The sequence below is a fragment of the Mytilus galloprovincialis genome, chromosome 1 (assembly GCF_965363235.1).
Source record: "Mytilus galloprovincialis chromosome 1, xbMytGall1.hap1.1, whole genome shotgun sequence".
NCBI lineage: Eukaryota > Metazoa > Mollusca > Bivalvia > Mytilida > Mytilidae > Mytilus > Mytilus galloprovincialis.
Window position 1 is genome coordinate 83,663,077 of NC_134838.1, and position 144,179 is coordinate 83,807,255.

Here is a 144,179-nt window from a genome sequence, read left to right on the forward strand (position 1 = left end):
ATGAAAGACCCGGGGAAAACCTGGAAGGAAATCGAGAAGAAGGCAAAAGACAGGCAAATGTGGCGAGTACTGGTTGAGGCCTTATGTGCTGACAGGCACGAAGAGGATGAGTGAGTGAGTGATTCGGCATCACATAATTTATTCTTGATTTTGAATTTCGTGATTTAATTTAACACGGCTACAGTTTGTAGCACATAGCATTCTGATCTATTGACTTTCCTGTATAATTAAAGTACTACAAATCGATGTCGACTTAAGTGATTCTATCGTGTAAATCATTAATAACTTAAATCATAGAAATAACTTCAAATTCTCTTGAGAGAGAGATTTTACATTTTTAATGAAAAATATCATTATGCATAAAAGAAATGTGAGTAAAAAGGTAGGTGAAAGTAAATACTACTAACCCTAAGGACGAGCCATTAAGTAAACTTGAGATAAGCATACGACAAGTAGTTGCTAAATCCGACACGGGTGGAAGAGCGTAGTAGTTCATATGTTTCTCTATATTGTATGCCTTACTTCTGAGCACAATTTCCCGTTTGAATGGTTTTACAGTAGTCATTTATTGGCCCCGTTATAGCTTGCTGTTCGGTGTGAGGCAAATATCCGTGTTTAAGGCCGTACTTTGGCCTATAACGAGTTTCTTTAACAAATTGTGACTTGGATGGAGAGTTATCTCATTTCCACTCATACCATATCTTTTATCTATATACAATGTTAAGATAAATAAGTATAATGTGTGTTTTTAATTTAGTTCTATAAATATCATGTGAATGCTGATGATCTGTCTGTCTTGGATCGAATTACGGTCTTAAATTGACAAATAAAAAGCAAAGAAAACGCGAAATTGTCTGCATCCGGCTTCCTCTGTAATGATATCAATAGGGTTTTTTTGTATCACCATCACTTTGAGTGATCTAACAAGATTAAAATGATGTAATATGACTATATACGATTATATCTCTTCCTCTTGTTGTAATAGTCTGATGGTTTTACCCGTGTTGTATTTGAATAGCTTCCGTAATCTTAATCTCTTACTTTTTAAATCATTAACTTTTTCTTTAAAAATTGAAAATCTTTACTTAAATAAATGTCTTAACTAGATTGATAGACCAAAGTCAGTAGAAAGGTCAAATGTATAACACAAATGAAGGTAGAATACATGCATACATGCCGTAATCATAAAAGGCAAATGTAAAATGCAGTAAACCGATCAACATGAATTGAACGAGACAATGTTCTTCCTCAAGATCAACGTTTTGTGTGCGCAAAATATGATTGATTTCAATTTAATCTGATGTTTGTCCTCGTACATACGTACTTTTATTTCATTTCAATAGCTATTTCTGTTCGGATGATATTCTGTCCTACATCCGTTTCTTTTCATTAGTTAACTCAGTCATGTTTCAAGATCTGCTTACACTTCCGGAGCACCTGAGATCACCCCAAGTTTTTGGTGGGGTTCGTTTTGCTTAGTCTGTAGTTTTCTATGTTGAGTCTTGTGTACTGTTGTTCGTCTGTTTGTCTTTTTCTTTTTTAACTATGGCGTTGTCAGTTTGATTTCGATCTATGAGTTTGAATGTCCCTCTGGTATCATTCGACTACTTTTTTAATATATTGATTTGTGCAATAATTTTCTTTTAAGACAAAATAAGGACTAAAAGAAAACTATAAAAATAACAGAAATAGCAACCAAACTTGGAATATTTCTCCTTTTCATTTAACCCTTAAGTTTTTTGTGTGTTTTTTTTTTTTTTTTGTAACAGACTTACTTTGATAATGTTTACTATTTGTTAAAAGACTTTGCATCTATCGAAATCTTTAACCTGAAATTAATTAGATTTTTTTTTTAATTTCATGCCTGTCTTGACACAACCTCGTTATTTGATGTTTCTTGGATAACCTTGGTCATCCTTTATGCTTGGCACCAACACATGTGCATCAGACAAATGAAGAAAGGCCATAACCAAAAGAACCATGATCGTTCAAGTAACCCAACAAATAACGCGAATCGTAATTAAATTCCGATGATGAAAATAACATATAGGCAATTTATATTTACGCTTCTTTTAAATTACCATTGTACCAATATTTGGATTAGTTCTCGTCGCGTAATTGCTTTTTTTGTGCTGTTGTGGCATAACGCAAACACAAATCAATCGATCAATCTTTCACAGCATTGTGGAATATATTCATCCTACCCGTTCTCAGTTTAAGCATTTGCAACTATAACCATGTTTTGTCTGTCCTCTTATATACTAATGTTTCAATCAATTAAGATCCCATTTAACTGTATCCCGCGTTATTTGGTTCTAAAATAAAAATCAATTCTAATTGTGCAGAATCCGTGTTAAACGTCATAATGTTTATTATCATCAAGATAAAGGTCCAAAAAACTTTAAATCAAAGACCGTATTTCAAAAATAAATGGCTAAAATTGTCAACATTCATCATTAACATTTGTCTAATGCATTACAATGACGAGAATCAATGAACTTTACATTTCGATCTATACAATGAATTTAATGGTTAGTAATAGAATTCTTCTTTATTCGAAATTAATTCTTCACAAAGCAAACTTTTCAGTGAAATTCTTTTACCGGGCCTCTTTTTAGGGATAATATCGATGGGGTGCTAGGTAGCTTCCAGTCGATACTGGTTCACGCAATTAGCGGTCGATAGTTCCGCCTTTACCTGAAGCTAGTGATTACAACGCATTCAATAGTGCCAAGAGAGAGAGGAATATATTTCATTTAATTTTACGAAACAAATATGAACAATCAAACAATTTATTTTTATTGGATTTCTTTAATATTTTCCATTTTGTGTTTTCTTTCTAAAGGTGAGTTTTTGATTAAATTCATTAAGGATATTATTTCAATATTTAAGAATAAAGTGTTATAATTATAATTGTTATTAAATGTGTAATATACCTCGGCATCGACAAGATTTGTTATTTCTCTTTGTTATCACTGTTGATAAATTCAGTTATAATTTGAAACTATTAAGGTCCCAACTCCCTCAAGCAATTTCCAAAGCTGACCTTATGTTGATTGTCCATTCTCCTAAGGTCACCGTTGGTCATTTAAGTTCTTTCACCTTTTTAACGTTTTACCGGAAAGATCTTTGGACTCATAAAATTTATAAGTGTTATTTTAATTTTCAAGAACATCATGATCGCCATACAAATACGTTATCAGCAATACTGCACATTAGCTAACGGTCACTTCAACGTAGGGGGAATGTAACGTTTATCATTATTTTGAACATATGACTGCATGATAAATAAGATTACAGGTTGTCTGCCTCGTCGGATTTAGTACTAATAACCAAAAGGCTTTATTTAATACGGTATCATATAGTATTGTTATAAATGTACTAGTAGCTTGTTTTTTAAATTTCTGTAATACTGATATTTGTTGTTTAACATCCAGTGACAACCATTTCATGAATATTGAGGGCAAGAAAGTATAAACAACTTTTTGAATATGTAATTTCCTGCAAGATTCGGCTGTAGGAATGAAGGACGGGAAATTTTGACCTCCACTAGGAAGCAATTGTATTTTGGGTAAGAACAGAAATTTTGCCTTGATTCGGTTCACCTACGGTTCCCTCAAAGATTAGTTACATTCGTTTTTTAAGTGCAAGAGAGTGTGGTTCTCTCTTCCACCAAGCCATCGGCTCAACAGCAAAATTATACATCTCGATCAGCTAAACAGATATTGGCAAATGGTTTTACAGTCAGTCGAAAGAATACCATGGTTTTCATATTAATGTATCACACTTGGGTTTACTAATATTTCCAAGCAATTTGCTATTTTCTGAACAATTCATCAATTCAATTCAAACAATAAGTGTTTTACCGCTTAATTAGTTTGAAGTTATGTTACTGAAAAAATAGCTTAGTAATAATAACAATAATTGCCTTTATTTCAACGGGATAGCATAGTAAGTCCAAAGACTAGTTTACAATAAGGCCCTGCATTATATGTAAATCATGTTTTTACAATGTTTCAAGATTGGGGAATTTCAAAGCTAAACATATGCCACATGACCTTAAAATAAAGCAGTATATTGACCGCTAAATATTTTTTGTGTGTTTATTGAGTTTTAGATTGCCGTTACATTGACACCCTATATTGATATTGTATTTCAGCATTACAAAAATTCTGTATTTTTCCTTTTGTCCAATTGACCGCGAGAAATAAATTCTTCAATTGTCTGAAAATTGTACTAATTAAATATCAGTCGTTGGCCGTTTCTACATTTGTATACCTGAGGTAATCAGAAGCACTAACATTAAGGTGGTACCTAACACAACAGGGAGATAACTCTGTAAAGTCATCTAAACGTTTTAATTACGTTGTGTTGTAAAAGGAATATTAAGCTTCTCAATGATCAAAATTGGTGTTTGGCAAACTGCTATATAACCAGTGTATTTTTTCTGACAAAACGGTTGGTTCAAAATTTTCGAAATTTTTATATTTTTTTTAAAGGGTCAAAGTACATACTTTGACAAAATTTTATGAAAATTAAACGAGCCAAATTAATTTTAGTGAAAGTGTTGGGTACCACCTTAAGTAAGGTATTGATCAAGAAAATGTCAAAGTTTATGTTAATGGTAATTTTAATTTAAACTGAGATAAACATTTCCGTTTAACTTAAGTTCAGAAAACTTTTTATAACTGTGTTTTTGTACAACATACATATTATACTGACAACAAAGAATAATATACTTTATAAGAAAGTATGTTTTATAGGCCTGATATCGTAAGAATATAATTTATAATAAAGTATGTTTTATAGGCCTGACATCGTAAGAATATAATTTATAACAAAGTATAGTGTTAAACAATTGCTTGCGATTGCTTCATACAGTCAAAAGAATCATAAAAAAATGAAATAAGCTCATTGTTGAAGGCCGTACGGTGACCTATTGTTTTTAATTTCTGTGTCATTTTGATCTCTTGTTGGGAAACTGTTGTCTCATTGGCAATCATACCACATCTTCTTTTTTATATTTAGAAAATCGAACCTATGGTAAATCGAGTGAAAATTAGCGTTTAAAAACAAAACGGAAAAACATCTGTGTTCCGCAGGAACACCAGATAAAAACAATGAGACCTTGGTCTTACTAGCTCATTTTTCATAGCAGATTGAAAAAGCAATGAAACTAAAGATTATTTAAATTAATTTAATTGTGCTTTCCATTTTAATTCATTCTACTCAGCACAATATCTTTTTTGTCAATCAATTAATGCATTTCCATAAAACAAAGTATCTGCATTACGCAAATAGATTGAACTTTAAATGCTGTATTTCTTTTGTATAGTGGTCTAGTCATTGCATTCCGACAGAATATGCATTTTAAAGCAAAACCTACATGTGGCCGAATCGCAAGTCGAATAAAATTTTATTCGTCGAGAATTACAAATGCTATAAACTTTTCACCTCTGGTTTGAAACATACTTCACTCGCTGGGAATGACAAAAGCTGTTCTTTTTTTATTTTCTACATATAGTTGTTGCTTCACGTTTTCAAAAACAATGTTATACATTCAGTTAAAAAGAATAGCTCTTCTTGTTTTACGAGAGGTCCATTTTATATATGCTATATATTTTTGCTATATCAAATTCTCGTTAAAAACATGTTTAAAAAAATTAGATGTTGCAATGCATTTTTTTCACCAAAAAATCACGGCAAGTAAAAGAAATAATACGTGACATCAAATTATATCAATTGTAAAATCCATTTGCACTTTCAATCCAAAAAAATATTGAACTTTAAATCAAACCTGCAAAATTGACAAATTACAGTAAATGAGAATTAAAATCAAATTCCAGTAGTTGAGGATAAAATTATAATCAAAATTATATTTTTTATTTGCAATCATTTATTATAAACTTTAATTGATATTTATTAAAGGGTCATCCAATTAGATTACTACATTTATGGTAATGTTTACTGCCATATCACGTATGATTTTCGAATATCATATATAAGATGACCAAAACTCAATAAAAAAATAAATTAAAAAAGTGGACAGTCCGTGTCCACTTTTTTTGGCAACTAGCATAATCCTAGCAATGTTGGATATGATGAGACGAACTTTTTTGTTTTTTGTTTGTTTGTTTTGTTTTTTATTTGTAAGATTTTATTTCCTTTTTGAAATTTTGAACGATTCTTTTTTATTTTCAATCCGATACAGTTTTACAGAATGTGCAAGTTTTTACCAGATAAAGACAAAAACATCAGGATAAAATCAATTGAATACTAGATCCTCGTTAACTACTTTTGTGATTATCCAATTTGGTACAGATAAAGACGCAAACTTTAACCAGACCAGTAAAACAAACAACAAGTAGAAAGGAAGCATCAAATAAGAATTGTCATAGTTAGTGAGAGAAAAAAAGATATTATCTTCCGAAATAGATAATTATCCTTTTTAATACTCAGATATCAGTCGATATCGGTTAATATTGACATTGATTGATTGTGACATCGAATGAGCCTTGTCACCTCATTTATAAATACCATGAACAACAGAAGCGCAAGACGCTTGCCTGTAAAACACAAGAACATTGCACTAATAAAATTATGAACATTTACGCTTCTAAGGGGTATCAGCTAAAAGATATATTTAAAAATATAAAATATGATTTTATTTTGATCATTCATTAATGAAAGAAGAATAGTGAAATAATTTTTCACTTTAAGTAGCCAGTTTGGTTCAATTTTGTCAAAATAAGCTTAGAAACATCGTTGCTGAATTATTCTCTTGCAAGTGAATAATTCGACCACATTGAATTAGCATTCATGTGATTTTTAATTTAATCCCTTAGCTATATGTCTGTTACGCATAAACTAGGTGTGTTCTGGTATTAAAAGGAAAAGAATATCAACATTGGAAGTGAAACAAGAGTAAACCATTTGGTTGGCTGATTAGATCCAAAAACAAACTCATAAATAACAGGCGAAATTGGGTTTTTCACAAATTACTTAAGACCTTTACTTTATTCTTCCATAGATATAAAAATTTGCTTTAGAAGTTTGGTTGTACCTGTAGAAAATTTATTTCAAACGGGATAACACATCCTCATTTTTACGGAAATGTTGTTTTCCCTGACCGTAAATTTAGAAACGATCCTGGTTAACTTATCGATCCTTTAAATAAACTTATCCTAAAAGGTTACCAATTCAACACTGTAATTAGATCACTGAATATTGTTTTTATTGGTATTAATATTGATTTTGTTATCAGTAGATTAAAAGAAAACTACAAATTATTGTGATATACATATACACATTCATGGATCTACAACCTGTCGATACCTGTATCTTGGCATTGCACAAGGTCATGTTTTTTTTCTGACTGTTTATGACGTCTTTACACTAAATACATTTGAAGTTGGATGTGTACTGATTGATAATTCAGTCTTAGATGCATAACTTTTTTTTATTAGTTATTAGTGGCTTCGAACTAGCTGTCAGTAACTGCGAGTACTCTCAGATCTGTACTTAGTGTCTTTTTGTTGTTGGGATGTACAAGTACCCGGCTTTGTCCACTAGTATTTGTATTTTTATGCATCTGATGAGTTAAGCCTTTTTCAACTGATTTTTACAGTTCGTTCTTATGTTTTTCAACATGTTACACCACTGTCCCAGGTTAGGGGAGGGGTGGAATCACGCTAACATGTTTAACCCCGACAAATTGTATGTGCCTGTCCCAAGTCAGGAGCCTGTAATTCAGTGGCTGTCGTTTGTTTATGTGTTACATATTTGTTTTTCGTTCATTTTTTGTACATAAATTAGACCGTTAGTTTTCTCGTTGGAATTGTTTTACATTGTCATTTCGGGGCCTTTTATAGCTGACTATGCGGTATGAGCTTTGTTTATTGTTGAAGGCCGTACGGTGACCCATATTTGTTAATTTCTGTGTCATTTTGGTCTCTTGTGGAGAGTTGTCTCATTGACAATCATGTCACATCTTCTTTTTTATATTCAATCTATAAAAAGAAACCAAGCAGACCTTGAAAAATCAAATTGCACGAGTTTTCTATCTTTTTTTATTTTTATTTATGTTTTTTATAAAGGGTAATACGACCGTTTATAGTTTTCGGAGGTCACCTTGCTTGTTAATTAGATGCCGTTTAGACAAAAATCCACACAAAATCCTGATACATCTTATCGATCTTCGTTTTAGTATGTTATGATTCGAAAATGCGATTTAGAGGAAGAAGAAAAAAAACTCGACTAACAATTCCAGTAAAAAATATTCAGATAAACGACCATATATAGAAAGCGGAATTTGTATTGATGGAATATTCCGTTTTTTGCGCTTAATTCTTCAAGCAGCTTCATGCAATTTTCTTTGTCTTTTCCATTGCATTGAAGTCCAAGAAAATTTACCATCACAGTGTATCTTAACCTTTTTCAACCATCTGCTGGTGGTTAATCATTTTAAACGTTCAACCATCACGGTAACTAAATTCTAAGTTTCACTTGATAAAGTCCAAGAATTGTATGTTTATGATGATTCTTCTATGAAAACACAAAAAAAAAAAAAAAACCCCAATGATCATTTATAAAAATCCAACCATTGCATAACAACATTGATAATAAATATGAAGATGTTAAAAAACAACTCAGCTTAAATATATATATTTGGACCGTATAGATAAAAAGTATTTGATGCAGACTATTTCGCGCCGACTTAACCAATTTTGCCATTTTTTTTTTTGTTATTTCAAGAGGAGAACTGCCTGTTTTTCTTTGGACAAGTTTGTGATTTTTGATGGTCTCTTCTTAATTTTCTGTCTCATTTATATATATATACGTATATTCATTCTCGATTTCAAATAAAGTTTATCGCAGCTGAAAACAAAGATATGTTACACTTCATAAATATTACTAGTTTTATTGTAGATATAATAATAAAACTAATTATTTCTACTCAATATTTGCATAATAAAACTCCATTGATTGGTGTCACAGGTAACCATATGGACATTTGTATAATTATTATATATTTCAGTAGGCCAAATAATTTTATTCTGAAAATTAAAAAAAAATGTAAAGCTTGATATTCCCTCAGTTGTAATACTTATTATAAATAGTCAATTGTCTTGTCTGTTGACATGCATACTTTTTAACTGGTTGTCTCATTGAAGCTTCCGTCACAGTTTCTTTAATTGTGTGTACAGTTGTACCAGTTGAAATTATTGTAACATAATGATAAAATTGAGAATCGAAACGGGGAATGTGTTAAAGGGACAACCGAATAGTAGAAAAAGGCAAAAAAAAAAAACTAACAATGAATAGTCTCGCACCTGAGGCACCTACACAAAAATAAAATACAAAGTAAAAATATGATTTTATTAAGTCTTGAGCTAGAACCAAAACTCATTCATAGCTCGTTCGTGTAACTCAGTCTTTGGTTTTCCCGTTTGAATGGGTTTACACTAGTAATTTTGGGGCCATTTATATCTTGTTGTTCGGTCTGAGCCAAGGCTCGGTGTTGAAGGCCGTACATTGACCTATAATAACTTTAGAAATTGTTATTTGGATGGAGAGTTGTCTCATTGGCACTCGCACCACATCTTCCTATATCTACTTATAGTTTTTTAAATGCTTTTTGGATTTGTTAGTCTCTAAGACTTCTTTACATTGATCATAGTTATAAATGAAGATTTATATACAAACTCTAATCTTAAATACAAAATACAGGTTCAAACTATTGAATTAGTACTGAATAGAAGCCACATATATCACGACGTGCATTTCGTGTATTCAAATAACAGAGTACGTTGAATCTCAATAGCTTGCGTTCATTGCAGTTATTTTTTAAGGGAAATACGATAATTGTCAAATAACTTCTTGATAAGATAGAAAAACAAAGAATATAGAGAATCAATCCTTGCATAAAGATCAGTTAATACACCAAAAAAACCCACACAAAACCCACAAAAACGCTCAAAAACCCCACACAGCTAAGAAACAGCGCTCTTATTGCTGTTCTTCTTCTTAAAGTCACAGTGATCATACTTAATCATGACTAATATCATCAACACTACAATTTTTAAGGAACGACTGTAATATTTTTTCTGTCTATGAAGAAATAACATAAAAAATTTGGTGCACACTGAATAACGCGCGTAGCGAGTTATTTAACAGTGTGCACCACAATTTTTATGTTATTTCGAATAGACAGAAAAATATTACAGTCATTTCTTATCATTTAATTCTAAATTCCATTTCAAACCGTAGAAAACCACGAAAAAACGTTGATGACGTCACGGTCACATGACTAAATTATGTCTATGGGCTGGTAACAAAATAACGTCAGCCAATCAAAAGACGCGTTACATCCAAAATTGAATTATAGACATATATCCATATTTCAAGTCCTTTTCTGAATCTTTAACTTCTTATGGGCTACGATAACTTCAAACGACAACGGTTATTATAGTCATGAGTTTAGCTTGCTCTGCCGGAGTAATTGATATCACTTCCTGTTTGGACAAGACTTTGAATAGTTCAAACGATTAGCTGAAGGAGATTACTATCTGAAAATGTCTGATGAATTCAAGGACTAGTTCATTATCTGTGTTTCGATTTTGTTTTCCCCTCTTTTGTGACAACTTTGGTTTATCTGGTTATTGGGGGTGTATTCCTCTAATAAACGAATAACACACATAATTGGTAACAATCAGTTTGAAACATGTCGTTATGCCGTAAGCTAAATCAAACCAGTTTTATGGATACCCTTAACGTATTCTAATGTAATAATCTATTAGGTGAAAAAGGCAGCATCAAAATGGATCTTCACCGTCTTATGAACATGCATGTTATATAATATAATAATAATCTCAAGCGTTTTTCATTTTTTCAAAAACAAAATTATTTGTTCATCTTAAAAGTAGAGTATTTCAAGTGAAATTTCAAGGTAGTGCAAATAAACGACTGTAATACAAGTTTACTCTCAACAAGCATCAATTAGAATTGCTTAATTGTCAATATTCCATTTCTGTCATTTGCCGTATCAGTATGTGTAGTAACGTTGTAAATCATATTTGATTGCAATCAAAATGGATGAATTGAATTAATTATGACACTATGTAATTTCATCAATTGATTGAAAGACCTTATACATGTATGACATTTGAAAACTATATCACGATTCTACAATTACAAATTGAATTTAATTTGGAATGAGTGACAATCCCCAAGTGTATGTCGCAATTTGAAATAAAGCTTTGCTTTTATCAACAAAACGTACTGAAGGCCTTTTAAGCATAAATAATGTATTCTGAAACAAAATGCACTTAAGGCTTTAATTTGTTTTCATTGTAGCAGTTGTAAAGAGCAAACACCGGCTCGGATTTTGCATGCCTTTGTGTTTAATGTATTCTGATTGCTGTGTGTTTGCTTAATCTAAATTGGCTAGAAGTATAAGGGCGTTGGGATCTCACAAAATATGTTTAACTCCACCGTATTCTTGCGCCTGTCTAAAGTCCGGAGCCTCTGGCTTTTGTTAGTCTTGTATGTTTTTTAACATGATCATTTACATGTTTAGTTTAGTATGACGCCCATTTTCACTGAACTAGTACACATTTTTGTTAACGGGCCAGCAGAAGCCCGTTTCCGTGTATTGTAGATCTATTGGTGGCCTTCGGCTGATGTTTGCTCCTTGGTCGGATTGCTGGCTCTTTGACTAATTCCTCATTTCTATTCTCAATTTTGTTTTGATTGTATTGGTCTAGTGTAAGGAGATTCTATTAAAATTTCCTATGTTCTTTACTTGGTGACCGAACCTGACACGGCCATCTATTGACAACTAATGACTTCAGTCTAAGATGTCGTTTTTATTTTTATCCTTCCACCGTATACCATTGTAAAGTGTGAATTCCATGAAATAATACGTGTCCAGTGGGTATTAATGATGAAAAAATCCCAAAAATATTATAATGGTGACAAATACAATGCAAGACGGGAAAGACGGTACATTTATTTCATTGTTACTTATTTCTAGTTATAACAGCTACGGTAAATCGTAATGATATTATCATAATAATAAACATTACAACACACCAGCAACAAGTTTTCTTTTACACCCCCTTTTTACCTATATAAAAAGTAAGACGAAAAGATCAAACACAGGCAATGCATATTTGGAAGTTAAAAGACTATTATAAATTGTTAGAATATAATTGAAAGAACCAAAAAAGAAGAAGAATATAATAACATGTTTAATAATTTTCTCTAAATTTTGGATACATTTAACATTGACACCTTTTCCCTCTCAAAACTATGAAAAAATAACAAGGATTTTATAAGATTTTCAAAATTGGCTTTTTAAACTTTATGAAAGTCAAGAAATTGTAAAAAGAAATATATAAGGGATAGCGTGTAAAATATTTATTGGCACTACATGGATAATAGAACTAGTCAAAAATGAGAGTATAAATTATGGCTTTAACCAAATGGCAAAAAAAAAAGAGATAAAATTCAATCAAAAGATTAATTTTCATTTGCACGAAATGCCATTTAAAAATATTCTCAGTGCCTGTTCTATCATTACTGTTGTCAAAATGTAACTAAATCAAATATGTTAGTTCAAAAGATGACTTTCGGACAGCGCATGCATGTTTGTAAATGTGTAACTGTATTTACCTTATGATACATTCCGAGACAAAAATCTGGAATGATTTTGAAATGAATAAAGACATAAAACTTGAAATAACATTCTGACATATTTGTGAGATTTAAGGTAATCGGATTGTGTTTTGCTATTTGTTTTATTTAAACATTGAGTCTCGATTGTCCTTGGTGATTGTTATTCTGGAATTACGAATTGTGCGAACAAACATCATTTCATGTAAATATAAGTTAAATATTGTATTTTCCCCGCTCATACAAATGTTTTCCCTCATTTTGAAAATAATGTTATCATTTTTTTACTATTTACAGGAGAATTGCTTAAAAGACCTGTTGGAGTAAGGTAAGAAAGACTCATTCAATATCTTATAATCTATAGAAATATTTTGTGATGCATAATATGTAAGTTTGCCATGCAGACATAACATAGAATATGCTACGGGTAAAAAAGGCTACAGTATTATACCGCTGTTCAAAAGTCATAAATCGATTGAGAGAAAACAAATCCGGGTAACACACTGAAAATTAGAGAAACACATTAACCATAAGATTGATTGATTGTTGGTTGTTTAACGTCCAGTGGCAAATATTTCATGCATATCCAGGACTAGAACAAGTTCACAATAGATACAATAGGTAGGTCTTGTCACAATAGAGGCCATCTTAACCATAAGAAGAAAACAACGAAATAGTAGAACAGTGAAGTGTAACAAAAAACAAAAACAAAAGAAAACCCCCGACAATGCAACACACATTGAAACGAATTATTAGATAGCAACTGCGATATCCCTGATTTGATACAGGACATTTTAAGGAAAAAATGGTGGATTGAACCTGGTTTTATGGCGAGCCAAACCTCGCGCTTAATGTGATAAAAAGATCCAAAATGTTATGGAAACTAATAGTAGACAGAAACTATCTACAGAGGAGTATCAATCAAAACCTCAGTACACATAAGACAAAACTGCAAAAAAAAATTCGGGCAATAATCTCCAATAGCAACCTTAAAGTTATTTGTTTTCTTTATGGTTAAACACATCTAGAAAGAAAACAAATTCACCAATGAAAAGTATGCAGCAAATGAGTAAATGCAAGGAGAGAGGCGAAATTAAATTATCCTTTTTTAATTTAAATTGAATGTGAAAAAGTTCATCTGTAGAATAAAAGGGAATAGGATGTTGAAATGTAAACTATAAATTTGAAAATTTGAAAATTAGAGAATCACTTCTTGCACCACTGTTAAGCTTTCGTCCGTTATAGTCAGTAATCTGTAATTCATTTCGTTAAAAAGCGTGATTTTTTTTTTTTTGTATCACATTTTGTCAAAACGGGTTCATTTATAGCTAGCCCTACTATACGATATGAGCTTTGCACATTGCTGAAGACCTTATGGTGACAGGTTGTTGTTTATATCCTCGTACTTAAATCACTTTTGAAGTTCTCTAATTGGCAATCATTCCATATCTCCTTTTACTAATATTCCTGCTGAGGCCCAAAGAACAATCATCCTGGCTGATATAACGACTCCCAATAAAAGATAAGTATTTAGGAAAAACTTAACTACAGAACAATCTTATGATTTTATTGGGTTCTTTCATATCAGAGAAAAAAGAGTTTGTTTGGTCTCACCTTATTTCCTTTTTTTTTTTTTTTTAGATTATGCAACATGCACACAACAAAAATCTCGTTAAATTTCAAATGCTATAAACGTCTACGCTCTTTCCGTCAAAAACATTTAAGTGTCTTAAAATTGATCCTTTTACAATTTATTCTCTTTTGAAAGTCAAGACAAAGTCAAAGATCAGAAAAAGAATAAACATAATGTAACATAACGTTTTATGTATTTAACTTAACAGGATAAATTCTTTTCTCAAATATTTGAACAAACGTTTGTAAATATTAAATGAAAATGTTCTTGTTTAATACAGGACATTTAGAACACTTTTATCTATGGTTCTTTATATAACTATAACATATTGTTACATGAGCCCAATTGGTTGCTTACATTTTACCAGCAAATTTTTACTCAGATCTTTGGCTTCTGATTGGATGATACTGGGTTGGAACTACTTCCAATCGAAAACTTATCCATTTAGTTTTAAAAATCAAGAAAATAAAATTCATATTTTACAAAGCCTAAATATATATTCTTTTTATGCTCGTAGGAGCCATAACAAAATACCATTACCAATTATCATAGAAATAAAAAAAAAAATCATCTGCATTTTTAGTCAACTTTTGCCGCATGGTCATATGTATTTGTCGACCTAAAATATACAAACCAGACCTATGTTTGCACCTGTTCTAAGTCAGGAATCTGATGTACAGTAGTTGTCGTTTGTTTATGTAATTTATACGTGTTTCTAGTTTCTCGTTTTTTTTTGTTTTTTTTTATTATTTTTATATATATATATATATATATATATATATATATATATATATATATATATATATATATATATATATATATATATGTAAGTGTCTAAGAATGTAACTTGAACACACTAATGAGTGTTATAAAATTAGTTGTTATATTTTATATATTATTCACGCAATATTTCGCTAAACAAATTAGCTTCATCGGGCGTGTGCATCTATCTAGGTGAAATCGGATGCATGACAAAAAAATATCTTTGTAGCTTGAGCTACACAAAGTTCGTGTAAAAGTTTAACATATTGATTGATGGTGTATATAAACATATTTTTGTCGTTTATTGTACATAACAATTTTTAAATCTTAACAAATATTGGGTCCTACTAAAATGCCGCCGGGAGCGCCCGGGTGAAGAAAAAGCGCCCGGAGAAGAAAATATAGCGCCCGGGGAAAATATATTTATATTTTATTGGCATGAGACACCTTTGTTAAGTTATGAAAATTGATTTTTTTTTATTTTAGACAAGTAATTTGCCAATTCAGATAATATATACGTTTGTAATAAAGCACAAAAACAAGTATGAATATTTCAATTTTAACAATAATATATGAATTCTATTTCGAAAGACTGATAATAATGGATCACAGTTTATGCGGAAGATTTATAACATGTAAGACATCAAAAGACATGTTTTTCAAAAACGATATGTACCGTAGTTAAAACAAGGGGGTAAAAAGCAGAAGTTTGGTTCAAATTTAAGTCTAAGCATTAAAACCCTGATAACCATAGCCATTGAAACAGTTTTAGTTTTATAAAAAGATATAATAAATCTTTCTCAGCATCTGTATAAAAAAGTGTTCACCATGCCGTTGCGAAAATATTAGACCTCAGGCACCGATTATTTTTAGTAACAAAATATACATTTTGATCGAGGACATGTCTTTCATGATTCTTCTATATACTCTTATTTATATTTATTTACTTACTTTAATATACAATTTTGAAATCTAAAATGTAAAAGTACAACAACACTTTAGATGTAGCATCGTACATATCCCCATTTATATTAAGGACAAAACAAGCAATGATTAGTTATTTTTTAAGGAAAAAAAATATTGTTATAAAATATTATTATTTTCTTCTCCCGGGCGCTAATTTTCTTCTCCGGGCGCTAATTTTCCTTCTCCGGGCGCTTTTTCTTTTCCCCGGGCGCTTTTTTTTCCCCGGGCGCTCCCGGGCGCTTTTTAGTAGGACCGCAAATAGTTGTTTTAGTTAAATAGAATGAAATTCATGATTTATTCCTTTGGTTTTGGGTAGAACTGTTTTTCATCCCTCTCATTAAGTCCATCAGGTTCAAGAGTACGTAGCTGATGCATCCAGAACCTTTCTCTCTGTTTTCTTTTTTCGGTGTCCCAATTTTGGTTTACCTCAATTATTTGAAAGGTGATATTATCAAAAGTATGTCCTGTTCTTAAGAGGTGTCTCGTAATTGGACAGTTTCTTCCATTAGTATAGAACGATCGGTGATTGTTAAGTCTGATGTTGAATTTAGTTTCTGTTTCACCAACATACTGCAGCTTGCAAGTTCCGCAAGTAAGAATATAAATACTATTTTCCGTTTTGCAATTAGATGTAACATAGATGTTGTATCGCTGCTTTGTTACTGTGCTGCTGAAAGAGTGGCCAGTGTTAGCGGCTTTACAGCACTTACAATTGCTTCTACCGCATTGTTTGTAACACCCAAATTTAGAAGTTTCTTGTTTCTTTACTTTTGATGTCACAAGTATGTCTTTGAGACTTTTGGGTCTGCGATAGGCAATAATAGGAGGTGATGGAAAAATATCTTTTAAGGAAGAGTCATTTTCGATAAGACGCCAGTGCTTTCGGATAGTAGATGAAATATTTCTCCAAAAAGTTGTCACCCGAAACAATGCTCCAGGAGTATACCTTACAGTCAAGCCATCAGACTAAAGCGAATTTGCTCCTCGGATTCCAAACTTAACTATCGTTTGGGACAACTAAAAACACAGCTGAAATCAAGAGGATACAAAACCAAAAACATCACAGACGCTTTTGATAAAGCCCAAGAAAAAGATCGAGCTAGCCTCATGGAATACAAAGATAAGACGACCCGTGAAGATAGAATTCCGTTTGTTGTAACCTTCCATCCCGATTTGACAAATATTTCATCTACTATCCGAAAGCACTGGCGTCTTATCGAAATTGACTCTTCCTTAAAAGATATTTTTCCATCACCTCCTATTATTGCCTATCGCAGACCCAAAAATCTCAAAGACATACTTGTGACATCAAAAGTAAAGAAACAAGAAACTTCTAAATTTGGGTGTTACAAACAATGCGGTAGAAGCAATTGTAAGTGCTGTAAAGCCGCTAACACTGGCCATTCTTTCAGCAGCACAGTAACAAAGCAGCGATACAACATGTATGTTACATCTAATTGCAAAACGGAAAATAGTATTTATATTCTTACTTGCGGAACTTTCAAGGTGCAGTATGTTGGTGAAACAGAAACTAAATTCAACATCAGACTTAACAATCACCGGTCGTTCTATACTAATGGAAGAAACTGTCCAATTACGAGACACCTCTTAAGAACAGGACATACTTTTGATAATATCACCTTTCAAATAATTGAGGTAAACCAAAATTGGGACACCGAAAAAAGAAAACAGAGAGAAAGGTTCTGGATGCATCAGCTACGTACTCTTGAAAAAATATAAAACAACACGTTTAATAATTTATTGCGTCCGAAGCGCTTTTCTGGATTTACCTTCATCAGGAACGTTTAAAGCCAAACATTTGAAATCCGAAGATGTATAAGTACCGAAAATCGTTGAAGAGCTATATGTTAAAAATACCTAAAATAAATAGTCAAATTCATCTAAAGCCAACTTTGCCTGAGGGAGTTGAAACCCTAGTTTCATAATAATTTCAAAATTTATAAACGGACAATTTTAGTAAAGTTTGTTTAATCATGTCGGTACCGAAGCACTGACTACTGAGCTGATGATACCCTCGGGGACTGATAGTCCACCAGCAGAGGTATCGACCCAGTGATGTAAAAATATAAAACAACACGTTTAATAATTTATTGCGTCCGAAGCGCTTTTCTGGATTTACCTTCATCAGGAACACTCAAAGCCAAACATTTCCTGATGGACTTAATGAGAGGAATGAAAAACAGTTCTACCCAAAACCAAAGGAATAAATCATGAATTTCATTCTATTTATCTAAAACAACTATTTGTTAAGATTTAAAAATTGTTATGTACAATAAACGACAAAAATATGTTTATATACACCATCAATCAATATGTTAAACTTTTACACGAACTTTGTGTAGCTCAAGCTACAAAGATATTTTTTTTGTCATGCATCCGATTTCACCTAGATAGATGCACACGCCCGATGAATCTAATTTGTTTAGCGAAATACTGCGTGAATAATATATAAAGAATATAATGAATATGAAATATATATTATTCACTCCTTGTTGTTTCTGTGTTTTAGTTTATTACTTGAGATAGATTGCAATAAATGAAATTTAACAAATGCACAATGGATAGATATATTCAGGAGAGATAATTTTTTTTACAAATATCCATTCATGTACATTATAGATCTGTTTAAGTATGCCAAATATCAATAACTAAAGTTAATTAAAAAAAAATCTTTTGAAATTTCATTATTTTACTCTATCGCTTTCAAGAGATTAAAAAAGATGACCGCATTTAATAAAGCGCAATAATGAACAAGCGACTCAGTGATGGTTTAAGGGAAATGTTTGTAGTGTATCCTCCATAGGCGACACTTGTTCATAGTCTGCTATTTTTTTGTGATATAAACCAGAAATTATGACATTTTTATTCCTTTGCAATTGATGGCATGACCACTTTTACATTAGACCAAAGACCGACAATAAGATAGCTAGGAGTTACTATTGAAGAGTTGTCTTATTGGCAATCATTCAACATATCCTTTTATTTATATCGCTGCTGAGGCCAATAGAACAATCATCCTGGCTTATATAACGGATCCTGAATTCCAATAAAAGATAAGTATTTAGGAATAAACTCATCATAGATACCAGGACTAAATTTTGTATATACGCCAGACGCGCGTTTCGTCTACAAAAGACTCATCAGTGACGCTCGAATCCAAAAAAGTTAAATAGGCCAAATAAAGTACGAAGTTGAAGAGCATTGAGAACCAAAATTTCTAAAAGTTTTGCCAAATCCAGCTAAAGTAATCTATGCCTGAGGTAGAAAAGCCTAAGTATTTCAAATTCTATAAATTTTGTAAACAGTTAATTATAAATATAACCATATCATGATAATTCATGTTAGCACAAAAAGTGCTGACTACTAGGAATTCATTGATTCTATTTGCAAAACGCTTTGGTCACCATTTTGAATGACGGCTTGACTTTGTCGTGATTGTTATTGACTATCTGTAACTATTTTCTTACGCATAAAATATGACAGAGTGGGCCTTTAGAAACAGATACGGAAAGGTTTAGAATTGCACTTATCCCAGATATAAAATCAAAATGGTTTTCCATAAAAGATTTAAGTAATGTTAAATATTTACACTAAAACAGTTAAATCAAAATGAGATCAAAACGAACACATATATCAACTAAGAGTACATTTCAAAGTTATGTAGTAGTAAGCTCTAAGAATTCGGTTTATTTTTTATTTGCTTGCACCGTATAAAAAGAAAGTCCAAAGTTCTATTAAAAGATGAAGTTATGAAATGTTTTTTGGCCAGATATTTTTCTGTGTATTGAGAAAAGGGAAATTACGTATCTAAATTAGGGGTTGCAGCTTAACTACAGAAAAATCTTATGATTTCATTGGATTCTTTGATATCAGAGAAAAAAGAGTTTGTTTGGTCTCACCTTATTTCCCTTTTTTTTAGATTATGCAACATGCACAAAAAAAAATCTCGTTAAATTTCAAATGCTATAATTCGTCTACGCTTTTTCCGTCAAAAACATTTAAAGTGTCTTATAAATTGATTCTTTTACACTTTAATCTCTTTTGAAATTCAAGACAAAGTCAAAGATCAGAAAAGGAATAATCAAAATATAACATATTTTACTTACCTGAATAAATTCTTAACTCAAATATTTGATCAAACGTTTGTAAATATTAAATGAAAATGTTCTTGTTTAATATAGGATATTAAGAACACGTTTATCTATGGTTCTTATAACTATAACATATGGTTACACGAGCCAAATAACTTGTTTACATTTTACCAGCAAATTTTTACTCAGAGTAAAATCTTTGTGTCTTCTGATTGGATGATACTGGGTTGGAACTATTTCCAAACGAAAGTATTTAGTTTAAAAAGTCCAGAAAATAAAATTCAAATATTACAAAGCGTAGAATATATTCGTTTTATGCACGTAGCAGTCATTACAAAATTACCTTTACCAATTAGCATAGAAATAAATGTTTTTTCAACTGCATTCCTAGTCTTGATGCATGACCATATTTATTTTTCGGACTATTATATACACAGCGGCAGACCTATCTGGTAACAGGAAAAGCTACCCATTTTCTATTTTTTGTATTTTTCGAGAAATAAGATATGGAGCACCACTTGTACCCTATGGAAGATGAATTACGAATCAATGCGCTCCTGTAACTATATGTGTATAAATAACAAGATATTAAAAGCTGAATAAATATGAAATATTTATTATTTACTTCCTTGTCGTTTCTGTGTTTTAGTTGAATACTTGAGATCGATTGCAATCCATGAAATTTAACAAATGCACAATGGACAGATATATTCAGGAGAGATTATTTTTTGCAAATATCCGTTCTCGTGAACATTATAGATATATTTAAGTACACCATATGCCAATAGCTATAGTTAATTAAAAAAAATCTTTTGAAATTTCATTATATTAGTCTTTCGGTTTCAAGAGATTAAAAAAAAACGGCCCCATTCAATAAAGCGCAAAAATGAACAAGCGATTCAGTAAAAAGTTAAAGGAAAAGGTAACGTTTATTAGTTATCTTGGTGTAATCAGGGGTGTACAGAATTTTACACCGTTGTTGAAAATTCATACACCCTGAGGCGCAGCCGAATGGGTGTATGAATTTTCAACAACGGTGTAAAATTCCGTACACCCCTGATTACACCAAGATAACGAATTTATTTCTTATGAACATTTCCTTAACTCATTTTGAAACCAGGATGTAAAATTGAAAAAATGGTAATGAAAAATTTACAGTGTAACGTTTTTTTCAATGTCTATGTTGCTGCGCATTGTAAAATACTTTTTACTTAATTTTTGGAAAAAATCAGAAAATTTTTGTGTTCTTTGAGTTTTCCGGAAAAAAAAATTTTTTAAATATTTTTTATTTAAAATTTTTTGAATTTTTTTTTTTTTTTTTTTTAAATTTTTAATTTATCATTTTATTTTGATTATTTTTTTTTTTTTTTTTTTTTATTTTTTTAAATTTTTTTTTCTTGGCAAAAAAAAATAAAAAATTCTGAAATTTTTGGCAAAATTTTATTTATCCCGGGGTGAACCAGGGTGGGGTGTTATTTACACCGGGGTAATTAACCAATCAGATTGCAGTATTTTTGCTGCATAAGAAATAATGTTGTTTATCTTCCATTGGTAACACTTATTCTTAGTCTGCTATTTGTGTGATATGAACAACAAAGTGTCATATTTTTTTTCTGTTTCATAAGGTGGCATGATCATCTCCCTATTGTAGTACGGAAGCCTTTTAGGGCCATGCTAATTTACTTTTTACAATTTGTTATAACAAATGAATTATTAACAAAAAAATATTAGTTTTAAACTTTAAATAGTTTCTCTGCAAGAGACCATATTCATCAGATTATATATGAAACTTTAAGTGAATTCTATTAACTATAATACTAAGTATCCACTTAATCTTTTATTTTGGGAACTGTGGATCGGAAGTCAAACATATCCCTTAAAATCGAAACAGTTATGTAAAATGGTAAGGTTTTCACGATTGGTCCCCAATGTGACAGGAAAATCATTATTATTGATTTAATTCTAATTGATATCTTACAAAGAAAAATACAAACAAAAACAGATCACAGGCACTGTTTACATAATTCTTTGAAATATTAAAAGGAATTTATTTTTGCATTTTACATTTATAAATTTGGTTATTTAAATAATATTTACGTTTAAGTATATTTGCATAGTTCTGAATTCAGTCTTGTTTGGTAGATAAAGGCTTGTTTGATTACGTAAAAAAAATCCATAATTGTTCTAAATACTGAAGTTCATATTGCATCATAATCATCAAAAACATGTAAAACTATCTTTCCACTCTTCAGGTAAACTCATTTTTTTTTAAATCATTTTACAAAGACTATTCAGGAAAATATTCGGGACATTTTAATGGTGCTTATCTAAAATTGTCAATGCAATGTGTCACAGTGCAGGCATTGAAAATTGCAGATATCTAGATGATATGTTCTCTGTAAAAAAAAATATTGTTTTTGATCTTTATGAGCGACATCAATTTCTTCTCATAATATATTAGTCAATATAGTCGATGTACTTTTATGAGACTTTCAAATAAGAATGATCATGGTATTTTCCTTAGATGTATTTTTGTTGTATTCCTCTGATGAGTTGAGCCTTTTCAGCTAATTTTTACAGTTCGTTCTTATGTTGTACTGTTATACCACTGTCCCATGTTGATAGGAAGGTTGGGATCCCGCTTACATGTTTAACATCGCCACATTTTTATGTATGTGCTTGCCATAAGTCAGGAGCCTGTAATGCAGTGGCTGTTGTTTGTTGCTGTGTTACAATTTCGTTTTTCGTTCATCTTTTCATAGATAAATTAGGCTGTTAGTTATTCTCGTTTGAACATTTTACATTTGCCATTTCATGCCCTTTTGTAGCGGACTATGCGATATTGGCTTTGCTTATTATTGAAGGCCGTACGATTACCTATAGTTGTTAATTCCTGTGACCTTTTGTCTGTTGTGAAGAGTTGTCTCATTGCCAATCACTCCATATCTTCTTTTATATATTCATACCAACATTTTTAGACAAATGGTAAAATGGTTCTTCCCTTGCTATTAATTTTCTTTTCTTTAATAGGTATATTCAATTTCCTTTGATATCAAGATTATAGGTTAACATGTTGTATTGACACCGTATCTGTCTATTGATAAACACTGCATGTTACGATTGGACCTGTTTGGTTATTTTTGTCTTTTGGTCGATGCCTCATCGCCAAATACGTCATATCACCTTTAATTCACAATAATGATAACTGAAAGTGTAATTTCAAACTATTTCATTATTTGACAAAACACAATTTTTGGTATTCATTTGTACTGAATGCGGTAAATTTAGCGAAAATCAACAGTTCAATTCGCATTTAACAAGATTTTCGAAAGACTGATGGTCGACAGGAACGCAATAAACTTGTTTAACACTCGCTACATAGGACTCTCTACACGTCACGAACGTATTAATGCAATATATTTGTCTCGCATCATTACTTTTAAAAAATAAAGTGTTTAAATCACTAGTTAACGTGAATGTTACAAAGAATATAAAATAATCCATCAATTTTCAATTTTCACAATTTCCGGCACTGATTTTTCCGATTGTTTTTTTTTTTATGAATGTCAGTTGAAAGAATTGTTTGATGTTATCAATATAATTGTGTATTGAATCGTTTTGCTTTGACATGCAGTGTGTTTCAAATGATTCATGATAATGTTATACAATATTATTTATTTCCATTTAAAGCATTAGTAAAACAGGAATTCAAGGTGAAGCAAAAGTCATTAAATGATAAAGTTATCTCGTTTGCAAAAATATATTATGGGTTATCAACAATTGTCAAATGAATACGGACAGTTGATGACGCATGAATTAAAAAGGCAATACTGTATTCCTATTTTCAAAGGTACCGTAAGGGTTGTCTCATATTTGACGTACATCTAGACATTTCCAATTAAAAAACATGTAACGTGACAAATCTCTGTCCTTCCAATTGTTTTTTTAGCATCACATAAATGAAGGCAACAGTAGAATACCGCTGTTCAAAAGTCATAAATCGATTGACAGAAAAAATAAACCGGGATACAAACTAAAACAGAGGGAAACACTTCAATTATTAGAGGAAAACAACGAGAAAACAGGACACTGAAGTGAAAAAAACACCACCCAAACGACAATGCAACATAAAACATACCCTTCCTAAATACCTCAATGAAATCCTCATATGAACAGGATTGATATTGAACACTCTTTAACTTTCTTTGTAGTCTATTTCGTTGATTTCCCTTTTTTATGTCGTTTTACTATTGAACATAACATTATTATTCGTTTTTTTACCATTAGAAATCACCTGTTATTATTATGGGCATTGTTTTGTCTTTCATAATTCTACTATTGGCTATTGTGTTGTCATTGGTTATTTTATTATTTGTCATTGTCTTGTTTTTTGTCGTATTGTTATTGGCCATTGTGTTGTCTTTTATCATTTTATTATTGGCCATTGTGTGGTCTTTTGTCATTTTATTATTGGCCATTGTGTGGTCTTTCGTTGTTTATTATTGGCCATTGTGTTGTCTTTTGTCATTTTATTATTGGCCATTGTGTGGTCTTTTGTCATTTTATTATTGGCCATTGTGTTGTCTTTTGTTATTTATTATTGGCCATTGTGTTGTCTTTTGTTATTTTATTATTGGCTATTGTGTGGCCTTTCGTTGTTTATTATTTGTCATTGTGTTGTCTTTGTCATTTTATTATTGGCCATTGTGTTGTCTTTCGGTGTCTATTATTTGCCATTGTGTTGTCTATCGTTGTTTATTATTGGCCATTGTGTGGTCTTTTGTCATTTTATTATTGGCCATTGTGTGGTCTTTCGTTGTTTATTATTGGCCATTGTGTTATCTTTTGTCATTTTATTATTGGCCAATGTGTTGTCTTTTGTCATTTTATTATTGGCTATTGTGTGGCCTTTCGTTGTTTATTATTTGTCATTGTGTTGTCTTTGTCATTTTATTATTGGCCATTGTGTTGTCTTTTGTCATTTTATTATTGGCCATTGTGTGGTCTTTCGATGTTTATTATTGGCCATTGTGTTGTCTATCGTTGTTTATTATTAGCCATTGTGTAGTCTTTTGTCATTTTATTATTGGCCATTGTGGGGTCTTTCGTTGTTTCTTATTGGCCATTGTGTTGTCTTTCGTCATTTTACTATTGGCCATTGTGTTGTCTATCGTTGTTTATTAATGGGCATTGTGTAGTCTTTTGTCATTTTATTATTGGCCATTGTGGGGTCTTTCGTTGTTTATTATTGGCCATTGTGTGGTCTTTTGTCATTTTACTATTGGCCATTGTGTTGTCTATCGTTGTTTATTATTGGCCATTGTGTTGTCTTTTGTCATTTTACTATTGGCCATTGTGCTGCCTTTCGTCATTCTACTATTAGCAAAGTGTTTTGCCTTACGTCATTTTTATTATTGGCCCTTGTGTTGTCTTTCGTCATTTTGTTATTGGCCATTGTGTTGTCTTGTAACTATTGGCCATGATATTGTATTTCATCATTTGATTATTGGCTATTGATTTGTCTATTGTCTTTTAACTATTAACCATGATGTTGACTTTAGTTATTTTGCTATATTGACCATGATATTGTCTTTCGTTGCTTTGTCTTTTGTCTTTTAACTTTTGACCATGATGTTGACTTTCGTTGTTTTACTGTTGGCCTTTATGTTGACTTCCGTCTTTTTAATATTGACCATGATGCTTTTGTTATTTAACTATTGACAATATCTTTGTCTTTTAATATGTAACTATTAGTCATGGTGTTGTCGTTCGTCATTTTATTATTGGTCATTGTAACTATTGGCTGTATTGATCATGATGTTGCATTTCGTCATTTTACTATTTGCCATTGTTTTGTCTGTCGTCTTTAAATCAATGACCATGGTAGTGTCTTTCGTCGCTTTACTAGTAACCATGGCATTAGTGCTTTCGTCATTGTACTATTGGCATTACTGTTGCGGGTCCTCAGTTTAATTTTTCGCATCCAAAACAAAATGGAAATTTTCATACACGTTCCATGTTTAAAAAAAAAAATTCTCACAAACTTTATATTTACTATCAAAATATGATCAATTTAAATATTTACTATGTCAACATCTGAAAAAAAGCCTGCAAAATATTTATTGCAAATTTTCAATAAGAGAACAGACGTTTTATATGAAATTTTTCAATAAAATTGATTTATTTTGTTCGTCGTTTCATTGACACAACTGTTTAAAGTGACTTATGGACCCAAAGGGTCGGGTGTTCTAATTATTGTTTTTATATTTCATTGTAGTAAATGCTATGTTGAGAAAAACAAATGTCACTATGATAAATATTGTATTAGTTCGTAATGAAACAGTTTATAAGTAATTCTTAGAGATCCTATCATACCAAAATATTTATGTTATATTTGTTCTTCATTGATTTTTTTTTACTAGAAATATTCACATAATTATTTTCCATATAAAAAAATGTTTACAATTTTTAGAACATATATTAGCGTAAGCAATGCAAAACGATTTTTCAACACTCCGATGTTAACCTTTTAACAGATAGACTGAATAAAAATGCTTAAATCAGTCTTGTTATAAGCTCAATAGCAGTTTCACTTAAAACATATTGTAAGACTCTATATCGATAAGACAGAAAACCTAATATTCAATACAATGTCAGCAAAAATATATATTGTAGGTTTTATTTCTTGCAAGAACATTTCTGTGCCCTGTGTAATTTCTAGTCTCTTTTGTTAATTTTTAATGTAAAATACAAGGTCGTCATAGAAATCGTTCTGTGTGGAAATTGTTGAACTCAAGCAGTTGATTTGAACAAGAAAGTTCAATTATAAAACGTTTTATGCCTGGTAATTACAAATATCGAATGCTGATTTAATGATGGATAGATTTATAATCTTACCAGTGGTATATATTGAAAATGAAATATTATTAATCCCTTTAAATTTTCGTAATTAAATTTGACATAATTTGCTTTCAGTTGATTTTTTTAATTGAAACGTGTACTAATGTACGGGAGTTCGGTATTACATCTATAGAAAATATTTGAAAAAGTGATTTATTTGATGTACAGTAAGTTTTTTGTTTTTGAAAAATAAGAATGAGTTTAATGAACTAGCTACCCGTGCCGACTTCTCTCAAACTAGTGGAAGAACGATTAGAAGGCTTACACTACAAAGTTAATGAAAATATACTGGTTCCATCCAAAGTATATAAGCACTTAATTTTCTGATATTTCGGAGACATAATTCGTTGAAGTCCTAGACATGGGCCCAATGTGGAGCAGGATTCGCTTACCCTCCGAGAGCACCTATATTTTTGTCTATCTAAATAACTCCAGCGATACATTAAAGACAAAAAAACGATACATTTTTTTTCTCCATAACACTTTTCATTCTAAAAAAAATCTACTGTTATATTGAAAATATGTTTAATTAACCCATTTATTTTACCTAACACAATGAACGTGATTATAATCAGTTTCCAATTCAATACTGACGTTACGGTCACGAACTTTCGTTTTTTCATTCTCCGATATTACTTTTGGTGTCCATGGATAAAACTATATTTTTTAAAAGCATTTTAACAGAATCTCCTTTCATGAAAGCAAAAAAGCAATAATATTTTTTCATGTATCCAACATTTGAATTCAAGAAAACAAATCTGGGACAATGACATATCGAACTCTCTACATAGTAAACTATTTAATTTCCGTTCATGTAACGGTTGATAATTTAACGGTTTATCGATATTATTCCTTTTGTTTGAGGCATCAAATGTTCTATAGTATTTCACGCCAGTCTCAGTTGTGTTAAATTGCAATCGATATTTCCCATTACGGGTAGATTTAAGTATATAAGCAAGTGCTTGTTCTGGTTTGTTTAAACAGGTCCTTCTATCAATCAGTATCTCACATTGATTTATACTAAGACACTGATTAAACATACAATAGCCAAAGTTCTTTTATTGTTCGTCTTTAATAGATCCCTTTTCAATGAAGAATGCTTAGCTATGTATGTATTGTGTTGAATTTTTAGTTATTGCACAATCATGTGTTCAAACAAAGTAGCATCATAGCAAATGTTTGTAGTCATGAGAGATATGTTTTGTCTCATTAGTGATGTGTACAAATCTGTTCTAGCTTCCATCTACCCGAGTTTTAATATATATTTGTTCAGTTTCTAATGATTTGGATTCTGAACATTAAAAAAACATAAAAATTGAACATATTCTCAAATGTTTCACAAATCAAAATCAGTTTACTCATATTTACAGGGATATACACATCAATTAAAAATGCAATGACCATAATGTATCATTTAAATCTTATAATTGCTAGCTTCTGGTATCCTCGATGAACTACACTCCGTCAACAATGGTAACTGCCTAAGTCATATATTTTAGCAAGTATGCCACGTGTTTTGGGTTTAACCCTTTTTAAGTACGCTACAAATTAAAAGTTTGGGAACCAAAACACCTTTTGGAGTAACAGAACAAAAAAAAAACATAACAGTTCATTCGTGTAAGTTTCACGTCACTGTGTGGTTGCAACTTGATAACAACAACTACAATGTTCAAAAACTAAAAGTGCATAGTTAAAGTGTATCTTCAAATAATTGAAGTTCAGAAGCACTGGATACTAAGATGTGATTCCATCGCGGAGGGACATTTTTTTTTATTAAATTCATATATATTTATGACTGATTTCTGTTTGCGTATGATCATTGTTTGGTGCGCTCTTGACCTGAAAAGAGGGACGAAAGATACCAAGGGGACAGTCAAACTAATAAATCTAAAGCAAACTGACAACGCCGTGGCTAAAAATGAAAGACAAACACACAACAGCACACATGACACAACATAGAAAACTAAAGAATAAACAACACGAACCCCACCAAAAACTAGGGGTGATCTCAGGTGCTCCGGAAGGGTAAGCAGTTCCTGCTCCACATGTGGCACCCGTCATGTTGCTTATGTGATAACAAATCCGGTAAATAATCTAATTCTGTAGGTCACATTCATGAAAGGGAAGGGGATTGTAGTTACGACGTAAGGAACATATCTGATATCATTTGTGAAACGGTTATTCTATAACGGTCAACCAACTCGTGATGGCGTCCATAAAAATTACGAAGGGATGATTTCAACTTCACCATTTGCAACTCTTGGTTTAATAGCTTCCTTGTGAGCAGCAACCCTCTATCAAGAAAATCATGATAGGAAATGCAAGCACGGGAATATCGTATCACTTGGGAAATATATATCCCGTATGCAGGTGCTGCTGCATTTGTATATTTCTTGTTCAAACAAATTCCTCGCACTTGATAAATTAAAAACAATAATGAAAGTTAATTTCACTCCCGACATTATTGAATTATTTTTGTTTCAGAAGTAGGATTTTAGTTTTTTAATATGTTAAAATACTTTCGATATTTTCAATAACATAAATGCATAAACGCCAAAGGGCTATGGTAGCGTCTGGGACGGACAATTTTAATGTCGCGGCATAATCCCAATGATAGTAATTTAAACGTGTAAAATTTCATTTCATTTTAGTGTACACATTTTGTATGGATAACCTTTAGCTGATATGTCATTAAATAAACTATACTCTCCAGCTTGTTATATATCTACAAACCACCGATACTCGTTTAAACATTGCAATCCACAAAATCTATAGAATAAAATAAAAAAAAAAACGTTTGCAGTTGTTAGATGTATTTATTTTATTGTGTATTAATTTAGATAATATGCATAAAGTAAATATTGCTTTCGTATTTGCAGACTTCCATGTAGCAATGGTATACTAGACCAGTTTGGTACCTGTTCATGTCTCCCATGTTGGACAGGAGACAATTGTGACGTTCAAGGTAAATTTCTCAGTAATCTTTTGCTGCTAAAAAAAAAGATTCATGCTTGAACCAATCGGTTGTTTTGAATGAGATACCTGTATTCAAAAGCCAAGATCACACTGAAATTATTTAACACAAGGTTGAGATCTTTACAAAATGTAAAATGCTATTTATATGATTATATTGTGGTATAGAATGTTGCATTAGATACTAAAACAACTTCAGATGTTAAACATTGTTGTATCATTGTCGACGTACGTTTGACCCTAGATAATACTTGAATTAATTCAAAAATACAAATGTACAGTACACATATAAATAAACATAAGTTTTAAATCATGGAACACACAATATCACAAATATTCGGTTAGAATACTAGTATCACTCCAACTAAATCAGATTAACCACAGGTCTGGAATGAAGACAACAAAAAATATTAAAAACAACCATCTCACGAAAAAGAAGTGAACGAAACTATATATCATACTTCAATTCATCGAATTTTAAAAATCTGAGTGAAATGATGATAATCTTTGCCTTTAATGAAACAGCCAACCCTCCGACCCACAATCTTGACAAAAAATGATAAAATAAAAAGGACAGAAAATATAATGGACAATAAAACAAAAACACTTTCAAAAGTAAATAATACCAAATTTTACGAGCAGCTTTTTTCAATTAACAAGGGAACTTACTATGCTGATATAGAAATAATGCCATCCTATACTGAACGAAATTATAAAATACAGAATGTCTTAAGCTCGTCAATAGCCGAAGTATTGATGCTGTTGAGCCTTTTATCAAAGTGTTGATTTTTCAAATGTTTGATAAACCCCTTGTTTAATATCTGAAGGCAATGCTTTTAATTTGTAACACTTATTTCTAATGAACTTCATCAGTATACTCATGGTTTTGAATAACTGTTTAACTTTCATGGAGTATGATTTTCTTTTTCAGTTAATAACTATACACCAGAGTTTACTCAATATACTTATGAAGTTAGTATTAATTCACTCGAAAATGACGACATAACATTATTTCGACCGGAAGTGATAGATAAAGATCGAATCGACACTTGCGGTGGCAGTAATGAACAAAGCTGTCCTTGCGGAGATCTTTTCTTTTCAATAAAAAACGAAAACGATGGACTCTTTACTATCAATCCGGAAGATGGAAGTATATCATTAAGTAAGGGTTCAACATTACAAAATGGGCAAGACTATAGACTTGACCTCTCTGTGCGAAATGTGTTGGATAAAGGTAATACTAAAACAGGAAAGGCTATTGTTATATTAAGGACAGACAAGGATTGGTGGGCAGACCCAATAAATAGTCTCGGAGAACCAAGAAACAATGGATATTCGCATCACATTGTTAAGAGAGGTGTGGTAAGTAAAAAATGATTTATTTTTTGTTCCTTGTTTAAAAATTTGTTACTTTAAGAATTGAATGCATAGGAGTATATTCCTTATAAAAATATATTTTGACCATAGTTTTATCTGACACACTTTTGTATGGTATAGTATACAACTTTACAAGTATCAAACATCTTAAATGATTATTCGTTTAAAAGCTAGAATATATTTTTTGTTAATTGTTAGTGGACTGAATGTTGATGACGTGGCACGTTTCGCATAAATAGGCGATTAATGGCTAAAATCGTTATACAGCCTTTGATCCTTTAAATTTGCCAAAAACCAATGTCTGTTCAGTTCTTATAATTACATTAAATATTCATCAAATTAACAGCTTAATAGTATATAATTATGATAAATACTGAATAGTATTGATTTGACTTCTATAAATTGTCTATATATTGAGTATGTGCTCAAATAAAGGAAAACAGTTTTCTATTCCCATAAAAAAACATTTTTAAAAACACCATTATACCTATTTTTAGGCAATGGAAACACGTTTATATTTTTTAATATGAAAGTTTTTGACATATTATATTTCTTTACCTGAATGACATTTGTTGTGTGTTTCAGTGCAACAAGCTAAGTGAAGGGCGATTTAATATTTTAGGTAAATGGGGAGATAAGGAGTTATAAAGAAGTCAGAGTGATTAAGTCCAAAAAAAAAAACCTATAAAACATTGCAAAACATTTATTAAAAAGCGTCTTATAATCATCACATGAGGTCAACTCTGTGTGTCACGTCAGCTCAACGGATTATACAAATTGAAGGTTTAGCTAGCTATATAACCAGGTTAAACTCATCTTTTCAGTAAGATAATGCCTATAAATAATATCAGATATATGACAGTTGTTTTACATTCCGTAATTGACAACATTTGATTTTGTCAATTTTGATGAACTTCCAACTCTATGAACTGACCTTGGAGTTAAGTATATTTGTTCAGCCTTTTTGTTTATAACTGTAAACAAATGATATCCCTTTCTAGACCAATAATGTAAGGCTAGGCTGGACGTACTGTTCATTATTGTTTGTATAATTTTGCATGAACTAATTTACTGACCTTTTGGGGTTCTTCCAGCATGCTATGTGGTTATAACAGATTAAAGGATAATATAAATGTAACAGATTAAAGGATAATATAAATGTAACCAATCCACTATTTTCTACATAAGAAAATGCATGTACCAAGTCAGGAATATGACAGTTGTTATCCATTCGTGTTGTGTTTTATCATTATGTCACCCTGACGGAGGTCGGGTGACATATTGTTATTGTTCGATTCTTTTTCTTTTCCTTATTATTATTATTCCACACTTTTTTGTCCAGACTATTTCTCGGAATTGAATGAACCAATGATGATGGAACTTTACCATAATGTTAACCCCCATGTGCAGATGTGCAATCGGGGGTTGGCATTTCCAAAATGGCTGCCATTGCCATGGAAACAGCAAAAATATGAAAACTTTCATGGAACATTCCAGAACATTAGTGTTAAATTAATTCTATGGCCATTAAATGTTATATGATGGTATAATATTATGGGGAGCACAATATGAAGCAGCAGTATGACTTTGGAATTTTCAAATGTTGCTATGGAAACTGTTCAAAAATAGCAAAATTTTGAAAATTCTTCAAAAATGTATGAAACGTTACAAAAATGTTAACTTGTAAATCTAGATGCGGCATTCAACTTTGAAATTTCCAAAATGGCTGCCGTTACCATGGCTGCTGTTTAGTGGCAATTGGTGGACCAGGGTGACATCCGCTATTGCTTGCAATGGCAATTCTAGTTTGATTTTGCCATTTGATTGGGGACTTTCCGTTTTAAATGTTCCTCCAAGTTCAATATTTTTGTGATTTTACATTTTGTAGTTTCTGTGAAATGATCTTTTTTGCTGATTTTATTTCTACGATGCAATTAAAGCAGAACAAGCTCACCATTATGACGAACTCGTCCCTCTCCATTTAAAAGAGGGGAAAAGATACCAGAGGGACAGTCAAACTCATAAATCGAAAATGAACTGACAACGCCATGGCTAAAAATGAAAAAGACAAACAGACAACAAATAGTGCACATGACACAACATAGAAAACTAAAGAATATGCAACACGAACCCCATTTAAAGTTCGTGCAATGCCCTAAGATTTTGTTTATTCTGATGTGTATGATTTGAATGGATTTATCCACCTCATTTAAACTTTGGTGAATAGTTTTCTCATTGACAGTTATACCACATTTCCTTTATTTTACATTATGAGAGTGTTGCCCCTAACTTAACCATGTTAACTGCTTAATACAGTTAAATACCATTTCTTAGATTTTATCTGTAGATTTTAATGGTTAATCTATATGTTTACTTGTTGTTTCTCGGTTTAAGCACCGGAATAGAATTAAAAGAGATTTTAAGCCCACTTTGAGCTCATCTCTATTATTATAAACAAAAGTAGGCTAATAAATCAAGGTATAATGCATGTCATTCGAATGAATTATTAGATTAAATTTTATCAGGTTACTTAAACTCTGTAGCAAGTAATAACTTTAAAGAAATTAAAAGCAAACAATGAAAAGCAGACATTCACGCGGAAAATAAGAAAACTACATTGAATAACAAAGACGAAACTGCTGTAAGCATAATAAATGTAATCTATAATAATCCTTACAAAATCTTCCTACACTTACTTATAACATTTGTAAATCGCTTATTCCATTGATAAATGAGGAAGATCTTAGTAAATCACTGAATATTAGATGTAATCAATAAGTTGTAGCTCTGGAACTATTTATTTAGGCAATATTACTTGACGTCTAGACAATTTGTATCATTACCGTTGAATTTTATTAATTATTGTCTATGACAAAATGAGAAGGTACGATACGTCCACTTTTTGGACTCAATGAACTCAAACATCAAACGTGTTATGCATTTATTCATTTCTGTTGTTGACAAATCTATAAGATGCAATTTTATGTTAGATTTACAGCAGAATGCATTCGGTGTGTAGGTAAAGTTATAATTTTTGGTTTACTTGCTTGTTAGCTGAGCCATGAAGTTATTATTAGGTTATGTATATATACTACCCTCGTTTCGGACAGACAGATATATTGATTATCTGTCAGACTAGTATACTCTAAATGGAAGGACGTTTACCTTACCTATTAATGACTTCACTGTTCAGCTAGCAAGGAAGCTAACTAAAGATAATACCTTTACCTACTCACTGAATGCATTTTTTCATAAGATTGTATCTTTTTGTTGACGAACTAACTCCCGACGATTCCTAGTTTATATAATATCTATAAAATTTCATTCAAGTCAAAACGTTATAGTATTTAAAGCCGTTATTTACCCTAGTTCAATAGCCAAGATTGAAGACAGAGTAACTCGAAAGATATATAATTAAGCGTCGTGCTTAAATCAAAATACGTAACTTCGTGCTCTCAAACATTAACCACTACATTATTATTATTGAAGCTTTGTAACGATTTTTTTTTGTAATATCACGTTATATTTTTTTTTTATCAAACAGACTGCAGCACCACAGAATGTTACCTTTGTATTGGCTAAGGTGTCACCCTATGATACGACGACAGACTTATATATCGGAAGTCGGGTCAAATTTCGACTTGACATTTCTTTTCCGGTAGCGCCAACAGACATGTTGGTTGAGCTGTTTACCCCTGATAATGACACCACAGTGATGATTTTATGTGACATAGTGGTAACTAAGGGCAGCGGACTCGCTATTACTGGTTCAACGGATGTTACCATGGAATCAAAAACCCCGGGCTCTGTACTGGTAAGTGAGATATATTCAACCTTTTTTAAAATTGTATATCCATGTTTTAGCGGTTAACATCATATAGCATCTGCTTTGTTTATTTTGTTTGTAAGCATATAATTTTCTTAAAAGATACATGAAAATGGGGGTTTCTCTTAATATGCTGAGAAACCAATGTTTGTCAAAAAGTATAATAAATTCATATTATTAACGATTAACGTTTTGGTGTATCTGAGGCATTGCTATATATATTGGGATAGGATATGTCTCTAAGGACCCTAAAGTTGAAGGTTGAGCTAGCTATGAAACCAGTTAAACTTTCCTTTTACATTAGGAAAATGCCTGTACCAAGTCAGATATCTGACAGTTGTTTTTCACTGGTTCCGTTGATAACTATAGTATGCATTGTTATTGCAGTCTCCTTGAAAGGTATGATTTCTGAAAGCACTACCATGCATCATCAAATATCTATAAAAATAATTCGTAGAATTGAAACACACCCCATGATCTCTGATAAACTAAGAGGAACACCTCACAGTAATTTCGGGACATATGCCGTGTATGTATATGGATGGAAAATGAGAAAACACCACCGTCACCGACACTATTAAAGCATTTTTTAACTGGAAAAGTCATTTTGACGTGAACAATACATCATCTTATATGTTTAGACTGACCCAATGCAGTAAATTAAGTGAAAATCGATTCAGTCAATGTTCAGTCCAAGCAAGACTAAATGAAAAAAGAGAAAATCAACGGCCAGACATTCATACCTATTGGCAGTTCCTATAGATTGACATGATCGTACATATTAACACCTTGTTCAATACGTTATGTTTGCTTTCTTTGTGATAGGTTTTGATTGGTCTAATATGAAAAGACCCGTTCGTCTCATGCCGAGTTGTTACATTAAAGATTTGTTATAAGCTGTAATAAGAAATGATATTTTATTTGTTTTTGTGTAAACTTTTTTAATTGGGAATATTGATAGCAAAAAATTGAAAACAACACGTTTAATAGTTTCATGCGCTTGAAACGCTTCTCTGGATATACATTCACCAGGAACGCTCAAAGCCAAACATTTGAAATTCGAGGAATGTAAAAGTACCGAAACAGTTGGGGAGCTATATGACAAAAATACCTAAAACAAATAGCCAAATTCATATAAGATCAACTTTGACTTAAGGAGTTGAAACCTTAGAATCTGTATGATTTTTAATTTTTTTAACGGACAATTATAGAAAGGTATGTTAAAAATAATTTTGTACTTTACTCGTTCGTTTCGTTTCCGTTCTGTATCCGTTAGTGTCCGTTATACATCCGTTGGAGGTCTGGAAGATAGATTCACGAACGGACTTCTACCGGACGTTTAACAGATAAAACGGATGTTGAACGAATGAGAAACGGACTTGTACCGGACGTATAACGGATAAAACGGATGATGAACGGATTTGAAACGAATGAATGCCAATTGAAAATTTCGCGTCAGAAATGCCAATTATTGGTATATGTCAGATTTCTCAAGGTTCATGAATTCTTATTATTCATAATCGATATTAGAGTAAGGGCACGTCTTCTCAATCAAGCAGCTCTTTTTCAGTCTAGACACTGCCCTTTGGCGGCATTTTGAAGAACAAACCAAAACCAGTTACACAGAAACATTTGGAATATTTATGATATTTACATAAATTATTATTGTCGCCTTTAATTTTTCCGTATATCTTGTTCATCCGTTTTATCCGGTACGCTTCCGTTAGGTGTCCGTTTTATGCGGTACTCGTCCGTTGGATGTACGTTCGACATCCGTTCTGTCCGGTACGTTTCCGTTTCTCGTACGTTGCATATCCGGTGTGTGTCCTTTATGCATTCGTTACACGTCCGTTTTATTTGGTCAGTCGGACTCCCAACAGATAACAATTTTGTCAACGGACAACTTTTATTTTCATCCGTTAGGCGTCCATTCGTGCTATCCGGTAAGGTGTGACCGAGGCTTGAATAATCAAAATTTCCTAGTAGCAATGAATTATACATGTTTGTGTATCAGAAATTTAGGTAAAAAAGTACACGTTAAGTGCTAAAAACAGTTTTGTTTTCACTTCAAAATACAATTATACTAAATTTCGTCACCGGCAGGTTGCTAAAACATTTCATTTTGATGATAGTATAATAAAATCGATATCTTAAAGTATGTGCGCTGCTTGACTTTTTTCACAAGTCAGAATTTGCAGCATGACACAAAAGTATATCGAGAACCTAAAAAGGAAAAGTATAAATATCTATGATGCATTAATAGTCCACAATCCCTTTCTCTTTACATAAATGAGACATAAATAAATGAAATTTTTACCATAATTGAAATTGCCAAAACAATATTTTTTGGAGATTTTTACCATAATTGTAATTGCTGAACCTGCTCACCCTTCTGATGCACTTAAGTAAGCTCTTTACTCGTAATGGCGGGGCTCATGTGGCGGAATCTTTTGTTTTCTGTGTACTTTTTTACGGACATTTATTTGAAAAATGTTGGATATATTTTTCGACTTTTTATCTGTTATAACGAAATCAATTTATGACTTTTTTACATGTGTAATACAAAGTTATAGATTAAATTTGAGTTTCTCTCCCTATTGTTCTCTATTTCTGAAAGATGTGACCCTTTGACATTTAACATGGGCTAAATAATTTCTGAGAGAAAACAATATATCTATTGTTAACGGGATGGGTTGGAAAGGCAGTTGTTGATAACACTCATATCTTTATAAAGAAACCTGATGTAACTGCATAAGGCAACAATTATGTCCCGTTTTTGTTTTTATTAAAAATGCAAAAGATTTCCTCATATCTGAATACTTTTCCATTTGTAACATAAATCTATTCTGTTTTTCTGTCTATTTGTTTTTCACACAAAACTTACAAGATTTCATAATTAATGTGTTCCATATTTTTGCAGTATCAATCATGCATAAAAAATATCACGTGACTATTTGTCTTTACTTAGATGTATTAATTATCGTTCATTCACTATCATATTTCTTCTAACAGCATGATAGAGCAATAATAGACCTTGGAACTGTAACAGTCAACAACTGTGATGTCTCTGCTGAATGCACATTAGTTATCACATATGAAGCTGTCATGGTGGACGATACGGTACAGAACGGAAGCATTTACTGGGTCAGCGCAGGCGCAGAATACAACAATGCCAATGAAGTTTGGGTCGGACAGGCGTCATTTGCCACAATAACTGATATACTGGTATTTATTAGTATAGTAAACATGTTCATAATGCATAAAACAGGGAGAATTTGAATAGCCGTCAAAGCCTTTGTTCTAGTCTCGGTACCATTCGCAAGGTTTCCGAATGTTTCAATTACGTGCTAGATCGTATACCAAATATTGACTTCTAGACGAAAAATGTCAACTCATAGTATTCCTCTTTGCAATGATACATTTACGATAAAGATATCTAGCGATGGCCCACGAGTGACATAACAACTGCTGATACAAAAAACTGTTGGTTTTGGTGATATGAGCATTTATTCAGATTTTAAACGGGACCATAATATCTTGAAAATTGAAAAGACAGGTTAATAGAATAATGAAAAAACAAGAATCTTAAAATGTGACGGTATTTTGATATTGGTAAATATAATAAAATTGTCATGTATTAAATATTATTATGGCAAAAGACATTAAAAATATTTGTACGAAATGTTTTAGAAGTGCAATTATTTAGAGTTTGTCTCAATCCAGATTTTACTATTTATAGGCTATAACCGAAACACCGACATTTAATTTTACTGGTCCACCGACTTTTCCTATTGGATCAGCAGCCATGTTTGAAGTTGAAATGTACTTACCTTATCCATCAACGGCCTTGAAATTTGATTCGTTTTCACCTTTGAATACTTCATCAGTTGTCAGTATATGTTCAGCAAAAGTTAAAAGCATTGGTGATAATTTTAAGTGTGGTCTTGATGAGTCAGCGATCAGTAAAACTATGTATCAGGATAGTAACGGACTTGGAAATAACATTGGCCATCTTGACATTGGAACTGTTATTAATAAAGGTAAGAAAGTGGTTTTAGATATTAACCTCGTTATTCAAATTAAAATTGATATTGGAATATTATGTAAGATGAATGAAAGGTACACTCTAACATACATATTTGGGTGACATTTATAAACCTGTCCAAACAAAAACAAACTGTTGTATATGGTTTATAATTATTAGATATCTTGAAAATTTACCTCAGAACAATCTTTAAAAAAAACATTGAGAAAAGTCTTATAAATTCGTAGTTTTGTTATTCTCAAATTACAATGTAGTCCTGTAAAGGATTTGACGAATGGTCATATCAAATATTATTCACTCGTTTGTTTTAATCAACTCCTCCTCAGTGACAATTGATGTCTGTTATCAACTCAGATACCAGTTACTCCCATATATTTTTTCTGAATGTTCCAATGTATTCAAATACAATATAAATGACAGTGCGTAAACATGGTCAATTTAAAAAAAAAACATTATTTGAATCCATATTTTTTAGTAACACAATGTTAGAAATCTATGTTAATTCGAAAATTAACAAAGATACTTTTGCATAGAGTATTGACACACTTTTCGTTTTTCTGTATGTTTTCTGTTAGCATCACGTGACGCATCACAGGACACAGTGAACAGCACAATTGTAGTTGAATTTGTTGCCCACATGTACAAAGATGTTTCATTTGTCGGTCAAGATTATTGGATGGGAGCCGCATTTGAAATGGGGTCAACTCAAATTTGGGCTGCACAGCTTAAATTTACCGGTGCTGCTGCAATCGATCCATCTGGAATGGCAAGTAGACATTTATATATCTATAAATATATTCTCTATTCTCGGGATATCTTATTATAGAATAATATATTGTACTTTTCAAATAAGTAAATAAATGATATTAAACGAATAGCTTTAAAACACAAGTCTTTTTTCTCATAAATACGCGTTTAACGTAATAATATATATATATATAAGATGTCATATAAAAATATTGAAGACCAATACAAATGAGTTAAAATATCTACTATGGACAACTTTAACCAATAGTCATGCAATAAACCTCAATATAAATCAGTACATGGGTACATAGAAAGCACTAAATTGAATGCTTATTTTTAGAACTTATATAAAATTTCAATCCTGGTATCTATGATGATATAAAAAAGAAGATTTGCTATAATTAACAGTGAAACAACTCTCCAAAAGAACCCAAATGACACAGAAATTAACAACTATAGCTCACCGTACTTGTATATCCCAACAACAAAAAGTTCAGGTCGGAGAGTACTCACTATTACTGACAGCTAGTTCGAAGCCACTAATAAATTATAATAAAAAAATCATGCATCTAAGACTTAATTATTAATCAGGACGCATCCAACATCCAATGGAGTTAGTGTAAAGACGTCATAAACAGTCGAAAAAAACATGACCTTGTGCAATGCCTCTTTACATGTATAGACACATTGTAGATTCATGAATGTGTATATGTATATAACAATTATATTTAGTTAGCTTTTAATTTACTGATAACAAAATCAATATAAATACCAATAAAACAATATTCAATGATCTAATTACAGTGTTTAATTGGTTATCCTTTAGAATAAGTTTATATAAAAGATTTATCAGTATCGTATCAAAATTGCCGGGCACGGTCAACAACATTTCCGTAAAAATGAGGATGTGCTATCCCGTCTGAAATAAGTTTTTTCCATGTACAACCAAAATTCAAAACCAAATCTTTATATTTATGAAAGAATTTAGTAAAGGCGCTAAGTAATTTGTGGTAATGAAATCCTTGGCGTTATAATTTACCAGTTATACATAGATTACATTCGTTAGAATTAAAAATAAACACGGGCATAGAGATCTAGTTGTGAAATATAATCACCGTAAGATGGAGCCAAAGAAACGTCATCAATCCAAAAAAGGGAAAATTAACAATAGGAAACGAAAAATTGTCCCAATTGTCGTAAATATTGGTGTGTGGTGTCCCGTGAGTTTATTTACCTGTTTATATGAAATATTGTCGTGTAAATATTATTATAAAAACAGGTATCTCTGTTATCTTGAAAGTTTTATTAATTGGAGTTTTAATACAGGCATTAATATTTGGTTGTAGAGTGTACCAGCTCTAACCGCAGTCTATTCCCCTGAAGTTAATGTTGACGAACCAAAAGTTTTTTCCCTAGATATGCTTGTACCAGAGGGTTCAACTTCTACATATATATTAACTGTCCAGACACCTATCGACAACAATTTGCCAAAGTTTCAGCTATGTAAAATTTCAATAAAACGAGTTGGTGGTAATATGCCTTGTGTCATCCCAGATGATAGCACAGTTTCGTATGAGTCGACAGTTGCAGCAACTCATGCCGATAAAGGGACATTAAGTCTAGGAAGCATTTCTAATTTACCAATATCACCCGGAAATACAACAGAAAATACTATTACATTCGAAATTATAGTGACACCACTTCAACATACAGCTATAACACCAACTTCTCCTCATGACGTAGCCATGACAATCACCTATGGTTCAGGAGCTACTGTTAGTTCTACATCTACATTTACTGTGCAGAGTACAACCGCAGCCGCTGATATATCAGTAAGTTATAAACTAATTCTAACTAATTGGATTGTTTTTGTTTTACGAATGCAGTCCATAGTGGAAATTTTGTTTGTTAGAAAATTGTTTTTATTTGATTTTTTCATACCATTCCGTGATTGGTTTATTTGCAAAACCATTACGTCGATGATAAACTACATTCCTTTCACATTATGCTGTCCTCATAGTGTTTTTTTACATTGCCATATAAATGAGAGGTTTGGCTAGCCATAACATCAGGTTCAACCAATCTGTTTTCTTAAAATGTCCTGCACCAAATTAGGAATATGGCAGTTGTTATCAAATAGTTCGTTTCTTTGTATGTTGGCGGGTTTTTTGTTACAGTTAATCGTTTCTGTTGTTTAGTGCGACCGTTATACAAGTGAGAGATTTAGCTAGTCATAAAACCACATTTTCTCCACCATTTTCTACATCAGAAAATGCCTCTACCTAGTCAGGAATATGACAGTTGATATCTATTCGTTTGAGGTGTTTAAGCCTTTGGTTTTGCTATTTAGTAATGGACTTTCCGTTGTGAATTTTCCTCATAGTTCGGTATTTTGTGATTTCACTTTTTGTTCCCTTTGTTTCCTCTTAAAGTTGACGTGTTTCACTCCGTTTTTGTTTATGAGCCTGATTTGTTATGGTTTAATCGATTTGTGACTATTAAACCGCCGTATACTACTGTTGTCTTTATTGAACATAATTCACTTGTTTTTATTTAAAAGAAACTAAAACGAATACGCTCAACTACCTGGAGACTATGTAAACATTCTAACGGATCTTCTCTATTTATTAAAAACGGTCGCCGCGATATAGCCTTTTTGTGCTAATGCGGCGTAAAGCAACCAACAATCAATCATCAATATTAAAAACGCCATTTTTATTTTCTAATTTGGTTTGGAAACGTCGAACCAGTGGACTAGATTATAATAAAAATTGAAATAAACTTAAACTTCAATTTTGTCGACATACGTTAGCATATATAATGAAGGGAAAATGTGTGTGAACCGCGTTTAAGAATTTCATGATGCTTACATTTTACCGAAAACTGAAAAGCAAAAAAAAAAAAGACAGTATGTCGTGATGAATTTCCGGGTTAAATTTTCCGAAAGGTATATCTGGACTTCCTGACTCAAACGTTTTCATAGATAATTGACAAAAAATAACATGTTTTATTATGTCTTTGCAACATGGAAGTCCCATATTATATATTTCCTGTAAGTTATACATGTAAAAAATAAATTTAACTTATGAAGTGGTTAAATTGTGTAAGTCAAAGCCAGATCAGTACGCCACTTGACATTTCGACCCAAATTGTTTACATGTACATATACAATATTAGGCCAATGTCAGAAAAATATAAACTTTTTGGTATGAGGCTAAAAATTGGGAAATGGCGAGGTTTTACCTAGCCCTACCCCAGATTTGTGCCGAATACCAAAAAAAAATAATATTTTTTTACATTGACCTTATATCGTTTTAATACTGCCACTTAAATTAATTCATTGATAGTTATTTAAATTGTAAATTTAATTTCAAACTTTTTATCATCTCTTAATGAACCCATGATTGTAGAACATGTGATCCATGATGAAATTGACATTGCGCAAAATATAGGTGTGTCACTATATTTACTATATATAAACACAACTGATTGCAGTATAAAAGATTTTTGTTGTCTAATTGTTACAGTACCGTACACACATTCTCCATGTTATTTGAAATTCATGGAAGTTTGAATAGTGTGCTAAATGAATTCTAATTTGAAACTGAAGCGTTTTATGAACATGGGTGTGTCAATTTTTAAATATTTTTTGTCCCTCTTGTTAGTTCAATAGGGTTCACCGTGTTAGAAGTGCCAACAAGTCTTTCGATTTCTAATGAAGTGTCGCATCTACTGTTTTAGTAGTCCTTTGCTTAGCAAAATTTTTACGAATTCAAAGGAGGTAATTTCGATTTAAAAAGAAAGCTGTTCCAAAAATGATTTTTAAACGTGTTTAAAATTCTTCGTCAAATTCGGATACTATTTTTATTTAAAATTTCTCAGACAGTACATTTTTATTCAACACAATTAATTGCATCTTAATATCAACATTTTTGAAAATTAAGGATTTTTTCGACTCCCCATTTTCAAGCTGAGGTCAATTTATACTATGGTACTGAAATCTTTATTATATGAAACGCCATAGGGTTTCAAGTTGATAAAATGGCCTTTTCAGTGAAATACAAGCAAAACATCCAATTAAGTGATAACAATCTTGTTTTATTTGCTTAAAGACAGGTTAAAACAAATTTAATATTTGTTTTCACATTGTTCTACATTTTAATTACGAAACAATATACATGATAATCTTATTATTACAAAAAAGGAAGTCAAATATATTAAACATGATCAAATTATGATGAAAGAATACTAGTAAATCAATTTTGATTTAAAAAAAATACATATAGAATTTGGTATGAACTTGAAAATATTAATATGATTATTTAACTGAATGTTTGTGAATATCATTTCTGCTGTCCAACCACAAAAAATGCCTTGTGATTGGTTAATTTTCTATAAAAACCTGTTTACCCACGATCTTTAAACATAAGTGATAAAGATAACAAAGACCTCATGTGTTTTGTATCAATAATAACTAATCGTTGATAGTTTAAATGAATACATTTACTATTGGAATAGAAATCATATTTGTATTGACACCATATAATTACAACCTAGGATGTCTTGTTAAAAGTTCCAAACCTTTAAATGTAACGTGATATTTTTCATGATAAAAGCTAATTTGGACAGTGGGTTGTTTATAGTGCGCCATGGACTTCCACTTATATTTGTGTTGCTGAACATATTTTGTTTCTAAGGTTTACTATTTCTTATCTCTAAATTCTGGTTTTTATATGTTATATTTTCCGATCTAATTTTTCATGTCTGTCAGTAGACATTTTTTCTCATTTCTTTATTTTGGTTTAAGGTTCCTTTAGATCTGTGTTATTCCTTTATATCATTTATATTATGTCTGGCAGCATTCAAAACATACTTGAACAAAGTATTTGTTAACACAATTACGTACATATATTGACAAAGTATCATTATTTTCTTGATATTAGAACACAACCGTCCCTTCCTTCAACATGACGTATGTAGATGGTAAAGAGGAAGTTAACGTCGGCGCTGCTACGAAGGTTTACTATGACATCACAACAAACAGAGACGTTACCTATCCCCAAATGAATATCGAGGCAATTATGCCACTAGGAAATACGACTGCTAAACTGTCGATATGTAGGGCAAGCATGACAAGTGTAGGTAAAAACTTACCATGTGTTGCCCCAGAGTGGATCAACACACTATTTACCTATTCATCCAGGTGAGTAAACTGCTATACCAAATTCCTAACGTTGTTCAGGTCTTATCTTTGCTGTAGAAAAATGATAGGTTTTTTAGTATCATATATATGCCATCGAACTCATATCCCGGTTTTGGGTCAGGACTATAGTTGCACTGATAAATATAAAAAAAGCAATTTTGGCATCAAACTGTCAAACGATTTCAGCGAAATAAGAACTATTCGTCAATTGTTACTTCACCTATGATGGATCATTCTGCTTCATAAACAACATACAAGGGTATACATTTTTGAATATTTGTATACATACATATGTACCAATTTTAGCTTCCCTCTTTAGTAAATGTATAGTCTATTGACACTAAGCATATTTGATGTCTGTGAACACTATGCATTGATAAAGAGTCTTGATATACAAATTCACTTGTCAAATGACAAATGTTAAAACAATTCAAACGAGAAAACTAACGGCATAATTTATGTACAAAAAATTAACGGAAAACAAATATGTTACACATCAACAAACGACAACTACTGAATTACAGGCTCCTGACTTGGGACAGACACATACATACATAATGTGGCGGGGGTAAACATATTAACAATATCCCAACCCTACCCTAATTTGGTACAGTGGTGTAACAGTACAACATAAGAACGAACTGAAAAAATCAGTTGAAAATGGCTTAACTCATCAAATAGATACAAATACAAATCCATCTAACAAGAATATTTAAGCATGTGTCCACGCGTCTGGTGAATGAAACTACACGCCTGGGTTTTTTTATGAGAATCTACACTACGTTTTATCAAAATTATCTGAAAAACTATACTTTCGTCTTTAACAACACAGATAACTGTAATAACGACACATGGTTCAACAGTTTGATTACCATGACGTTCTCTACGAGGTCATCTCTTTGAAAGTTCTATGGACGTCATTATGATTTGATCTGTGTCATATGTGATAAAATGTCTAAGTAGGTTGCACAATAAAGAAGCCAGTTATCAACTCCAACTTTGTACTTGTTTGGCTTTCTAACTATTTTGATCTGATCGTCACTGATGAGTCTTATGTAGACAAACACGCGTCTGGCTTATCAAATTATAAGCCTGGTACCTTTAACTATTATCGTTGTCAAGTTTATTTTCTACCTTTGGGGTTGAATTTCTCTTTGGTGATAAATGTTGCCTCTTATTTTTTCCCAGGACATATTTCATATAGGTTGCGAATCATTTTATTTTGGGGTTAACATATTCTTCACACTTGTTGAAACTGGAAGAGGAAATAAGAAGCGACATATTGTTTGAAGTCTATTTGTTTTCTCAATAGATTTAGTGATGGCCGAAATGACAGAGCTATACTGAACATCCCAAAAGTTTGCAACAAAGAGGATGTTAACAATGCAGATGAAGATCTGATGAGATTGGAGTTTGATATTAAAGTTGATGATCACGAAGGTTTAGTAGATGGAGCAAAAGAATGGATTAGTGCTGGAAATATGTATAGCACCACTAAAATATGGGTTGGTCAGCTGGCAATTATTCTAAAGACACCAGCGACTATTTCTCCAGTACGTATAAAGATAATAATATTTATAATACTTGTTAAATAGTTTGGAGCAGGATCTGCTTACCCTTCCGGAGCACCTGAGATCACCCCTAGTTTTTGGTGGGGTTCGTGTTGTTTATTCTTTAGTTTTCTATGTTGTGTCATGTGTACTATGTTTGTCTTTTTCATTTTTTATTTTTAGCCATGGCGTTTTCAGTTTATTTCGATTTATGAGTTTGACTGTCCCTTTGGTATCTTTCGTGTCTCTTTTAGAGGTTTCAATGTTCAATTGTTACCGCATCATATTATCAAATAGAAATTTACAAAAACTGGAGGACATTTTATAATTTTATAGGGTTGTGCGAGCGTTGATAGTGTGCTCATTTTTAAAATGTGTTTTTCCTAATTTTAAAATATATACCTTGGGTAACGCTTTTACACCCCAATAGAATATGAAAATGAGTATTCAATTCTTAATTATCTTTATACAAAAAGTATTATTTTTTGTATTTGAAATTACCTTTGCTTTATTTTTTTTATATCTAAATCAATTTGCGTCTTCGATTGAATTATCAATATAGCTTATTAAAATGTCCAAATGTTCTAAATCTAACTGTTTAAGCATGAATCAAGAATCCTGTTTTACTTAAACCATTGTTTTCAGACTACTGCACCATACATTAGCATGAACAGAAACTCAACATTGACAACTGTACCCATTGGTATGCCAATCATTTACAGTCTTCTGATAAAAATACATCCGGGTGAAAGTGTAGATCTGAAAATTGATGTAGAATCAACAACCCCAGGACTAAGTATTTGTGGCCTTCGCTTAAAAGAAGTAGGAGACAATTTTCCTTGCGTAAAAACGACTATAGAACCAACGTACACATCATTCAGTAATAATGCTGGAAATACACAGGCCAGTTTGAATATGAGCATTGTCACAAATACAGGTATTCACCATATTTGTCTCTGTTATATTATGTTTCTATACTTAAAAAAGTTAATTTAAAAGAGTGATACATATTTTGTTTATGAAAAAACGCCACTTCATTTATTTAAGATAATGTTCAATGTTCTTTTTTATTAGTTAAAATGAAAACTACTCCGTGCAAGACCTTCATGAGTAGTCAAGGAAGTTAAAAACCAACCTTAATTGGTTAAACTAGAATGAACTACTAGTATGTTGATCAATAATCTCCTATATCATTCAGTAACATCATACACGCGACTCTCTTCTCGAGTTAATGTGAACCTCACCAGGCAGTCATTTAGGTAGATTTTAAATACATATATAAGTAGCAATGCATGTGGTTTTTAAATTTTATATTTCCTTTTTTGTGTTTCATTGTTATACATAAGTTAGTTTTTGTTCTGATTGAGAATGTGACACTGTGAGGATCCCTATTTTTACAATTTTACCTATTATATCTGTTTTGTTCACGCATCTTCATGGATATAATAAAATTTGATGCCACTGTCATACTGAGAGGTTAAGCGCTATATAACCAGGTTCAATCCAGCATTTTCTACAATTGAGAATGCCTTTACTAAGCCAGGAATATGACAGTTGTTGTCCATTCGTTTCATGTGTTTTTTCGTTTGATTTTGCCATTTGATTAGGGACTTTTCGTTTTGAATTTTCTTCGGAGTTCAGTATTTTGTTATTTTCTGTCTATATCCCACATAAGAACAGGATAAATGGTTTATTGTCGATTGAATTCAAAATAATGAAGTATAGATACGTCAGTCATATCGCCATTTTCAAATGCCAGTGACAACATTAATAAACGAGAAGGTGCGATAACTTCTAATCGATACGATTTAAAACAATAAAGAGTTGCTTTCTAAATCTTTTGTTCAAATTTATAGTTCCCGTTGTTTTTTTATGTTGTTACTTTATGAATTTGTCGCTGTCAAATAAACTATACTTAGATAACTTGGATATTATTTGTTTCACTAAGAGCCAGTGTATAAAATTTTCATTTAATTACTCTTTTCAAATTTGTGTTTACATTTCAATAGCATACAAAGGATTACTCCCGCAATATTTAACTAAAAGACAAATATTATTTAATCCTATGCATATGGAATAACTGTTTATACGTTAGTTTAGGCTTACATGTATTTTACTATATTGATAATAAAGCCTCGATGATAATCCTTACAGCTAATTTCCTAATGCATGTAAAGCAATACTTTGATTAGCATGCTTGCTTTGTTTGAATATTGTACAATCGTTATATTGATAACGTCTAATCAAATTTAAATATAATATATACAGGTTAAAATATGTTTATATATTGTTAGCTTGAAATAACGTTTATACAAACATAGTAAGCAAGCCCTCCAAAGTTTTACTCTACAAGCATTAGGAAATTAGGTGTAATTTCAGAAATCCAATAGGTTTAGTTATAATAAGAAGATTAAAAAAAAAGTCCATACGGATATAAATTTGTAAATAAAACTGTTGGATTCATCAAAGTGGCATGAAATGCATCCTACATTTGTTTTATAATATTATACAATATACATGCATATTTTGTATATTTATTTATTTAAATTATGTAAACACATGTATCATTTGACATTTCACTTTTAGGAACAACGACAGTTGCATCAAATGATTACTTTGACAGCAATGCTTTGATATTTGAAGTTATAGTAAAGTTATCCAGTGAAACCACATTAGTGTCCGATACCCAGCTATTCCCATTTAAGGTCGATGTTACGACCAGTACCGGTGGGGTTGCCACATCTTTTAGTGACAATGTACAGGCAACTTATAATACATCAGGATTTGACTCGGTAATTATTTTTTTTTTTTTAATCTCAACTACACAAAGTAATCAAGGAGTCAAAATAGTTATATACATACAAACAACATTAAGAAATAAAGCATTCTTAAATTGAACAATGTCTCTGTAATTTTAGGACAAATAATATCATAGACATGAAATCTTTGGTAGTAGTCTACATTTCTTTTTTCATATGTTCTATATTATTTCTTAGCAATATTTTTTCCTTCGTATTTTTCTAATGATAATTTTTTTCAGTTATTTATAACATGTATTATTACATTGATTGCAATAAAATACATAGATTTCCCAGTGAAATATAAACTGATAATTTCACATGTGAAATGAACGAAATTATTTCACTCCTCTGACGTCACATAAGAATAGGTGTTGTCGATAACGTCGGATCAAAACAAATTGAGAATACGTATAAAATTTCTACTTTAATTTGATAAAAAAAGCTATTTGCGAATGTAATTAAAAGAAAATAAATCGAAAAATTCAAATGGAGAAAGAATATAGCAACGAGTGAGTTCAGTTAATTATAATATTTAATAACATTTTAACATTTATATTATTTAATGACGGTATTTTTGTGCATCACTTCAGGCTGTTACTCAGAGTGGTAGTTTTGCCTTTTCCGTTGGTGAAATATCTGGAAATGATACGGACGATGCAGTGGCTAAGGGAGAAGGGAAAAGATTTGTTGTTGACCTAACTCTGCCTGAAACTAATACACAAAAGATATCTGTCAGTTTCATAACTCCTGTACAAACATCAGGCCACATTGAAATATGCGACGCTGCAGTCATTGCAGTTGGTTCTCACTTTCCCTGTATAGATAAAACAAGGATTTTCCCGACATTTCAGAGCAGGTATTTTACTTTAACCAAAACTGAGTTAGCCATATTCATGATTTTATCGTTATGATGTTTCGTTAATGTGGAATTATATTACGATTCCAAATATATCTTCCGATTGAATTTTTCTTGATATGTTTTTTAAGCTTTCGGTTTTTAAGACAATGAAGTTAAACAAACGTAAATACAACACATCGTGTCTTAAAATCACGTTCTCTTCGTTTTATAGAAGTCAGTTTGTCCTGATTTTTACAATTCCATTTACGCGAATTTAATTGAATGCTTGTTTCTAACAAAATGAAAAGTAAATGATAATACGATAGAACTATAAAGTTAGAAACATTCATTCAATTATTTCGCGTAAATGTGTGTATTGCAAGATAATGATTCCCAGACCGAAATAATTTTTTTTTATCTAATGCATCATTGTTTTCTTTGTAGACCTGGGTCGATGTACAATGACATTGTAACAATAGATCTAGGCTATGTATGCAGTTCTGCTGTAAACGTTGGAGTTGACAATCACAATAAGGTAAACCATTTCTTTCATAACTAAAACTTGAAAATTAAATTAAACACTACTGGTCAAACGATGACAGTATAAGATATAATATAGCTGCTTAAACAACTTGATTGCTATTTGTACTCTATTTACATTTAATATTTTTCCTCTTTCATTCTCCGTTTTCACACAATCAGCCAGTCACACTATACTCCTGAATCCATATTAATGTCTTCAATTTGTATCCGAGTAATCAAGAGAGTTCTAAAAATTATTCTTTGAATTTGATCAAACAATTTTCACCTCAGATTGTAATTCATTAAGACATTTTAGACATGCAATAAATATCATAGGTAGCGAAATCTCAGTCAGTCTCGTACTGATTTATTTATTCTAATTTGTTGTTTTAGATTCAGATTGAAGCAGTTGCGCGAGTTTTGCCTGACGCTTCATTGAATGCTGGAGATACAGTTTATTTCCACGTGACCGTCAACACAAACGATGCACAGATCTATGTTGCGCAAATGAATCTAACGATTACAGATACGTTCGTAGAAAAACAGTCGGTATGTGTTGCCTCAATTTTTGGCATATAATATTAAAATACATGCTTTCACATACAATTTAATTAATTTCATATCTTCTCCCAACATTTGCAGGAGTAATTATAAAAAAGAAGATGTGGTATGATTGCCAATGAGACAATTCTCCACAAGCAAGAGATCAAAATGACACACACATTAACAACTATAGGTCACCGTACGGCCTTCAACAATGAGCAAAGCCCATACCGCATAGTCAGCTATAAAAGGATCCCATATTACAGTGTAAAACAATTCAAACGAGAAAACTAACGACTTTATTTATTTAAAAAAAATGAACGAAAAACAAATATGTAACACATAAACAAACGACAACCACGGAATTACAGGCTCATGACTTGGGACAGGCACATGCATAAATAATGGGGCGGGGTTAAACATGTAAGCGGGATCCCAACCCTCCCCTAACCTGGGACAGTGTTATAGCAGTACAACATAAGAACGAACTATAAAAATCAATTGAAACAGGCTTATTGAAGGCCGTACGGTAACCTATAGTTGTTAATGTCTGTGTCATTTTGGTCTCTTGTGGACAGTTGTCTCACTGGCAATCATACCACATCTTCTTTTTTATATTAACTCATCAGATGGACAAACATAAATTGTACGGGGCCTGGAACTTGTACATCCTGACAACAAAAAGACACTAGAATCAGATCTGAGAGTACTCGCAGTTATCTGACAGCTAGTTCAAAGCCACTAACAACTAATAAAAAAAAGTCATGCATCTAAGACTAAACTATCAATCCGTACACATCCAACATTCAAGGGATTAAGTGTAAAGACGTCATAAACAGTCAGAGAAAAACTTGACCTTGTGCAATGCCAAGTTACCGGTATGGACAGATTGTAGATCCATGAATGTGTATATGTATATAACATACTAGTAATATTTAGTTTGCTTTTAATTTACTGATAACAAAATCAATATTTATACCAATAAAAACAATATTCAATGATTTTATTACAAAGTTGAATTGGTAAACTTTTAGAATAAGTTTATTTAAAGGAGCGATAAGTTTACAAGGATATTTACTTTTATAAGTTATAGAATTTTTCAAATCAGTCTTACACATAGTTCACACGGCTTCGTTTAGGAAACTATTTTTACTTTCTTACATTCGGAACATGCATTTTTACACGATAATGCACAATTTGAACAAAGCAACTGTTATAATGAAAGATCTTTTAATTTGTCAATATCAATATAGTTATTCTTTTATTTATTTGTATTTTATTCTCTAGTCAACATTGTTTAACAATGACACAATATTGATGATTAACACAACATCGCCGACAACAATGACGGTAGGAGAAGTGGTAACATTTCCGTTAGTTATGAATATCCCTGCAATGTCAGTTTCCAATGTAATCGTAGATGTTAGTTTACCAATCAATGGTACAGCAGTTGCAATTGTTAAAGACATAAGGCTTATTTCTGCTGGGAAGAATATAAAGTGTCTGTACGAGAATACAACGAAGAATGTTGTATTCCACCCTGTTTACAATTCTTCATTAGATAACTGTCAAAATGATAAAGGATATATTGATTTCGGCATTGTTACAAATGCAGGTATGTACTTTTTTTTTTACCTAGATCGTCCTTCAGTTGCACGACATCTAACCCTCTGTTTAACCACATATAAAAATAAGTTATGTACTTTTTTTCAAATTTCTGATGTTTGTGATAATGTTTTCTTTATAGAAGTCTTTTTCCTGTTTATTGCAATTATCGTAATCGTCAATTATTTTAATATACTCATAATTACAAAAATGAAAAGACCTTTAAACATGCTTTATTTATGACTCAATGAAAATAACAATGCTGCAGCAAACATACCAACATTATATAGGCAGAAACATATTTCATGTTGGCAAACAATATAAAAACCATATTGATGTTAATCATGAATAATCCAGCAACTTCACAATTATGTGTTTGATAATTGTTAAACGAGTAAATTGTCAGTACATTCATATGTCTTTTAACGTTGTATGCGTCTGTAGGTTTGTCATACAGAAGGGAAGACGCAGAATCCAATGACAACGCTGTGAATGTCGAGGTTGATATTATACTTAGTGACAATGAAATCACTGACATTGGAGCAGGATTTAAATTTAGTTTTGGTGCCAAGCTTGGAAGCTTTATTTTTATAGTTGATCATGACATCACCGTGTCACGAACAGGGTTAGAATATCCAATTCTTAAAGTTGAGGCCGTTGTGAATGAAACGCTGTCATCTAGGTTTGTTACAAATAAATTAGAATGTTATTTCACTATCAATAGCTGCTGTTAAATGTGTTCGAGTTAAATAAATGAAAACAACACGTTTTTAATGTCATGCGTCCGAAACTCTTTTCTTGATTTACCTTCATCAGGAACGCTCAATGCCAAATATTTGAATGTGCATATCCTTGAGCACTTCAAATTGCATTTAAAACTGTTTCATATAAAGAGCGTATGTACATTTACATGTTTACAAAAAATCAAACTCTATCAAGTGATTGCATTTTTACATATAGCAAGCCCTAACTGAATTAGATATTTATAACTTTATATAAGGCTTGCAATACAATAGCCCTGATTTCACTGAATGAACACGTGCTTTTACGAAATAGAACAGGTGCTATCTAGATGAAACGATAAGGAAAATCTAAAACATAAATCATTTTTGGATCACGATTATACTTGCAATTACAAACTTGAAACCAGAATAATTGAAAAGAACCAGTTCTTATTTTTTTTCTTTTCTTATGTAGCACAAATATTGTTGTGGAAGCTACCTTACAACACGATGAGAACTCAACTGCATTAGCTACTAATGCTAGTGTCATGTTTTACATTCCTCCATATATGGTGCACACCAATGTAGTGGTCAATACATCGACATACTCAACTAGTTACGAAAATGGAATTGTGATAATTGAGGTAAGTTCTTTTTAATCAAACTGGGCATACCAGAAGCATAATCGTCATTTTGAAGAAAGCAATTCATTAGGAAAACTCGCTATTAAAAAATGTATTGACTTATTCTTTCATACTTGTAGAAATATTAAGATAAATAATTGGATAAAATTTTTATATTGGTTTTAATTTAGTTACTGTGTCTTACAATGTTCAACTATATAATACATCAAAGATTTGTCGTTTTATTAGTTTGACAACGTGTTATTCTGTGACGTTATCAGTATAAGCCTTACGTTAGCACCAAATACATCTATAACGGTACCTGAAGATGTGACAACTGATAGGACTGTTGTATCATACCAAGCCGGTACATACATGTTTCCTAGAGCAGGAAGTTCGTATACAGCAGACGATTTCTTTACAACAGAAATACAACAAGTCAACTTTACTATAAGTGTTATTAGAGCTGATGGTATGTGCTGTATAACTGTAATCATCTATACATATGTGGATAATATAGTGTGTTTTGTTTGTTTGTCAAAAATCTATGATTAGTATGTGGCAGGTGTGAGTATGAAAAAGGAAGAGGTCTGTTAACCTCAGCTTTATTTACATATATTTTTTCAAAACTAATTTATGAAATTTTTTATTCATAATACTAAGGAAATCATCTACTCACTGTACTTTGTGTGCAGTAACATTACAACAATCATTGATATAACCAGAAGTACAAAGTGAAAAACTCTAGTTTTCACGATTGATGTCTGAGCAATAAAACAGATTCTATTGATTTTTTCAGTATAAAGCTAACATATAGATTCGCACCCAATTTTGTTTGTGTGTATTTAATTTTTGACGTTATTAACTATGCAAGACAGGAATCCCTTATCAAATAGCCAAATCCAAAGCTCAAACACATCAAACACATCAAACGAATGGGAAAAAAATGTTTTTTTAATTAATCAGCATTAAAGATTTGTTTTTCAGGGTGGGGACGCTGTAATATAACACTACTTCGATCTCCATTATGTCTATTCTAATATTGTGTGTTATTGTTATTGTTCCATTATCAAGCCCTTAGCATGCTGGTCCATTACTATTTCAGTATGTGATGGCTCCCTTGGGATGGAGGACGGAAGAATAGACGATTGTCAGATATTGTCGTCGGTAGAAGATGACCCTGCTAGACCATCTTTCCATGGCAGAGTAAATGGAACATCTGGTGAGTTCTGTGTTATGATAAATATTTATTCACATGCTTCCAATAAAATATTAAGTATCTATGTTTTTCTTTAGCAAATGGGTGGACAGAGTCAGATTAAAACTAGCCGTTCTCTATAATAAAAACATTTGTTTTTCATCACAAAAGATATATGGTAACGAAATATTACTCTACTGTTTCATCTTTCGTTATACTTGTTTGGCTTTATGAATATTTTGATATGAGCGTCACTGATGAGTCTTATGTAGACGAAAAGCGCGTCTTGTGTACTAAATTATAATCCTGGTACCTTTGATAACTATTCTTTTCGTTTACGTGATTTTTTCTAGAATCAAATTCTATTCCTTTTTTTCCTTTTGGGATTTTTTAAAAAGTTTGAAAAGTCTAATTGACTGATTTCCGTTCACAATGGAAATAGATAGGGGACACTGATCACTGACTCCATTGTATGTGACCAATTATAATCACATCGATGAAATCCTCAGCTACCCAATGTTCAAATTAAATGTTCTCTTTAGTCTATGGCGTTGTCAGTTCATTTTCGACTTTTGAGTTTGAATGTCCCTCTGGTATCTGTTTTATACATATAAATAGGAACATTTTGTTTCTTTGAAAAGTTCCAGTACAATGTATATACACGGGGAAACTTTTGTGTTATACTTCATTTATCTATTATCCTTTTTGTCGTTGGACATACATTTGAAGAAGAAAAAAACATTAATACTGGTACGATAAAAACATAGGACTTGATCCTTATGTAAATAATGAAAGTTGGTTCTTATGAAGGAATAAAGTAATTCTGTAGCTGTAACATTCGTTTCCCTTTTTTTTGTCCTATTTTCCTCTAATGTATAATATTTTTGATGGGTTTGCATTGATTGTTCATTTGTGTTTTAATTGTCCCTAGTATCAAACATTTTTTTATTGTTAATTCTTAATATTGAAAATTAGTTTGTTTTAAAATACTTTTTTCAAATCCATATTCGTTCATCCCTTTTAGTGTAAAGCGAGTCACCACTCTCGGCACTCTGTAGAAAGAAAGTAAAACAACAAAAATACCAAACTCAAAGGAAAAATCAAAACGAAAAATCCCTAATCAAACGGAAAATCCCTAATTAAACGGAAAATCCCTAATTAAAAGGAAAATCCCTAATCAAACGGAAAATCAATTGTTTGTGTTTCTTTAGAAAATAAAACGCAACCATTAATGCTTTCATCATTATGAGACCGAAATATGTATTCACAAGCCTTCATATGAGTAATTTAAATGCATATATCTTTTTTTTCACAGCATGGAGTCCGTTTAAAAGAGGGAAACTGTTCGACAACTTACGATTTTTTCAAGTATACTTTGGAAATAAAACAAAAGTTACCAAGATAATCGTGCAACATAAAAGTGGGTTTACACACTACCCTACTAAACTGACACTGACTTACAGTGATGATGGATACGCCTGGCAAAATGGAGAAATTGTGAGTATAAATAATGCCATATTTGTCTGAGTATAGAAAAAAACAATAGAGCTTCGAATGATCCATATCTTGTGGACGGTAAATTAAGTGAGATTGACGGTATCATTGATAAGGCATGTCAACATAGAAGTGTTGACATCAAGGTGGATAATACGTTTGGCGAATATATGTTTACTATTTGTGGCATCAAAAGAGTGAAATATAAAAATACGTGTATTGGGTTATTTGCAAACTTTTTTAAATAAGCAATATGACGATAAGGTGAATTTATATTCATTCATATTTGTATCCTTGAAAATGTCTTCAACAAAGTAAATAGTTATCAAAGGTACCAGGATTATAATTTAATACGCCAGACGCGCGTTTCGTCTACATAAGACTCACCAGTGATGCTCAGATCAAAATAGCTATACAGCCAAACAAGTACAAAGTTGAAGAGCATTGCGGACCCAAAATTCCAAAAATAAAACTCGTCTTGATTTTTACAATTAACCTTAGTTTTTTTTTCTCTAAAATATATTAAAAATCTGGATCTGTATATAGCAATTTCTTTATCAGGTGTCTATTGTCGTGCCATTTAGTGAGACTATAGTTTATCCAACACGTTTGGTAGACGCTGTATATATAAGAATATATATAACCGAGGACAATTCAAATGGAGTCCCACCTGATTTAGCTGTTAAATTTGGTTTGTTTGGTTGTCACGTGACTTCCGACGCTCCATCAGGTTTGTAATTGTATATTTATTTATAATTCATTTTTTGTGAGAATTTTTTCACAATTGAAAGGATCGCATATATAGGTTTGACCACGGTTTATTACGGTTAATGCCATTTTACCAATCATCTTAAGCATGACATTACTAACTCTGCTGTCTGAATCGAAAAGATCCGCAAAATCTGGAAGCGATTATTTATTTCAGCCACAATGTCGTCCGATTTTTCCTGAGACAAACTTTATACTTTTGACGATTACGTTTGTAAGAAAGCTAATGATCATTGTTTTAATGGCTTTCTTAACTATTTTCTTTGAATGTAAATGACGTGTTGTGTGCTTGCAAATCTGTGAGAAAATGTTATAATCATAAATAGACAAAAAATAATTCAGCAAATATACCAGTGGTATAATTTTGTACGGCAGATGCTTGTTTCGTCTACAAAAAACCCGTCACTGACCCTCCAAATAAAAATATTACAAGGCCAAAAGGTCATCGTTTTTTTCTATATTTTTATTTTCCACTTGGTGTCTTCTAAGTTTTTATTCTGTAAAATCACTCCCATACAACGCCATTATGAACGCCTGTTTTCTTTCCGTTCCGTAGTATTTTTTAATTTCTCTTAGAAAATATTGGACTGTCTGCTATACATTTAGGTTTGCAATGTGTCCGCATATTTTCATCTCTAGTTAAAAGTTATTAAATTTTTCAGAATCCGAACCATGAAATGATATTGTAAACCATTTACTGAGTATATTATCTGAATTATATTTGGAGGATTTGCAAATTATTGATTTCCCCACTGACTGATGTCGTCTGGTGTATAATTTAGTGAGCATTCATTGAAGAACCGGTAGTTTTACCTTTTAAGAACACAAAAGTTTATAAAACCATTTTTTGTCAATTTTGAATCTGTTTTCACAATTTCCCCTTTCATAACAAAGGTTGTAATGACAGTGAACATCAACCATGGCGCATTTAATGTTCAGTTCATGCAGTGCCATTGTTATTTGCTTTTCAAGTATTGCTGTTTATTTCTATCAAAATCAATATTGATCTATTCTTCAATTATATCTCTGGAAATTAATGAGAAATATTGTATAATGATATCTGATGCTTTTTGAATTATTGGTTGAATTTATGAATTTTAATACGTTTGAAATACGTCACTATCGGTTCAATGAGATATTAAACTAATGAAATAAGTTTTCTAAAGTCATTTATATTTCATCCTTATATTTATTTTTGGAAAGAAAAACTAATATGTTTTAATGTAGCATTTGAGTACAATATGTCTTTTTTTAATATCTGTTTTTAAAACGGAAATTGATCATTTTCCTTTTTAATTAATAGTAAATACCCACAGATGAAATAGTAGACCAAAATATTGCTTCTTAATTAGAACATGTTTTCCATGTACAGTTTTGATATAATGTGCACTGTGCATTAACAAACAAAAAAAACGATAATATCCATCGATAAATAATTGAAATTTTCGTGTAAACAAATGATATTTATGATAATAAAGACGTAATTTACAATATTTTAATTTCTCTTAATATATATACAAGTTATAGTTGTTAGCTTAATGTTTGCAATGAACTGTTTTGTTAAAAAGTAATTAATGGTATTGTCAAATTAAATGTGAAGGTGTAATACCACCGAAACATAATACGTAACATATGGTATAATGTGAAAAAGGGAAGACAAAATATTTTTTCAATTTGATTTAAGCCTGCATTTTATTGAAAAACAAATAAATTGTAAGACGTAAACATGTTTAATGGATGTTTCAAAGCGCCTTTCATATTTAATTTGGTTTTCTGATAAATATATATTGAGGTGACAGGGTTACTAGATTATATAAACTGCAGAAAGGGTGAACATATGTTGTCAACTGCCGGTAATGATCATTATCTTATATGCAATGAAATGGTATGTGAAATGTTTACTGTAGTACAGGACAGGTCAAAATTTTATTCATACCAAGTATTTCTGTATTTGAAACAAGAAAAAAATCTGCAATTAGTTTTGGAAATGTCCAAATCAAACAAAGATCAATTAGGGGAAAACATTTATGACACCATTTCTGAAAGCTGTGAACCTCCATGTTGAATTCCTCACTCCTAAGTATTTCACCTTGTCTACTAATGTTACATTGAATGCATTTATTATATACACCCTTTAAAAATGTAAAAACTATTCAGGTAAAACTTATTTTCACCTTTATCGTGTCTTTATACACCAAAACTGTAGCGACACAAAGTGATTGTTTTCATGGTCCTAGTCACACTTTTGTAATGCGAAAACTGAAAATTAATAGCAAAATCGAAAAAAGTTTGAAGAAGGATATAAATGATGTCATGTCTTCTGATGGATATGGAGTTGTGCACCTGCTTTTTTTATTGTTAAATCGAGTGGTTTTTTTTATCTTTCGATACTAATACAAGGACTATGACATGTTTGCCTATAACAAGACTCAAGCATAATTTCTATCATACCACTATTCCAGCATAGAAACACTTACAATTTTTATACGCCCGTCAAAATTTTGACGGGACGTATTATGGTATACAAATGTCCGGTGTCCGTCCGTCCGTCTGTCTGTCCGGCGTAAACATGTCGCACCGTAACTTGAGATGACTTATCCAAATTTCATGAAATTTAACATAGTTGTTTCTTATGATGGTCAAATGATCTGTATACTTTTTGGTGAAAATAAGATTAAAACTTTTTGAGTTACGGCACTTTGTAACTAAAACAAGGGTGTGTTTTTGTCACATGTCGCACCGTATCTCAAAAACGATTCTTGATTATGGTTTAAAACTTTAAACACTTCTTAGTTATATTAATCTTAATATCTGTATACTTTTTGGTGATGATTCAAAATTAGATTTTTTAGTTATTGAGTATTTTGTAAAAAAAAATGGAAGGGTTTTTTTTACATGTAGCACCATATCTCATAAACGATTTATGATTATTGCTTGAAACTTTACACATGTCTTTATTTTATTAATCTATCTGTATACTTTTTGGTGATGATTCAAAATTTCAGTTTTGAGTTATTGAGTATTTTGTAAAAAAGGGGGAGGTTTTTTTTTACATGTTGTGCCGTATCTCAAAAACAATTTATGATTATTTCTTAAAACTTTACACACTTCTTTGTTATATTAATCTAAAGATCTGTATGCTTTTTTTTTGATGATTCAAAACTTTATTTTGGAGTTATTGAGTATTTTGTTAAACAGGGGAGGTTTTTTTTACATGTCGTGCCGTATCTCAAAAATAATTTATGATTATTGCTTAAAACTTTACACACTTCTTTGTTATATTAATCTAAAGATCTGTATACTTTTTGGTTTTGATTCAAAATTTTATTTTAGTGATATTTAGTTTTTCGGAAAAAAAACAGGGTTAGGGGTTTCACATGTCCCGCCGTGTCCCAAAAACAATATATGGTTATGCTTAAAACTTTCTCAGAAACTATTTTTGATTATTGCATAAAACTTCCACATAAGACGTCGGGCGTATCATGCGCTCATGACGCAGCTGTTTATTATAAACTGCGCTAAATAATGGTTTGTTTGGAAGAAAGATGTTAATTGTTAAACTTCTTTTTCAGTATGTTATTTTTCAACATTGAATTGTCGCGATCTCATGTTTTCTTTTAAATGTTCAAGTTCCCATGTTGAATATTATCAAAAACGTTTCATATCTTACCTTAATATGTGAATATCCATTCATTAATTTGAATATAAACATACATCTATAAGTTTAACTCATTCGTTTTTCTTCAGTTTTATGTGAATGCCAATGTTTATATACTATAAAAAAAAAACACTTTGCTAAAAGCGTCTCTAAGACATTCGTTTAGATTTAAGGATTAAATCTAAGAATATATGCATTGCGAGGTCTGTGGTAACCTTTAGTAATCAATATGTCTATTCAACAGTCAGAACTTTTATGTCGTACCCTAAGTCATTATTAGATTCTATAATGTTCATACACATATTGTTTATACCTGCAAAAGAAATCAAAAAGTTACTGATAACCAACATAGAAAATAGTCTTTAATACATTTCATGAAAAGCTTTGTTGTAAGTTTGTGCTTTGCAAGGATTTCACAAATATTTAATATATTTCGCTTTCTTTTAGATATATGTTCTGTGGCTCCAAAACGAAGCCATCCTACAGGTAAATATTATAAAGACAACATATGTTAATATACTTGTAGCAGTAATAAAAAGATTAAATAAAGTTTTTTTTTCAAAACAAATATGACTTAGTCACCTTAGATTTCGTGGATTATATACTAAGTAAGTAATTGCGAAACAAGCGTTACAGATGTATCAGATGACAATGATTATGTTTCAATTATCGTTACCATCCTCTTTTCATTGGTAGTAACCTAGATTTTATGGTGATAAAATGTACGAAACTTGATACCTAGCCCTAAAGCACTAGTGTCATCTTTTGTAACTTGCATCACAAACAAATATACAAAAGCGACCATTGCTAACATGTTTGTTTTCTTATTTCAAACAAAAATGGAATACCTTTTTTTTTACCAATGATTATATTTCAGTAATTCCAGTAAATTGAGAGAGAAAAAATCATGAAAAAAATATATATATGGATAAAATTTATAGTGAATAAACATCGTGTAAGTGATATGATTATTTATTCAATGGTAGAGTTAAACAACTTGTTTTTCTATAGTATTACCAGTAAAGGTTTTTTTCTTCCATATTGCAGATTTCTATGAAAGAAGCTTTGGTGTCGGAAATGGCAAAGTTATTGTGTGTGATGTTAATCCAAAAGTGTAAGTATCCAAATCCAAATATTCCCTTGTTATCATTTTGAAAGTAATAATTACAAACATTAGAATTTTCTGTTCTAAACGTTAAAGATTGATCGAATATTTTTATTTGAATAAGAGAAAAATAGGGTATATGTAAACAATAAAGCATCTCAACTACGCAAAACATGAAAGACGTATGGAGTTCAAAATGATCGTTTGTTGGATTCCGAACTAAACAGTTTGATTTTTGTTACAATATAAACAGGATATGAAGTCAATGATAACTGTCCCTGACTACAAATCATGTCAAATTCCAAGATGCATTTTTGTTTAACATACTAGAAACCGTTTTTCAAGTTTTTTTTACATAACTGTCAAAATAATTGTTTAAAAAAATAAATTTAAAAACTAACATTAGCACAGTGATCAATAGAGTTCAGTATTTTTGTGATTTTACTTTTTTTGTGAAAATCATGTAGAAAGTAAAATCACAAAAATACTGAAATCCGAGGAAAATTAAAAACGGAAAGTCCCTAATCAAATGGCAAAATCAAAAGCTCGAACACATCAAACGAGTATTTTACTAAAGGAGGACATTTTTAGTTTATGGTATACACTTCTGTCAGAATACGACATAAACCGAACATAAGCACAGTGAGCAAATGAGTTCAGTATTTTTATGATTTTTACTTTTTTGTTAAAATCATGTAGAAAGTAAAATCACAAAAATACTGAACTCCGAGGAAAATTCAAATCGAAAGTCCCAAATCAAATGGCAAAATCAAATGATAAAACACATCAAACGAATGGACATATTCCTGACTTGTTATTTTTTGGTATGTAGATTCTAGAGGGAGATGCATAGATTAAAAGGCAACCAACAGTTTACAAAACACAACATAGAAAAAAGTACAAAAGACTGAACTGGATAGTTTCGTTCGCTTACAGGAAAGTTTAAAAGATCCTGCTCCCAAGTGGCACCCGCCATGCTCATTCGAACACAACAGATTACTAGAGAGAAATAAACATAAAAAAGTACATTTTTTTCAATTTTAGGAAGGATTCTCCGTCAATGTGTCATTCCTCTACAACGGGATCAGAATGGACACGTAAGTCAATACCTGAACGAAACAAAATGTTATGTGAAGTTAAGGCTCTTTTTCGATTTAATGGTTTAAACCTGTATATCTGCTAGCTTCAATCAATTTCACTTTGGAGTATCAATTCTTAAAAAATATTGCAAAACCAACATGATGGCGACATATACTATGTAGTTATAAGCAATTATTATGTCAGTAAGACTTTGTTTTGGTTAAGGGGTTAAAAATGCAAGTCTACACATATTTGTTGCTGTAGAAGTTCCATAATTTAGCATTCAAGACAGATGATGAACAACAACTTATTGAGATATACTATATACTTTCATTCGAAATTGTTCTATATATTTGTAACATTTATCCAGAACTACTGGTATGACTTTTATTTATAAAAATCATTCCTGTAGACAATCGTTTTCCTCCAGCCAGTAGCGAGTTCCATAATTCGAAGGCATACTGGGAACGCTATTGCAAAAACGATCAAAAGTCAAACAATGGTCTATGAAACACAAACTTCACCTGCTCCACGTGTTGCAGCCGTCGTGTTGCTCATGTGGGTCTTAATTTTGGGGAGGAAATTATCTACAATGTATCTTGTGACTCAAAATCATATCTTTTATGAATTCAATTTTTATTCAAGTTATAGCCGTATTAATATCGGTTTGTTGGTTTTGAATATAAGAAATGTATTACATATAGTAAATATAATTTGGTAAACACTTTTATGCTCATAAACTCAAAAACGACTAATGAGTATCATTTCTAAATAAACTGTATCTACGAATTTATCTTTTAATTAATTGTGCTTATTATTTCAGGATTAAGCAGTATACTTGCAAGTGTAATTGGATATGATTTGGAAGACAATAAATGGTTTGGGTATGGTATCGATAAATCAACAACTCTAGTGAGTCTTGATGGTGGTCAAACATGGCAATCTGCATCACGTGAAACATATCTAACCTCCAGAGACAAAACATCATTCCAGTTTACTAAACGTGTTCCATGGTTAACTACAAATTTAGATAACCCATCAGCACCTCATTCCGACTATCAAATCTCTGGTTGGGGAGGTGAGTAAAGCAATTTGATACTCTGTTGGTGCTAAACTAATTTGATTTGAACTAGTAGAATACATTGAGTATACCTTATAAAAGATATTTCTTATGAAAACAAAAATGAAACATGAAAGTGAGATTATCGAAAATTGAACTTAAATGGTGTAGTTAATGCCTCGAACACAAGAAAGTTGTTTTGTGTCAAAAAAATGGTGTTACAAATAAAAATAATAATAAAAAAAGAAACAGACTAAATTTATAAATTGCTTTTTGCGGTTTGTTTGTTTCTTCTTTTTTAACATCTTTTTATAAATTTGGATTTTCATACTTTGGTGTTAAGCGATACGACACAATCATTTTTTTTTAACCAAAATATGTGTTGATTTTAATTGCTTCTGACTAATGCTTTCCAAGCTATTGGTCTCAAGCTGAGATGTTTTCGATTACACCAAAAGGACTTTTTGCATGCCTATTTAAACTAGTTACATACAATCGAACAACACTTAAAAGTAAATCATGTGTTCTGGTTCTAAAAAATGTTTTGTTTTGCTTTAGAATGAAAGGATTGGTGTACCTTTTTTTCAATTAATAATCATTCAAATAACAAAACATGATAAACAACAATAACATTCATGAAATTGCGCTTAACAATACTGTGCAACTAGTACATATAAGAGATTGTACGTAATAAATTTGTATACAACACCCTTCAACCTTTTTACAATAGACCTTGAATCTAAAACAAATACAAATTGAAAGGGTAATAATTTCAATTTCAGCTACATATAATGGTATGATGCAAGGTTCTTCTGGGAGTTGGACAGCAAAACTTGAATGGGAGCAATGTTGTGTGTAGATAACTAGAATCAACTATATCAATTCAGGAAACAAAACTTTTGTGTGATAAATAACGATACTGCTGAAATATTTAAGAAATGTATAATAATTTCCTTTTTCCTTGTTAGGCGAGTCCCCCGTCGTTATGGGCAATTTAAGTATTTTCAATAATAGGATATACATATGGATATGGCAGCTGGTAGTTTTTAAGTAATTTGCAGTTACCTTACAAAGGTTTAAAAGTTAACAATGCATTGTGGTACTAAACAGGGCGAAACACGAAAACGAGATCAAATACTTTAAACATTAATCTACTGTTCATGACTGATTTAAATATTAAAAGGAAAATCATTAATTGTTAGTTTATAAATAGATTTGATTTAACTGGTCACTTCATATATATCATCAAAACACTAAACAGATTTATGCAAATTAACTATCATTTCATCAATTAAGTAAATGTAACCCCAAAAATATATATGAGCCCACTTTCTATCAGAAGGAGAAAACGATTTCATTCTCCTAAAACGTTTATGACAAATTCCTAAAATAAATATTAAAGTACTATTACAACGGTTCATTTTAATGAATCAGCATTTGTTATGATTTTCATTTTTCTTTTTTTATTTCTTAATTCTTCGAGTGTTTGTTTTTAATCTAATGTAGATCACAAGTTAATGACTTATATTCCCATAGAAGAGCATCTTATTAATTCGGTAAATTAAATGACTGAAAATGATTTGTTTGTTTTACGGAAGGTGTTGCACAAACGTTCATTAACATAGAACTTCGCCCAAATTTTAAGTGCTAATGAAATATGTTCCGTTTGTAAATTAAATAAGACTTTAAATTCATTTGAGAATATCCGATGAAAAGTTATGGTAACCCAACCTGTTTTTTTCTCGGCTAAATTATAAAATAGCAAAATTTCATGTAGATTCTTTCAAGAAAGGCACTTTTTCAGAGTTAACTCCCCTTACAATACCAATTTAAAAACATTAAAAATCCATGAAAAATAATCTACTCTTATAAAAATATCAATATTTATAAGTTAAAATCTTATAAATTAGTTCTTTTAAATGAAAAGTCAAATTAGTTATCTGCATTCAACATCAAATTTGGCTAATTTGTTATTTTCAATCCAAAATGGCGAAAGACTCACATACCCCCTTAAACATAAAACATGCAAACGAGACAATCGAATGAAATCATAAAATACAACCTCGTTATATTTTAAATTTATTCGTTTCCACTTCAAACGCGATAGTATCATTATTTGAAATGATATTGGATGCGATAATCAAAGTCAAATGTCGTCAAATTGTTTTAATATTACGATTACATTAAATAAATCGAGGTCTATATTAAAACCCGTTATGACTACAAAGTCCTTTTTATTTATCTGCTTCGTGGGAATATTGGTTCTTCTCAAATATCAAATATCAATTATTAATAATTTCATCATTCAAAATGAAATGAAATTAAATAATTTGCATAGTGCTCTTTGTCCCTTTTTGTAGTGACGAATGAGCTGATTTTTTTACATTTGATGAATATTAGCTAAAGAAAACAGTCATTGTTCAAAGATTTTTTTACATGAAAATTGTGCAATTGTACAATGAAATATCTGGGAAATATTACAAGTATTGCGTCACGTAAGTCTTCATTTACTTCCCAAACCAAAGTGTCATAATGTAATTAAATGTGCATGTGAATGGACGTTTTTAATAACCCACGACATCTCGTCAATTCATAACGGTTTTATCTGCTATCATGTTTTGCATTATCAGTTTAAAGATATAAAATTAAAAAGAGAAAAATGCCCCACTTTTTTAACAGGCGTTCTGACAAACTAACACAGTTTTAAAAGGGCAAATGAGACCCCACAAAAATACCTTAGGGATCTGGAATGGTACGCAGATACTCCACACGTTGCAACCTTCATTTTGGACATTTTAAGTACAATTAATGTGATGAAGTATCGTTCTGTTTTGGAGGAAATGTGGACGATTTTATAGTTACGACAATTGAAACATATCAGTGGTCATCTGGGACACAGACATTTCATAATGGTCATCAAGATCGTGGTGGCGTTGGTAAATCTTTCGAATATGTGACTTTAATTTTTAAAAAGTTTTATTTTAGTGAGCGTCTGAAAAAAAAATATAGGGCTGGAAAGTCAATTTTTATTATGTGCCATTTTTATTTTATACATGAACCTTTTCTGTGTGAAATCTTTAATCATCTTAATTGAATAGCTAAAGTCTGTGATGTAAATATTATAATTTGGAACCAGAATCATTACAATATTACTGTTAATAGCATTTGTTGAATAAAAAGAATTTTCTGTTTTATCTCATTATTCAACTTTACACAATGCAGTTTTTCTTGTGAATTTCTATTCGGCTAAATATTTTTTTTTATTTTGTGGATTGATGTCGAATTTCGTAACAATATGACACTTGTTGACAACAATATGCTGTATGTTAGGATACTCAACTGTGTGGTACATCTGCTGATGCCTTGTACTCCAACCTCCCGTTTACAGGAATAACAAATAAATTCTCTTTGAAGTTTGAAATCAATCTTCATGTGTAATTACTACATGTATATCGTGTTTCAGTTAAGGGTTGTTACCTATTCAAACGTTTAAACCTGCTGCATTTGTTTGAACTTGTCCTACAAGAGGGAAGAAAGACACCAGAGGGAGAGTCAAACTCAAAGATAGAAAAAAAACTGACAAAGCCATGGCTAAAAATAAAAAGACAAACAGACAAATAATAGTACAGAAGATACAACAACTTCATCATTTGGAACTCTTGGTTAAATAGCTTGCTTGTGAGTAGCAATCCTCTATCAACGAAATCATGATAGGAAATACAAGCCCGGTAATATCGTATCAATTGGGAGTTATATACTCCGTAAGTAGGCGCTACTGGAATGTTGCTACATAGAAATGGAAAGTCAGAAACCTGATATTCAGTGGTTGTAATTTGTTGATGTGGTTCATTAATGTTTCTCGTTTCTAGTTTTTATTTATATATAGATTAGACCATTGGTTGTCCCGTTTGAATGGTTTTATACTAGTCTTTTGTTGGGCTCTTTATAGCTTGCTGTTCGGTTTGAGCCAAGGCTCCGTGTTTAGGATCATATTTTGGCATATGATGGTTTACTTTTACAAATTAATATTTTGGATGGAGAGTTGTCTCATTGGTACTCATACCATATCTTATATCTCCTGCAAGATTAGGGCGTGAACAACGCTACTAGTATTATAACTCTTGTGTCGAAAGCACGACCATGTTTTTGTTGGCTCCAGATTTTTCACTATTCCTTAGACTATAGTAAGCATCGATAATCAGCCATTAAAATTGATATATCATGTGATCACCCATTCATCTTCTGATCGCGGTGGAAATGTATACAATCAAGACTTCCAAAGGTTTTGAAATTTTAAGTTCTTTTCCTGCACTCTTATATGAAATTTTCCATAATATCATTATCATAGACAATGAAAAATTACTCATCTTGCAACAATGAATGGCAGTTACCAAAGGGCTAAAAAATCGGGGAGAAACTGACAACGACATTTAAAAAATATCACAAAAGACGACAAAAAGAAAAGTCTTCAGAACACTATATAATGTATACAAACCTGCAAATGATGAAAATACGAGATTGTTTATGCACTAAGAAGACATATAAGTTTGCCGTCGCTTTTTTTGTCGAGTAGATGCGACCTTGAATTCGGTGCAATTTAAAAAAAAAAAAAGGAAAAAGATGGAAAACAGAACATAGAAAAAGTATAAAACATAAACTAAAAAGTCCTTTTATTCCTGAATATGCAGTATGGGTTTTGCTTATCTTTATAACAGTATAGCAAAATGTGTTTGTGTGATAGATACAAAACTGGATCGCATATTGGAATTAATTGACGCATTTAAAATCCCTATCTAAACAGTAGATATCTTTAAGTTTGCTATTCTTTGTCGTTATATTTGCTTTACTTTTTGGTTCAATAAAACTATTTTTTTTTTGTTTCTAAACATATGTTGGAATAAGAGTTATGGGAAAGGGTACACATGAACTCATAACAATATAGTGAACAAACATGTTTGGATTAAAAAATCAATGTCAACACTTTTGAACAATTACTTTTCATTTCGCCTTAACCAGAATCACCTTCTGTGAGGGTATGCATGGAGAAGAAAGATACAGAAAAAAGGCAAAACAAATACAGAATGGTGATAAATAGGCCAAAGTAATCGTGAAAAGTTAATACTGGAAAGCTTAAATAAAGAACTAAAGAATAAAAGCACCAAAAAAAAAAAGAACACAGAAAAAATCTCCTCAAATTAAGGAATATAGAAATTAAGAAACACTCTTATCCAGACCCTCTTCTTCCGTCTCTTATCTAGGCCCTCTTCTTCCGTCTTGTATCGTTTATACAACATAACATTATTCCTATTTATTGAAATTGTGTACTATTATTTAACGTTCCAACCTTTAATAATACTTTATTAAGATAAATAGAATAGTCGATTTGAATTCTAGTGTCTAAATGTTAGACATTGTTATTTAGCTAATATTATGTTTTGTTTGATATACAAAGGTTTACATATATCTATCATCACTGGCTAATTTTCAACGTGCGTCACAAATCTTCGTATTGGGATATTTCTATATATTGGAAACAAAGACCTTGTCCTGTGTTAAAATAGTGGGATTGTAACAATTCAGATATGTGATCATCTTCCAAAAGATTATTATCTTATTTATTAGAATAAAATTACAAATATTTTATGAAGTATTAACAAAATAACAAAGTAAATATATTTAACAATCATGATATAAATGAGTGTATACAATTTTACATTAAACGAAAAAAGAAAGGATTTAATCGACCGTACATCAATTTAACATCACAAGATATATAATGCATATTACTGTCCTAGCTTGACGCAAATTCTTTACAATATGTATCTACAAAAATATACGTGTAATAGCTGCAATATGAGCTAAAATTATATATTTCAGGGCGAAAATTCCATGTTATTGGAAATGAAATGTACCTATCGAACTTAAAATGGTTCTTGTTTTAATTTCACCACCGAACGCGAACGACAATTAATGGAAAAAAATTCAAAAGAAAAACAATGGCCTGATTTAAACTAAAAACTATAAACATACAAAACAAATAAGGAAGACGGCAAACAAAGACAACCAATGAATTATAGTCTTCTGATTTGGGACATGTACATAAATCATGTGAGTTAATTATGTTTGTGAGAGCTAACCTCTCCAAACAAGGGACAGTGGTGTAACATTACAGCATAAGAACATTATTTTTTATATTTTTTTTCTCTCCCTGATTGGGATACCTGAATATATACTCGTTCAGACTGAGAAGACTTATATCTTGTATTTATAAAAGGAGTTAAAAGATATATTGAAAAACTAACACCATGAACGTACATGGCCATTTGATTTTAAATGTAGCTGCTTTGACTTAAGCCGAAATTATTATACAATTAAAAATGGGATAAAAACTGCGAGTCTGGTAATCAAACAGTTAGAGAATAAATCCGGCTTTGTATAACATAGATATGCATACAAAAAAGGGAGTGATAAATAATTAGGAAAAAAGTCTTGCTATTGGATATTTTGTGAAGTATCTAAAACTCGTTAACGATACTAAGCTAATTAGTTTTGTATGCCAGACGTCAAAGTTCAACCATTACAGATATACACCATGAAATAAAGGAGAAACTTTGGTTCCTGTACTAAAATTCTGAGTAAAAAAACTAAATAAATTATAACAATCTAAAATAAATCATTGAACTCTAAAATATGTAAATGAGAAGAAACGAAAACAAGTGGCCCTATCTATTTGTTCTATTTACTTGAGCCGATCCGCGTTGTGTCTTTGACAACGAATTCCCTCCAATGAATAAACTCTTGGATTGTCGTTCCCTCTCTGTCAAGGCCTGAACTACTTTGTATAATTCGTCTAACCGCTCATTTTGTTTCTTGAGGGCTTCTTGGTACGCACGGTCATCTTTCATTGCACGTTCATTTTGTTGGTACATCAGTTTTTCGATCTCTCTTCCCATTGTGTCAACTCTGTTCTTCAAATCAATCTTTTCTCGTTCTGCCCTTTCTAGCTCAAGAATAATATCCTCTTTCTCTGCCAAAAGTTGGTTTATACGATGCTGGTCTTGTATTTCATTATCTTTAAGAGCTCTATTATCAGCTTCCAGTTCGTCAACTCGTTCCCTTACAAGCATTAACTCCGTTCTCAAAACCTCTGCCTCATTTTTAAGTCCAGAATTTTCTTTATTGACTGCTGTAAGACGGCCCCATCGTTCATTCTCCTTATCTCTCATCTGTGAGTGTGTCTGTTGTAGCTGGTCATATTTTACCTTGAGCTCCATATAAGCATCGGACTGAGCTCTCATGTTTTCAATGGTGTCTTGCAATTGGTTTAGTGCCAATTCGCTTCTTTCTATCATTTCTGTTTTCTCTTTCTCCCATCCTGTTTGGAAAGTTTTGATTTTCTCATCAAGTTTGTTTTCTATCGCATCGTCGATTTTCTTTTCCATTCGGATTTCTAGATCAACTCTCTCTTCGTGGCGACGTCTATCGAATCCATCCAACAAATCATTGGTCAGTTTCCCGCTGAATTCGGCAAACATCGATCCTATTGCAGACGTCACCTTATCAGCATAAGAACCTGAACCGGTTCGCTCTGGTATGTTTGGAGATGGGCAATAACTGTCATAAACTCCTCCTGATGCCCCGCCATAATCACCCATAGGAGACTGAAAATCAAATTATGTTTACTGAGGTAAGTTGCATTGAAGATTTACAGTTTAATAGTCAAATGGAAAGTTACAACAGATTGATGAATATAAATACGTTCTATGGTTGCTGGATGCGACCATATCGTGTTTTCTACCTTCATATTTTTAAAAGCTCTTCAGATCTAATGTTTTCAATTGTATAACTCTAAATAAAGATTTATGTCTTATGTCATATATAAAACAGCAAATACTCAAGAAGAGTAGAAGAAAACGTAATTACGCAAAACGCGTATTGCAGAATTGGTTATCTCCTCGCGTTTTAAAGTTTAAGCTAAATGGAAATGTAATGTCAAAACGCGAAATGTCTGCTTTCCTCAACATTATATTCTCGTAGAATAAAGTCTTTAATTATAAACTGTCTAAAAATATGTGACTAGAGTATAAAATATTCAATATTTTCCTTCACATATTGTAAACATGAAAACACTTGTAATGACGTTTCAAAAATTGTAATAAAGACGGAAATAAAAAGAATATCTATAAATGTTTAGTTTTACAGAGGGATATACATATTTCTATAATTTATAATATATGTTCATTTTCATGTTTTCTGCTTTCCTTTTTCTAAATGGAATATGAAATTCAATTGCAAATCTTTGAAATTAAAACTATTTCGAAAGAAGCAATCGTGCATATCACACGGCTGGTAATCTACACACGCAGAACATTTGATTCTGCAATGAAAACCGTGAGAGGATTTTCCGGTTGTGCTTGAGTGGAGTAATTGTCACCGCTTCAAAAGGTATGTACATTTCTAAATCTCAATTTTCTTATTCAACTGATCAAAATGTTGAAAATCAAAGAATGCTATGCTGTGGTGAATACTTCAACGAAAAGATACATGTATCATTTACTGTTGTACAGAGAGTTGAACTCCTACAAAATCAGTTGCCCCACGAGAAATTGCCTAAAAAAGTGACATTTCAATTTAGAAATGGTTTTATTTACAGACCTACAAGTTCAAATTTAGTTTTGTTTTAGGGCAATGGGTATGAATGTTGTTTTTGGCGGCGTGTACGCTGTCCGGTGTTGATAGACGTCTTAATAATTATAAAAACTACATTTTTTCATTAAATCATGCGTGAGTGGATCGGTTTTGATGGCGGACATCGTGAATGCGTGAGGGGAAGTACAAACATTTTTTTTTAATCTTTGGCTTTGTGACTTTTGTTGACTCAATAAATGTGATCAATGCTGATTAAAAGCCCAGATTTATCCTTATACTTTAATAGATAAAAACTGATCACTGATTCATTGAAATCAAACTATTAATTGTTTGTTCAATTTCAGAAAATGTCATTGTTCAAAGGAAAAAGGAAATGAGGACTGAAATTGACTGTCTACAAAAAGCAATGGAGATACAAGTTATCCCTGCCATCGAAGCGAACTAAACCCTCTGGGAGTAGTCCTGTCGTCAAATATACGTCACAGAGATCACCACATGTATTTAAGAAAAGTATATCGCCGATCAAAACTTCAACACCTATATATATTAGACGTAATCTATTCACCCAAAATCACGAAATTTTCGAAACAAAAATGGCAGATATACAGAATTTATTATTCACGAACATCGATGAAAGCCAAGATAATCTCGAGGAAGACCATAAGGAAGAGCATGTATTAGACAACGAAGAAGATATAGAAGAAGACATAGAAGAAGACCACGTAGTAGACCACGAGAAATTCCACATGGAAGACCTTGAGGAAGAATATAAAGTTTTTCAAAGTGCTTTAGATAAACTCTCAGACGTAGGGAAAAGGGAAAGATTTTTGATTTTTTTTTCATTAGTACAGAGTGGACGTTTTCCTTTTAAACAACATTGCATTAGACCTGTTTTTTGACATTGTTGAGTAGTTTGAAAAGGACGAATCAAGACGAATGAGATACTCACCAACATCTCTGCAGTATTTTTGGTTATCGTTGACAACATTTTTTCTTTTTATTCTTCGTGAAACATTATTAAACCTAGGTTCCCACAATTTATTTCATAATTCAGTCTCATAAATTTTTCTAAGCACACATTAATAATTATTATGTGTTTTTTCATGAACAATCTATGTAGCCTTATTTAGGTAAGTTTCAACGACTCATAGCTTGAATATAAAGATATGATTTATACTTCCCCTCACGCATTCACGATGTCCTCAATCAGAACCGATCCCCTCACGCATGACTTAATGAAAAAATGTAGTTTTGGGAATTATTAAGACGTCTATCAACACCGGACAGCGTACACGCCGCCAAAAACAACATTCATACCAATTGCCCTAACAAAAACTAAATTTGAACTTGTAGGTCTGTAAATAAAACCATTTCAAAATTGAAATGTCACTTTTTTAGGCAATTTTTCGTGGGGCAACTGATTTTGTAGGAATTCAACTCTACGTACAACAGTAAATGATCCATGTATCTCTTCGTTAAAGTATTCACCACAGCATAGCATTCTTTGATTTTCAATAATTTGATCAGTTGAATAAGAAAATTGAGATTTAGAAATTTACATACCTTTTGAAGCGGTGATAATTATTCCACTCAAGCACAACCGGAAAATCCTCTCACGGTTTTCATTGCAGAACCAAATGTTCTGCGTGTGTAGATTACCAGCCGTGTATCATGAAAAAGTCAAACTACTTTTAAATTTACCATAACTACTTGTTCTTCGAAGTCATAGTCAAATGGTCCTGACGGTGTATTTACTTGTGTTTTAGCTCGGTTAAATGTCTGTTGTTGTCGTCTGGGCTGAGATGTTGATTGGCTTGTTGGTGGCCTCTGTTGCTGAACGCTTACACTAGATATAGCACTCTCACGTGCATATGAAGATTTTGCTCGACTTGTTGTACGTGTAGAAACTGGAATAAAGATAATTAAGACATTTCCTAAATACGTCCAATGTTCAGCAAAAAAAGAATAACAACTAAAATTGTTAGGTATATAATGTTTTAAAATGATATGTTTGAAAGATACAGCATCTTATTAAAATTAAGAGAAATTAGGATGTTTATGCTTAATTTTTTTGTATTGTCAAGTGAACTCCTTTTGGTAGGTTATCACATATAAATATCACCACTCTTATGATCCGATTCCGTACAACAACAAAGCATGGCAGCACATCGATTAATGAATTAATTGTACATACTGCAGAAAACGCAAAGAAAAAATGTATATTTGGAAACTGAAATTAAATTTCCATAAACATTAGTATTTATATAAAATATTGATATGCATGTTATATTCAGTTATAACAAGGGTTATTTATTGCATTTTGAGCACTCATACAGTTATAACTCAATTTAAGGTTTTACAAACATTTCAAATATTGTATGAATTTTGATATTAATTGACGGATTAAATTATTGTCGCGTATATATACTTCATTTTTGTTCATGTTGAGAACAACAAAAAATCTCTTCGACCAATGTGCCAATGTTTGTACAGGGAGACAGTGTGTATATTTGGATAACAAGATGTGAAGTAGTTGACATCTATACCGGACGTTTGTAGTTGGTCATCAATACCGGAGATGTATATAAGATTGGACAGGTTCAAGGTTCCATAGAGTGTAGAAGTGATGTTAAATGATAGAGAAAGGTCTTTCCAGAGTGAATAAAAGAAAAAAATATACCCAGCAATACAACAATATTTCTAAATAACATGTATTAAGAAAAAGAGAGACGAAGTTACGAGGACCTATCAAAAGCATGTTGAAAAATATTGCCAACTGTATGGCCGAACGAAAAGAAAAACAGACACACAGATATAAAGTTAGATTGTAAATAAAATGTAGATTTAGCCAAACAAATCGTACAAAAAAGAGTATTATAAAAAAAAGGTATTCTGGACCTAGCTCAATTAATAATGACAAGGCTATTTTATAAACTTACTATCTTTCTGCAGTTTTTCGACAATGTTGAAAAAACGTTCATCTTCCAAAACTTCAATAAAAATATTGAAAGAGTTAGGGTCGTGTGAGTTAAGTAACAACTGGATGAATTCATTGAATTTCCTGTGTGGTGTTGGAGGGCTAACTTTCTCCACCCTATCTTTCTGCTCGACAGTTATGACATTTTTGTCTACAAGTCTTTCTAGAATCGGATCTAAATATCCAAGTCTTTCCTTCAAAAAAGTTATATTTGAAGTTATCCTTTTTTTCTGTTCCTTATCCATCTTATCCTCATATAAAACACAACAAAATGGCCGCAAATATAGATTCTCTAACGTTATAAAGTACTTCGAAATTTAAATTGGCTTTATTCCATCTGAATCATATAAGTTTTATCTCTGAATCTGAATTTGGGATCTTTTGTTTTAAGGGCTTGTTTTGGTAAAATAATCTCTAAACTGATACGATCATGAATAATTAGTTAAATGTCGGCCATGTGCCATATTTCTCTTGCGACGAAATCTGATTTGTCTTCGCACAGAAATTCTTATATAATGTGACATTTGTATTATTTTAAATTATGATTAAAGCGTAATGAATCAAATTATATCTAAACAATGTCGAATTATAATTTATAAAGTTTAAAACCTCTATATACTAAAATGAAGTAGAACTAATCGTGCATGGTATATCGTTGTTTTTACCGAAAGATGAAAAAGATTGTTGTTATAAATTAGAAGTTCCGCAGACTATATGAATGCCTCTTTAGTTTTAAGTGACAGGGTTATCTTTAGAGTAACTCCACACATTCACTAAATGTATAAGTTATATGTCGATTTGTAAGGAGGTCCAAGCACGGAACTAGTGTCGTGAGAAAATGCTTTATTAACATTAGTACAGTGACCTATCGTTCCTTACGTCGACATCATTGTTCTCGTTTTGATATAAAAATTGGCTCATTTGCAATTATAACACAAGTCTGAAGTGTACTGGTTCATACAAAAGAGAACGTTCAAATATATTGAAAACATTTGACAAATTCTTAGGACGATCAGCTGTTTCTAATATGGAAAGACACGCATTCCATATGAACCTTTTCAGGAGTTAGAATACCTTCATGAACACGATGTTGAGCAGAATCTGCTTACCCTTCTGTAAGCCCTGATGAAGCCCTTGTTATTTGTGGGTTTCGTGTATCTTATTACCCTTCTGTAGGCCCTGAGGAAGCCCTTGTTTTTTTTTGTGGGTTTCGTGTATCTGCTTACCCTTCTGTAGCCCCTGAGGAAGCCCTTGTTTTTTTGGTGGTTTTCGTGTATCTGCTTACCCTTCTGTAGCCCCTGAGGAAGCCCTTGTTTTTTGTGGAGATTTCGTGTATCCGCTAAACCTTCTGTAGCCCCTGAGGAAGCGCTTGGTTTTTTGTGGGTTTCGTGTATCTGCTTACCCTTCTGTAGCACCTGAGGAAGCCCTTGTTTTTTGTGGGTTTCGTGTTGAATAGTGTTAGTTATCTATGTTGTGTTTTTATAATGAGTTCGTCTTTTTGTCGTTTACCGTTGATTTTTTTTCATGGTGTTGTTAGTTTGTTTTCGACTTGAGTTTAAGTATCCCTTTGGTATCTTTCGCCTCTCGTTTCCAACAACTCGAAAGATTAATGCAGGGAACAGGATTGTAGAAATTTTATTTTAAAGATGATGACAAGGACTTTTGGTTTTATTGTCTATTTCGGTATTATTAATTTTAAAATTTGCCACTAATTTTTAAAGGACATTAGACCGAGAACATGACCATTGGCCACCTAAGGTTTAGTATCCTGTCATGCTTACTCAATCAGTCAGTCTTCATTCCCATCGAACTTGAGATAGAGGATACAACAGATACAGTTGAGTCTGCCTCATTTCAGGACTTACATCTAGATATAGACAATGAGTGTCGGTTGAAAACAATACTTTATGATTAAGGGGATGAATTAATCTTCCCAATTGTGAATTTTCGATTTCTATGTAGTAACATTCAAGCAGTGTAACCATGAATAAAAGAAACATGCATTTTCCTTTATATCTATAAATATGGTTTCCTCTAACTGAATAGTTCTGAATATAAATATATACAACACATGTATTCATAGTTAATGGAACTTGAAATAAAGGATTCCACAGATAGTTTGCTTCAGTTTGTCTATTCACAGCTAATAATTTACACAGATGAATAGCATTTAACTGAAGGACAAAAATATGATTCAACTTTTCCATTGTGAACTTTGAATTCATGCTGTAACAATATTCCAGTAGCACCTGTTTATAAAGTATATATCTCCAAGACAATACTAATTATTATGATGGGATTTCACATCATAATTGCATTAATAGAGGGTTGCTGCTATTAAGGAACCTATTGAACTATGTTTTCCAAACAGTGAAGTTAAAATCTACCATGTGAAGTTTTAATAGGAATTAATGTTACATCCAAAAACCAAGATAACCAACAGAACAGGAAACAAACCTATAAAACCCCTCTTTTTGAAGAATGGAGAATCAACAGAGCAATTCTCTTAAATGGTGAAGATTGGTTGTTATAGTGTATCAACTTTTTTATGCCCTTGTACTGCTGCTTATTTCTGCTGTTTATAGTTTTTTAGGGTTTGGTCTTAATTTGTTTATTAGTTTTCGGAGAACATATTTGAAAATTTTACATCTGATGACATCAACAGACACAAAGTGTTAACAAATTCCATATTGCCATTAAGCATCAGATCAGCTGAATAGATTTCAATCTTTCTATATCAAACATATATTTATTGTTCATTGATTTATAAAAACAAATCAGTTGTGAGGATACACACTAAAGATGAGTATACTACAATTGTTTGACTTAATTTCATCGAGGCAAACTTTATAGAAATTCCATGTTTGACAGAAACACATCAAGACCTAGGTAGAACACTTTTAGTTGACAATAACCATGTATCCCTTGTTTGAATGTGAGCCATATAATAATCTGAGCATTACATTCACAATGTATAATACTATAATAAAGGTCTTCATAATTTACTACCCATCAAGGAATCAAATTATAGTTTATGATGGTCAAACCAAAGTACATACAAACACTTGGAACAAATCCTTGTATGGATAGCTTCAGTTTTAATCTAAGAGAATATTGAATTGTCAAACTATCAGCAAGGAATAATTTTTTAAATAACTTGAGAATTGGAAAGCTCAGAGCTATGCTGGAATCGAAAGACAACCCAAAAATTATTGAAATCAAAGAAAAGATTTTTTAGCAAGACTGGAACCCACAAAGAAAGCAAGACATACAATTTAAGAATTACTGGGACCTATTGAAAATAGTTCTAGTCAAGATGACATAAAGACATAGAGAAAAACATTAAGAATGATTGATGTTTCAAACTAAAAGGTGAAAGCACTTTAAGTCAAGCTGGGATCAATGAAAATCAAGTTAAAGATCAATCAACTAAGAGCAAAAGATCAGTTTGAAAAGACTGATGTCAGGTGAGAATCAATAAATTCCCAATGAAAGTGATTTGAGTTAGGCAGAGATCAGTAAGACAAAGACAAGTATTTATAAATCACAAATAATCAATTTACTTCAATATTATACCATATATATTTCATTAAAAAATATTCTTTTTTGCAATTATTTCACATCTAAAACATGCAGATAAATAACACAAACATAAAAAATACACCTAAAATCTTCAAGTACTCAAATAACAAGCATTTCAGCAAATAAAAAATTAACAGTGAAAATCAATCCAATCAACAAAGCTTTACAGTAAGCTATTAATCATCAGAATTCCTTGTTGTAAAATATAACTAACACAATTGTTGTGTTACACTTGCAATGTTTCCTACAAAACAATCAAAGGTAACATTGTTTTTTTAAAATATGTTCTTTACTCTTGTACTTCAATCTTTTCTTTAATTGCTATACATATTTTAGGGATCATTCCAGGTATTTTTCTTCTACTTCTCACTGCATAAGGGTTTGGATGGGTGTACTTAATTCTTGAAGTCTTCAATGTTATGTCATTATTTAGAATCTAAATATGTTTGGCCATTATTAATTATTCTCTATTTCTTTTTCTTCTTATTTTTTCTTCAATTTTTGGCCAATTATTATTTATTCTGTAAACCCCATCCAGAACTTCATGTTAATTCAAAAAAAATTTAATGTCTTAAGTTGGATCATTTTGTTTAGTTTAAGATACATTGTATGCAATGAATGATAAGTATATCTACAATTAAAACTTATAAAAGGTGAATTAAATTTTGTCCTTTACATCAACAAAGTTGACTGTGAACTGTAATATGAAAGCTTTACATTCAATCAAACCTATTACTTTTAACACTATCAATTTAACAAATTACAAAAGGCATTTTTAAAATGCTTGTAATTACATTGCATGTTTAAAATATAAAATACAAATTGAGTTAAAGAACAAGAATATAATTATGAACCCTCTTTGTTCCCTATTTGCATGAATAACTATTCTAGTTTTGTCATGGAAGCAACATCTCAAACTTTGTATGTGATAAGGGATCATGTAATCACCAAAACACCAATCTAGTTGTGTTATTAATATCTGATAAGTGTATTGTGGGAATCATGGATGCTGAAAAGAGGAGGGGCAGCAAGTCTACGTTTGGAAAGGGACTAGAAGAGAGTCTATGCTTTAACCATATTCATATATATGCAATCCTATAAACGAGGCCTGAGCCTTCTGTCCATTTAAATCTATCTGCCCTATAGAAATAAACCAATAAAACTAATCTCCCTGTACTTAATTTTAACAATTTATTTTCAATTATTGAAACATTTTGGTGAAGAAGGTAACATCTGACATCTACAGATGAATTTTCTTTGTAGTTTCACACAAGATTTACAAAAGTTGACAAATCAAAATCAAAGACTGTCTCCGACTGTCATTTTCCCCAATCTAATCAGAACCTTGTATGGACTTTCCTTACATAGTTCAAGAGAAAAAAAATGTGGTATGATTGACAATAAGAGGACTATCCACCAGAAACTTATATTAAATAGCAAAATTTAAGAGAAAAATAAAAATTTCCTGTTTCATAGGTTTCAGAGGACAACAATGCTTCAAGCTTTGCTGTCTAATTTACATTAAATGATGAGCATGTCAAGGATCTCCATATCATCAATTACCTGGATATAAAGTTTCTAAACAATTTTACCTAAATATAACTTACTTGTAAACAAAAATTGTCTATGGACAGACAGATGACAGTTACAAGGTGATGACAAAAGCTCACTTAGCTCTATAGGATAGGTGGTCTAACAATCTAGAAATATTCAACTTCACTTACACAAAAAAAAAATTGTACAAAAATGGTACTATAAATTATACATTATGACTGTTTTGTACAGAAAAAAATCTTATATGTCATATAATACAAGTACTGCAAAAAATAAAATATTTCCCATCAATACTTTTTGACGTTCACACAATCTGGACTGGTTTTCAGACATAACATAATGAACACATTTCTTTAACCTTACATTCAATCATTATTCTTTATACAAAAATGCTATACATCAGAGTTATATCTACTCTCTTATTTCAAATACATTATATACAATAAAAAAATCACACATACACACAATTGAATGTTTCTATACACAAACATTTAATATTTGTTCATTTTATGTTATCACAATGAAATGTAAACTTTAATTACATTGTAAATCAATGAAATGACCATTATAACCAAGTTAACATGATTATATTATCATGTTAAATACATTAAAGTGATCAATGGATAAATGGGTCAGTTGAATTGTTTCTCAATTTTTCATCATATAAAACATTTTCAAAAGGTATAACTTCACCCATAAATTATGATACAGCATTCAAACATTTGTACAAAAAAGTCTTTCAAATTCATTAACTTTTGCTTTCATAAAAAAAAATCATACAAATGGTCAGTAAAAAATTTCTGATAAAAGATTGCAATTCATTTTAATAGACGAAAGACCAAAACATTGACCATAACAATATATATAAAATATATCTAGATGTAAATATAAAAAAGCACATTACACATATCCATAAATGTCTTCACATGCTCAGAGCCAATCATATATAACAAAACTGCAAAGCCTTTTTTTGAAACTTTTGCAAAAAATTTCAACAAACAAATAATGTGTAAAGCTTAGTCAATACCTCAGAAGTTAAGGTAGTGTTACAAAATTCTAATGAATGGATCATTAAATCCGTTGTATGATATATAGAGCCTTAGAGGCATTGTCTTATAAGGCTGCAAATTATATACAATAAAGGAACTTGATCATTGTTGATTGGTTGTATCTTTACTTGTCATGTTTTGTCATCCCTTTTTATCCTTATTGAATTTTTAATGGTTTTACTATTGAAGGTTTGGCTGTTAAACATACATGTACAGTTATACATTTAGACAATATTAATTCATATTTTCTTTTTATATTTAGGTAAACAGCATAAGATTTCATCAGTACATGTTTTTATTGTCGCAAAAATTCACTACCTCAAAATAAGTCAAAATAAACTTACTGTTAATAAGTATCTAAACAGAAAAACATTTTTACAGACAAAATATGATTGTCATGTACTATCTGTATGATGTAATATCTTGATATCCAGTTTCATTCATTTATGAATGGTGAATTTCTATAGTGGCATCACAAATTGATAGCTATATGTATAGTTACACCATAATTCTCACTACATAAATTTTATATTATGGGATAATGTATGCATTTACCTTTTCTTTTTTTGTACAAGTTTTCAAAAAAGTTTACCAAGTTTTTAAAAAAAGTTATAAAAAACATAGCCTGCTATGGAAGATTACTTTTATACATTTTTTGCATCCATATAAAAAATGTATATGGTATTATAAAATGCATTCACTCTGTAAAAGATACAGCACCAATCCTTTGGCCCAATCACATGAAAAATACAACTAATGTAGCACTTGTGCAATTCCTAAAAAGGCTGCATGCTAAATATGGCAATGAGAAACAAAGATTGTTACTTAGAAGTTTAAAAAATTTCTTACATTGGAAACCAATCAAAACATTTAACCTTTTGTTATGAAATGTTACTTTCATAATATATTTTCTATTCTTTTTAAAAGCATAAATCAATCAAATTAAACAGTCCCCCTCTGAGGTCAATACTAAAATTTGCAAATAAAATATGGATACCTTCTCAAAATTGGAAATATATCCATCAAAACTTCAGGTATAAAAACAGGAACATGGGTCACACAGGAAATGACGAGGAACTTCAAGAAAGGTGGAAAAATGACAGAAAAGCTAGGATTTGATCAGATACTTTTCTTTTAAAAAAATCCTTAAACTTACATGTAGCAACAAAAAGTTTTATTATACAGATTTTTCCCTTTTTTAAATACATATTGATCACAATTATGTACCATTTGTATATCCAAAGGGAGATAATTCTGGTAAATACTAAAATTTGGAAACTCTATGGAATTAGAAATACTTGGAATAATAACAGTGATGACATGACATAAATGTGTTATCACACTTTAGCTATAATGAATCCTTCTTTTACCAAGTCATCCTTTCTAGCGGTTTCTTTAGAAGCGTTACTGTTCCATGCATAATCAAACATATTTCGAACATGTTCTACAGTTTTTAGGAACAATGTTTCATCGTTCTTATTTACTGTTCCTTTACGAACACTGACTGACCCTTTGGATTTGATCACTCTTTCAAGTTCTTTCTGAATATATTTGTCTTTGCAAAATTCCCATATATTTCCATTCTGTGAATAGAAACAAACTGGGTATTTTTTGGAACTGTCAGGCGGAGATACTGCAAACTCATACATGACAAGCACTGAGTCTTTATCTTTATCAATGTCTGAATTGCAATATCCTGGACATCCACCTTTTCCTTTTGACCAGTTCCCACTCCTTGGTTTTTCATGAGCAATCAGTGGCGTCCACTGTTCCCAGGATGAACAACTTAAAGGTCCAGTCACAAACTTGGCTATACTGGCAATTTCTCTTGGTTGTAAATTCTTTGGTTTTTTAACCTGCAATATGATAAAACAATGCAGCTGAACTCATGCTTTAAATAAAACAGTGATATATTTTTTTTTACTTCTCAATACAAATACATGTAATTTTTCAAAATTCACACTTTTTAGTAATGGTTAATTTTGACTAAACATGCTAAATTAAGAATTAAGTCCTTTATTGCCTAATATGAATACAAACATTCTGCTAGTTCAAATCTGCAGCCTGGAAACTTGCAGTTAAATGGTTGTATTTGAAATACCAAAATGCAAAGGGAGTTTTGTTTTTAACTCATTTTTATTTCTGTGGGTGATGGGGGTTTAAAAATAGGTGCTATCTCTGGGGGAACATAATATTTTCTGGAACAGCCCTTAACAATAAATAGAATATAGGTAAACCTCTCAGTGTTCTCTCCATGCTGTTTTAGCGACATGGTATTCAGCACTCCAACAATTTCCCTCTGTTCTATTGCACTGACTGCAGCGCTAACGAACTCAAGCATGTTGCTATATGATTTCCATTTTTTTCCCTCAAATTTTTTACTTATTTTTCACTTTGATCGTGTGAATGACTGGTTTACCATTTGCAAATGAATTATTTGCTTTAAAACTACTTTTGGTGAGGTGGTATTTGTTCACTTTTTGATTGACATGTATTTCATTATTATGCTAATGTTACTATTGTATAAGGATAAAATTTCAATATAAAATACCTTGATGGGTTTGTCAATGGATTTCTTTGCTTCTGTCTTCTTGCTAGTCTTAGCTGCAGACTTCTTTTCTTTTTCCTCACTCTTTTTGTTTGTTGCTTTCTTCTCTTGTGGTTTAATTTTTTTCTTCTCAGGAGAAGCTTTACTTCCTTTCTTTTCAGTTTTTTGTTTTAGAACATCTTTTTTCTTTTCAGCTAATTTCTTTGGTATTTTCTTCTTTACTTCTACAGTTGTTACTTTCGTCTTAACACTTTTCTTTGTAGGAGTTTCTTTAGACTTCACTTTACTTACTATTTTAGTTTTAGGATCTTTCTTAATATTACCTTTGGTAAGAGTTTTATTCTTAATAACCTTCTTTGCAGCTGTATTTTTAACTTTTAACTTTGTATTAGGTCTAATTGAAAGTGTTTTCTTTGAAGGTTTAACTGTCTTTGATTTCAATATTGCTTTCATTACAGACTTTGCTTTAACTTTAGTTGCAGTCTGTTTTCCTTTAGAAATAGTTTTTTGAACTTTAGAACCTAACACAGTTTTGGCCTTTTTCCCTGGAAGACCTGGTTTTGTTGGTTTCTTTTTCATATCTTTCTTTACAACAGGCTTCTTTGTTAATTTTGCAGCTGTTTTCTTTTTCTCTTTAATATTTTTAACACCAGATTTTTTGGTACTTTTTAGTGAAATTTTCTTTTTCTCTTTAGTTAATGCTGTTTTCTTCTTATCTTTTATTGCCTTTCCTTTAATTGCCTTTTTAATCAAATTCTTTGCAATTTTGTCTGAGGTTGATTGCTTTCTTTCAGGTGATAATGTTTTAATTTTCTTCTTAACCTTGCCATCTTCAGCTAAAGCCTTCTTTGCCATTTTGGCAATTTTAGTACCAGGTGACTCTGTCGTGGACATATTTTCTCTCTTTACTGCTTTCTTACCATTCTCTGTATTTCCTTCTATTATATTCTTCTTGAATTTCATTGCAATATTATCTGCTACATTTTTTAATGAACTGAACAGTCTTGCTAATTCTAAATCTAAACCACTTTTGTATTCTGGTCTTTTCATTACTTCTGCTTCATAAGTCTAAAAGAAGGTAGTGTTATGTTAGAAGAATTAAATGGCTCACATGAAAATATCACTGGTGGAAAGATTGGAAGAGTTGTGTTCATAATTTCAATATTGACAATAATGTTTTAGACTTCAATTGAGGTATGTTGGTCACAAAAAAATCAACATACATCTTCACTTTTAATGCTTCTTTCATGACATATGAAATTGTGATTGTTTCTATGATCAAATATAGATATATATATATTATATAATTATAATTCTTATACGATTTGCATATCTATAAATACTTGAATTGGATTGGTCAATTAGAATATTTCTCTAAGTTTACACTTCGATAAACCATGTTTCAGAAACTACTTTCGTAATCTATTCATGTGCGATACACAAGCTTGCAGTGATCCTGGGATTTTCAGCAAATCGAGATTAAAAAACAAAAGCATAACAGTTGTGACTATTTCAGTGCATATATAACAGAAAAGAAATAAAATGAATACACTAAAGCTTTGAAAATGTATCCAATTCAAATAAAATTCTGTGAAATTTCATGAATGATTTTTGCAAATTTACGTCACGGCAAAACACGACGTCATACGAATGAAAACTTCCAATAGATAGATTATTTAGTTACTTGAATGCTTCAAATTCAGATAATATCTTGTTAAAATGAAGTTTTGGAGGTAGGTGCTATTTTATTTTAGATTCCCATGCATTTTACGAACACTTTATGGATTTTAGAAAATCAATATGGCGGCCAACTCAATAGTTACGTCATGTCAATTGTGCATTTGATGGTTATTATAGTAGCGTTTCCACAAAAAAATGTTAATTAAAAATCGTGATTATTTGGCTTAAGAATTATATGGATTCAACACATTTTTTCCTAGAGGTCCTTTAGACTTTTACTTAGTTTGTGAGTTAATCGCCCCCCCGGTGTACACAATCAATCAATAACCTCCAGAAAAAATGTGTTTAATCCTACATGTATAATAAGTCTCACTCCTCTCCGAATAATCCTAATCAAGTTTTCTTATTAAATGTTATGTGATACATGTATATACTGGAGTTGAATAAATGGTTAATATGGGATAAATGGAAATGGTTCTTTTCTTCATATATTTATTAAATTTTCACCCAATTTTACAAAGATTCACCCACTCATATTTTTTGGCAATTTTTTTATACATTTCAATTTAAGATGATTTGCCAACATTTTACAATAGATATGTGCTACATGTGTATTTCATGCTTATCAACTATCAAGACAGGTTTGTGTGTTTGTTTGTTTTTAATATGATATGATGTAAAAGAAAAATCAAGAAAAATCAAATTAAATGCATGAGAAATTATCGTCTCATCTCATTTTTTTTTTAAATATTTGACACCATTGTATTTGTTGATTTCAATGCGTTTTTTTTTTGTTACAAATAATTACATGTACAAATGTACCTTTAGAAGTTTAAGATTGCCTTCTCGTAAGCAGACAGACATAAACATATCAGGAGTAAGATTAGCCGATTCCAAACGTAGATGAGCACCACCTGTGGTCTGTGATATCTGTCTGTAGAAATCAGATCTGTAACCAACCTGCATTCCATAAATTCTAACTCCCTGAAATATAATAATTTTAATAAGCAGTTCCTTATATTTGAAAAGAGAATACATTTCTGTATTTATACCCCAAGTACAATTAAAGTAAAATGTACTGGAAAAACACTATCAGAAGATAATATCTGATTCTCTGTCCATTCAATATAGCATGGTGGATCAGGTATTTGTGTCTATCAAATAAGCAGGTAGTGGCCAAATAAATGGCAGTGCTGTTTTGCATTGGATGGTACATTGTATTTCACAATCTGGAATTGTATATGTAGTGACTTGTACAGTTGGCCACTATTTTTTTTAGTCATAACAACTGTTATAATGACCCAATGTTTATCTGTTCAAACTGTTGAATTGACTGCAAACAAAAATTTAATTTCATTAATTTCTTTATCATGATAATTATATTTGAAGGAAAATGCAAATGAAATTAGTTAACTGTGTGGATTTCAACCCGTTTCAAAATAAAAGAATAAAATTTAAGGATGTATTTTTTTTTTAAATACAGATCTTTGGAATGCAGACCCTCAAAACTTTTTTTACTTTGTGGTGAACTCTGTTTGTAAATATTGTACATGTATATAGAACTCTCACTTTTAATGAAATTGTGCATGTTAATATATGATCAATATGTAACATCTGTTGGTCATATCAAATGCCAATATTTTACAACTGTTATCATGCATGCACAGTAAAAATATAATTTTTACACAAGTTTCCAATATCCTGCTTTCAATATTTAAAGAGACATCCTCATTCATCATCACTTATATAAAACAACTTTTTAATCATCTATATTTCCTTTTGACAGTCTTGTACATTTTGAACATGTACATTCAATTAATCTTTGAAGTAAAAATGTGATAAAAGAGTGAAAAAGATGCTTTTCAGAGCAAGTTCTACCCACCATTTCATTTAATTTTTTTGTTTCTTCTTTCCAATCAATATCATTCTTGAAATCTTCAAACTCATATCCTGGTTCATGAGGATCTGAATCTCCAATCATTACTAAGCATCGCTGACTTCCTGTCGTCCATGATAAAGATTCCCGTACTTTCCGCAAAACTAATTCATAACATTCATCTGCATCCCCGCCATGAGTAATTGGTAAATATTCAAAGAAATTACATATTTCATCTATAGTTGCACCAAAATCAAGCCATTTAATTAAATACCTATCATTCTTTAAATCATAGTAGTCCCCATGAGCTACAAAAGCTAATCGAACACCTGGAATATCGATTTTTAAACGTTCAATAATTTCTCGCAATTTTTCTTTTGTTTCTTCCATATAACTGTACATAGAGCCAGTTGTGTCAAATGAAAAAACAATTTCCCTGATTCCACCGTGAATGAATTTTTTGGGTGATTTGGTGGGAGAAGTTATACACATTTTTTGCAGGACTGGGGCTGAATTGTTCGTCTCTGCATCTGATAGATCATCTGTTGAAAACTCTTCACTAGAAACACATTCAAGTTTTGGTAAAGCTGAACTGTCTGCAGGTGCCTCATCTTCAATTGATTTTAAAGTATCTGAAACTACCTGCACTGAAGGTCTCGGTAAAAGATTACTTGGTGTGATGGATGTAAACTTTTCGTCATCAAATTCATAAACAGTAAGAGATCTATCTGATGGTAAATCTATAACTTCATGATCACCAAATTTCATTATCTTTTCTATCGTAGCACCTGAAGGCATTTTCTGGACTGTTCTAAGTGACTCTAGTAAATTCAATATAACTGAGTTTTCCTTTTTGACAGTAACACTTTTCTTTGACTGTAGACTTTTTTTAGGTGACAATACTTTTTTGATAATGCCTTTTTTAATCAGTTTTGCTTTCTTTTCTTCCCCATTTGACCCATTACTATCTGATATATTTAAAGTGTCTACCCTTTTTAAAGATACATGTACATCTCTTTTACTAATAGACCTATCATCATCATAAGGTGTATTTGTTCCCATAGAAGACATTTTAGGTTTAAGAGATGCCATACTGTCTACTGAATCATCTCCTACACTGATTGATTCAGCTATTTTTCTTATGGTATCATCTTCATCGTCACTATCACTAGGAATATCGAACCCAAAATACTTGTCAGATGACATGGGTTTTGAGGGCTGCAATGTTGGAAATCTTGGCAAGACTGGAGGTGGTGTTGAACTGTCTGATCCATTGTCATTTGCTTTGATTCCATAAGGCACAGCCTTAGGTCTTTCCTCATCATACGTATCTGCCTTTTCCAACACAGGAGGAGGGAGACTGTCAATATCAGACTCTTTCTCTACTGCTGTATCTATTGTTGTACTGGTTGTTTGCTTAAGTAATTTTGGTGGTGGCTGATCACCGGGCAGGTCTGATGGCTTGCGCTTCAGCCCGGTCATTTGTTCCTCTGAAAGTAACAATAATACATGTATGCATGGTAATTCAATTTCAAAAGGGTCTTTTTGAGTGTATATGGATAAAATTAACATACATTATATACATGTATGTACAAATCATGAACTGTAATTGTACTCTGTTCTTCATAACAGTTCAAACATAAACATAAAGTTCAATAAAATGGTGGCCATTCAAATTTTGAATATATCTCCAAGGAATTTACTCGCAATGTTACTATTTTGATCTGAGCGTTACCATGGTCACTGATGAGTCTTATGTAGAGGAAAAGCATGTCTGGCATAACAAATTATAAGCCTAGTACCTTTGATAACTATTTCCTAAAATAAGAATCAGAGAACCAAATTTATCAAATTACAGCGTTTTTTTTTAAATTTGCCATTTTTATTTCACGTGCAGCCATGAATAGGGTTCCTTAGGCCAAAAAAAAAAAAGATATGTGTTTCCGGTAACATCATTTTGAAAAATAGGGTCGGTAGGTCGGAATTCTTTTTTTTTTTTTTTTTTTTTTTATTGACATCGTAAATGAAATCCGGAAAATTATCATGGTTTTTCCAAGTCCGGATCCGTAATTAGTTTCAAAAACCGGAAGTGTGCCATTTGCAATGTTTTTGAAGCACCTGCTGTGCAAATTTCTTGGATTTTAACCTATTTGGAATACCTTTTGACATTAATAAAATGTTTTACTGGCTTTCTATGCAAGTAGAAGCAAGAGAGAAAAAATATTATGTCATCTATCAGAAGCCTGTGTCAAAAACAGGGTCGGTTGATACAATTTTTTTTTTTTTTTTTTGAAGATCCAATAAAAAAGTTAGGGTCGGGGCTAAAAAACAGGGTCGGTCGGGTTACCGGAAACATCGATCTTTTTTTTCTCGGCCTTATTCACCATGGTTTGTGAAATCAGTAAAAAAATCAACGTGCAAGAAATTTTTAATTGTTCGTTCATCGTGAAATGGCAATTTTATTTCATGTTCTTCTGTGCAGATACTCACCTTTACTCCCCTCTTTTAAATACAACAGATAAAAAGCATGGCGCCAAACATGTACCCTATGGACATTGTGTGGTAATGTCTTATGGGATTGTGTATCAGCAAAATATGTCTACTTTTCAAACCATAAGTGCTGCCAATGTATAGATATTCTGGTTTAGGTAACATATACTGGTTTGGCATATGGAAGCACAACTTAAGTGGTCAGACTCTTTTCTAGGAGGAGGGTAACAAGAGATTCAGTGGTTGGTTAATACTGAAAATGTCTCCAACAAGGCACAACACAACCCTAAAGATTTATTTGAGCCATGCAAGACATTTTATATTGTTGGACTAATTCGCAAAGGCTGGAGCATATTAGCTGATAACAGTACATGTATGTGTGTTGATTTCTTGTTGTGTTTCAGAATTATTAATGAAAAAAACCATGCCATTCAACATAACAAATAGTATGAGCAAGTCAAAATGAACAACTTTAAACATTACTATAAAATTAACTACGTATTATTCACAAACGATATCTGCGTTACAACTGTTTTGCTTCAACCCAGTCTGTTTACTTTGTATTTAATATCAAATTTCTAATCGGGTATTTCTGTTTCAGGAACAAGATCTAGGGGAAGTAAATCAACGACAAAAATCGAGGTGTGCATAAAACTTAATCATAAGGTCAAATCCGAAGATTTCTTTGTGTAAATTTTTTTAAAGGTTAAATATTCATTATCCTCACCTAAATTCAACATATGCGTCATTGATTTTGCACTAAAAACTTATTTTCGGATGCAATGTTTACCGTCCTGCATCGACCGGACGCATCGCTTGTATTGTCGAGTTGAGTTTGTAACGGCTTTTGTGATTGGTCAAAACGATTAGAACATGTCGGGGCAAAACGGACAAATGGATCAAGGTAATTGATCCCGGGTCAATGACATAATTAACTATCAATGAATTAATAAAGTATATATTTATTCTCAGATCCGGACATCCTGGCAATTACATTTGTCAGGAGGTGATGCCATCCGGAATCCTCTAGATTTTTCATCTATTTGAAGGAAATTACTGATAATTTATATTGCCGATTATTTTTTAACCAGAGGTTATAGTATGTTAAAAATCAAAATGGAGATATTATATAGTGTCTTTAACAGTATTAAAAGAGTAAAATTACTATATTCAACTGAATACGATATATATCAATTAAATTAATTTGCAATAAGTCTATGAAAAATCTAGAGGAATCTTATCCGCATCACCTCTCAACATTATTTACATAACAAAAATACTAATCATTGATTGGTCAGTTACATGTTGTGATGTCACTGCAGATCTGAGAATAATGCCGAAAATCTTTCCTTAATTATCGATTACATATTCAATTTTGGACTGTTGATTGTCAGTCCCCCTTTTTCATGGAAATGTTGAAATTCCAGTTTTGATGTTAAAAAAAGTTATTTGAGAAAGTAATTTTATTCTTATGACCAAAGATTTATATATGAACAAATCCTTGATCTGCCGCAATTAAGTTCTATTTTTCCTTTAACATATTACACAAAAGAACATTTGCATTCCATACACTGGACATTTTCGCTTTAACCCGAGCTTAAACTTTGATACATCTGAACTAATTTATAACTGGACCGGACATTTGCGCTTAATTTATAAATGTCTAACCTATTTTAGATGATTACCTGTATCTTATTTCTGAACCAAATTTATCAAAGACATGGAAAGATGATCACATATTCTTTGAGAAAGCTCTTCCGAAAAACGACAAAATCAGAACAAAATAAAATAGTTGGGTTAGACCTATTTCTAAACGATAGGGAAAAACATTTTTTATGGATGAAAAATGCATTTTTTCCCCTAAATTTTCCTAAAGCTTTATATACACAATTCGTGCATGTACTTAGAATTGGAAATTTTAATACTCTATTGTGTGTCCATTCTATTTCATGAAATCCCATGAACTGTATCATTATGGTTTAACTTGAATAAGCCTTTCCAATTCGATATTTGAGTCCACCTGCTGATCGACTTCCAGAAAGATTCATTGGTTTTATAAGGAATTATACCGTCTACATTTTTTTTTTAAAACTTTTAACCATGATAACTTATATATCATGTTGATAAATGAGGGGTCATAATTCGCAAATGCCCCATTGAAAGAGTTTTTTTTTTTTTTTTTTTTTTTTTTTTTTTGGAAAGTGCAAATTAATGCCCTGGTAAATTGAGTACAACACTAGTTACTACCAAAACGCGCATTACGTCTAACATATTCCACCTTAACTTACAAACAAAGGACAAAATCTGTTGTTATCAAGTAATTTATAGTTTTAGCAATTTACATTTAATTGGCATACAAATGAGAACTTGTAAATGCAGTGTACAAACAAGCCTCTTTTTACTTATTTTGCAATTTATGAATTATGATTATGAATATGACACAAAAATATTGAGAAACGAAATAGAACATAGTTAAACAAATATATACTTTTGTGTACGAAAAAAAAACCACTGAAAATCACATCACTTAAGTACCATTTCGAGTAAAACCTGACTATTGAGTTAAATGATTAGTTGACTAAAGGCCGTAAAACTTCCCTTTGCAGTAAATAGATTTAAATACAACTGCAACAATGTTATATTTTATGTTTATGAATATTATAGTTTATTTATCTTTATCCTGCATAAAAATAACCACATGAGCACAGGCACTGGTTTTCTATACATGCCATGGCAAGATCTTACTCGTAATATATAGGGATTCAGGGGCGTAGCTAGAATGAAACGATGTGCAAGCAAAAAAAAAAAAATTTGGGACCCTCAAGTTTATGCAGAAAAATGTTGTTTTTTTCGAATTCAGTCGGTCATATGACGGTTAAAAGAGGAGCTATATGTAGATAGAATGTAAAACTATTAATAAATCTTCTGAATAGAGTAATAGTAATACATCAGTAAACAACACATATTTGTGATACAGAATTTACTCAAAATTGTCCAAAGTCTGCTCTTCGGGTCTAGACAAAAACAAACTTCTCTATTACTTCGTCAATATTCACACTAAAAATCCGGATGAATATGCACTAATGCTAGTAACTGTCGTTGTTCATTGTTGATCGTACATTTATTTTCAACATACGTACAGTATACTGATAGATCTCCATGGTAGCACTCGCGAGATGTTATAAACCAGCGTACGTTTTCGGCATCGAGCGACCTCCCAAATAAATTCGTCAAAATTACATGCCAGGTCAGTTTCGTATGTCTCAGACAATGTTAAGATTTGTTCGTTTGTTATATTTCCTACAGCACGATAAAGCAGATACAGCGCAAAGAAGCGATTTTCTAATAATATTAGACGCGACTCCATTCTCCAGTTCCCTTATCATATGGTCTATGAACGCAAAAATAATGAGACTTTCCAATACTGTTTTGGCGTGTTTGCAGGGTGATTGGCTCCGGTAGTCTGTCGACCACCTCGCCTCGGCATAATTTCAACGATATAGAAGGGTTCTGATAATTCTAATGTCGATTGGTACATCTCATTCCAAACTGATGAACCGTACACGGTAAAATGTGCTCCAAAACTACATGTCTTAGACTAAGTATTACAAATTCAAATCTTGTAAAAGATACAAGTTACTGTCCGAATTTGTCATAATCTCAAATAAAACTTTTATTTTGAAACCAAATGCCGTTATTTAATACTATGTCATCAATTAAAAAAAGTGACAACATAGGTGTTTCCTTAAACATTCAATTTATAAATTTTTATTTTGCCATTTTTTTGTTTGGCATGCCGAATCGATGTTCACGCAACTGCGTGTTAGCGTATAGGGAGCTACACGCCTGGGATTATAGTAGATCTTGCCCACAGGCGCTTGGGTATATGATACAATTTTTTTTATTTTTTTTTTGTTGATTAAAATATTCAATTTTCTATATTTATAATGCATATCTATCACTTCTGTGCATGTCTCACCTAGTTTCGAGTGATTTAAACGACTTAGTGAAAATACCAAATTGTACTATCCATGTTTCTTAGTATGGATAGTAAAATTTGGTATTTTCACTAAGTTTCGAGTGATTTAAACGACTTAGTGAAAATACCAAATTGTACTATCCATGTTTCTTAGTATGGATAGTAAAATTTGGTATTTTCACTAAGTTTCGAGTGATTTAAACGACTTAGTGAAAATACCAAATTGTACTATCCATGTTTCTTAGTATGGATAGTAAAATTTGGTATTTTCACTAAGTCGTTTAAATCACTCGAAACTAGGTGAGACATGCACAGAAGTGATAGATATGCATTATAAATATAGAAAATTGAATATTTTAATAAAAAAAAAAAAAAATTTAAAAAATGTATCATATACCCAAGCGCCTGTGACTCAGACCTGAACTATATGAGACCACTATAACTTCGGCCACATTTTATCGCAAGTGCGAGGAGAAATCGTGATGAAATAAGGTAAAGAAATTTGTCCTGTAAGGCACATAGTATTAAAAACAGATTCAAAATCAAAATTTAATACAACAAACCTTTTAACAAACCGCAAACAGTATACCTTGCAGTCATATTTATTTTAAACCAGAAAAAATAGCCTCAATTAATTCTCCAGTTGCAAATACCGTGCATACTTTACTGCACTTTTAAAATATTAAGTACTTTAATTCTTACTGAGTATGATTTTCATTATCTACTAATACCTGCCATGTGATGGACAGATCATTGGTGAGCTAGAATTTTTTTTATTGGTTTATACTTCAATAGAATATGTATGGCAAGCCGTTGTCGTCAAAACTATGTTTAAACCCTTTTTTCGAAAAAAAATACACAATGAGATTTAAAAAAACTAAAATAACACCCTGAGAAATCGAAATTACACACTGCGATTTTAAAATTACACACTGAGATTATAAAAAATGAAAAACACACATTGTGAAATCAAATAACACACTGAGATTTTAAAAAGACACACTGAGATTAAATAAATTGAAAAACACACACTGAGAATTGTTAATTACACACTGAGATTTCAAAATACACAATGAGATTAATATGCAAATTACTTATGAATATTCATGAGATGAATAATTCTTCCGATTAATATCATGGTCTCTAGAACTCTTGTCATTATAATGAATGCGATTCCTTCAACCAACGTTCATAATAAATTTCAAGACTTAACATCGTTTCTTGCTAACTCATATTCACAAGTTATTTGTCAATATAATTCAGATTAATATTATTGCTAACGGTGTATCGGGATTGTTTACTTAAAACTGTTTAAGCATAGGTCCTTTTTCAAAAGTCTTTCAAAAAGTAAAAACACAAAAATACTGAACTCCGAGGAAAATTCAAAAAGGAAAATCAAAAATCAAAAGGCAAAATCAAAAGTCCAAGCACATCAAACGAATGGATAACAACTGTCATATTCCTGACTTGGTACAGGCATTTCTAAGGTAGAAAATGGTGGATTGAACCTGGTTTTATAGCTAGCTAAACCTCTGTTACCCTGATTTCGCAAGGTAATCTTTTGTTTTTGTTGTTACGTTTATATGTTATAATAGACACTTGGGTGAACATGCCATTGCATTGTTTGTCTTTTTGTAGATTGTTCCGATGATTTCTTATAATTTTAATAAAGTTTCCAAGATTTGGTTATATCAGAGACAGATATAATACATGTCTCTGGTTATATTTTGTAACGAGAGTAAGTGGGTATTTTTCTTGTTATATTAGTCTTTAACCGTTTGTATTGCTAATTAATGCATTTTATAAAACATTTGGCACCAGATTGAAGCAATCGTAACTACTCGGCTATTCTAGCTATGCAATACAATACAACAGTTATTTCTTCGTGCAACCAGAAAAGCCGAGTAGTTCCGATTGCAGATTGAAGGACTAACGACTTATGTCCCCTAGTTGTTTTAAGCTTGTAATAGATTAAGATTACGTATGGTAATTAGATATATGCGCATAAAAAGTGCGCACAAATCTCAGTGTGTAATTTTAAATTCTCAGTGTGTAATTTCAAATTATCAGTGTGTGTTTTTCAGTTTATTTCATCTCGTGTGTCTTTTTGAAATATCAGTGTGTAATTTTCAATTCTCAGTGTGTGCTTTTCATTTTTCGTAATCTCAGTGCGTCTTTATGAAATCTCAGTCACAAAAAAAATCTTATGATACCTTTATACCTTAATAATATATTAAAGTATAAGATTTTTTTTCTGAGAGGTGCCTGTGAATCTCAGTGTGTAATTTCTTATTCTCAGTGTGTGTTTTTAGGTTTTTTAATCTCTGTGTGTGTGTGTTTTTTTTTTAATTCTCAGTGTGTAAAATTTTCGAAAATACACTGTTACGGTAATATACATGCCATCTTCTGGTTGCTAGACAGTTGAAATTAAAATAAAAGCAACACATGTTTGGGTTAGGAAAGGATAAAACTGTTTTTCTAGCGGTTGTTGATTTGTAAATCGCTTACATAGATATAAGAAGATGTGATATGCGTGCCAATGATCCAAATTTCCATATAAGTCCCAATTTGTAAAAGTAAATTTTTCTACACCTGTCCTAAGTCAGGAGCCTATTTTACAGTGGTTGCCGTTTGTTGATATGGTCCATAGGTGTTTGGATGTCCTAAGTCAGGAGCCTGTTTTACAGTGGTTGCCGTTTGTTGATATGGTCCATAGGTGTTCCTAAGTCAGGAGCCTGTTGTACAGTGGTTGCCATTTGTGGATTAATTTACATTAGTCATGTTGGTGTCCTTTATAGTTAACTGTTTGTTGGCTCCGTATTAAAGGCCACACTTTGACCTATAATTGCTAACCTTTTATATACATCGTGACTTGGATGCCACCGGGAGGGTCGTCTCATTTTCGCTCATATCACATCTTCTTATTTAAATTCACAATTATCAAAGTGAGCATGAATAATTTTAACAGTATAAGATGTAAAAGTTGCAGTTACGAAATGGATACATCCATGCATGCTTTGCTGAGGGAATCCGATAAAACAAAATAGATGCAGCAATAGCATTATATAGTTAAGATCTGAGAACATTCAAAAACATAGTGATGCAAGGGTTAAGAGGAGTTGCTATACACAATGAATTCCCCGAAAAAACAAAGCAATGGCAAAGTGAATAGCAAGAGAACCCCAAAAAAACTAATTCGGACTAAAAACGAACAAGGGGGGACAATATGACATTATATGGTAAAGGTTCTGACAATGTTTCAATAAATTATGAGGAGATGAGGAGATGAGGATGCGAATGTTTATTATTATGTAAACATATAACGAATAGCATGCAATCCCATAGTCAAACCGAACTTATGAAATCCAGCAGATGAAGAAATGAAATAGGAAAGGCAAAGCTACGTCATCTGAGTTTATAAAATTCTGCCAACCGATTCGGGAGCTGTTGTGGGACGGAAGGACGTAACTACATTGAGGCAAATGAGGCAAATGCCTCATGTTAGAAATTTAAAAAAAAAAATGAAACAAAAGATTGTCTTAATATCAAATTGTTTTCACGGAAAGTGTCTAACAAGAAGCAAGTTCTCTTCACCCCTGCATGTTTTTCGTGATCCATGTTTCTTTTTTACTTTTAGTTTTCAGAGTTGATGGTCTATTGTTTGAACTTCTGTGTCCCGGGTTTGTCTTTTGCTCATTTATTGTCCTACTTTATGACAATAGTCTGAGTGTTGATTTTCATTTGTAAACGTGTGGTTATGCAATGTTGCATGCCCATCGATGTCCAGATATTGTGCGAGAAAATATTTTAAGAATATACAAGACATAGAAAAAAAAATGGTCGTTTCTGCATGGAGAATTGAATTTGATATCAAAGAATTCACAACTGGCTTCTTTTGGTTGATAAAACTAGATAGCTGACATGGTTTAAATTAGAGTAAAGTCACCAATTTTACGGTATCAAATAATTTGAAGAAAGCAATAATGTAGTGCCATATGACCATTTCCATTGATGGGTTAAACTTGCATTATGTCATGTTCAGACCCTTTTACAGAAAACAAAGGAATATGGAGTAAATGTGCACGATACCTAATCACACACAAAGTCAATGCATAAAAAAAAATACTAATGATCAATCATTTGGTCAAAGTTGTTGGAGGGTCTTCAACAATAAAAGAATCATTAATACCGTAAAACAGGGTCAAGATGGTCCCTAGTGTCGACTTGAGCAGTACTAGTATTTAAAGTATAATACTGCACTGTCACTATATGCCACTCTAGTCATAAAAATATCACCAAAGTCTAAGCACAATGCAAGACTAAAACAGACGGACAGATCCGGTATTAATGATTATGAGAGTTACGAATTTTGCTTTGTCCTACATATCGGTCTTTTAATGTTGTCCATAAAACCTTAAAGACTTAAATTACAATGAATGTATGTTTTTGCTTTCAGACCAGAATATTGTCGAAAGAAAGCTAAAAATTAATTGCGTTTCAATGTCAGAAAGAGTCCGGGAAACGCTCAGAATGAACGATTTTGCGTTATTTTTCTCAGAGCTTCTGGGGGGGGGGGGGCTTGAGCGGCCCCCCGTCCCCTCGCCAAAAATTTTTCGCCTCGATCCGCTCGGCGATATATTTTGCCTCACTATTTGAAGAGGCTAGTTACGGCCCTGACCTCCACTGTATAGTTTTCTATATAATTAAAATAAATGTATATATATATAATTTTATTTTATTTTTTAGGAAGGCAGTTACGCCATTCCGTGAAACGTTTTAAATGAATAGTTTTGTTTAAAATTGTTTGAGACATTTGTATTTTAGTATATAATTTTATTTTATCTGAACTAAAATGCAGATCATTTCCCACTAGTGCAATTTGTTCAACACTTAAACTGCGTTCAATTTTTTGGAACATGTACAATATTTTATGAATCCTTCAAGTATCTCCAAAGTGGTAAATGAATCAAGATCAAACTCAGATTTACTTTATCAAGCAAACATTAAAAAAAACTTAAAAAATACACTGTTATACTGTAGTGCTACCTTAACACATAAATTAACGACATTGTGAGCGTAAACCAATATAACTGCATTACATTCTGTTGCTTTTATGATCGTAAAGTTGAATTCGAATCACTGTCTACGTTACAAATCATCCTGTGAGTCTATTCTACGGTTCCCATCCAATCGAGATATTTTTTTGTTCTCTCTATCATTACAGACGTCCACTCATTATACTCTTGTCCTGTGCAAACTCCCAAGGAACATTACTGCCCAGTTCATCAAATAATCGAACAATCCTACACATTAGGTAATGCATTATTTGGACGACCAGTCTCTTGAACAATCTGCTTCGCATGCACGTCACTGGTTTTAACAAACGGAAAGGGAATCTCAAAGCTTCATATGTCTGTACTGGTTTCATTACTGTTATCCCTCCTCCCTCAAAACTGCAGTTATCCCTTAAATAGGTTAATGCTTTGTTATTGTTAACAATATGGTGGTGGCGGCGGACAGTCGGCTTGTGGATGTGGCGGACAGCTGGGTGCCTGCTGTGTTGGATACGCAGTGTTCTGATAAGCCATGTTCTGAGGAGGTATATACTGGTGATTCTTCTGTTGATTTTGCATCTGAGATTGGTTATACGTCGGACAAGTATTCATTGGTAGAGCTTGCAGTTGGTAAGTTGTTTGATGTGCTACAAATACAAAATGATGCATGATTGTCAGAATAGAAAACGAAAATTTGTTAATCCAATTATTGTTTTCTTATCATAATAAGAAAGCGATGCAAATATAAAAAGAATAATAAAAAGAATTTCGGACAGCACATTACTAAAATACATTTTTTTGGACATTAAAATTAACAGAGAACAGTCTTGTTTTAACATGTCTGCAACCTTTCTCTTGGTACATATGTTTTGGAAAAAAGGTGTCCCTTTGTTTTTGTTTTATCTTACTAGTATTACATGTTTTCTTTTCTTTTAGTTCAGTGGCTTTTGTTGTTTTTCATAATTGTCTTTATTTTATGATCTCTTATTTCGATCGTTTTTAAGGTTGATGGTATACTATAACTTCCTTTAGTTCTAGTACCAAACAACTGTTTTTGGCAAATCCTGTTATGCCAAAAGATTCTTAAAAACAAAAGGTATAGTAAGTAAATTTTAGACACAAAAATATTACAAAGTTTCTCTACATGTTTTTTTGGTAAAATAATCAACAGCTTGTTAACAATTGTAGGATTTAGTTGGGGTAAAGGAGGACACCAAATCTGAGCAATTACATATGCATGATGGCATTGGAAACAACGAACCACTTGTTTTCCAATCTTTTCCAAGCTCTTACTTCGTTGCTTACATTTTTACAATTGGAAGTTTTTTCATAAAATTTTGTTTTCATGCGTACATCTTTATTCTTTTTTCGTTTCACGGAAGGGGCACAGTTTAATTTCGTGTAGTCCGAGATTACTATAATGTCCAACCGCTGTTTTGCTAGATAACTTTGGGGCCATTGTCCAACAGCTCCAGCTTGTCTGCGGGCAAACATCCGTTAGACAAAGGAGGTTATATTTCATATAATCTCTTTGGTTAGACGTACGAGTATAATCTCCGACTTTAGAAATTTCTTGCTGTTTTTTTTTTGTTTTTTTGTTATACTTGGCATGATTCTCGAGGAGTTGAACCGCAAATATACCTATATGTTTTGCTTTTGCCGTCAACCAGAGGTTCAGATAGAAGAATTTCCAGATAATGTGCAACTGGTATGAAATCTTGACTTACTTTGTTGCATTTGTTGTCTTTGAACAGTATGAATAGTTGATAAGGTTCCTGGCCGTACCACATGCCCTCGGATTCCGCTTGTTTTAACAAAGGTACAACATATAAAAGTGACGACTCCTCCTATAATTGCAATTCCAAATAAGCCACCAATAACTGCACCAATAACAATTGAACTGAAAATAATTGCCAAACTTGAAATCATAGTATAATAATATCATTATTTAAATAATTAAATATATTTGACTGATGAAAGCTTTTCCCGAATTTTTGTTTGCTGTGTAAAAGTTAGGTCTGGCTGTCCTAGTCATTTAGTTCCTTACACTGATTTATTAATGACCTATTAAAAAGACAGCAACATGATCTAAGGATATATTATGTTAATATGTCTTTTGATTGAGTTAAGCCATTTCAATTGATATTTATAGTGTGTCTTTCTATGTTGTGATGACACTATTGTTTCAGATAAGGGTGAAGCTTTGGTATAATTACAACGTTTAAACCCGCTGCAGTTGTTTGCACCTGTCCTAAGTCAGGAATCTGATGTTCAGTAGTTGCCGTTTGTTGATGTGTTTCATAAGTGTTTCTCGTTTCTCGTTTTTATATAGATTAGACCGTTGGTTTTCCCGTTAAAATGGTTTTACACCGTAGTATTTTTTGGGGCCCTTTATAGCTTGCTGTACGGTGTGAGCCAAGACTCCGTGTTGAAACCGTACTTTGACCTATAATGGTTTACTTTTATAAATTGTTACCTTAATGGAGTGTTGTCTTATTGGCACGCATACCAAATCTTCTTATATCTACATATAAATGTTGCAGACTAAGATAATTATTTGAAGAAATTCGCGCCAAATATATAAAGCGTTTTCAGTAGCGAAGTAACAATGATAAACAAAAAATATGAAAAACATAACCAAATATCTATAGATGTATAAGAATATACTTACACATTTGCATAGCAGTCATAGGAATCTGTATAATAATCGTAGTAACATTCTGCTTCGACAGAGATAACTAAAATAAATTATAAAAATGGGCCATGAATAAATCCGTTAAACAAGACACTGAGGAACAAACTCGTCCACCGTTACCGCGAATAAGGTTTACCAATGAATGTTCGAGTGCCTAAATATAATTTGAATGCACACATCGTGCCAAGTTTTGTATACAAAAATTGAGTAAGTTGCATGAACTACAAGAGAAGTGAGAAACTGCTTTAAACGATCCAATCTTCGTCGAATTCTGATGATTAGGTGGTTGGGGGGGGGGGGGGGGTTCAGATGACTATTCTGATGTGCTAAGATCTAAAACTGCACAAACAAGTGTCTTGCTACTAAAGATTTTGACCGATTTCATGATGGTGACCGTAAAACGTGGAGTGTGTTGCTTTATGTTGTTCTTCCAAATAAGACTGCTAGCTTATATGTTTGTGTTATGGACACACTTGGTAGAGTGTCAATATCAATCTATAGTTTTTGCAATTTTACAAGGAGTGTTTATTATTCTCAATGGTGAACCTGTCAACACATACAAACGTTAGGATGAACAATATTTGTATGGAAACTATGTTCATTTAAGCCATTGCAGTACAACCTGATTCTAGTATTAATAATCTGCCCTTTTCTAAAACCATGTTATTATAATGAATGGACCCTCTCCTATATCACGATTTAAAAATGTTTTAGCGAAGATTTTTGATGCTAACATGGGGTAGTAGTTTGTTTTATGTTGACAATTAAGGGAAAACTGGTAATTGTCCGGAGCATGGTCTAATTTCTTGTTTGAAGTTGTCAATCTGTGCTACGTTTTCTGGGATATTCTTCGATAAAAACACTTGCTGAAATGTGGCTAGTAATTTTGTTGTTGTATAGCTTCCTGTTCGGTGAGAGCCAAGGCCCCGTGTTGAAGACCGTACCTTGACGTATAATGGTTTTGATTTATAAATTGTGACTTGGATGCACTCTTTGGCACTCATACCACATCTTCCTATATATATTTGGTGACAAGACATTGTCATATATCTCAACGTGAAGTTGAACAACATGACAAGTTATGTTTTTTTAGTATGATCTATGTTTATCATGTTTCATACGAATAAAGAATCAAACCAGTCAGTCGAGGTTGGCGTTGCACTTATTATGTGTTGTTGAACTACTGTAGTATTTGTTATTGGGCTACTATAGTAGTCTTAGACGTAGTATATTATTTACAACTTCAAGACAAACTAAAATTATCAGTGGCGGATCCAGAAATTAGGGGGACCCAGACTGCCTTAGAGAATCCGCTCCAGACATGCTTCGGTGATTCTCTATACCATCAACCATATTTTTACTACAAAAAGGGGACAGGCACCCTGAAAACCTTCTAAATCCGCCTCTGATTATGTGGAACAATACAAGATCATAAAACGTATTGGACTTACCTGAAATTAAGAAGATTCCTAAGTACCATATGTTCCATTTTTCAACCATATTTGTTTATAAATATTGCACAATCTACCCGCTTAACAACTAAAATCCTGCAAACAGCTAAATAATTCAACCAAGTATCTTTTATTTTCTAGGTTTACCTATTGATAGATTAACTTTTTTACAGGTAAGTGATAAATACACGTTTGTTCATGTTTGATAATTTAATTAGCGATGTATTATCAAACATAGTTATTTACATAACAATCAATTCATTAGAGTAATAACCTGGGACCAAAAATTATAACGGTGTCTTCTCTATTGTCCCCTGTTTTTAAATTTACAGGTCATAATATGGAATGAGATTATGTAGGATAATATTTGGAAGATGTTTGCGGAACAATTGAAAATTTTAAATGTTAAATTGGACAATCGGGATTTTTTTATGGTAATGTATTGGTGTAAGTGTTTTTCTGATTATGAGGGGTGATTAATCAATGTATCTTATAAAAAAAATGAAATTAAAAGGGTTGATTAATAACTGGTTGCTTGGCGTACAGTGGCAAATATTTCATGCATGTTCATGACGAGAAAAAGTTAACAATTAGTGGAGTGACAGATCAAGAAAACGGTGAACATTTTACGACTTTAATGGATCGGCATACCTGCAGGCTAAAAACGATTTTTTTTGCAAAGCCAATACCTTAAGCTAACTTTTTTGACCGGTTGTAGACATTTCATGCGGTGCAGTTTTTTATAAAATGGAAAGAAAAAAGACATTTGGATTTTTTTCAAATACAAGATGGCAAAAAAATTGAATTTTGTTACTTTTTTTGTCTTTTGACATATGATTTTGCATTTTATACAGAGTTTAACTGTTTATTCATGATGTAAAACTAGAATTCCTTACTTTTTTATTTCTAGATTTTGTCCATTTTCACTCAGTTTAGGGAAAGCACACTCTGTATTATTTTAACGAAGTGGTTACAACATTTGTAAATTTAGATTACATTGGTAATTTCATTATTTTCCGAATTAAAATGTTTTAAACTTCCTATTGTAAAGTTTCAAAGCCATTTGAAGTCAGTATTTCTTATAAATTAACTTTAATGAGGATTTTTAACATTGCCTTATAGTTCAATGAATAGGATATGGACCTCCTCGTTATTATAATGCTCATTGAAAGATTATAGTAATGTTTCTAAACTTCCTGTCGACAAACTGCGTAAAGTCCTGACAATAACAGATTGCATACTTGCTTTAAACATAAACCTGTAAACCTCATTTAATCTTGCTTTGGCATAACAATTACACCATGAATTTGGCTCTAATTTTTTTATTGAAAATCTAAACTCTCATGGTTTTTGTGCATCCTATTCTAAAGTACGTAGATATCGGACTAGTTAAGCAAATTTGGAAATAGACAGAATCTAAGACATTTTCTATGTACCTAATGGTATTGCTTTATTTAGAAAAGGTGGTCGTATTATACAGGAGGGAGTAGAAAATAAATCGATGGTAAAAATACATTTCACTCCATGGCTAGAGTTGTATTTCAGTATCAAAACGAATCATCTTCAAACGCAAGATGGTACAAGATGGTATAAACTCTTATATTGCTAAAACAGTGATCATACTTTCCAAAGACTCTGTTGGTAAGAGGGTAAAAACGGTTTGCTCTCGGGTTTCTTTGAGGGACCTATGTCAGTAGATTTCCTTCAAAACATTGTTTGTACGTATACGGACAAGGGAAAACAGCTTACAATAACAACTGTGTATGCAACCAACTGAAATACGTGTCTACCAATATTTGTTCATGTGAAGGGTCTGATGGTTGTAGAAATATTTAACTCACCGAGCAATATTGGAAGAAGACGACGATAAATACGATGACTGATGTCAGGTTTTCGAAAGTTGTTATGCCCTTTATTTGTTAAAATATCCCATACAACCACTCTTTCTAAGGGGTCCATGTGTGCTTTTGTAAGGCAAAGGCACATAAACCCTAAAAAGTTCATAAAGCTAGAATATACGCCGAAACTTTGGTCCATCATTAAACTCATTTGATTTAATTGCCTTGTGAAATATTTGTGACTGGCAATAAATATACATCAAAGCAAAAACCGAATTGACTTTCATTCTTTTTATAAATGCCGTTGCCTGTGAAATATTTGTGACTGGCAATAAATATACATCAAAGCAAAAACCCAATTGACTTTCATTCTTTTTAAAAATGCCGTAAAATTCAGAAATATACCTTTAGAAGTACATGCGATGTAAAAAAAAAAAAAAATGAATGAGATTCAGTTGTTCCATCTTCTATTTTGTTGCTAGTCTGAATTCCCTTTAAAATGTGCATTTGGTGGTTTCATTATTTTCAAATTAAGTTGAAAATGAAGTGTCACAGTTTATTTCATTGTGAATTTCTTGTTTAGTAACAATTCAGATATATTTTTGAGACTTTTTATAACCTCTTATGAAATAAATTGACAATAGTGAAAAACTCGATCACTATCCTTTGACCTTATTTAAAAAAAAATTGCACCATATTTCAATTCTACGTCCAGGCAAAAATTAAAGAATAATCATTTCTCTTTCCAAAAAGTCATAATTTAGCCTGCAGGTAAGATGGTCCATTAAAATTGAAAAATAGTTGGCTTGGTCACTCCAGTAAATAGGCAGGTCTTGTAATAATAGAGTCCATCCGGGATGATGGTCGGGGAAATTTGGACTGCCACTGGAAAATGAGGGTACATTAAATAAAAAGGGAGAAATGTTGATATTTACATAATCGATTTTGTTTTGTGATAATTTCTTAAACTACTGATCAAACTCAGAACCATTAAATACAACCATTAAATGTGGCAAATTTTGGGTTTCTAATTGGCATATTTAGGTTGGTGATAAACATATTCACGAAACAATGCCAAAATAAAACATATCCTATTTAAAAAAGACTGATGATTTTTTTAAAGTATACTTTCAATTAAAGCTACAAAAAGGGTAAAGTTTTTTGGGAAAAAATATGTATAAGAAAATCCTAAACATAAAATCAATATAATACACAGCTGTTTCAATTCCATAGATATCTGGTGCAAAAAGCAATGATCCACCAGCTATGTAAAACAGATGAAATCAAAAGTAACCAAGGTCAGCCATTAATATTTTTCTTGAGGAAATTTGTTAAGACACCACATATTGCAACAATTGAGGAGGCTCTTAGTTTACTTATTAAAAGAATTCAACTACCAGTAGCAAAAAAAAAAACACCCCCAAAAAAATCCCAAAATAACAACTTAAATATAATTTTGTGACAATGCACTCACAACAAAAAGGAAGACACATCTTACCGGTAATAACATTTCTATATCATATTTAAAAATATTTCTTCCTCAAGTCTTGGCAATCTTCAGTTGCTTGCCTATTACCAACTCTGAATAAAGAGACAAGCAATTAGATCACTTAACCAACATGGAATATTGAAATCTTTAACCAGTAATTATGTGGTTTGAGTGCAAGAATAACTAGAGGCTCTCAAGAGCCTGTGTCACTTACCTTGGTCTATGTGCATGACACTCTCCAACACTGTAGACGAGAATAGCTAGAGGCTCTCAAGAGCCTGTGTCACTTACCTTGGTCTATGTGCATGACACTCTCCAACACTAGACGAGAATAACTAGAGGCTCTCAAGAGCCTGTGTCACTTACCTTGGTCTATGTGCATGACACTCTCCAACACTGTAGACAAGAATAACTAGAGGCTCTCAAGAGCCTGTGTCACTTACCTTGGTCTATGTGCATGACACTCTCCAACACTGTAGACGAGAATAGAATTCATGACAAAAATCTGTTTTGTTGATTCGGTATTAAAGCTGATCATCTGTTTAGTTTCTTTATTTCTTCTTTATATTTTTTTTGTTCAAAAAACAATAGAGGGTTAACAAAAAGTCCTACTATATGGGCAATCACTCCTATAAAGAGTGAGAGTCTACTAACTATATCTCAAAATTTTTACTTGTAAGTTGGTATATTTTGTGATTTAAAGTGTCTATTTATCTATTATAATATTTAAAATATAAGGCCAAATGTAAATAAAACTCATCAAAGGGCAATAACTCTAATGAGTCATCAAGCTATTTCCTTCTTAATTGTAGATCTGATCATTTTTGCAAATTCAAGTTTCTATCTATTATAATTTTTGAGATATAAGACAAAAAAATGCTTCCCTGAGCGCAGCCTGTTACCACCACAGAGGTCAAACCCTGAACAGTTGGGGCAAATTTAGACACATTTTCAAGCTTGATACTATCTGAATTTGGATTGTGATCTAATTTTTGACATAATATAGGTTTCTGACACAAAATAAATGTGGTCAAAGATCTTACAAATCTAATGTGCAATACTGTGCAATGGAATATTTCTTCTAGAAACTTTAAAAAAAATATGACATTTGAAAAATTTTGAAAAAATAATATGAACCCCTTAAAAAATTGGAACCCCACTAAACTTTTTGAATCCCCCCTTGGAGCAGTAACCATAAAATTTTAGAGAGATCCATACACTTAAACACAAGTTATTGTCTGGAAACTAGAAACATGCTTGTTTTTGACCCCTTTTTTGCCCTTCATTCCTGCATGTTTAGGCCAATTAACCCCAAACTCAATCCCAGCCTTCCCTTTGTGATCTGGAACCTTGTCCTACAATGTCAGAGAGATCCATACGCTTACACTCAAGTTACTGTCCAGAAACTGCAAAAATGCTTCTTTTAGGCCCTAAATTCCTTTTACTGTAGGCACCATAACCCCCAAAATGAATACCAACCTTCTACTTGTGGTGTATAACATTACAGTACAATTTCAGAGCAATCAAAATACTTCTACACAAGTTAGTATCCTGAATCTAGAAAAATGCTTGTTTCTGGTTTTGGGCCCCTAATTACTAAACAGTTAGCCACCATTCCCACCTTCCTTTTGTGATATTGAACCTTCTTAAAAAATTTCATAGAGATCCATTCACTTAAAATAAAGTTATTGTCCGGAAACCAAATGTGTCTTCGGACGACAACGCAGACGACATCATACCATTATATATATATATATATATATATATATTTTTTTATTTTATAGTGCAACCTGATATTACATAATAATTCAACATATTTAAGTACATTATTTACATATCAGCCAGCCTTCAAAGACTTATGATGCACTGCTATTAAACCCTCACAATAACTAGATATCATTGAGATGGGAGCCATCTCTGTGGGCCCCGCTGTGAATAATGTGCATTAAAAAATTGTATCTTTACCATAGGACATGGGTTTGTCAACTGAAATCAAAGTTTTTGACCTTGACCTTTGACCTAGGAAGTTGTAAATAAATTATGACACACCCTTTGGTGTTGGTTTATAAACATGTCAAGTATAAACTTTGAAATGATAACGGTTCTCAAGATATAGAGCGGACACGATCTTTACCATAGGACACGGGGTTGTCAACTGAAACCAAAGTTTTTGACCTTGACCTTCGACCTAGGAAGTTGTACATAAATTATGACATACCCTCTGATATTGGTTTATATACATTTCAGGTATAAACTTTAAAATGATAACGGTTCTCAAGATATAGAGCGGACACAATCTTTACCATAGGACATGGGGTTGTCAACTGAAACCAAAGTTTTTGACCTTGAACTTTGCCCTAGGCAGTCGTTCATAAATTATGACACACCCTCTGGTGTTGGTTCATATACATGTCAAGTATAAACTTTGAAATCATAACGGTTCTCAAGATATAGAGCGGCCACGATCTTCACCACAGGACACAGGGTTGTCAACTGAAACCAAAGTTTTTTGACCTTGACCTTTGACCTAGGAAGTTGTACATACATCATGACACGCCCTCTGGTGTTGGTTCATATACATGTCAAGTATAAACTTTGAAATCATAACGGTTCTCAAGATATAGAGCGGACACGATCTTCACCACAGGACACAGGGTTGTCAACTGAAACCAAAGTTTTTTGACCTTGACCTTTGACCTAGGAAGTTGTACATACATCATGACACGCCCTCTGGTGGTGGTTAATAAACATGTAAAGTATAAAGTATGAAATCATAATGGTTCTCTAGATATGGAGCGGACACAAAGTTATTACAAAGTGTTACGGACGGACGGACGGACGGACGGACGGACAGACTGATCACTATATGGCGACCCGCCTTTGGCGGGGCCCTAATTACAAATGCCAAAAAAAAGATTTAAAACTAGAGGCTCTCAAGAGTCTGTGTTGCTCACCTGTATTTACTGATGCTTTTGAAATCATGTAAAATAAGTTAAAACATAATTAAAAGTATTAGATATTAGACATTATCAGATACTTTAATGATATCTAAGATAATAACAAAAAACTGCAAAAACTATGGGGCAACAACCTAACACAGGTTGTCAGATTCGTCTGAAAATTTCAGGGCCGATAAATCTGATGAATATTTTGCCACCCTAGTTAGTGATGATTATGGCAAAGTTTGGTTAAATTTAGTCTAGTAGTTTCAGAGTAGAAGATTTTTGTAAAAGTTAACAGACAACGACGACGACAATGGACGACGACTGACAACGGACACCAAGTGATGAGAAAAGCTCACTTGACCTGTTCAGGTCAGGTGAGTTAAAAAATGATATTTAACGTATTTTCTCAGGTCTATAAATTCAAATTGAAATTAATTGTTAATCATTATAAAAAAAACATTGCCATGTCAGCAATCATGGTTGGCAGACAGTGTCATTGGACATATTTTTATAAACTAGATCATTATCACTGGACTAGTATATATTTGTTTAGGGGCCAGCTGAAGGACACCTCCGGGTGCGGGAATTTCTCGCTACATTGAAGACCTGTTGGTGACTCTCTGCTGTTGTTTTTTATTTGGTCGGGTTGTTGTCTCTTTGACACATTCCCCATTTCCATTCTCAATTTTATTTTTTACAGAGTTTGTCTTTAGTGCCGTGTGGAGGCAGTAGAGTGCCTCCCCGTGCTTCAGGTTTATACTCTTATAATATACTAGATTATGGAGTGTGTGTCCGAGCGAGAACTGCTCTAATTAATTACTTTAGGAATATTTATCAAAAAGTAGTATTTCAATATTCAGGCCCATTCTACTATTTAATACTGATAGCGTTTGACATTTTTAGCCGAACAAATTTATCCATTTTATATAACTTCAATTATTGTATGCTGGTTCATATTCTGGACGCCAATCTTTGCTCCTTTATTATATAATTCACTAACAAAACAATTATGAAGCTTAGAAATGGAAAATTACTAAATACTAAACTTGTTCAAAGGGTATCCACACGTCTCAATCTTCAAAATCGGTTATCTAAAAATACTACCATCGCTAACATTTTTAACAATAAAAATCGTGGTTACCCTTCTATCGATAAGTGTCATGCCAAAAAATGACTTACATGTCCCCGTCTTTCCACCAACAATACGGTAAGGTCCACGTTTAATGGTCGCACCTTTTCTTTAAATTTTGAAACTGATATAACTTGAAAAACAAACAGTATTATTTATTTACTCACATGAAACAAACCGGGGTGTGGTATTCAGTACGTAGGAGAAACTGGACGATATTTATCTAAACGCACTCAAGAACATCTGTATCGTTTTAAAAGACCCAATAAATTCAAAAGTATCATTTACCAACACCTTAAGAAGCACAACCATCCTTTTAAATATTTAGCAGTTCAACCTTTAGAAGTAGTAAATAAGCAGCCTGGTGAATCGCATTCAAAGTTTGTACGATCACGGAAAATAATTGAATTAAATTGGATTAAAAAATTACAGACAGTTTACCCTCTCGGTCTAAATGATGATATCATGGGAATTGGTAATATATCTAGAACCAATTCCGTTAACATTTTGGATATAGTTTCTAAAACTGTTCGTAAAAAACGTTCTCACGGTCGCAGAACAAATCGCAATCAAAGAAAATTTCGGGCCAAACATACCAATATTTCGGACCTAATTTCTATTTCAAAAAACAACGGCAGACATTATCTGTTAACAAAACTCTGTTCGTTACCGGTTAATAAGTTAAATAAAATTTTGGAGGATTGCAACACAATTTCATATAGCAGTCCTAAGTATGAAATTGTTCAAATTATTATGGCATATTGTTATTCTAAATTATTTCCCAAAATCGATCGCCCTGAAGATCATAAAAAACATTTTATTAAAATTAAGTATGTCAATAAAGGCTTTGATTTTGTAAATATTGCCGGTATATTTAACGACCATTCTGTTAAAGAACAAATTCCTGGATATTTTGACAATACTGAGCTACCTCTTATTTGTTATATTTACAAGAAATCTACTCGGAAATTTGTGTTTAATTATAGTCAATTGTGTAAAGATGTTAATATCAGTGAAAATACACCTACTTCATGCAATTGCAGTAATTCCGAATATATTTATGGACCCATTTCCCATGTTATAACAGGAGATCTTAACATCGTTCAAGACCGAGAGTTAAAATCATTCCTCAGTAAAGGACCTAAATATCGTCCCCCGTCAATTATTAATTGGAATGAGTGTCGTAATATCATCCACGACTCACTCCATACTTACTGTATGAAATGGATAAAACGGGAAAAAGCTGACAAAAAATCTTTGGACTCTTTTTTTAATTCAGTAATGAAGATAGTTGATATACGTATTCAACATTTTAAAGAACATTTTACTATAAACAATAACCACAATAAACCTATTTCTCGTATCAAACATAAACTAAAAGAACTAGCCAAGGAATTTGTTTTTGTCCCGGCAGATAAAGCTGCTAATAATATTATTATTGTTTGACGTAAATTTTACATTGAGGTTCTGAAAAAGGAAATCACCAATTCACCAACATTCCAACTGACTCCATTTTCAGAAAACGAAATCTGTAACAAACACAAACTTTTAGCCACCGCTTTACAAGCAGAGCCAAATACAATGAAAGTCCCAACTATGTATTGGCTTCCGAAGCTACACAAAACCCCTTATAAATATAGATTTATTTCGTCTTCAAGCCATTGTTCAACTACTAAATTGTCTTTTCTTCTTACCAGCACACTTGGTACAATTAAAAACCTGATAATAAATTGTTCAAATAAGGCCTTCGAAAATAGTGGAATAAATTACTTTTGGAGTGTCAAGAACTCGTTGGAAGTACTTGATAAATTGCATGCTTATATTGGTGATTTTGAATCTGTTCAAAGTTTTGATTTTTCTACCCTGTATACCACATTGCCTCACATTCTTATTAAGAAAAAATTCACACACCTAATTAAATGGGCATTCAAAAAATCAGAATGTGAATATATATGTTCAAACTCTTTTAGGTCATTTTTTAGTAGCAATAAACAAAAAAACTATGTTAATTGGACATGCTTTGATACTATATATGCCCTTGAATTTTTACTAGATAACATTTTTGTTCGCTTTGGGGATTCCGTATATCGTCAGATTATCGGAATTCCAATGGGGACTAACTGTGCACCACTTATTGCGGACCTGTTTTTGTATTGTTATGAGTTACAATTTATGACAAAAATAAGCAAAGACCTATCGAAACAACATCTGATAAACAAATTTAATAATACTTTTAGATATTTGGATGATATTTTGGCTCTCAATAATGACGACTTCAGTATGTATATTAATGAAATTTATCCTGTTGAACTTACTTTAAATAAAGCTAATACTAACAATGACCACAGCCCTTTTCTCGATCTTGATATCTATATCACTAATGGAAAGCTGAATACTAAAATTTATGATAAAAGGGATGATTTTTCATTTCCTATCGTTAATTATCGACGTTCCCTTGTCACCATCTTACGGTGTTTATATATCTCAACTTGTACGATTCGCTCGTGTATGAAACAATGTTTTAGATTTTAATGAGAGAAATTTATGTATTACTGAAAAATTATTACACCAGGGTTTTCGATATCACAAACTAGTCAAAACATTTACTAAATTTTATCATCGGTATAAAGACATCATTCGTAAATATAGCTCAACATGCAGACTTCTAATACGTTCAGGTATTTCACATCCAATTTTTTATGGTAATATTCTTTATAAAGCACAAAGGTGTCAGTATTCACCTCAGAAACTTACAAAACCTTTGAATAGACTTATTAAGAAGGGATATAATTACGATACTGTTGTCAAGTCATTAAAGATTGCATATGTTGGCGTTAATATTGAGTCACTGATAAGGTCTTTGCATCGGAACTAAACACATTTATTCTAAAAACAGTTGTTGGCATGACACGGGTTATGTTCTTCTCATATATGTTATGATGGTATGATACTAAACCCCTAACGGGAAGGATTGTGCCTGATGTTCATATGATGAAATCATAATCTTTCAGTCAGTTTAATTAAAGTCTGGAGCTGGCATGTCAGTTAACTGCTAGCAGTCTGTTGTTATTTATGTATTATTGTCATATTGTTTATTTTCTTTGGTTACATCTTCTGACATCAGACTCGGACTTCTCTTGAACTGAATTTTAATGTGCGTATTGTTATACGTTTACTTTTCTACATTGGTTAGAGGTATAGGGGGAGGGTTGAGATCTCACAAACATGTTTAACCCCGCCGCATTTTTGCGCCTGTCCCAAGTCAGGAGCCTCTGGCCTTTGTTAGTCTTGTATTATTTTAATTTTAGTTTCTTGTGTACAATTTGGAAATTAGTATGGCGTTCATTATCACTGGACTAGTATATATTTGTTTAGGGGCCAGCTGAAGGACACCTCCGGGTGCGGGAATTTCTCGCTACATTGAAGACCTGTTGGTGACCCTCTGCTGTTGTTTTTTATTTGGTCGGGTTGTTGTCTCTTTGACACATTCCCCATTTCCATTCTCAATTTTAGATACCCAAACGATGATTGTGGCAAAGACTGGTTATGTTTGACCCAGTAGTTTCAGAGGAGACAATGTTTGTAAAAGTTAATGTCAACAGACAACAGTGGACAATGGATGCCAAGTGAGAACAAGATACGAGATATCAGATATATGAAATAAACAGGACAGAATATATTCAAAACATTTATTCAATAACTATCACATGACAATATCAGCTAGATGAAATACTTCCATTATAAAATACATTTAGTCTGTTTTTTAAAAGTTTAATTTCTATGGGCATGGCTTCATAATTTTCTCCATCAATATCAAACCAGGATGGTTCCTCCTAAAAATATAAAAAATACAAATATTAAGTTTTCTCAGGACAAAGACACTAAATTCTGAAATGACTATAAAATATGCTTACTTGTCATGGAATAAAGTTCCTTTATATATATTAGAAATATTATAAAATAAATTGCTTTGCTGAGCACAGCTGGATACGACTGCAAAGGTTCAACCCTAAACAGTTTGGGCAAAAATGGACACAATATGTGCGCTTGATACAGGTCTGAATTTGAATTGTAATTAAATATTTGACACACAATAGGTTTCTGACACAGAATAACTGTAGTCAAAGAACTTAGAATTAGTTATATGATTTGAATTTATATATATTTTTTACTTTTGTCCAATACACTATGCTGTTGTGAATTGACCCCCAACCCCAAAAAAAATCCATTTAACCCCCACCCCCTCTCCCCTAAAAAGGTTAACCCCCTTTTTTGCTTCTGTGCAATACACTATGCTGTTGTCTATTGACCCTCCCCCTCCTTTTTTTTGAAAATAGTCCAAAACCTGACATTTCTTTATACATAATTTACAAGTAGTGTAAGGGAGGTAAATCAAAACATAGACAACATTGTATTTTAAATGTATATTTGGATTACCTCCCCTACACTGCTTTTAAATTATAATAATTGTTCATTAACCAGACCCCCCCTTTTCTGCCCCTAATTCCTAAATGGTTTGAGCCATAACCCCTCAAAGTCAATCCTAACCATCCCTTTGTGGTATGGAAACTTGTGGTATAATTTCAGAGAGATTCATACACTTAAACACAAGTTATTGTCTGGAAACTACAAAAATGCTTATTGGGGCCCATTTTTTGCTCTTAATTCCTTAACTGTTGTGACCATAACCCCCAAAATCAATCACAACCTTCCTTTAGTGGTATTGAACCTTCTGGTAAAAATTTATAGACATCCATTTACTTAAACTAAAGTTATTGTCTGGAAACTAAATGCCTCTTAGGACGATGACATGATAGCATTATACGACACAAAAAAAATTTGGGTCGTATTAAAAAATAGTTCCTTATGGAATAAAGTGTATGTATTTTTTTGGAGGAGGGGGTTATTGAGGGGGGAATAAGGCTTGTTTTCAAAGCACATATTTTTTAATACCAAGTTTCGACTTGACAGTGATTCAATAAAGCTAGGAACATAGAAAGAATACTATGAATTTATATATTTTCATGGATACCAAAATTCTTTAAAAAATGTTTACTTCCATAAATTAATATATATTTTTTTTGTTCTGGTCTAATAAATATTTGACTCTGCATCATTTATCGAAACATAGTTTAACTAACCTGATCTACGACGACTTCAGGAATCAACTTTATCTTTTTAACAATGAGTGATCTATCTGTAGGTGATCCTAGTTGCAAATTTTTATCATTTATTCTTCTCCAACTACAAATATATCATAAAATATTGAATTCTACTGAAAACAGAAAGATAACACAGGAAAGATTTTTTTTTTAGCCTGAAATGATACTTTTAAGAATAGAATATCAAGTCAACAATTTGATCCCAAGGAATGTGTTGTTATCTGAGTTTTGTAACAACTGCAAATCTAAATTTGACCTTTTGGAATATCTATTGCATTTGTTTTTAAAATACTTATATTCACATTCCTTGAGGAATTTGTTTGAAGTTTTTTCAGTGACATTGAGATAGAGTGCTGTTTCTTTGTTTTTGGTATATTCTAATGCACACAGTTATTTTGTTTAATGTATTAATACAACATAATTATTCATTACATCAACAGTAAATTCCAAAAGAAAACATTGAAATGTACAGAAACTGTAACAGAACATACCCTTCTTTGATGAGATCCATTTTGTTGGGTTCTGATGGTCCTAGTTTACACTCAAACCCCTTCAAATTCTACAAAAAAAACAAATCTTCACTTATTTTATCTATTCAAACTTAAGAGTTATGTGTACCTTTTCAAATCAATATGAGTAAACACAGAGATTTTGTGACATACCCATAAAATATTGACATACAAGGTTGAAATATTCATGATATTAGTGTTGTATTAACAAAAATATAGGATGGCAATTTTCCCAGCAACTTAATTAAATGTATCTGCTAATGTAAATCTGAGTGAGCAAGTTTAATTGATTCACTAATATAACATAAATTGTTTGTTTCAAGATACAGTCATGGAATAAATCTTTGACAAGACAAATAGTTTTAACAATCAACAGAATTGATGGACAAGAGAAAAGAAAGAAACTTAAGGTTCAAGCAAAGTATTGTATTTGCCTCTGTTGTAGTTGTAATGTTTGTCAATTGTACTTTTCTTAAGTAGATACTCTACTGAGAAATTTGTCCATAAAACACTTAAACATTATAACTGAATATTATCTATAATTATTAATTTTCAAATTTTTAGAAATTCAAATAATATGATTAATTTCTTTAATTTTAAGAGTTTTTCTCATAATTACTGTAAAACTTATAAAAATCTTGAACTACTTCATAATTGTATATTTTAGTGAATTGGCTTGAGACTAGGCCAGATAGTATAACAAATGAAATAATTAAACAAGTTTCAATTAAAATATCATAATGTATTAGTTTACTTGAAATTTCTGTTTTAATTTCCGTTTAAAATGGTGTCCTGTATTTTAAACCTTAGCTGTCTTTTGCTTCTTTGTTTCATTTGGTTGCTGTCTCATTGATCTTTATCCTGTCTACATTTTATGATATTAAAAGATTCTTTACCTTTGAGGGGTCATTTAAATTTGATGAATTGACACAGAATTCTATTGTATCTACTTCTTCTGTTATTTCTTCATCTAAACTGTCATCCATTTCTTCTTCACTGTATCTGGGATCTATAAGTACAAAATTATTGATATAAGTACCAAACTATTGATATAAGTACCAAATTATTGATAATTATTGATATAAGTACCAAACTATTGATAAGTCAATGTCAAACCTAACATTCTTCTAGAGTACCTGAGATGACCAATTTTTGGTTTACTTTAGTTTAAACATATTATTTATAGTGGATGTGGAAACCAGTTATTGCAACTTATATTAATCCCTTTCCATTTTGCACTTTGCGGGTGCAAGTGCTGCCTTGTAGCAGCATTAGCCTGCTCTTTTTCAAAATTTACAATGGTGTCTTTTACGTGCAAGAGATATAGCTCTCTCTTAACACAGGTCAGCCATTTATTGTTCCCTTCCAATGGACTATCATCGTTTCTCAAGACCATACTTGGGAATGGTGTCAAGGGAGAGCTGAAAATTCAGCTGAAAATTCAGTTCCTGAAATTTTCTCCATGGAACAATGATCGAACCAGGAACCTTTGTGATAGTAGTCTGATGTGTTAACCACTACACCACAGTTCTTACTTATTTTATTCCACCATGGGTTATCTAATAATAAATTTATTGTTGTCTATTTTAATGAGTTTTTTCCCTTATTTTCAGATTTTGCCATTGGCTATATCTGTGAAAGTTAAACAAAATAAATCAGTTGCAGTTGAAACTTTCCTCACTAAAATTTGAGGAACTTTTTATAAAGTTTAAAATGACAAGCTTTGAAGTACATCAAATGTCATCATGTGATATAACCAGCTGATTATTTTTGACAGGAACATCGTGGTGATAACTGAATAAAGTCACTCCAGCCCTTTCATATATATAGCAGTGTTCATGGCTAGTAATATCTCAGGAGAAGGTCTACTCATTAATACAGAATATTCAATGAATATACATTTATTATCTATTTGAATATATCAAATAATCATACATTTTTTGCTGACATTTTAGGTATCCGATTTGCCGGAGTCTACTGTACCATATTTGTAAACTTGATTCTTTTCTCAATTTTAACTCATTTTAAAATACTTTCAATAAATTTATGGATTATAATTTTTCATAATGAGTGGATTCATTGATCACAGTTCAAAATTCTAATGGGAAAATTTCCTTGATTTTTTTTTTTGAGATTTCATTATTTTAACATCATGAAAATAGGCAACCATAACCATGACTTATGATGTCTCACAAAATTATTTTTTTCAGATTATAGTAAAACTACAAATTGCTTTTAGATCTTGTAAGAATCATTAGAAAAACAGATTTCACCAAGCTTTTTAAAGCAATATAATATTTATTCAAAACTTACAGTTAAATATTAAGCACTTGAATATGTTAAAATGCTGGGCAAGCCTTGAGTTTTAAATATCAAAATTAAACTGTCAAAAGACGTTATATATAATATTCTACTAGATGCTTGCGTTAGAATTTATTTAAAATACTCATACCTGGTGCTGCTGGCTTCATCTTATATAGAAAACTAAACCAACTTTTAGATTGTGGGGCAGGTGATTGTTTCTTGATTTGAGATGTATAAACAGGTTTTGTATTTTCATCTGTGGCTAAAACATAACTGATCTTTGCTTTAAATACTGGTGGCCATTCCTTCATCACAGTTCTGACATGGGTCCAGCGATGTTTTAATGGGCCAAAGTACCAATATCTGTTTGAATATAAATCTGTCATAAATATGAGTTTTCATAATTTTTCACAACTTTTCAAATATCTTGTGGCAATTCTGACAAATAAGACATACATTTGGTGAAGCTTCTGACTTCAAAACATTTCAGATGTTTAAACATAAATACAGTAGTTTCTTGAGCGTAGCTACCCAATCATTAAAATATGTGTCTATATGATAAAATCGCTCTCATATGTTAGAATTAACAAAAGGTTGTCAGAGCAACAGCAAACCAGATTTATAAACATTTATTTGTGTCCTGACATTTTTCAATATTACAAGAACCATGACTCCTGAACGGTGAAAGGGAAAATCGTTAATATCAATTTTGACCCTCATTTTGTCATCAGTAACAACATATAAAAATTTGAAAAGCTTTGGTTGAATGGTTCATAAGTAAATGCATGGACAACATTAGGTTGCTGCCCGACGGCCCGACCAAAAACCGTACATCCCCAAATCAATAACAGACATTTTTGTCGAAAATCAGCTTAGTAATAAATGTATTGACAAGATATCCTTAGATATACTTAGATTTCCTAGCCTCAGCATCTCTATAAACACCTGTCTGTAATCCAGATAAAGAAAAGGATGTTCTACCATCTTCTCCCTACAAAGACAGATGATTGCTATAATAATAGATATCATACATAAATTATATTCAACAGAAGAGTGTAAACTCAATGAAAACATTGGACACAAACAACACTCACAATTACTCTTTGGGAAGTTACAACCTCACCTATTACTAGGCAGAATTTACATCTTCACCCAATATAAGTTTATGGCTAGATTTATATTTTATATCTGTAATACTAAAGTTGAGAACACATTGTTGACAAGATTTATGTAACCTGCTTTGTAAAGGTATATTATATTGAATGTTAGGTTAAATGTTTTAAAATGGTCACATTGAGCAGGAAGACCCACCAACACATATCAATACAACTCTTACTACTAAATGTCACATGCATTTCAAAAAACAGTCAATACAGTAGAGGTTTTATTGTTGTTGTATAATAAAATTATCAGATTTATCTTGCATATGAAGCATAATTACTTGCAAATAATGTAGTAAATAAAATTATCAATTTTTTTTGAAAACTGAAATGTTGGAATAAGTAAAGTTTTGTATCTAAATAACCAGGGCATATCAATGTGTGAATTCTATTTAGTAAAGCAATGTTTGGATACTAAGGACATGGTAAATAGCGTTATAAGCAGTGTTACTTGAATACTAAAGCTATATTAGTTTGATCATAATAGGTAAACTGTAAACTGAATGCATAAGGAAACAGTATTGTGTCAGTTATATAAGTGTTACCTGAATGCCAAGGACATCAATTTTCTTTGTTTCTCCTTTAACTATTGCCATGGCTGATTCTAATAGCATCCTACAGAGACAAAATTCCTCTTAAAATAAGCTAGGATATAAAATCTATCAATATGAAGAGAATTTCATAAATTTTCTGTCAGAAAATTAAAAGGGGGTTGCACAAGAAATATCATATTCACAATGACAAAGTCATGACACAGAGACAGTGGTTTTTTTTCAGGGAAGTTCACGTCAGAAGACGACTGAATCTATTAACTATCAAGTCATTTAAATCATTAAGCAAAGATTTTATTTGAAGTTTTTTTTTAAACAATTAAACTTTTGTTCTCTCACTAAATAATTCAAAATTTGGTGACTATGTTGAATGAATCTATACAATCAATCTTGAGATACAGGATCTAACAGATTCTGTTAAGTCTGCCTCATATCTTGACTAATATCCAGATTACATATATACTTAGCTAAAACATAATTATCCTTCTTACTAGATACTAATAACTAGTCTTATTTTATACTGATGGTCAATATAGTAATATTTTATCTAAGTATGTATGTACCTCACTTCATCCTTGTCTGTTCCAAACAATAGTCTGGCAAATCTGTTCATTGCTCCAAGAGGTATAACTCCTAAAGGTACACTTTGTCGAAAAGACTGAAGAAAAAGAAATTTTTAATACATATCAAATTAATCAAATGGACAATGTCACATATATCAGTTATAAATTGTTCTAATTTCTTAATAAAACTTATGTGGAAACAAAAGTTCCAGAGGATTCATAGAGTCTGTATTGGTCACCTGGCATTTTTGCATAGAAATTGATAATATGCAACACTATCGGTATTGATTGGAAACAGGGTGGCATAAAAGCTTTTGTTGTTAATAAATTTTGCTGTTTTTCATTAAAATTGAATAATACAAAACAACATTGATATGGTAACTGCTTCAAATGATATAAAAAATTTAAAAGATAATAGTGTGTCCTCTTATTCATATTTAATAATTGGGACAAATGTAACAAACAAATTGAATCCACTTTTATTCTTATTTCTTGGTTGAAATATTGTATAATCTGCTTGAAATTTGGGTGAATCATGGTTCCTACATGACTGAACATAGCGGTAACTAAAGAAACTTAGTGAGCGCATACCCCACATCCCCACTGGAGAAATAAAATAACTGTAAAAAAAAAAATTGTATAAGAAAAAGAAATTGAATCATAATTTCCTGTCGATATGCACATCTACATACTATGTCCTGATCATCTAAAAAGGTTTCTTGAAATTCTGTTGTGTGGTTTAAGAGGAGTTGTGGTGTCACAAAAAACAGGACTGACGAACAGACAGATAGACTGGTCAAAAACATTATGCCCTCCACAACTGAGTTGCGTATAATAATACATATCAATTACTGTATTTGCTTTTGTTTAATGGTCTTTTAAAATATTGAAAGACATGTAAGCAATAGTTCAATAACTGTAAGAGGTAATTATTTAATTGTACAAGAAGAAAGGGGCCTTAACACAGACTTTATCTGCAATTTTAACTCCCTTTTTCAGATACCTCTGATACATCCAAAAACATATTGACAACTTGACATTAGCTAATGCTTCGTATTTCTCTTTATTACATAATTTGTATCATATATTATGAAAAATGTACTTATATAACGTACCATATCATCCTTCCTCATAAAACCAGTCACTGCCTGAAAAAAAAATAAGGGATAGATGCATTTCATTATATGCCAGACAAATTTTCAAATGAATTATGTGGATCATTAGGATGTTGGTTAAATTAAATTGTCACACAAAAGTTAATTATTCTATCGTTAGAATAACTCTTTTTGGGGTCTGTAGGTTGCCAGGCATAATTATGTCCCTTTCCAACAACCACATTTTCAAGTTGCAAATAATTTCCCACCTTTCATCCCTGTTTTCCTACCTTGCAGAAAATACAAATTGTATCAATAGTTTTGTGTCCTGAGTATGGATCAAATTTTTGCCACTGGGAGTTATATATGGAAACAACAATAAATCAAGCAACTTTATAAAAATATTTACCTCTAGTAATGTTCCATCTCCCCCTGCCACTACAACTGCATTAGTTTCATGTTTCTCTAAAGCTGTTAGAAACTTCTTCACCTGTCCCTCAAATTCTGTCTGTTAAAATTATATTAAAATTAAATAAAGAACAAAATTCCAATATCCCCTTTGAAGCACATATTTTACTTATCCAAGCAGTAATGTTTTCCTTTCCTTATAACTATATAATAAAATTAAGTGAGAAATGATCAGAAGTATGCTTGAGAGCACTCAAAATGCAATTTCCCATACAATCAATATTTTCAAGGGACATAGCTTTTTATAAATAGTGAATTGTCGCTGATTTTTTAACTTGTCTGAGATATTGCTGATACATGTATAACATTCAAACCTGATATAAATTTTATATATATATCTGACAAGAATTGCTCATGTAAGAGCAATTATATTGCAAATGTGTTTTAGAATCTACAAGGGATGCAACTCCTGAATTTTTTCAATGATACAGAAAATTGCATTTTGCCAGACATTGCTGATATAAACCTTTAGAATAAATTTCATAAAAATCTAGCTAAATATCAATCAATATATATTTTTGTATTTCTATTGTTTCTTTTCTCTTTCCAATGGTATGCTACACATTTCTTCCATGGATGCTACTGAAGTTTAGATACATGTAAATAGAATACTTGAATGTTCTTATATCTAACTTTTAAATCCAAGGATAGAAAATGTACAGTGCCCAGAAGCCATGGCACCTGGATGAGCAACTAATTTTTGCAGATTTTTGTTTCATAAAACACTGGGCCACCAAAAATATTATCAGGGCTACCACTTGAAAGTTTTAACTTAACATTTAGCTCCTACTATTGTATCTTTGCTATCAATCTTTGGTCTAAGGAATACCAGTACATGTTCTTAGTTTCAGGAGTTTTAAAATAACCTAAATTCTGAATATGATGGGCGACCTACATTGGCACATATTTTGATTTTGAAAGGTTTTATGTTTGTGTGAACAAATGGTATTGCATTTGGACGAATTTAACTGTTATATACCAGAGTTTTTACATGTGTTTTAAAACCTGATAAGGGTTTAATGGTGACCCTTTTAAAATCAATCAACCATATAATCATACTCTGTGAAAACAATACAATGTAATAACATACCTTTACTACATTAACTTCTATTCCTGCTAAATGTAATATTGGTGCAGCATTCTTATTGAAAGATTTCACGGCTCCTCTATAAATAAAATATTATTATAAAAAAGTTAGCATGTTCCAAAGATGTGTGTAACCTTCCATCTAAAAGTAAAGTAAAATAGACAGAAACTGTGTAGTCTGTGTTTTGGTACAGGAATGGAATCCCCAAAAATTGTTAAAATCCAATCCCAAAAAATTGCTAAAAGCAAAAGAAAAAAATAGCAAGCTTAAAACTTGACTTCCAATAAAAAATCTGGTTGGTGGAATTTTGTAAAGCTGCTCTAAATAAATTTAAATTGCAGGTGCACAACCCCTTGTCCTATAAAAGAATCAGTTCTAGTGTAATGAGATGTGGGAAAATGTTTGCAGGGAGTTTCTCATTAACAACATGGACAAGGTATATATAATGTTGACAATAACAAAAGACGTGATCCCTGTGTGTTGATATAACATAGCTGAATGGAAACACAATACTATATATTTAAACTAATGTTGGCCTGTGATGTAGGATGTTCTCACTACTTTGAAGATCCATTGGTGGCCTCTATAGGCTGATTTTTGCTCTTTGGTTGTGGTTTTGTCCTGAATTCCACTATGTTTGTTCAGCTGTGGTTTACAGAGCGATATGAACCAAAATTTCTTTTATCTCATGAAAACTGGTATTAAGGAGGGTATACAAATTTCAGAAAAAAATTAAACATTTATTTTTTACTACAAATCTTATTTCTTACCTTTAGTGGTTGTTACTTTATCATATGGTACAAAAATCATTCCAAAAAAATCAAGTTGTGTTGGCCCCAGATGACTTTTAAAATGTAGATATCATTGGAAAAGCTCCAAATTATCTCCCTTTGGTGCAAAAATGAAATATCTTTTTTAACTCATGGGTGACCTAGTTTTTTTATTATAATTTTCAAATAAACTGTACTTAAACTAAACTATTGTAAAATTTGAGCAATTTCTGTAACAATGTTTTTTTTTTTATTTCAATATTACCGCTTTTTCTCTTATTAGTTCAACAGAAAAAAGTACCTTTACAAAAATCTATGCTTCTTTCTAAGGCAGTTTGTGAGCGTAAATGAAGGGTGACCCCATTTTTTTATTTCATTTTTCTATTAAGTTAAAGATAAAGTTCATTTATAGAAAAATTTAGCGAAATCCTATATTAATTAAAAAATTTGATTTAGACCTGTGAGCCCCCTTAAAAGGTAATTTATTAAGATTTTTTTAGTTACTGTTATTTCTATTCAAGCTGGTGCTTTGCAAATTGGCATTAAAACCTATAATCAAGTTATGGCTTATTGTCATTTAAAGGGCACCATCCACTTGTACTTGTCACTTAATGTTTAAAGCTGTGACCAATTTTTGCACACATGTTTTTTTATTATCTGAACTTTGACATAAGTGATTTAAAAATGAAAAGAAATTGATGTCTACATTTTAGAAATTCAAGTTCAGTCAAGATTTAATATCAAGAAAAGTTACGGTACAGAATCAATGAAAAGTAAACTGTTACCCATAAAAGTCATAATATAAATACCCTGATGCAGAAGCTGGGTTCAAAAACACTATAATTCTTCTTGGTTTATCTGTCACACCTATTTTTACTTTTCCATATTTCTGTAAATAAACAAATGAATGTGTTACAATTATTAAATTAGATCTCAAATAAAATATATCTGTGTTATAAAAAATTATAAACAAGAATGTGTCCAAATTACACGGATGCCCCACTCGCACTATCCTTTTCCATGTTCCATGACCGTGAAATTGGGTAATTATCTAATTTGGCATTAAAATTAGAAAGATCATATCATAAGCAACAAGTGTACTAAGTTTCAAGTTGATTGGACTTCAGCTTCATCAAAAACTACCTTGACCAAAAACTTTAACCTGAAACTCCCACTTTCATTTTCTATGTTCAGTGGACTGTGAAATTGGGGTCAAAAATCTAATTTGGCTTAAAAATTAGAAAGATCATCTCATAAGCAACAAGTGTACTAAGTTTCAAGTTGATTGGACTTCAGCTTCATCAAAAACTACCTTGACCAAAAACTTTAACCTGGACGGACGAACGGAACCACAGACGGACGAACAGAGCCACAGACCAGAAAACATAATGCCCTTCTACTATCGTAAGTGGGGCATAAAAAATTATGAAAAGCCTCAGTGGCTGAGTTGTCTAAGTAGTTCCTACAATAATCACTAGCCAGTCAACACTGAGGTTGCGAGTTCAAATCTAGCTCGTGCAGGTGCAATCAAGTGTAACTTAACTCAAATCTTAATTGACTAGGATTGTCAGTTTTCCTATCCAAGGTCAGTGGATTTCTCTGGGAACTCCGGTTTCCTCCACCAATAAAAACTGGCCGCTGAGAAATGGTCAAAAAGCAGTGCTTAAAGGTGGCAATAAACACCAAAAATAAAACAAAATAAAACAAAATCATTGTCGGTTGCAATTGTCTTTAAGGAACAAGGACAAGAACTAGTTTAACCATATATCACTTGAACAGGCAATAAATGTACAAAATTTGAGAAGAGATGATGGCAAGACAATAATGTAGTTAGTTACTAACTTAGATCACTGAATTACAGGAAACAACGTACATTAGTAAAGTCAACATCCATTTTATTGGTGATCAGGTACTTTGAGATTGGTTTTAGTAAAGTTCTGTAAGTATTCTTTTATATGGTACTGTTGTGTTTTTACTTGTATGTTTAAGTTATCAAGTATTCTGTTATTGACCTTTTTCTGTGCTAATATTAACTGACTTTTCTCATTTACATGTTCCTTTTGTTCCTGAGTGTCTGATGGATATTAAAAGGATGAGGGTTCACTGGTTGAGATCTCTACACTATATAAAGTAAAGAGTCCTGGCCGTGATTGTCTTGAGTTATTAAGGGAAATTTGGTGAATATGTTAGCAGAACTTTAATAGTTTCAGTTAATATAAATATTTTTACAACTTCTCCAGAATTTGGGTAATTTAGAGCTTGACATGTTGTTGAAGAAAATTTTTTGTGTCTTTATGCTCCTGTCTAATACCCCATTATTTCCAATTGATTGACAAAATATTATCAATATATTATTGTACTTCATGTACTTAACTTCCTACCTTTGCTTCTTTACAAAACTCTCTTCTCAATAAATCTTCACTGAAAAAATAAAGAAATACATGTATTACTTAAATAGAGATACAAAACAACAAAAAAACAAAATTTTTGTATTCCACTTTTTTTTATTTTTCTGAAGTCAGATTATACATTGTACTTTTATATAAACAGTAGTACTTTTTTTTATTTGACTCTATCTAATGAAAAAAATATTGTCTTTTTATCTCCTTGTTTAGATTCAACTAGAACAAACACATGAAATCGCTGGCATCTAGAGCTTGGTTGAAAGTATGTAAAACTGTTGAAGAATGAATTTCTGTAAAAGATTTTATCATGGTGTGGAGAATTTCAGAAAAGGTATAAAAAGTCATAGGTACTCCTTTTTTCCAAAGTCCCTTTTTTTTTGGTTTTCTGGTAATATTTTCGCGTTTATGTATACTACGAACATATGTATATTATAAGTATAGTGTATTTGCTATTAACTATCAATTCCAACTTTCTTCTCCATGACGATCATACTATATTATATAGAGAATCACTATATATATTTTAGTAGTAAAATGTATAATCATAGTATACATGCAGATACATGTACATGCGAAATTAATTGTCCTGTCCCCGAGTACTTATGAAAATTATGTACAAATTTAAAACTGGAAGTCTTGTCTATGACTTAAAAGTCGGTCTGATGTCAGACGGAAACATATCCAGACGCCATTTTTTCTGTTTTTCTCCCAAAAATAACCCAAACTGAATAATTATAAGAATGGATGACAAATGTGACTATGCATAGTACCTATATATAGGACACAGAGGCATGATGATTAATTTATTGTGGAAGGAAGAGAAGCGACACACAAAAATGAGGTCTTCTCGTTTAATAGTATAGATTCTTGAAGGTAGATACATGTACAATACATGTAGTGTCAATATGTATATGTATTTCAAATAATATCACATATATAAAAAAATATATATTTTGAAGGCATTTATATATTTATACATAAAAAAGTAACACTTCTGATTTATAATACAAATGTATCCTCAGAATTTGTTTTTCTTTTAACTGTTAATTGCTCTAATATCATCTGGTTGTACAAAGATTTGACTGACATTCTTCGTTAATATGGTTATGTTATGATACAGCAGTTCCGGGATATGGTAGTTAATTGAATCTATCATGCGACTTCCATTATCACATGGTATTGTCTCTTCCAACACACATTGAGCAAACGGGTGAAAAAGTTTGATTTTATTCTGCAAAACATATTTGGAAAATTAAAATCTAAAATGGTCACCCTCCCTCACTCAGTCGTAAGGAAATTAACATTACATACTTATCATGCTTATGGAACATCAAATATTTCTTCACTACCCTACAGAACGATGATTGTGAAAGTGCTGGAAAGTTTTAATAAAGCACGGATACACGTATAAGTGTGCCTTATATCTAATAAATAGCGTTATAAATGCATGCAAAATTGATCTTTTTTTTTGGTGAAAGGCATGATTCCAGTATAGATGTGAAAAAGTAGCTCTTAAGGTCCTTTTGATAATTTTTGATATTTGCGGACTATGGCAAAAAAAAAATCAAAGGACAATAGAGCTACGTTTTCGCAGCTAGATTCCAGAAATAAAGTATTGTAGATGACTATTGATGAAGTTGATCCATTTACTGTTTTAAAGGCCACTTTCAACATTATTGTGTAATTTTGTGTGGTCAGTTTTTGTTGGCCGATAAAGATGCAGTGGCAAGAGAGTATCACGACCTTCAATTGGAAACTCACTTATATTTTCGAGCTGCAAATCTCCCAACAAAATACACAGCAACACCAGCAGCTAACGATTTCTTCCAATTGTTTCGAACGGTTTTTACCGTTTTAACTATGAAGGCCATTGACCTATTGTCTACGAATTAAATGCATTTATGACTGTGATGATGTTAGAAAAGATTATTGACAACCTACAAAAAAATTGCACATGTTTACAACGAAGTCAAATTATATCTTTAACAATATTGATCATGACTATATTCGGCCAAACGCACTGCAGACAAGGATGTTATGAATGTATAAATCCATGTTTTCAACCGTTGTCGGATTAATCTGCGGATTCCGTAAAACAACTAAAAGTACAAATATAATCTTGAAAAATAAGTATCATTTATGGAATTGTTCCGATATAATACATAAAAAAAATCATAAAAATACTGAGCTCCGAGAAAAATTCAAAATTAAAAGTCTCTTATCAAATGGCAAAATCGAAAGCTCAAACACATTCAAAAGAATGGACTGCAACATTCCAGCAGCACCTGCATACGGGGTATATATCTCCAAATTGATACGATATTCCCGTGCTTGCATTTCCTATCATGATTTTTGGTTGCTGCTCACAAGGAAGCTATTAAACCAAGAGTTCTAATGGTGATGTTGAAATCATCCCTTCGTAAATTTTACGGACGCCATGACCGTTATGGAATAACCGTTTCACAAATGATATCGGATATGCTTCTTACGTCGTAACTACAATCCCCTTCCCTTTCATGAATGTGACCTACCGAATTAGACTATTTACCGTATTTGTTATCACATAAGCAACACGACGGGTGCCGCATGTGGAGCAGGATCTGCTTACCCTTCCGGGGCACCTGAGATCACCCCTAGTTTTTTCAGTGGTGGGGTTCGTGTTGTTTATTCTTTAGTTTTCTATGTTGTGTCGTGTGTGCTTTTGTTTGTTTGTCTTTTTCATTTTTAGCCATGGCGTTGTCAGTTTGTTTGAGATTTATGAGTTTGACTGTCCCTTTGGTATTTTTCGTCCCTCTCCTTGATGATCAGAATATACCAGTGTCATATTTATATTTCCCGTTTTGTACAGTTATATGCGCACTAACTAACTATATCTTTTATAGTTTTGTTATACTATAAAATAAAATAAATATAAAAAGAAGCCTACAAACAACGTGAACTTGCTAACTTTTAAGGGTATACCCATTGAGAGTCATTGATTACGGCTATTAAACATCTTGAATCCGTATGATGATGGTTCAAATCTCAGTTCTAAAAGCTGTTCGGGAATGGTCTATAGAAATATTGTCATACATAATCATGATACGAAGAACTGAAAAAGTAGAGACAGAGTACAAATAAATAAAAGCATAAACTAAAGAAGCTATCGAGAACACCGAACTCAAATGGAATGACTATGTTCACCAATATAACATATGTACTAAAGTCAATAATACAATCGGGGATCTAAAACGAAAGGTAATTAGAAGTAAGAAGATGTGTGCCAACGAGAAAATTCTCAATCCAAGTCATAATTTGTAAAAAAAAGTAAACCATTGTAGCCCCGGGTCTAAGTACGACCTTCTCTGACGCATCGGCTCACACCGAACAGCAAGCTATATAGATCTATAAATGACCACAAAAATGACTAATTTAAAAAAACATACAAATATGAAAACCAACTGTCTAATCTAAAAAGAAATGAGATTCGAGAAACACCGAGGACCTTTGGTGGTATAAATACGAGCAGCCCGATATGATATCAATGAGCATGAGTGTAAGGAAGATGCTTCGAATGGAGATCTTTAACACAAAGACGAAAAGATGCAAGAATTACAGGGCCGTAACTACATTGAGGCAAATGAGGCAAATGCCTCGTGTTGGAAATTAAAAAAAAAAAAACCCAAAAAACTGAAACAAGATTGTCTTCATATCAACCTGAATTGTTTTCACGGAAAATGTCTTGCAAGAAGCAAGTTCTCTTCACTCTCTGATGTCGCTCCTGCATGTTTTTCGTGATCCGTGTTTCTATTTTACTTTTAGTTTTCAGAGTTGATGGTCTATTGTTTGTACTCCTGTGTCCCGGGTTTGTCTTTTGTTCATTTATTGTCCTACTTTATAACTATAGTGTGCAGAGTGTTGATTTTCATTTGTAAAGTGTGGTTTTGCAATGTTGCATGTCCACCGATGTCCAGACATTGTACGAGAAAATATTTTAAGAATATACGATGCTACTGGACATAGAAAAAAATTGTCATTTCTGCATGTAGAATTGAACTTGATATCAAAGAATACAAAACTGGCTTTTTTGTAAAAGAATATGGAGTAAACGTGCATAGGACCTTATCTCACACAAAGTTTTTTTTCTGTTCTTCATCTTGATAGTTGATGGAGGGTCTTCAACAATAAAAGAATCATTTATACCGTAAAACAAGGTCAAGATGGTCCTTAGTGTCGACTTAAGCAGTACTAGTACTTAGAGTATAATACTGCACTGTCACTATATTTAAATCTAGTCATAAAAAAATCACCAAAGTCTGAATTAAGCACAACACAAGACAAGAACAGACAGACATAATGATTATGAGAATTCCGGTTTTTGCTTATTCTACATATCGGTCTACGGTAACTTTTAATGTTGTCCCCGTAAAACCTAAAAGTCTTAAATTACAATGAATCTATGTTTTTGCTTTGAGACAAGAATATCGTCGAAAGAAATAGCTAAAATTAATGGGCCGTTATTGCCTTTCAATGCAAGAAAGAGCCAAAGTCCATGAAACGCTCAGAATACACGATTTTGCATTATTTTTCTCAGAGCTTCTGGGGGACTTGAGCGGCCCCCAGATCCCTCGCCAAAATGTGTTCGACTCGGTAACCTCGGCGAATATATTTTGCCTCACAGTCTGCACCAAAAACTTTTCAACTACTAGTCCGAAGACCAATATTCTGACATTTTTCTTATTGGGCCAAACAAAATTTTGCAAAAACTTACTAGTCCGAATGAAATTTTACTAGTCTGGGGCATCGGACTAGTGGCTAACCGTGCAGACTGGCCTCAATATTAAAAGAGGCTAGTTACGGCCCTGAATTATTATGCTCAATTAGAATAAAAAGGATAAATTTGAATGACAGAGGCATCTCGTCTGATACCGCCAAAAGAACTGCAAAGAAACATGTATGACAGACGTTTCAAATTTCCACCATCATCAAGTTGTTACCGAAAATATTCTTTCCTCCCACGAACCATCATAAATTGGAACGCTCTCACTTTGTAGCTGTATCAGCACCGTCAGTCGAGGCTTTCGAAGCGGCATCAATGATAAGCTGGACTAGATTTAAACACTATGGGATAGGTCCTACTGGTACCAAAAGCATGACAGGACAATTAGTTTTTTGCTTGTAGCCAAATTAAATTAGCACATCCATAAACATATAACACAAGCTCTGCATGGCGTTACCAATAACGCCATTTTTGCTCACCCAACAAGCTCTGTCTATATATAGTCTTTTACGTACAAGTAATACATGCAAACAGAACACAAATTGAAGCAAACGAAATGTACATACGTTATCATGCAAGAATATTAAGCGATACACGTAAAGCAATTCAATAAGCCGTAAAAATAGACCACAGAACATATACAAGCAAATATTAAAACAGGATTCGTACTGTGCATACTTAAAAGGAACATATGTATGTAAACCAGCTTGACTTGTAACAAAACAATGACGACAAGCTCTGAATTAATTTACGGACTCCTGACTTGAGAAAGGCACATAAAAATGTAGTGGAGTAAAAAGGTATTAGAGGACTCAATCCTAACTTTTATAACCTTGTACAGTGATGTAACAACACAGTATAAAAAAACTATAAAATATGTTTTATTGTTGTTGTTTTTTTTTTTTTTTGGTAAATAGATATTGTTTGGACTGATCAAAGAAGAAAACTTCAATATAAATGATCATATGAATTAAAACTTATCAAAACGGTATACTATTCCTTTGAGATGAAGAGTCGAGGTAGCTTTCATGGAAATATCCGTGAATAGATAGACCGAGCATGCATGATGCAGCCAGCAATTATGGTTTTACATGATACCATAGGACCAGAGACAGTTATATGTCTCTGATAGGTCTAACACAGATAAGTCTTATGATAGGTAAGTGTAGATCTGGTAGGCGTCAGCATCATTCTTATATACCAAACGAAAAAGGCTAATGTCCCGGTCATTTATCGAAGAGACTGGGTGGCTGACCGGTTTTAATTATAAGCAGAGCATTTTAATTATTTGTCATATGGTTCATATTTAACAGCTTTTGTGCCATGAGCTTAGTCGCACCATGAACGCTAAAATCATCATTAAAATTCTACACACGTTTATAAATATATCTAATGTAGATATATGAATTTGTTTATCAGCTGATATAAATTTATTATCTGCTTTATATGTAATTTGACCTTTATAGTTTATCCTAAGATGATTTCAGATCATATCAAATTTGGGTCGTATGGCCAGTTTTAATCTTGTATAGGAAGTGATTAGCTGTCTTTATTTACTTACATTGATGATAATTTTAGAAAGAATTTAGTGTTCACCCATTTTTAAATTAAAATTTAATTTGCTGCACTTTTTGCTTTAGAAAATGCGGCTCCAGAAACTTGAATATTGTCCGTCCAATATTCATAATCTGTTGCATTAAAATCAATCTAATATTCAAGAGAATATCATGATCTAGATTGCTGATTTTTTAATCCCATGTGCCAATGTTGCAGTTAATCTCGGACATTGAGACATTGATTGTCAAAATGCGCACTAGTGCAATTGAAATAAGTACTACTAACGTTATTATATTTCCGACCAGAAATTGTATTTTAAGATAGAAACAATAAGCAAAAATAACAATCTAAAACCAAGAGGAACTGAAAAAACTTCAGCTTTTCTGAGGCTTTTCTTCTCCCGGTGACAATCAAAAAAGTATTTTCTTAAAAAATAAAAAGACTCTCATACTTAAAGGCTAAATATGTTTTTGTTGTCTCTTCGTGTTTTTTTTACTTTCTGCTGAGTTTAGTGATTGTTTGAATGTTGAAGTCATATTCTTTATAACGTTCAGTGACAACTGTTACATGTGATTTTACATGCCCTCAGAACGCTCTTTTTCTTTATTTCTGATGTAAATACACAGAGAAGTAAACAGTATTGTAGATAAGAACTTTCTGTATACATTAATAATTCGATTCAAAATTTAAAAATTACAGGTTGATATTGTCAGTGTCTCGAAGTCTACGCAGGAAAACTGTAAAAAGTTCTATGAATCTTGATCAACATTTCTTTAAAGATGTGCGCTACATGATGAATTGAACTAGTTGCACTTTTAGTATCTAACAATATTATCAATGGAAATGTTTTGATAATTGGTTGGTACATTAAGTAAGTATACTTGTCACTATTGTGTGAAGTGACAAATCCACCAGTACTTAGCTTACATAAATGTTGAGTCGATCTTTTGATCTTAAATGACACTTAACAATTTTATCAGTATAAAGTCATTCAATGTAATTGGTCAATTATCCTGTCCTATATGGACGCTGTCCTGAGACTGGTCATGTTAGGACACCGGCACTTTTCTATATTATAGAGAGGATGCCATTCATTTACAGAAAACTCGAGTTTTACTGGATATCTTTTGTCAATTTCATTACGAAATAGTGGAATTCGACAGAAAGTCTGATGAATGGTTGGCAGTCTATGAACTTGGAATATTTTGAGTCTACAAAAACTATCACATTGAGAAAAGGGAGAGTTCTCTGATATTCCGAAATTGTATATAAAGAGTTATTGTAAAATCATCTTTTTGAATATACTCACAGTTTGGATATTCAAATATCATGAATGATTTCTAGGTATTATTCTGAACAGTATGTCTATAGCTTCACAATTTTTGTATGGTAGTTAATTTCATTTTTGGTAGTGTATGCAAGATACCGGTTGAATGGATGTATTGAGGTATTAGTTATAGACAATACTATAAAATTGAGAATGGAAATGGGGAATGTGCCAAAGAGATAACAACCCGACCATAGAGCAGACAACAGCAGAAGGTCACCAACAGGTCTTCAATGCAACGAGAAATTCTCGCACCCGCAGGCGTCCTTCAGCTGGCCCCTAAACAAATATATACTGGTTCAGTGATAATGAACCCCATACTAAACTCCAAATTGTACACAAGAAACTAAAGTTAAAATAATACAAGACTAACAAAGGCCAGAGGTTCTTGACTTAGGACAGGCGCAAAAATGCGGCGGGGTTGAACATGTTTGTGAGATCTCAACCTCCCCCTATACCTCTAGCCAATGCAGAAAAGTAAACGCATAACAATACGCACATTAAAATTCAGTTCAAGAGAAGTCCGAGTCTGATGTCAGAAGATGCAACCAAAGAAAATAAACAAAATGACAATAATACATAAATAACATCAGACTACTAGCAGTTAACTGACATGCCAGCTCCGGATCTCAATTAAACTGATTGAAAAATTATGTCTTTATCATATGAATATCAGGCACAATCTTCCCCCTGAGGGGTTTAGTATCATACCATCATAACAAATATGAGAAGAACATAACCCGTGTCATGCCAACAACTGGTTTATTAATAATAAATGTGTTTAGTTCCGATGCAAAGATCCTATAAGTGAATCAATATTAACGCCAAAATATGCAACCTTTAATGACCTGACAACAGTATCGTAACTATATCCCTTCTTAATAAGTCTATTTAAAGGTTTTGTTAGCTTCTGAGGTGAATACTGACATTTTTATATATAAGTTTCCAAATGTATATTCTAAATGATATGGGCTTTGCCCATTGTTGAAGACCGTATGGTGACTCATACCTGTTAATTTATGTGTCATATGGTCTCTTGTGGAGAGTTGTCTCATTGGAAATCTTACCACATTTTTTATATCTAAATTTCAGTCTAAAGTTAAGCTTATTCGCGGCAATTAAGTAACTTGGGTAATGGTACCATATTCCTAATATTCCCAATATTTGAAATTGCTACAACAAATAAACTTGAAAATAATTTGCAATGCTCATATTAAGTCATATGAAAATGCATAAAATATATACAACTGACCTTTCAGCAATGAATCAAAAGGCAAACTCGGTCCATTTATTAACTGACCCTGTCATAAAGCACGACAAAAGTGGGTAGGGACATTGTATTCGAAACTCCTCAAAAACCACCATATATATGTCACAAAAAAGGTCCGGAAATCACTGTAGCATAATGGCATTGTGATTTTTATTATCTATGTTGTTGATTGTAATGGTTCCAATATGAAAAGCAAAGACAACTAAATCTACTACAATATGATAGGGTATCTTGTGTCGTCAACTATTTCACAATCGGTGCTTTGTTTTCGGAATCTTTCTAATATATATTGTCATCAAATGCATCTCAGTTTTTGTATCCGAACGTTCATTGGCGTTACCATAACTATTTTGAACTTAGTCACATTGATTCCAATAAGGAAATAAGGTCAAGAACTAATGATATATACTAACAGTTTTTTCTGTATTTCGTTAGGGTGTTTAAACGAAAATAAAGGATATAGTGTAGTGTATAAATTCATAACATTAAGTCATTTAACGTACAAGACCAAACAACGAAGTTCCTTTTAATTGCCTTTCATATGTAGCTTTGCTCTTCTTTGAAGTGATACATTGTTCCCCTGAATCATCGAAGACAAACATGCATGCATACCCTGCCAATACCTGGTTGTGTTGGTGCCAAGACTCATGAAGACTGGAGTTTGCTTTACAATATAAGTCGCCTTATTCAGGTATCTGGACCTCGTTATCAATTTGATCAAATAGTGAGTGGGTTTCGTTAGAGCCCATGATACCATTCATTGCGTATCTCGGCCTTGGTACACGGTCCACAGTTAGGTCCAATATGGCGAGCTGTAAAATATGTGGACGGATGTGGGCTGAAGTTATTTATAAACAGTAGTCAATTGGACAGGTCAAAAATGATAATTATAGTAACTAATATATTTCAACTTAGATAAAGGAAATACTTATAACAGATTTTTATCTGGAAACATGTGCTTCAGTATACAAGTATTCATATTATGTTTATCTGTTAATTGGCGGAAATCTTCACTTATAAGTGTTTTAATAATTATAGGGTTTGTAAACCTGTCTATGGTGCAACTATTGACAAAAGCTTTAATTCTAACATCAAAATTAAACGTTCTTGGGCGTACCATGTACGAATATAAGAACGGGTTTTCTCAAATAGTATAAGTACATGTGGAAAAGCCAAGATGACATGCATTATATCCAAAGTATGCATGAATTATCATAATTTTATGTTTGCCACAGTTTAACAATAAATTTAGGCCAAAATATTTCGCCCAAAAAAATAAAACAACAAATAGTTTAACAAACCATAAAAGATATAAAATTGACGTATCAAACAGCCTATTACTAACGGTCAAAAAATAAAGTAACAGTTATTTTCATGAACTGCTTTAAACGTATTAAATGTGAGGACCATAATATCCAGACTTTCTCGATAAAACTTATTTGTATTTTTTTTTTATTCATTACGCATTGAAAACTAAAAATCTGCAATGAAAGCTATAACTGAAGGAGAAACAAGTACTTTTTACGTACATAGTCGTGATTAAATCGGACGCAGGTCAACCATACCGAAACTAGTATGTCATACAAAGATAGAACAATATCAGTACATAAAAAGCAGATAATCTATTATACAACTACAATAAATAGTTATTTAACTTGCTGATATGAGCATTATCGTCCTTTCCTTTGTCTATATAACCTTGTAGCCGCTCATCATTTCTCGTATCACGGCTTTGAGACGTGAGCAAGCATTATCAGCGACGTCACAACGTCCGAGGAAAAGATATCAGCGACGTCAAAATGTGTAAAATTGTCTACGAAATGGGGAAAATCGATAGAACGATATAATTACATCTATAGTGAGTACGTATAAATATCGGAAAATATCGCTCGACACAATGTGAAGCTCGTTCGCTGTGCGTATTAGCCAAAAAGGTCACATTGTGTTTTCCGACTGATATTTTACGATATCAATGTGTGAAAAATGTGATTTTTACAAAACGCTCTCTGCTGTAATAACAGCGACTGTAACTCGCAGTATATTTCATACACCAACTTTTTATAAAGTATACGAAGAAATGATACTGTTGATCATTTTGTTTTTGCTTTAAACCACAAACGATGAATCGATTCTCATTTTGAAAATATCATACAATATGGTGTGACGAAAACGGTATGTATAAATCCACATAAGTATATAAAGCAAACTAAATTCGAATATGATTTAGTATTTTCTAGATATTTACAGAAACGATAACCCTGTTGGCGGCATCCTCGGCAATAGTTTTTGATCTGCGCACCCTGGCAATAAATTTAGCAAACATTTACTTAAAATTTTGGTCTTAGAGGAGCGGACTTAAAACAGTTCACGACAGACCGACAATGGACTTTAGGTTAAGACAACAGCTCAAAGTTGAAAATTTTGTTAAAGATTGTACGAATTTGCTCGACGCTACACTGTACTATATAAATTCGGCCTTTACACCTTAGTACTATAATTTATTCAAGCTAATGACTTTATCTGTCACTTGATTACAGTATTATTAAGTTTGTATTATTGACTAATTAGTTATGGGTCTTTGGACCTATATCACTATAGTATATCAAAGTAAGATAAATCTTGTCTTCCTGGTATTTAAATATTTAGAAGGTTATTAATATGCTATTTTGTCGATTTATAATATGTCTGAAATTCGATGGTGTTTTTCTACATTAACAATATGACGGAAGACCAACATTCATAATAATCCCATAAACATGATTTTCTAATAGGGTTTTTATACAAGTACATTTTTATTTACCCAGTTTGCTCGCCAATACTGTTGTGTAGAGCTGTTTGTAGGGCAACAACCATACAGCATTTTACTACGATACATTCTAGAAATCCAAAATTTACATTGTCCATGCAAAAGTTTTTGCTTAATATTTTAACACTTGAAGCCTTTCGTTGAGGTCAATACGATTTTATATCGATATATAGAAGCATATCGACCTTAGACTTCGTTCTTAGTCAATATGCTTCTCTTAGGTGGATATAATCCCATATTGACCTCATACAAATGCTATAATTATATTATAACTAATGGTTCTGCAGTATACACTAGCATTTGACTTATAACTGCCCTGTTTTTAATGTCTATCAAATATTATGGTTTAAAGAATGTCGTGATGAAAGTTGTCTTCATAAGCAATATATAATACCGGCGAATACCAGTTTGATTAAATTGATATGAGTAACTGAATTGCGTGCGTCCGTAATACATGGTTTGTGGGCCTTGGTCTTCAAATAAAAACGAGGACAAATAAATATTGACACATTTTGCATTTGCCGCATCCCAGAAGCTATTTGTCGTATACATCTGTGAGATAAACAACCTTACTTTAACGAAAAGTCAATCGAATTCAAGGTTATCAATAGAAATGTAATTATCCGTTATTTCGTACAATACCATCTGAAAAGGACTTTAAGATGTAAAACAGTAATTTATGTTTTGCAATATGCTTGTTTACTATGTACAGATAGAAAACGTTAATAGATTTTTCACTTGATTTGTTTTGGTTGACATTAAAGTAAAAACGTTTAACCCATTAGCCATCAGTTATTTTGTATTTACCTCAAGAAAATTGGATAATAGTTTAGTGCTTTTGTAAGTTTTTCGTTTAATGGATTCGGTGTGTAATAAGAAACAAATTGCTTATGTATACTGAATATGTCAAGGGATAACGCGGAATCATTTGTGACAGAAACTTTCTTATATCCAAAACATGCAAAGAAATAAACTGGTGTCAGGCCTAAAACCATGTTTGGACACATCATGTCAGTGGTTTGCAACAAATCTATGCAAAATATTTATCTTTATTCTTATTTTCTCAGAAAACAACATTTGAACACAAGTTTGCACCATATCTGATCATATCTATACATTATCAAGTTTATATAAACTACTCCGTATAAATGTCGGGTAGATAAAGTTAAGGTCAAGCTTGTATCTTAAAATTGTCAACTGCTTTGAGGAAACCTATAATAGTAACAAATATAAATATATGTTATATGCTGGTTACAAGTTTTTTCACCGAAAAGATAAAGACAAAAAATATGCCATCAATAAGCACAACATTCTTTAAAATAGAAATAATAGAAACACCACAAAATACCTAAGTAGCGCCACTTAGATTTGTTTTGCTTGTGACGGGATCATACACATGTAAGAGGTTGTGTTAAACAAATTATGTACTCAGTAACTTCCCTTTTTATATCGAAAAAACACGAGATAAATTACAATAATACTAAATAAATGTCAGCAGTTACTGAAGGCAAGCTCAAAGTACTGAATTTGCTGAAACATCAATTATACTTCATTGCACTCTTGTAACGACCCCTGCATGTATTTTAAAAAGCAAGTCATGAAAGTACATCAGATATTGGTGGTTATTATTTTCATTAATCAAAGTTGCCACTTTTCGACTCTCCCTTGGCACCATTTGCGAGTATGGTCTTGATGAAACGACGATAGTCCGTCGAAAGGGGACGATAAATGGCTGACCCGTGTTAAGAGAGAATCATATCTCTTGCACGTTAAAGACACCCTTGTAGATTTCGAAAAAGATCAGGTTAATGCCGTTACAAGGCAGCACTCGCACCCGCAAAGTGGAAAGGGATTAATATAAGTTGCAAAACTTGTTTCCCAATCAACTATAAATAAATATGTTTAAACTAAAGTTGCCACTTGAGAGATTGTGTAGCATTAGCTTTTTTTATATTATTGCATGCCACTTGTTCAAGAAAGCAGTAATATGTCAATTTTTATTTTGAAAGACATATAAAAGATGGAAACAATATGAAGGGACTCTTGAAACAAACTAATCCGAAATTGTTTGATGTCTGACTAGCCTGATATACTGACCCAATCATATATAATAATTCGTCGATATACTGTAGGCGTTTTAGAAACCAGTGAGCCAGGACCCCCTTGCTAATGTCTGACCACCTATTTTAAGACTAAATGGGTCTGTAATAAAAATTGTAGGACACCCACTATGCATATGGTATAGAGAAATGATCAAAGACTTTTAATATATAAGTGTGAGACCATCGCTTCCTTATTATTCAACTGATTTGACAAAAAAGAATCACCGGATAAGAGCGATTGTCAGATAACTGTTTTTTTTTTTCTTCCTGTTCTGATCATTTAGTTACTACATAATTTCAACTATGATTGTTGTTTATTTATACCTTGACTGAATATTGCATTGCTACATGAAATCAACCCTTTTTGCTGTTTTGTCTTCCTGTACTGTACATTGCGTTGCTACATAAGATCAATCAAGATTACTGTTTAAGTTATCTGGCAATATGCATCGCCTTGCTGAAAAAAATCAACACAAAATACAGCCACCGCGATATAAGCCTGTACATTGGACGGTGTGGTATGATATCAGCAGATTAAGTTATCTGAAATTGTTTTCAGACTAGTAATTTTAGCATTGATTGATAAAGTACTGATTTACTATTTGCTTGAAGATTTTCCGTTTTGTTATCCATACCATTTTTATCGAACCAAGGGCTTTTCTGTGCTAATTTTTCTTGAACATTCGTGTATGTCCTTTTTTTAAAATAAAATCAGCTTATTTATAAAAAGTTGTTTAACCCGTCATATGCACATGTGCCTCTCACAAGTAAAAAACTCACCAGTGCATGGTTGTTTAATTGTATCTTGCATTTGTTTTTGTCAAATTGCAATTTACTACAAATGGTATGTTTTTCAACATATACCCCTTTGATTCATTCATTATACTTCTCTAGACTAGGAGGATCTAAAAAATATGTATACTAGCAATGTATGGACATGTTTCTATTGTCGAAATTCGCGCAAAGACCTCTAAGTGTCCTTTTGTGTTGTCCTGCTTCTGTCTCATTGACGATTTATCCACATATTATATTGTTTACACCTAATTATCAGACTATTTTACACTCTAATATCGACCACTGTACTTCTTAATTTCTTGATAGATTCCATACATTCACGTCTTTTCTTCTGAATATGCATGAAATATTTGACACTGGACCTTTAACAATCAAAAAAATATCACGTCCATGTCTTATATATCATTAGATAAACACGATATCGTGCAATGTATATAATGAATTATTGAAACACGTGCATTTGGGACAAGATTAACATATGAATTATCCATGAACAGGAACACACTAAACATGAAAGACATCTTTCTTTTCTATATCGGTCTGCATGTGCATTATTGCATTAGCTCGTAATTTTTCTAATTGGATAGTTGCATAGATTTTATGTGTTTGTTTGTGCGTTTCCCCATTAAAAGATGACTAATATTTTACCTGTTAAATAATATAAAAACTTAAAATGTGACAACTAGATAAATGAAGTACAGTAAAATACTTTAAGTGTGACATATTTCCCACGTGTTAAATGTAATACTATATGCAAATAATACTAAGTAGTTTTCTGTTTAAAAGACACAAAACACTTCATTCAACAAAAATAATTTCTATTTAAAACAAATTCACATCAAATTGTCCTTTAAAAGTCAACATTTGTAAAATAGTTATAAAAGCACCAGTGTGTACTGAGTATAAAAATATAAACGGGGAATTCTACAATAATGAGACAACTTGATCATTGACCTTTTTCATCTGTGTCCATTGTCCAGCAATGTTTGATACGGTCAGGTAGTTTGATATGATAATAAAGGTCACTTTATAAATTTTACTAATATGGCATGTAAAACTTGCTGATTCTGATGTGGTCATTTTAAAGGGCCACCAGATTATGCTGCTAAGTGTTTCTGCAAGCATCCTTGTTTCCAAACTGGGACTCATCCGCACAAAAATGTGATTCAACTACAGCGTTCTGCTATTAAATATGCGACATTTAATGCTTGAGGCATATGTTACTTAAAAACTTATTTCCATAATCACTCATTTCCCACAAAAATGCATAACCACGAAACAATGTTCACTTAACTGTTAAATAAAATATTGCACGAATCCACGGCCTATGCTAAACTATTCTGACAGCTACTGGCTACCGCTTTCGATGAACTTTAAGATGTTTGGACAGATGGTCTGACCTTGAAAATCTCTTTTCACAAATTTTACACTGGTAAGGTTTTATTCCTGAATGAGATCGTTTATGTCGCGCTAATTCGTCTGAGCGCGAGAAGCGCCAGCCACATCCAGGCCACGTGCATTCAAACGGCTTCTCGCCGGTATGTCGACGCAAATGTGCTTTCAAATGAGAGCTTTTGCTGTACACTTTGTTGCACCCAGCGTACGTACAGTGATAAATTTTCTCCTCGTTTTTGTCTTTAGTTGCACTGTTTGCCCTTGGTGTAGAGGCTTTAATATTTCTCATTTTCACAGTGTTTAATAAACTTGATTGCGCTAGTA

The 144,179-nt window shown here is 31.9% G+C and overlaps 5 protein-coding genes and 1 long non-coding RNA gene across 6 annotated transcripts in view; 1 reads left to right on the plus strand and 5 right to left on the minus strand.

Annotated features, from left to right (window-relative positions):
- Positions 1-2,697: 2,697 nt before the first annotated feature.
- On the plus strand, positions 2,698-67,980 carry LOC143042347 (uncharacterized). The gene is made up of 28 exons (XM_076214628.1): positions 2,698-2,845; positions 12,973-13,003; positions 29,928-30,013; positions 30,953-31,383; positions 34,943-35,212; positions 38,237-38,449; positions 38,964-39,264; positions 39,845-40,035; positions 41,363-41,848; positions 44,960-45,219; positions 46,532-46,772; positions 47,415-47,706; positions 49,356-49,561; positions 50,161-50,426; positions 50,853-50,943; positions 51,324-51,479; positions 52,761-53,088; positions 53,523-53,760; positions 54,276-54,444; positions 54,673-54,895; positions 55,529-55,645; positions 56,937-57,118; positions 57,677-57,845; positions 61,989-62,027; positions 62,589-62,655; positions 63,691-63,743; positions 64,550-64,804; positions 65,569-67,980. Exons 1-28 carry the CDS (start codon positions 2,776-2,778, stop codon positions 65,643-65,645), a joined length of 5,508 nt encoding a protein of 1,835 aa, XP_076070743.1. The 5' UTR covers positions 2,698-2,775; the 3' UTR covers positions 65,646-67,980.
- Positions 67,981-70,374: 2,394 nt separating this feature from the next.
- LOC143042357 (uncharacterized) lies at positions 70,375-76,677 on the minus strand. The gene is made up of 3 exons (XM_076214636.1): positions 76,375-76,677; positions 75,137-75,342; positions 70,375-72,447 (listed from the first exon to the last, which is right to left on the minus strand). Exons 1-3 carry the CDS (start codon positions 76,655-76,657, stop codon positions 71,509-71,511), a joined length of 1,428 nt encoding a protein of 475 aa, XP_076070751.1. The 5' UTR covers positions 76,658-76,677; the 3' UTR covers positions 70,375-71,508.
- A 3,271-nt stretch (positions 76,678-79,948) lies between these two features.
- Positions 79,949-92,044, minus strand: LOC143042366 (uncharacterized). Its single transcript, XM_076214650.1, has 5 exons — positions 91,919-92,044; positions 88,708-90,191; positions 87,648-87,809; positions 85,149-86,213; positions 79,949-84,453 (listed from the first exon to the last, which is right to left on the minus strand). Exons 1-5 carry the CDS (start codon positions 91,938-91,940, stop codon positions 83,935-83,937), a joined length of 3,252 nt encoding a protein of 1,083 aa, XP_076070765.1. The 5' UTR covers positions 91,941-92,044; the 3' UTR covers positions 79,949-83,934.
- Positions 92,045-99,883: 7,839 nt separating this feature from the next.
- LOC143042374 (uncharacterized) lies at positions 99,884-104,528 on the minus strand. Its single transcript, XR_012967957.1, has 4 exons — positions 104,371-104,528; positions 102,896-102,962; positions 101,952-102,124; positions 99,884-100,871 (listed from the first exon to the last, which is right to left on the minus strand). It is a non-coding gene; the product is annotated as an uncharacterized LOC143042374 (long non-coding RNA).
- A 10,918-nt stretch (positions 104,529-115,446) lies between these two features.
- Positions 115,447-129,826, minus strand: LOC143042383 (acylglycerol kinase, mitochondrial-like). The gene is made up of 14 exons (XM_076214667.1): positions 129,606-129,826; positions 127,821-127,860; positions 126,249-126,328; positions 124,673-124,748; positions 123,524-123,622; positions 123,136-123,168; positions 122,021-122,115; positions 121,452-121,521; positions 120,658-120,737; positions 119,895-120,109; positions 118,339-118,451; positions 117,425-117,492; positions 116,913-117,015; positions 115,447-115,604 (listed from the first exon to the last, which is right to left on the minus strand). Exons 1-14 carry the CDS (start codon positions 129,713-129,715, stop codon positions 115,488-115,490), a joined length of 1,299 nt encoding a protein of 432 aa, XP_076070782.1. The 5' UTR covers positions 129,716-129,826; the 3' UTR covers positions 115,447-115,487.
- A 13,435-nt stretch (positions 129,827-143,261) lies between these two features.
- Positions 143,262-144,179, minus strand: part of LOC143042391 (uncharacterized) — a 2,028-nt gene continuing 1,110 nt past the window's right edge. Inside the window, exon 1 of the mRNA XM_076214672.1 lies at positions 143,262-144,179. This exon is cut by the window's right edge and continues 1,110 nt beyond it. Coding sequence (XP_076070787.1) covers positions 143,815-144,179 — 365 coding nt within the window. The 3' untranslated portion in view covers positions 143,262-143,814.

Bases quoted from the DNA above. Each gene is read 5' to 3' on its own strand.
- LOC143042383 (XM_076214667.1), bottom strand. From the start codon at position 129,715: ATGGCCTTCATAGTTAAAACGGTAAAAACCGTTCGAAACAATTGGAAG. The intron at 126,329-127,820 runs GTAGGAAGTTAA...GTTTATTTACAG, and splicing joins AGTTTTGTAAAGAAGCAAAG to AAATATGGAAAAGTAAAAAT. The intron at 123,623-124,672 runs GTATGTTATTAC...TAATTTTAACAG, and splicing joins TAGAAGTTAATGTAGTAAAG to ACAGAATTTGAGGGACAGGT.
- LOC143042357 (XM_076214636.1), bottom strand. From the start codon at position 76,657: ATGGATAAGGAACAGAAAAAAAGGATAACTTCAAATATAACTTTTTTG. The intron at 75,343-76,374 runs GTAAGTTTATAA...TCTTTATTCCAG, and splicing joins CGAAAAACTGCAGAAAGATA to TTTCTACACGTACAACAAGT. The intron at 72,448-75,136 runs GTAAATTTAAAA...TTTGATTTTCAG, and splicing joins TCGAAGAACAAGTAGTTATG to TCTCCTATGGGTGATTATGG.
- LOC143042366 (XM_076214650.1), bottom strand. From the start codon at position 91,940: ATGACGCATATGTTGAATTTAG. The intron at 90,192-91,918 runs GTGAGGATAATG...TGTTACTTTCAG, and splicing joins GACGCATATGTTGAATTTAG to AGGAACAAATGACCGGGCTG. The intron at 84,454-85,148 runs GTATTTTATATT...ATCATATTGCAG, and splicing joins CCATTGACAAACCCATCAAG to GTTAAAAAACCAAAGAATTT.
- LOC143042347 (XM_076214628.1), top strand. From the start codon at position 2,776: ATGAACAATCAAACAATTTATTTTTATTGGATTTCTTTAATATTTTCC. The intron at 49,562-50,160 runs GTAATTATTTTT...GCATCACTTCAG, and splicing joins ATACATCAGGATTTGACTCG to GCTGTTACTCAGAGTGGTAG. The intron at 53,089-53,522 runs GTATGTACTTTT...ATGCGTCTGTAG, and splicing joins CGGCATTGTTACAAATGCAG to GTTTGTCATACAGAAGGGAA.